General features: G+C 38.8%; 1 protein-coding gene across 1 annotated transcript; it reads left to right on the top strand.

Annotated features, from left to right (window-relative positions):
* The first annotated feature begins 28,047 nt into the window (after window positions 1-28,047).
* Window positions 28,048-112,214, top strand: ntsr1 (neurotensin receptor 1 (high affinity)). Its single transcript, XM_084720068.1, has 4 exons — window positions 28,048-28,840; window positions 76,920-77,121; window positions 98,097-98,181; window positions 111,130-112,214. Exons 1-4 carry the CDS (start codon window positions 28,172-28,174, stop codon window positions 111,383-111,385), a joined length of 1,212 nt encoding a protein of 403 aa, XP_084576194.1. The 5' UTR covers window positions 28,048-28,171; the 3' UTR covers window positions 111,386-112,214.
* Window positions 112,215-144,179: the final 31,965 nt, after the last annotated feature.

Here is a 144,179-nt window from a genome sequence, read left to right as displayed (position 1 = left end):
GTACAAAAATAATCAGGGCTTTTTTTCCCCACAGAAAACGTTTTTGTCTCTTTTATTCGCTGTGTGTTTCAGCAGGTCAGAGGTGCTGCAGCTATGCGCAGTGGAGCACCGCACATTTTCACACCAAGTTTGTTTTTCATAAATACCAACTTTTGCTTAGAAAGTGGCGTATGCCTTCTTTTGTGCATATGCAATGAAAAGGTAAAGGCCGTGGGGAACCTGTGGCATTCCAGAAAGTGAGTGGTCTGTGGACGATGACATGTCACCTGCTACATGTATAATAGAGCAGTCATTTAGGGTTGTCAGTTCTGTGGTTTTCCCATAGAATTGGGCTACTTTATAAGTTTCTTATCCGTGGGTTGGACACAGCTTTTTTGTATGCACATTACACAAATACTACCTAGGAATAAAGATCCATATTTTGAATGACCTGATATGTCTATACCCAAATCCTATAAAACTAACTTTGACCAGATCAGCACATATTGTGAAGTAACATAAGATGTCTGAGTTGCAGTAATGCATTAACCACAGTTAATGCATATGAAGTGAAAACAGTAGATTTATGTTGTACAGACATGCAGAGAGGAAGAGAAGAGACAAAGCAACAGGTTAGTTTGTGTTGACAGCTACAGTATATTTGTAACAGGTATCACTGAACCCAATCGCAGCATAGATAGACGTTTGGTTATGACCTTTATCATAATGCTGGCTGAACAGGAACTTGAGCAGGTACAGTAACACGGCTCTGTTCAGCAGCAGGCGACGGTACCAGGAGGGATCAGGTAGGGGACGAGGTTCACGAGGCGGAGAGTCAGGAAGCACACAAGCAGTCAGATGAAGCTGACAAGCCAACGAGGGACGAGCAGGAGAGGCCAGGCGAGGGATCGATGAGCCAAAGGACGCCCACACAGGAACACATGTGGCGATACAGTGAGAGTCTCTGAGCCACAGCCAGCTACAGGTAGACAAGGAGGGAGCACTCACACTGTGTCGCCGTCGGGGTGGAAACGCTTGGCAGTCACAGACAAACAGGAACCAAGGACACAGAGGCAGATCTCATGGCTGAGGACAGAAGGCCGGTTCACCTGAATGAAATAATCAGCTCATCATCAAACCTCAGAAGACTGATAACAACCTTAAACCTTAAACAGTAATGTACAAAATGAACAAGATGTTATATCTGACCTGAAAAAAGCCACAGTTTAAGCAAGCGTGTGCATGTATGCACACCTCATAGGTGAGCTAAGCTACTTAAACAAATAGCATCACACCTCTGCTGGGAAGTAAAAGAATGGGAAAGACCAGAAGAAAGCATCGTAGCTTCAGCGACTAATGAATGAAATCACATACATGACTTTTAGTTGTGTAGTCGTTCTAATTGTGTACTTTCAGTGTTAAACTGCATCAGTTTACAACAAGCGGTGGCTTTCTTAATGTAAAAACTTCTTGTAAACCATGACCCGACCTCAAATTTCGAAGCTGTAAGTTCAGCCATTTTTTTTTATGTTGTTCAAGTGTTTGTTATGCTTAAGTGTAGCTTGTCATGTTGAAATTAGCATTACGATATTGTGCAGCTAATGTGGCTACACAAGTTGGAGCGATGTTGAGGAAAAACATTGTAATATTGAGGGACAGCAGAGAGAAACTATGTGAATGTTAAGCCCCACCTGAGGCAAACAAGATGACAAGAGCAGGTTGGATGCTGGTAAATATTTTTCATGTTATTGTTTGTTTGTTTTTTTTGCTTATGTTAGCTCAGCTAGCATCAACTTTGTAGTTATATGGAAATCCGTTGTACTCTGTAATCCTTTGGTTTGTCCCTGGCTCTCTTCTCCAGAGCTCCACAGTTCTTTATCAGCTGTCCTCTTCATGCAACACTCTGCAAATGCCCCGCGCAAATGTTTTGTCCAAGTTGAATATTTCCAATTCAGATGAATATGCAAATAAATGGAAAAACATTGCATTTATTTGCATCTTTATATGAATTTTGTACGTAATATTATTATTTATTTTATTCACTTTCTTTGTAAGATTATTACCTGTAATTACCCGAACCAAGCTTTTTTTCACTCTAATCTTAACCACACCTTAAATTTGCCAGAACCATGCATGATCTTTCTGTTACTTAAACCATATTGTAGTTTTTGTCGAGTTTAATTTTTGTAGAGTTACTGTAAAGAGCGATTTTTTTCACTTTACACACTCTGTATCCTACTGGTTTCTAATCAGGCTTATACGTTTTATTTGATTGCTTTATTAATAATTTACTAATTCTTTATCTTTTTAATAATTCAATAATTTATTATTGATAAAGACTTAATGACCACTATTGTAGTAGTTGGTCAATAGTAATGTGATCTGTCTTTATTAGGTGAAGGCTTTGATAAACATAATAACCTTGAGTGCTTACAGATTCTTATTAATACAATGCAATATTCCCACTTGTTGCTTTGTGTATGTTTATAAAAGTAATTTGTTTGTTCTTTTCATAAAGGCCTCTGTGTAATAAACAGTACTCTAAAGACCTGTTAGCTACACAGACAGCACAGCTAACTGATAAATATTTCTGCACAACTCTTGCATCGCTCGAAGGGCATTAGGACCGGATATTTTTCTTAAGAAGATTTAGTCTGTACTACAGCATCATTCAATAGCCACGCTGATAAATTAGGCCCACTGTGGGAGTGTGTGTGTGTTCTGTTGGGGACTCTGAGCCAAGGACATTAAAAGTAGATTTATTCTTGCTGATGACCATCCTCTTGTTGCTACACTGTGTGTTTTAGTGAACCACGTCTTTATTATTTCTTGCAGTTTCATTATAACTCCTGTGTCAACATCACAACACAAGAAGGATGTGTACAGTCGTGATGCTCATGGTTTTCCTTGCATGGCACTTTTTCCTGGGACATTTGGACTTCAGAGGTGAGTTTTCTTAGTCACTCTTATAACATAGTCGTACTTTCTACTCCAAAAGAGGCTCATTGCTTTAGTTTTAATGCATTTGAAGAGAATTATTGATTACTGTTGATCATTTCACTGCCATCCCAATAGCAAGACCAACTTCAGCCTAAATGTCGGGGACAGTAAAACATATGAAAGATGATTCCTTGACAAAAACACAGCAACAAAACCTAACAAAAGAATGTAACAAGATAAAAATGACGAAAAATATGCAACAAGACAAAAGGGTCATAACAAGGCAAATACAATATAAGGGATGTGACGTAACAAGACGAAAACAACATGAAAGATGTACCAATAACAATGACAAAGGACGTAATAAGACAAAAACAACACGAAAGACATAACAAGACATAGCAAAACAAAAATGACATAACAAGACAAGAAAGCAAAAATGATATGACAAGACTTAACAAGATATAATGACAAAAATGACGTAACAAGACAAAAACAACATCAAAGACATAACGAGACACAAATTATCTAACAAGACAAAAATGACACAAGACAAAAATGAAGTAAGAAGACACATCAAGATGAAAATGGTGTAACGAGACAAAACTGAAGACAAAAACAATGTACCCAGATGAAAACGACTTCAAAGACATAACAAGAAGAAGACATAAAGCCAAAATGACGTTACGAGGAAAAATTCCTAATATGATGGAAATGTTACCTTTGCACAGAAACAGCTGGTAGAAATGTCCTTCAGAGGGTAATGAGTACATTTCACAGCCTGTACCTTTTCACTTTAACTTGACTGAAGAATGCATGTACTTTTGCCACCTCTGTTTGCCTTTGTGGTCACAGTTGAAGCTTGTTAGAAAACAAAAAATGCTCACAGTTAGATTCAGGTTATTGAGAATAAAAATTAAAGTACGAGACCAGGCCGAGGATTTGTCCCTGCCCTGACGTAACCCTTTTATAATTTCCTGTGTCTCCCAGAATCTGACCTGTCAAATTAGCAGCCTGTTTGTTTTTCACCAACATTAATTTATAAATCCACTGCTGAAGCATAAGCTATACTGTGGAAGTGTATATTAACAAATGACCCTTAACCTCGACCTCCCATGTGCCCATATTCAACTTTGACATTTCTTTAATTAAATCCCTTCAGCCGCTCTGCATCCTCCAGTTTCCCAGCATACTTGAATCAATAGCCCACAATCCGGGGGCGTTCCCTGTGCACCGTGTGTGTATGAAATATGAAACAAGCCTATTCAGAACACACACGGCTGTGCTGATGGAGAGAACACTTCCTCAGCTGGGCCTCTCTCAGCAGTACTTTCCGTTCCTTTAGAAGAACCTTCCCGCCATGACGGGTCCCTGGTTAATCATTCGAGTGGCAGAGGAAGCTTTCAGCATGCCGAAATGTCAAGTGGATGTTACTGACGCACTCACTAAGGAAAATCAGCAGCAATCCTGCCATTTCACATTAAAGGACCCTGTGCCGGTGACGCCTTTGAGCTTGACTTTGCACAGATTTAAGATGAACCTCGCTTTAGAGCATATGATGAAATGTACAATTCCTTAGTCTCGCTGATCCTGTGAAGCATTTGACAATTTGCAGTTCTGTTTGTGCATCATGGATCAAGGTTTTGTTATTTTGCAGGTATCAAAAATGCAGTAGTTTGTGACTGGGTGTAACAGTGAGGTACGACTCCTGAGCCAAAGTGAAAAAGACCAAATCAGATTTGGTCATTCAGTATGAATATTCAGCAATTCCTTCTTTGTTTTTTTCTGGTCCAAGCAGCAAATATCATCTCATACAAGGACCAAAATCTAACAAGGCAAAGACTTCAGAGAGTCTCATCCTGCCGTCAACTGAGTGCGGTACAGCTGTCGCTGTTGGGGAGAATGTCAAAGCTCAATAAGTCAGTTCTAAGTCAGATTCTCGTAGCTGTCGGTGTCTACGGTGATGCAATCTGTCTCTGTCTAACCTGAGAGATGGCAAGAAATCGATTCTTTTTTGGCACCGTCTTACTTAATGGGAGGAAGATTTTCTACCAAATCCATGAGTCATTCTCCAGAAAAGCTGCTTGCTACATTTCCCTGATAAAACACTGGTCTGTTCTGGATGCTGATTATTGTGAGAGAAGCTTAAACAACTTCCTGCATCACTTATGGAAATACAACTCACACTGCTTTCCTCTGCCCCACAGTTCTGTTTGAGCCTCTACTTGAGGTAGGAAGTAACTGAGTACAAATACTTTAATGTACTTGAGTAGAGTTTTCAAGTATCTGTACTTCACTAGAGTATTTTGTTTTCTAAGAACTTACTTGCTTACTTTTATTCCCTACATTTTAACACAAATATCTGTACTTTCAGCTCTTTACATTTTCAAAACAGGCTTGTTGTTTTAGTTTTAATGCATCTGAGGAGAATTATTTTTATTTTGCATCACTGTGCGCCTCCTTCCCAACATCAAGACTGATTCAACCTAATGGATGGATGGATGGGACAGTAACACATAGAAAAGAAGATGACTTGACACATCCATCATGCACAACAGATGTAACAAGAAAAAAACAATGTAAAACACATAAGACAAAAAACACAAATGTACACACATTCTTTACACAAGAGTAAGTACTAATACTTTGCAAAAAAAGGTAAAAGTAGAAGTACTGATTCAACTTCTTTACTCAAGTAAAAATGAAAAAGTAAAGGCTCTGAAACGTACTCAAAGTATAAAAATGAAAAGTCGTCCTCTGAAAGACTTTTCTACATTTTCTGTCATGTTCGACTTGTTTCATCTTCAGAAATGTCTTTGTTCTTACGTCATTTTCCTTTTTCTTACATCTTGTTACATGTTTTACATCATGTTTCATCTTGCTACGTCTTTCAGGTAAGTTTGTCTCCTTATGTCTGTCTTGTTTTGTTACATCTTTCACGACATTTTATCTTGTTATGTCCTTAACGTTGTTGTTGTTTTCATCGTTGCGTCTTTCTCATCATTTTTGTCTTGTGGTATGTTTAACATCGTGTGAGGGAGCTGGAAAGCATCCCCCTCACTGAGGTGAAAAAGGAACACTCACACATGCATATTGACTGTAAAGTTTGACAACACTGACTAATACGGGAAGTTTTAGTTTTGTTGTGTTGTTTTTTTATTTTGAAAACCCTTACGTCTGCTTCCGGGGGCCTGTTTTCATGGAGTGCAGCCTCAGGACTCCAGCAGCTGTCAGTTACCTTGTTAGGCTGAGCTGATCAGGGAAGAGGGAGGGGGAGGGATCAGACTTTTGTCCAGCAGTTTTTCAGTGTTTTCTTTAATCAGTACTAGTCTACAGTCATTTGCATTGTGTATGTAAAGTGTAAATAATGTTAAATTGTAAATATTTGTTTTAAAGTTAGTGTGAGAGCGTCTCAGTGATTTCACTGGTGTGGGAGGAGAGTCTGGGTAGAAAGGCCAGGTGAGAGATCAGTGTAGGGAGTGAGAAGGAGGGGGGCAGGTTGAGCGTCTGCTGCAATCGGCCGCAATCTGCAGTCTGCTGCGTGTTTGGTGAGAGATGTGTGACTTTATGTGCTCTGCGTATGGATGCTAGTCAAATCCAGAGCTCTGGAAAAAAAAAAAAAAAAAAAAAAAAAATCCCTGCTTCTCTGATGTTCTTCATTCCGTCATCATGCTTTACATCTCCATGCCGCTGCGTCCATCTGTTTGATGGGTCACCACCATCAAAACCTTAAACAATGGGCCTCATGCAAGAACCACTTCACTAACAAAGACCACGCCAACGTAGATTTGCATATAAATTGTTTATTAGTTATGATGGATGGAGGAGAGCTTGGATGATGAAGTAGTGGTCTGGAGGGGGTGCAGGCTGGAGGTAAGGAGGGAAGAGGGAAGGGTTTGAGGGATGGTGGGATGAGGGTAAAGGGATGTGTACAAGTGATTTAAGAGAACTTGTCGCATTCACCAATTTTCTTGTATTTTAAATTTTCTTTCAGATTCAGTTTCTGAGTGGTCCAGACCTGTCTTACAGTCATGTACAGTCAGTCTGCTGAAGTTTTTCACTAATGACTGTATATTTCATTAGTTTGAAGACAGTTTGAGTTTGAAAAATAAATTAGACTTATTTATGCCGACAAAATTCTGTTTGAATACATTTCAAATGATAATATAATTGTAAATTTACATATAAAGCCTAATCATTCATTCAATGATCTATTATTACCTGCTGTCAGGTGTATTGGTTGTATATCTGCACATGTAGGTCTATGAAGTCTCTGGTGAACATCCTCACTTATTCGGTCCTCTGTCTCTGTGATGAAAATGTCCCCTTATCCCTTTCCTCTCGCTGCAGTCATCGATCGCCCCTTACTGTGGCAAGTCATTATGTTTTCTCTGAAATCATTTTCATAGTGAGACATTTCTTCTTTATTTCAGTGACAGTCCGACCTGCCGGCATTGACAGCACTGGTTTTTCCCGTTTCTTTGCTTTAGCAGCTCTTTTAATTCCACTGCTGACGATGTTAAAATTACATTTTTTTTTCCTTTATGGATCTCTGAAAGCAGGACGTCAAACTCCAAATGTAAAGTTCTTCGTTTTTTCTCTTTGATGCCATTTTCATGAATGATCGCCTCCCGCTGGTGGATCATTTTGAAGTTTGAAGTTACGAGCGTTTGTTGAATCTGACATTGAATGTTCATATGAGCCCTACGCACAAAAAAAAAGTAAGAGAAATTTAAGACAAGAATATGAAGATGTATGAGACTCACGGTTTTCATCTTATGTCTTTTATATCACTTTTGTCTTGTCACATCTGCTGTTATTTTTGTCACGTCTTTCACAGTGTTTTTGTCTTGTTGCATTTTTTTCTTTCGTCATTTTCATTGTTCTACATCTTTTAGTAAGTTTTGTCTTGTTAAGTCGGTCTCATCTTGTAACTTCTTTTTAAGTTGTTTTTGTTGTTATTTCTCTCATTTTTTTTTTTTTTTTTTGCTTCTTCTAGGTTTTTTCATCTTGTCACAACTGTCATGTGTGATATGCACAGATGCATCAAGGAATCCAGCATGTTGTTGTTCCATCCATTTGGGTTGAAATCAGATGACGAAAAACACAAATAGTCCATAATTTCCCTCAAATACATTAAAATTAAAGTAACAAGCCTGTTTTAAAAATGTAATAAGTCAAAAGTACAGATATTTGTGTTTAAATGTAGGTAGAAAAGTAATAAGTTCTCAGAAAAATAAATACTAAAGTACAGATATTTGAAACATCTACCAAAGTACAGTAAGTAATTATTTGTACTACATCCCATGTCTGACACCAGTAATTGTTCATCCTCCAGTAGCAGATCTGTCCTCTCACCCTGATTCTGTGTTTTTAGACCAGATTCTTTAGAAAACCTTCCCCACTAAAAGAATCTAAAAGCTTATCTGTTTGTTGGTTTTCCATTTTCTACATTAAATGTAATAAAAGAAGCGACAGCAGATACTCAGTGTTATGGCCCTGATGTTCTGTGCATTGTGCTGCTATCTACCCCGATCGCCCACCCCCGCTCGGTGAGAAACAGAGGCTGGCGGTCTGCGCGCGTGCTGCGCCGTTTGAGTGTCACAGCCTCCTCATGAACAGAAGCACCAGGATGAATGGCTTATTATTGGATTCCTATCTCTGGCATTCATAAGAGGGGCTGAAGGTCACCCCCGGCTCGCAGACAGGAAGCTCCATGTGTCGACTTTCACAGCTTTCATTCACCTGCTTTTGTGCAACTCTTGCATACATAATGAATAACAGCGTGATATCATTGTTGTGGCTCTCTTGATTCAAGAGCCCAGAGAGAAAAATCATCATTTATGTGGTAAAATGTAACGTTTTTTGAAGAGTCTGGTGTGTTTGCAGGCTTGTGTGAAAAAATCTAACATCAAATAAAAATAAATGTATTTTTTTCTTCATTAAGATATGCAACTGAAAAGCTTTTCCATGCTCCTTTTGTTGACGTCAGTGGCATTCGTACTCGCTGTGTCTCCATGGAATTTACTGAACTGAACACACTATTCCAGGAAAATACAAAGACGTGGCACGCCACACAGGTGCTAATGCCCTGTTAACTGGATTCTTAGCATTCGAGGAACTTTAACTGTGCAGACTTGTGAAAAAGACGCACATTACAAATCATAAAAGCTCATTAAGAGGTAGCCTCGGTTCTGCCCTGCGCCGTAAATGTCACAGCCCACGCTTTCTCGGAAAATGCCCCATTAAAGCTGTACATTTTTCAACATTACAGGTAATTTCAAAACTCCCTTTTCTTGCTGAGGACCTGGAGACGTGTTGCTGGTCAGGTGACTGTTTGTAAGAACCTCAAGACTGAAAAAGAATGACAGAAATGATCTGCTTTTAGTTGGTTATGAAAGATCAACAGGTCACACATTAGGTACACACATTCTGTACATGAACCTCAGCTTTTCTCCGTGGTCACGTCTCCCTCGCTTGACTTTTTCGTATTTTAGTTCATTTTTGTCTTGTTATGTCTTTTATGTTGCATTCATCGTGTTACATCTTTATAATGGCCATCTTGTTTGGCCTTTTACATTGTTTCCTTCTTGTTACGTTTCATGTTGTGTTTGTTTAGTTACATCTTTTGTGTTGTATTTGTCTCATGTTTTTTTCATCTCGTTATGTCTTTTTCATTTTGTTACGTCTTTTATGTTTTTCATCTTGTTACTTCTTTTACGTTGTATTCATCTTGTTATGTGTCTGTCTGTTGTGTCACTTTTGTTGTTTATATACTTCTTTCACAACATATTGATTTTGTTAAGTGTTTTTCTGGTCTTTTGCATTGTATTTGTCTTGTTACGTCTTTTACGTCTCGGTAGATCTTTTGTGTAGTATTCATCTTGTTATGTCTTTTATGTTAATTTTGTCTTGTCACGTCTTAATATAATTTTTTAATGTCTTTTGTCTCTTATGTCATTTCTGTATTGTTCCTTCTTTTACGTTGTATTCACCTTTTTAAGTTGAAATCAGTCTTCATGTTGGGAAGTGAGCGCTCAGTGATGCTAAATAATAATAATAAAAAAAACTCAAACTCAAATGCATCAAAACTAAAGTAATGAGCCTGTTTTGAAAATGTAAGGAGTAGAAAGCAAAAACATGTGTAACAATGTAGGGAGTAAAAGTCAGAAAATTAAACAATAAAGTACAGATACTGAAAACTCTAAAGTAACTAAGTATTTTCTCTTAGTTTCCTCCCATCTGTGTAAAACAGAGCAGTTAAGGATTCAGGATCAGTTAATGTTTAGAAATGACTCGAGTCTTTCGGGTAACTGACTCTGTTCATTAGTGGTACCTGATGTTAAGCTGTCTGACACGTTCCTCACTCACTTTTGTAAATAAGGTGGAGAATATCAGGTCCAAAATCCAGCCTGGCCCTCGCATTCTTCCCATTCCCTAATTCTGACTCTTTTACTTTTAGTTTCATCCCATTACAGTGTCAGTGTTAGAGGGTATAGTTGCTAAAATGAATTCCTCCTGCACCTTAGATATCATCCCCAGTAAGCTGCTCAGTGAGGTATTTTCCACTGTCTGTCCTGTTATTATGCAAATGTTAAACAATTTCTTGGCCTCTCTTTCTTTTCCAGTTAGTTTTAAACATGCCATTATTCACCACATTGCTAAAGAAACTTAATCTGGTCCCCGTCCTTCAGTAAACACAGACCAATCTCCAAACTGTAATTGTTTTCTAAGATTCTTTTATAGATAATAATAGTATTATAATAGTTTCCAGTCTGGTCTTAGAGCACCGCATTTTATCAAGTCAGCATTTGCTGCTGACCCACTGGTGACTGCAAACAAGGGCCGCCCCCTGATAGTGGACTGAACTGTTGAGAACCGTCTTAATCGATCCTGTCTTCATTTATTCATTAGTCATGGAAAAACATCTAAAATTCCATTTGGGAGCCTTTTATCACAACACTCACTTTTTCTCTTGTAACACTAAAGTTACTGGTGATTTACAGCAGCTTTGAGCTGGACTCCAACAGGGATGATGAAGACACAGCAGGTTCGGTGGTCCCCCGCTGAACCAGGAGGCAGAAAGTGGTTGAAGAGGAAGTCTGTAGTTAATATGTAAGTGTGCATCATTCATTGTGTTAATAAGTGCACAAGTATTTGTTTTTGTGAAGGTGATAGTTACTTATTCCCTCCTTTTGGACAACAAGGCTTGTGTGAGGTTATATTAAATCAAATTAAATCAAATCAACAAAATGTTTTGGCTCCTTGCTGGTTGTTCCAACATATTCTTTTTTCCTGGCAGCTAGCTTTGTGCCCCTAAAAATATACAGGGTGTCCACAAAGTCTCTTTACAATTTAAAAACCTATATAAAAAAACCCTGTATACTTAAATAATTAATTAACATCATAAACACGCTAATGTGTTGAACTAACGACTAGGAAAATCTGTGACTGCTTGATTTGAGTTTTTTAGATTGAAGTGCCACCTTTCATAACATTGATTGTAATCCTGTTAGATCTTAAAGACAAGGACTTGTCTCATAGCTTACTATGCTCAAACAGAATACTTCCTTCTTGGCTCTGTGGAGTTGTGGTGTCCCTCTAGACTCCATTCTTGGTCCCCTTCTGTTTTCCGTATATGTGCTCTCTCACGGCTCCTTTGCCGTGTTATTAAAAATTTGTATTGTTTATGCAGATGATCCCCGGCTATACTGACACACCAGGACTCCCTCTATACTTGGTTTGGTTTGGGAAAAGATCATAGTTTGGGTTAAAATAAGTAAGTTATGTGAGTCATATGTAACGTAACTTAAGTAACTTAAAAATCTGAATAAGTCAGTGTGGGCTTTTGATTTCACATGAGGGCACAATCTCTGTTCATGATTCATGAAAACACAACTTCTTCATGTACTAGCTAACTTGCTTCATTATCACATAACTACTTTGGTGTTATCTTTTACATTAATCTTAGCCTTGGACAACAAAACGACACTGCAGTTATGTTTGTTTAAGTTCAGGACAGTTACAAAGATCAGATGACAGTTTTACCTGCTAAAAAAAGAGCAATATTTTGCCATTTAACAGTCCAAATAGTAAGTTGGAGCCATGTACTGAATATTAAATAGGCGCAACCTTGTAAATTGACAATAACAAGCAACGACAGATCATCCAATAAAAGCTGATCAGCTGTGTTTTATGTGTCATTGTCTGTCAATGTAAATTTACACCAGTTATCCTGAAAACAAAAGCCCACTGCTCTGAAATAACACACTCTGGATGATGAGTTAAGTGGCTGCCTGTCTCACTGCTGCCAAACTCCATTAACAATTTGCTCAATTTAACCGTTATAAACATCTATGGTTTCTACAAGATTATTTATGATTTCTTACGACTCATAAACAGACACTTGCACATTCTGTGTAAATTCTGCATCAATTTGAACTGATTAATGTGTTACTGATGCACAAAACAGTCATTACAGTCTGGAATGGAAATTTCAAAGGGGGACACCTCAGCTGTAACATTCATGTCAACTTGACGTGTTTCTGATCTCTGATGACACATCGTAGTCATTTTATGATATATTACAGTAAATATATTGCAGATTTCTCCTTATAAACTGTCATCTGTTCATCGATCTTCAGCTGATGTAATTCTTGCAATGCACAGTGAAATAAGTGCCTGACATGCCTCTGTCTTTTTCAGACTGCAGCAGCAAGTTGTAATTTTAAAGAATGTGACATTTCTTCACTGGCCACCACTCAACTTTATTATTTTATTAATAACTATCGTAACAGATGTTGCATGGCTTCTACCGTGGTTTCATTGTAGACCTTTTAACTGCAGATGAACCAGTGATCAGTGTGAGATCCGCGGATGATGACTGCCTTTGAATCCAGCTTTAGAATAAACTTCCTGAGGAGATCAAGTCAAATCACGTTCATCTTTGAAGTCACTGCTAAAACCCAATTTTTATTGGCTGGCTTTATGGGCAGTATTAGATATTGTTTGCAACATCAAGTTTATAGGCAGATTTTGTACCTTTTTTTCACCTAATGTTTATGCTTTCGTTTTTTATATGATTATAGTGTTGCAGGTGCTGAATAATAGTATATTATTACTGCGAAAACTTGAGAGGAGGTGATGACGGTGAAAGAAAATGGAAGGAGAGAACAAACAGTGGTACACTCCACAGAGTGAAAGAGCAAAACAAGAACATTAGAACTAATTCCACTTTTAATTCCCCACATGTTCTTTTCAGCCCACAGCTCTTTTGTCTCTTCCCTGTGATGCTGGGGCCGACAAGACATTCAAATAGCTTCTTGGTAATACTATTCGCCAGGAACCACCGTCTCTACAGGCTTTCATTTTATCTCTTATCTATCCCTCAGAACAGAACAAAGAAATAACTGGGAGACAGTCTGGGTGACAGACTCACCTGTTTTCTTCTACACAAATTTCAGAGGGAACAGCAAAATAACGAGGTATATTTCAGGCAGGGTAATCTCGCAGACGGCTGCAATCACCGGAGGTCACGGGAGCTCCACAGGAGTCTACGAGGGATGATTTGTCTCAAGAAAAATATGCTTTCTTCAGTCACACAAATAGAAGTCTCACACATATCACTCAACATCCTGACAACAGTGATGGACCACATGGTTTTATAGACCTGAGTTTTTTTTTGGTTTTTTTTTGCGTATGTAGATTCTGAGGTTTGTATGTATGCAATGTTTTGGGATGGAGTCCACATGCAGTTTTATAAATGAGGCCCCAGGTCATGATTTTTGGAAAGAGACGCTGCTTTTGATATATTTTTTTTTTTTTATGTATTTTTTGGTGCTTCAAGCACACACAGCACTAGAACCATTTAGTCCCATTATACTGGAGAGAAGGCAGACATCTCTACAGCTGATATCTCCAAAACTCTACAGCTCACACCAAAACTATCTAGATGGATAAACAGCACTACAGGTCAGGGCAATTTTTTTTTCTGATTTTGAGGTGAACTGTTTCTTGAACTATACAGGCTATAAATGCTGTACTGATAAATGCTGTTTTTTTAACACCACAGTCCAGAGCAAAGTGGTTGTTGCCAAATGTACCACAAGATTTGTAAATTCCCCTTTTTATACTGTACATTTGTAATAATTGATAAAGTGGAATGGATCGGAAAGTTTTTCATGAAGTTTATCATGTGACCATCATAATCTTCATGTTTCGACAAAAGTACTGGACAAAGAGCAAAGAGCATAAAATCACAGGGCACAGTAGAAATACATATCCTCTTTTCAATCTTACATACAACATAAAACACATTCTCCACGCTAACTAAAAAAGGACATAAATCAAAAGAATCAATGAATAATTTATGGAATTAATTCATTAATAAATGAAGTGATAAACAGCAAAAAAGAAAAAAAAAAGAACCCAAACTGTTGCTGTTATTCAATTGAAAAATTGTTGAACTAACCTGTACTTGCTGTTCTTGTTATACTGTTTTGTTTCATTCTATTATCATTTGTTCTGTCTTGTTTGTTTTGTCTTTTGTCTTGTAAAAGAAAAAGAAGATAAGAAATACACCCCCTGTTTCCCAGATTACACCCAGCACATAACAAATTCTCCACACTTACATAAAGGGGATATAAATCAAAGAATCAACCGATAAATTAAGTAATAAATTAGGTGATAAACAGGAAAAAAGAACCCAAAACAAACCAGAAGGGTCACAGAGGTCACATCACTCATCATGATGAGCAGCACTCAGCCAGTTGTGTAATGTCTTCCGTGCGTCTAGAGGAGCTGTCCAAAGTTAAAAAAAAACAAAAAAAAACCCTGATGATGTCATGGGGTTATTAAGCCTGGGCTTGACGGATCAGGCTTAATAGACAGCCTGCATTACCAATTTCAGGAGTGAGGTTTTTAAAGAAAATCATTTAATGAGTTTGTTCAGCACATATCAACATAAGCCTGTGGTGATGAACAAACAGTAGATCAGGAAAGTGGTTTGCTGGTTTTGTTCAATCTCAGTAATTTGGCTTTTGGCTCATTTGGTTTTACTTTCATTATAGCTTTTCTGTGGAAGCCCAGAGAAGCCAGTGAAAGACAATCTTATTTGACATCTCATTGTTTTTTTTGCTTGTGTTTGCAACTCAAACAACAGCTCGCCCCAAAATCAAAAATACACAATTTTCTTCTGGACTGCAGTGCTGTTTATCCATCTGGATAATTTTGGTGTGAGTTGTAGAGTTTTGAGATATCGACCATAGAGATGAAAATACCTTCTTCCTGCAGTAGAATCTACAGGAACTACTTTCTTTAAACTAGAAAGAAAGTAGTTCCTACATGAAACTGCCCACAAAGGTCTGTAGATGATATTGAGTAACCAGGGGCCTGAACTATGAAGCAGGATTTATGGTTAGCGAGGAAACTTTCTGAGTTAATTCTAGGTTTTTGGTACTATGATGGTGGTTCACTTCTTACCGAGGTAAATTGCCATGGTAACTTAGATTGAACGCCTCTCCTGCTCCGGGTCAGGTTGTGCTCAAGATAAGAGGTCAATATGCAAATCAAATCCCTTTATTAAACTGCACTGGGCGTCACCAAGATCCTGTGGAGTTTGTTGTGACGTGCGCGAAGCTCGAGAGGGAAAAGTGCCATTTCATTGTGCTTTTATGTGTCACTATTATCCAACAACAGAGACTGATTGAAGCACTAAAACCTCATACTTATTGTACTTAACAAAGATGAATGTTTGAATTATATTTTTATATTTATTTTCTATTTGAACCAAGTCTGTTTTATATTGTGCCCTGACTGAATGGTGTGTTAAGAAAATTGGATCGCACTCACAAGTACATCATTTAAAAAGTTTGATCGTCTGGCTGCTGTTTAGACAGATGATCATCAAAGGTATTAAATGGTCAGTTTCTCTCCCAGCTCAGTTTGACAGAGCTGAGTGCTGCTGAGAGAATAAGACTAAAGCTGTCTCAAGAATACACAAAAGCAGCACATTAATTTATCGGACTGGACAGATGTAATTATAGTCAGATCTACTTGTGCTCTAATGATGGAGCAGTGATATTTTAAGGCTCTGAGTCCACAGCTGAAAAGATCAGCCACCCTTGTGAAAACACCCAGCTGAGAGCGCATGAGAGGCACTGAACTGTTTTTAATGTGTGATTAATGTTGTATCTTAAATAGTATATATATTTAGTTTGTTGTCTTCTGTGATCATTTTTTCAACATTTTTTTATTTCCCAAGAATGTACCATTAGGCAGCACCAATATGTAACAGTCATAACAAAGTACACTGAGTTTCTGCACCCTTCCCTGCCCCCTCATATACCCAAATAAACAAAACAGAACCGACGGACAAGCAAGTAAGAGAGAGAAAACAACAACAATGACAACAACAAAAACACTACAAAAGTATACTTAAAACTGCACAAAACAAAACAAAATAATACAATGAAATGAATAAGTACAATTTTGGTTTCTCTAATGGTAAGAATTGTGATAACTGGTCCAGCAACAGCTGATAAGACAGATCCCTGTCCCAGCTGACATTGGGTGAGAGGCGGGTAGGACAGGATTTATTTTTCCAAAATAAAATAAAATAAAATATTTCTTTGCTAAAAAGTATGATAATTTTAACTCGCGTAAAATGTCTGATGATCCTGAAAAGTGCACAAAAGAATAAATATATTATCATTATTATTATTCACACAGTCTGCGATAAAAAAAAAAGAAAGCTGTCTGTCCTTCCTGTATGTGGCAGCTGCAGGAGTGTTTCTTTCAGTCTTTATGATGGTTATGATTTTACTAATATTATAGTTTGCTCTATGTGCTGTCAGTCGTCCTGTCAGTTGTCCTTGCTGTGATTGGTCAGATGCTGCAAACACTATCCCACTTATGTGAACTGTGGAAGAATTTTGTATTGGATTACGGAGACTTCTAAACCTGAATCTACAAGAAAAGATATGTTAACACCCTGTACATTTAGCATCAATCTCGGGAGTGTCTTACAGTCTAATGTTAACTGTACATATTGTTGGCTTGTAATCATTGTTTGTGTTTACTTGTTTGTCTGTGTCTGTGTGTTTCTCAATGCTCTGACCTGTCTCCGCTGTCCCCTATGGCTGTGTTGCTTGGAGTCCTGGAGAATGAACAGTGACTCGTCTAGGAGGTGAACGTGGCCAGGCGCTCATGTTTAAATCAGGAAACCCTGGGTTGATTTACTGAGCTGATAACCAGCTTCGTGTGATTGCTTATTCTTCATTGCCTTTGTTAGGCCAGATCACTTAAAGATACCCTGGGTATGTTGAACCTGCTCAGTAGTACAGGCCCCTGGTCAAGACACTGATGTTGAATTTTTGGGGTATATTTTTGGTGCTTTGAGCTCCACAAGCTAAGTGCCATTAAGTCCCATTACACTGCAACTCACACCAAAATTATCAGATTAAAAGCACTACAGTCCAGCAGCACAGTTTTGGGTGAAGTGTCCCTTTAAGAACAGGTGAAAAGTTTCTTTCAAGGATAATCTTTAAGTTCAGCCTCTTGTGGCTGACATGAGTATGACAACAATACTTTCGTTGTGTTCACACCAACAGCGAAGCAAATATTCTCCTTCCAGATCATTTCAAGAACATTTGTAGTTGTTTGCGTCACTCCAAACAGCCAGCCATGAGCCAATGAGCAGCTAGCAGGTAGCGAGCACCGGCCAGCAGGCAGGCAGCGGCTGTGAGTGTATGTGTGTTTGTGTGTCGGCCTCTGACAGCTCACCAGAGAAGCCTGTTCTGTTATTTCCCTCCTCTCTCTTTTCTTTTCCCCCATCACTCTGTATGTTCATAAAATCATGTTCCGCCTGCCGGTAAACATCAGAGTTCACATCAGAGCAAAATCCAGTGTGTCGACTCTGTGCCTCAGCTCCGCCCGGTCCTCTCCACATAACACCTAAAAGTCCCACGACAGATGGATAGAATGTACAAATGATGTGAATTTTGCATTTATTGGCCTTTTTACATCAACTTTGTACGTAATCTACTTGTGTGATTTTTTTTAAGTCACTTTCTATGTGACACATGATCCTGACTAATTTAAAAAAAAAACAAAAAAAAACATAAAAAATATTTTCTACACCTGTTTTCACAAAAAGTCAGGAAGATTATCCTGGCATCTTTTCAAAAAATGATCCTGACAAAATAAATAAATAAATGGATAAATAATATCTGGAATATTACCCAGGTAAAATCATTTTAAATGACCCTGGCAAAAAATTAATTCATTAATTTAAAAAACCTGGAACATACAAAGATTATCCTGACCAAACCTTTTTAAATGAACCTGACAATAATAAATAAATAAATATAAATAAATTAACATAAATAAATAAACACCTGGAAGTTACTAATATTATTCTGGCAAAACCTTTTTAAATGATCCCGATAGAAAGTATAATAATAACAATAAAAATAATAAATCACATGGAACTTACAATGATTATCCTGACCAAACCTTTTCAAATGAACCTGACAATAATAAATAAATAAATAAATAAATAAATAAATAAATAAATAAATAAATAAATAATATCTGGAAGTTACCTATATTATCCTGACAAAATCTTTTTAAATGATCCTGGGGAAAAAAAAAAAGTTAAATAAACAAACAAACAAACAAAAACACCTGGAACCTAGAAAGCTTATCCTGACCAAACCTTTTTAAATGCACCGGACAATAATAAATAAATGCATAAATAAACAAAAAACACCTGTAAAGTACAAAGATTATCCTGACAAAACGTTTTTTTTTGTTCGCCTGTTCTTTAATCTTAATTGTTTTCTGTCCTGTGATTTTTTTTAACTCATTTGCCTCTCTGCTCCTCTGTACTTCTCCCCTCAGATGTATACACTGACTCTATATGCACTGGGCTGGGTATGTTTGCTTTAAGCTGCAAAGGAAATGACTGCAAATGAGGAATTTAGATTAGATAGCAGATCTTCAGTCTTTTGACCAAAGAACCATTTATCTTACGTTGCTGCTGTCAGGTGAAAACCAAGTGAAGGAATTTTCATTGTTTCACACGGTTCTGCTCGGTCCAGTGGGCTGCAGGGCTGCCCCGAAACCTCGCAGCTTAGGTCATAAATGTTGTCATGTTGTCAATGTGTCATTTATGCTCATTTAACCATGTCACAAACCGAGACAAAATAACATCTGCTGGAAAATATGAATTTGGGGTGTGGTTTGTGTTATGTAACACCTCTGAAATGTAGCCTGTGTAGTCCCCAAACTTTCAGGAAATGATACTTTGGTACTTGACCCACACCCAAAGAAGAGGCGCACACCTAACCTTAACACTGTGACATTTTCATGGTAACATGGTGACTATACTGGGATGCTAACAACATGTTAGTAGCTGGGAGAGCATTTTATGTGCTTCCATTGTCCATATTTTGTTTAGAGTTTTTATTCTCATCGTGCACTATGGAGTGAAATTAGTGTCAGTAAGTGTTTTTTTTATCACATATATATCGTTCTAGATGTTGACTATATGCCAGTATCTGGTCTAATATGTAAATAAAGCTGTTTTGTGTATATTATCAGGTATTTTAATGGTTTTTCAGAGTTTGTCTTTCATTCAAAGCCATGAATGACTCATCGTGCTTTCGGGGCCTTGTATCCAATGAAGCACTATCTTGCTTACGAAGCCTTTATAACATGGAAAGAAAATACGTCCATTCACTGGAGTGGACTGCAGTGTTTCTCAGGACCTGGCCTCACTGTGCAAAAGCACATCTCAATGACTTTATTCACTGATTTGGGTGAAACTAGATCATATTTTATAGTGAATTTTTTTCTAGTCTGATGTCCTCCAGCTGCTCAGCTACAACTCTATTATTTCAATTGTGGCTAATTTAGCTAGCATTGACTGTTAGCTGCTGTTAGCGGGCAACAGAACCAGACCCAGTGCCCTCCAATTGAACATGAGCAGTCAGATGAACACAGCTAAAGTAGCTTCACTGTCCTTTAGCGGCCATTAGCTCAGTTAGCTGTGACACAGCTCTGGGGTCCCGGGGGGGCAGACCCAGCAAGAAAACCATCTGGGTAGGCTGTTTGGTTCCGGTCTGGCCATCTTCACTGGGAGTTTTCAGTTTGTGAAGAGTCACAACGCTATTGGCTACGATAAACATCAATCGATCTCCATGACAAGTCCCTCCCTAGCTGCTTTTTTTTTTTTACAGGAAACACGTCAGCTAGCTATTTCATGGGAAAAAAGGTTATACAAATAGATAAGATGATTCGTAAATAAATTATGTTCACAAATATTTCTTCCTATTCGCAAATATCCAGGAAATATTGCAACATTTTGTGACTGTTGTCCCTAAAAAAATCACTGAACCACAATGTTACCTGCCCGTCTTCACTGAATATTCCAGTGACATCAGGATATGATGTTAACATCAGCAGGCCTTTAGATTTAGTTTTTAAGGCTCTTCAGTGTTGACTACACACTAAACATTCTCATTAACAGATTAATATACAATATGTTCTAAAGTGGTCCAACCAATGCTTTACTTTCAGTATAATCTTGAAAAATGAATAGCAAATATATACATATGTACATAATTGGTCCTTCCTGAGTTCTGCCTCTTTGTGCTCTGTGCTCCAAAAACAGTTGAATAGGTTCAATACCTCGATTAACTTTCTCTTTTCCTGTTTCCTGTTCTTTGATATTCTATTATTAGAAGCGCAAAGGCAAGTGAACAGAAGCAGAAAGCTGCTGAGCTGACACTGAAATGCAACAGCATTTTATTAAACCATGAAAAGATAATGATACACAGCTGCTTTCAGATACAACACCAAGGTGAAATCACTGCTGTAAATCCACTTGACATTACTTGCAATGCACTTCGCCCCAGTTTCCATTTACACCTCTACGTCAAACAGCTGACAAGCCTTGATGGAATTCTTTTAGAAAAATGCATGTTCTGAATGAACTTTTCATCATCGTGAATGTTATAGAACATGCATGCTAAAATAAAAATACATTTAACCACCAACATTATTTCTTGACTGTTTCTGTCCCTTTGTTGAATTTCAAACTCTTAGCATGTGCATGGCCAACAAACTTCTCATGGTGTATTTTTGAGAGATAGTTTGCTCAGTTGACATGACTCATTTTAAATCCTTCATAACGCTCATTAAAGTCCAGACAAATTTACGTAATGTATTTACATGTGTAACTTGTCTTGGTTTTGTTGCCTAAACCTAATAAAACTGCAACTGTTTCACAACGTAAAGCATAATAAAGATCTCTATGTCAGTGAAAGTTAACAGTTAATGCATCCAGATCTCATAAAATGTGTTAGACTAAATGTCATTAAAGGGATAGTTCACCCAAAAATGAAAATTCAGTTGTTATCTGCTTAACTTCACACCGATTGAAGGTCAGGTTGAGTTTTTTAGTCCACAAAAAGCTGGTGGAGTTTCACAGGAAAACAGTGTTGCAGAATTTCCTAAACAATGGAAGTGAATGGTTGACTTGAAAGACGTCATTTCCACCATGTTTTTATCCTGAATCTTCACTGTCGATCCTTAGCTTGGAGCCACGTTCACGTGCACACTGTCTGAACTGGGCGTGTGTGTTTTGATGGTGCGCAAACGGCATGTCGGGACTTTAGGAAACTTGGATTACACCAGACGAGAAGTACGGAGGCATTTTATGTTTTTTGTTTGTTTGTTTGTTTTTTGTCTTTTTTCCAGTTGTTTTTTACATTTGAAAACTGGTCACCATTCACTTCCCTTGTTTGGGAGATTCTGCAACACTGTTTTCCTGTGAAACTCCAGCAGTGTTTTGCAAACTAACAAAATAAACCTGACCCTCAATCAGCATGAGGGTGAGTAGATAATGACTGAATTTTCATTTTTGGGTGAACTATCCCTTTAAATGACATGCAAAAAACTTAATATGCATAGTCACGACAAGTGAAAGATACTTAAAAGTGTCATGCTTTTTATACACTGTCCCATAAGATCATGTTGGATTTTTATGATTTCATTTTTTATTTTTTATTTTTTCCCATCTGTTTTTAAAGGAGAACACCATCATTTATTCAAAATCATCATATGCATTTGTAAATCTTGTTTTTATATGCGGATCATGAAACATGCACGTGGAGGTGGGTGTGGTTAGCAGTCAGCTGCAGGAGAGAGAGAGAGAGAGAGAGAGAGGTGTGGGGGACGGCTCATGAGAGCAGCATCAGGTGAGTTTTCCTAATTACTCTCCCCTTCTTATCCAGTAGTGTGGTGGCCCTCAGATGACTTCTGCTGCCACAACAAAGAGGAACTCTGACTGGGTCTTTTGTTGCTTTTTGAGCTGACTGGAGGACATCTGCTGCAGGAGCCGGGCAGCTGCAGACACATGTCTTACAGTGCTGAGTTATGTTGTAGTCTTCTGAGCATGAGTCAGAGAATAAAAACATTGTCTGAGAGCTGAATCTGTGTGTCTGTGCTGGGGGAACTCATGCAGGTACCGAGAGAGCTACAATCCTCTTGTCACTAATGTTGACACTAATTTGACTCCATATTCCCCGATCAAAAGAAAAACTTCAAACGCTGCACAAAACTTGCCAGTTAAAAAGAAAGGGACACCCAACACACTGGGTGCACATTTAATGTTTCGATAAAATTTAACTCTTTAATGGACCAGAACAGGAAAAATAAATCTAATGTGTGAGGTTGTTTTTGTGTTCTCGTTTCTGAGCAAACTGTCCGCCACCCTGCTGACCCCTGAGGGAAGTGGATGAGATAAGGAAAAACCATTAGTAAAAAAAGACATCCTGTCCCACAGTAAACATCATATTTAAGGTCCAGCGAAGATACATGGACTGTACATCCACTGATCTTTGACTGCAACTGGGAACAGGCTAGACTGTGGCCAGCTGACAGTTATTATAAGTAATGATATATGTTTTATTCCTCTGTGACAGCCTGTCAGCAAAACACAATGAACTCTGTGCAGTCGTGACAGACAGCGGCCCCGGGGCCGGAAACATGAAGAGATTTCCTATTTAAGAGGAAGGGCATTTCCTCACAGTCTGAAGAGTCCCTCAGTGGAGAGACATAAACGCACACATGTGCTTTAATGTGTTACTGTGTGTGTCCCTTTACATGCAAGACACATGATTAATATTGAGCTCCAAGGTAAGAGCATGCCAACAAAAAAAATGACATTATAAGTATAAAACAACCTTATTTCTTTAGCTGTAGCACTGAGTGTGACTGACTGACTACATGAGCCCTGTGAGCACTGTTACGCCCCACCCTGAGGTGGTCCTGCTGGGGCAAACAACACGCCACCATTAACCTAGAAAATCAGAGAAAGACCGAACAAACCCATGAGATTTATGAACATGAAGTGATGATACTGAAGGAAGACAAACGACTACTCCCTCCAGGATTTCGTGGGGTCTTTTTGAGATCGTTGCAGCCTAAAATGCATGTAGCAATGTTTTTAGGCTTTTTTTTTTTTTTTTTGCAATAAAATTGCATGAACAAATAAAAATGCAAAATAAAGTTGTGATTTTTAAAAATATATTCCATTAAAATAAAAGCCTTCTTCTTCTTCTTCTTCTTCTTCTTCTTCTTCTTCTTCTTCTTCTTCTTCTTCTGAGTGTGCTCAGTAATCTTACCAAAAAGGCTCAGCTTTACAAAAACACAATATTATTATTTGTAAATGAAGAAGAAAAAATTACAAAATTATAAAATAAAAGTGCACAGAGCAATGATAAATGTTCCTTCTGTTCTTTTCAGTATCAGTGACAAAATTAAAAAATGTAAATACAAAAAGAGTAGTGAATACAAACACAAAACCCTGAGTCGGTTCATTGAGACATACATGTATGATGTTTGCATGGGAGACTGCTATGAACTCGCAGGAAGAACAAAGATTGGTCAAATTTGCGGAAAAGTTGTGGAGTTTGGACAAAATTTGAAGGCCACACAGAACTGTTGCCATCGCAGCTTCCTGGAGGGACTGACCAACATCAAGACTAACAAAAAGGTACAAAGTTAAAACGTTAAGTAATCACAAAAAAACCTCATGCTGAGAGGCAGCAACGCTACCAGACCCCATGCCTGAAGCTTCCAGGTGTGTTCTGATCACCTCGTAGTTCACTGTGAAGGAAGATTACAAACTGTACGGACCAAACCATCCTCAGTTCAAAGGGAACTGTGAACTGCTGTGGGTCCCAACCCTTTTTCTTTGGAGCCCCACCTACTTGTATCTAAAAAACAAAGCTTTAACTTTCATAAATGTTTCTTTTATAGTTGTATTTTCCAAACTTTTTTCTTTGAAAACCCACTTTTTAAAATTGACAAACCATTGCAAAGTGACTCGTCTCAAGCAAACAGTTGTGGCTCCTGGAGAGGTTAGTCTAAATACTGTGATAACATCAGTTATATCAGAACTGGAGAGTATTTCTTCATCGCAAGAAGAGCAAACACTGACACTGACAGTGTTTATTGATGGGAAAATTTTTGCTCTTCTTCCGGTTGACTTTGGTTCAGTGAGTTGATGTAATTAGCTGAAGTTAGCCCGTGTTAGACATGACAGATGGTTCATCCAATCACCTGCCAGTTTTCTAGAAAGTGTGCACCCTTTTCCAAACAGTTTCTGTGGACAGCTTCTCAGGTGGCTCTGTTTAACAAAACATCTGGTGTGTCAGGTTAATATTATCTTGCAGCATGTCAAATACTTTATAAATCTTAACGCGTCACCTGGCCCAAACCTTTTTTAAAAAAAGTAAGACACCTCAAAATTTAAGGTAATTTGCTGTTCTTCTCTAGATGAACTGGAATCTTTGGGGTCTAGAAACTTTAAAAAATTGAAATGTTATTATCTGTGTGCTTGAAAATGAAATGGTTTAACTGAAAATGTTAAAATATTAACCTTTATCCACTTTCACTTCAATCAATTTACTTAATAACTTTTGAAATACAATTTTCTAAAACTTAATGATTCAAGATTATCTAAGAAGAAGAAAAGTACCTTATCTCAACAACATATTATTAGTTGGTAACGTGTTCAAAACTTAAGAGTTTGAGTTCGGTCTGAGTTTTCTCAACTTTTGTGTTTTCACATATAGAACCCATTAGCTTTCTTCATAAATGAGACAAAATCAGTGCATTCAGGCAGAATTAACAGGCTTTTGTTTTTCATCTCATCAATAAAACATCAGTATATACGTTTGAAAGTATGTATGAAAATATGCACTGCAGATCTAAATCTTAAATTTGCAGAATTTCTTCCATATTGTTTTATTTATTTGGTGACCCAAATCAAATCTCCAGTGACCCATCTGTGGGCCACGACCCAGTCTTTGGAAATGACTGGTTCATAGTATCTGCTTATCATTTTTTTTTCTCAACAGAGTGGGTTTACACACACAGTCATCCTTACTAAAAGAATATTAAAGATTCATTATGACAGAATAGAGAGGTCACAGAGGTGTGGACTAGTACACCCTACGTGAGCGAGGACAAAGATGTATCATTTTAAACAGCTTTGTGTGCAGACTTTTGTAGAAATTGTAGTTTTAGTTTTGACAGCCTCAGAGCAGACAAAGCCTTGGAGACCCCCTTCGACTTTTGCTGCCTCCCCAAGCGGGGTCTGGACCCCAGATTTGGAACCAGTGGTGTGGAGATCAACTGAACAACAGATTCTTACTTTGCAGGAAATTGACAAGCAAAATTACCCATCAGGCACTGCACCAAAAACAAACAATGGAGCTATCATATTTTTACATTTATTTCTAAAGTAAATTGTACTTAATTCAATAAAAAAAGATTTAATAATATATAATTCAATATATTCATTAAATATTTTTTAACATTTATTTTATACAGTTTAGACATGTCCACAAGTACTGTCGTTGTAATGTTACCAGTCATAACTATACAGAACTACATAATATAAATGTTACATAATGACAGTGTTAGATTGTGAGTTACCCCTGTACAGGAGGGTCTGATCACTAAACCTGTGGGTGTTACCCTATTAGGTTTCAACAGAGGACTGTTAAAGCTGGTGGCGAGGAGATTCGTCCAGCTTCTAACTGCCTTCATCCAGACGTCTACCCTGCTCAGTCTGGGTCAGCACTTGACTGAACAGTCCTAGACTCAAATACTACACCAGCCACACCCGTTAACGGCAGCTCTCCTCTTGTTGATCTGAGGACTTGGGATGGTTGCCAGGATAATGTTTAGTGGCCTGTATGGTACAGTCAGTTTAATTTGTTTGGCTAGAGTGACCTGTAAGAACCGTTAAAGATGTTAAACACACTAATTACTACCCATAGAGATGGTATAAATTAAATGTCCATAACTTAGTCTTTAACTGCAGATGATAGTTTTATTGCAGAGATTAAACGAGGGTAAGCATAAAGCTCAAAGTGATTCAGGATTAATTATTCAAATCAACTCATAACAAATACTCATTTTTCTGATAATAAGAGTATTGGATTTCAAACTCTGATTCAGCTGTGGCTGAATGGTTAAGTGTCCAATTTGGAGAGAAAGAGGGAAGTGGTGTAGTACCGGTACAGTCCTTCCTTGACTACCAAACTGTCCAAAGTCAGAAAAGTCTCTAATAAGTCCTCGGTTCTTAATGGCAGGATGAACAAAAAGAAACCCTTTATCCAATTTTAGTCCTTCAGCTGGGTGGAAAAGGTTGATCCTCATTTGAACGATCCTCTCAGTTCAGGTGAAGGCAGCTGAATCCCTTTTCTGCGATGGTTGGCTGTTCATCTACTCCGTCTCTTGAGTTGAAGGTTTTTTAGTTCCAAGCTGCGATCTTCCAATGTGCTCCGATCAAACCGCACACTCCGAACATGAGAGTCGGCCGAAGACCAACACGGATCCCTTCTGTGTTCCATCCTTTCTTTCGCGATGCCTGTGTGCCGAGTAGCACGTAGTCGTATATTGTGCAAAATCCTGTCACCTTCGATGGAACCAGATATATCCTGCTTGGTTCCAGGTTTTGTTTTGCTTCATTCAATATTTTGTTACAGTAATGTCAGCCGGGACACAGTGAGGCTGCTCATAATGCATCCCCTGGGACTCCGGCCTCCAGCCCACCAGGCCTCTTGGACAGAGTGTTTTGGGTGGGGTGGTGGGGGACACACACAGCTAACATTAGCCACACTGGTGACAGTGATGTCACACACATAACACAAGATGATAAAACAAAAATAAAAACGTGAAGTTGATATTCTGCTTAAAAATGTCTTCAAAATCAAGAAAATAACTGACAGATTAATCAACAACTGAAATCATCTTCCCCTACAGATTTAATTTTTGTACGTGGTGGAAGTAGAGAGGCGTCACCCATTCTTATTTCCAGTCATTACTTGGAACTATTTCACCATAAATGCATCATGACTTTCGCACTGCTGGTGCCACACTCATACACCGGGTGCCCTTTTTTACCCCTGCCCCTCACACAGCCTGAGTCTGCCACTGCACAGTCGTTTTTTAAAAGTCTTTTCAGTGAAAACAAAGCTCACTGCGTGTGAGTGTCTGCGCAGAGACCAGAGGGCCTGTTTTGCTACATTGGTCCCAGCAGCAACAGCTGTTGCAAAGTAACCATTAAAGTCACATTTCCTCTCTGTCTGTCCGTTGATAGTACTGATAATAATACTTCTCCACACTGAGACTGAGATCATTAACGCTGAAGACACTGAAGATCTTAACTGCTGCCTCCAACACTATCTGACAGATTGTAGTGGGACCTCCAGCTGTTATTCCTCTGTACTTCTGAGCCTCAGTGAGAGGGGAAGAAAACGAGAAGCCTGGTGCGCGCGCACACACGCACAAACACACAAACACACACACAAACACACACACAGTGAGAACGAGATAGACAGAGGGACTTTCAAGGTAATCAAAACTGAAAAAAAACATCTCTCACAAAATATACCTGAAAGAAAATGCTCGTGATTTTCTGTTCGTTGGCCCTTGGCGTTATTTTTGGTCTCCAAGGTGAGACGTGTACGGACAAAAGGTCCGATGGCTGTGCGTCATCGCAGCAGCTCCAATAGCGAGCACGCCTCCTGTCGTGCCAAATATAAAAGCTGCTCTCCTCCTCACAGACCGAAGCCGCTTCACTCCGCTGGATGAACAAGTGAAAATCAACAAATGTCTACTCAGTTCAAACACTCACACTTTCTGTTCATATGTTTCCACACATAAACTCATGATGGATTTTAATTTGACGCTCTCAGGGCGCGACCTGGCCAGTTTGGGCGCGCTGGCGCAGAGACTTTTTGGGAATAACTCCTCCGTGTTGCCATCTGATAACAACATCTCCAAACCGGAGGAAGAGGACCTGGAGGTGAACACGGACGTTTACTCCCGGGTGATCGTCACTATCATCTACGTGGCTTTGTTCGCCGTGGGCTCTCTGGGCAACTCCATCACCCTGTACACCCTGCTGACAAAGAAGAGCCTGCAGAACCTGCAGAGCACCGTGCACTACCACCTGGCGAGCCTGGCCATCTCCGACTTGCTCATCCTCGTCCTCTCCATGCCCATCGAGCTCTACAACTTCATCTGGTTCCACCACCCGTGGGTGTTCGGGGACGCCGTGTGCAGGGGTTACTACTTCCTGCGGGACAGCTGCTCGTATGCCACCGCGCTCAACATCGCCAGCCTGAGCGTGGAGCGCTACATGGCCATCTGCCACCCGTTCAAAGCCAAGAGCATCATGTCCCGCAGCCGCACCAAGAAGCTCATCAGCGCCATGTGGATCGCGTCCTTCGCGCTGGCCACGCCGATGCTCTTCATCATGGGACAGGTGACGCGTAAAGACGAGAAGATCTGCACCACTATCGTCTCTCCAGTCACCATGAAGACTGTGCTACAGGTAGGTGTCCAAAGTGTCCGGTTTGCGCGCTGTGTTTGCGCGTAAATGTGTCCAAAATCTCCCACTGTCGGCGCAGATATCTGTGTATTATGACTGGAAACCACAATAAGAAACTAAATAATTACTTATGGAGGAAGGATGCTGATTGGATGAGGCTTTAAATCAGTATATTAAAATAAAAGTAGCCATAGGCTTGTTAATAATACACTTTGACTGCTGGTTCATTTCTGCCAGGAAATGAAAAAGGTGGACTCACCAACATCAACAACATGATGTTTGTTTCTGCAAAATTAATCACACTGATAGACAGGGGCGGTGCTAGGAGGGTGGGGGCAACAGGGGCCAGTGCCCCTGAGTTAGGACCCCCCATGGCCCAATAGCCCATAAAAATAAATAAAATTACCAATGATTTGGCACTCACTCCATGGTACTGAAACAAATACTATTAACACAAAAAATACAGTCAAGGTATTTTCTGTGGAATACAGTAGAAGCTAGAGCTGCAATTATTAGCTGAATAATTGATTAATAAATTAATTGACAACTATTATTATTTTTAAAAGAAAAAAGACAAAATTCTCTGATTCTAGCCTCTTAAATGTGGATATTTTCTGGTTTCTTTACTGATTTCTGACACTAAACTGAATATTTTTGAGTTTAGGACAAAACAAGACATTTAAGGATGCCACTTGGGTTTTGAGAAATACTGGTCAACATTTTTCTCAATTTTTGACATTTTATGGACCAAACAAGTAATCGATTACTCAAGAAAGTAATTGACAGATTAATCGATGATGAAAATAATTATTTGCAGCCTATAAGTAGTAAATTGTCAATCACTTTGTCCTAAAAAAAGTGTCCTAAGTGTCCTAAAAAGTGACAATTTTCAGTTTTATTTGACAAACTTTCCTCTTTATCACATTTTAAAGTTTTTCTTCAAGCAATTTAAACACAGTTGTCTGAGCATACATGGATACATGCAAACCAGAACCGCTAATAGCTAAGTTGGCTACGTTTAATGGCGCTAAGTTGCCCAAGTAAAACAAATATGGGTATTTTTCTGTGCCACTACTTTTTGTACTTTTACTAATCTGGATCTAAGGTGCCTCTCTGACAAAACAACTTGCCCCAGTTTGCCCCACCAGTAAAATTGGTCTAGATCTGCCACTGATGCTGAAATGATCCTCGCCTCTTAATACCTGGGGGAAAAAAATCAAATAAAATCTGATAAGAGAAGATCACACAGTGCTACTAACAGGATGAACAAACTTGCAGCAGCATGCAGGGTGCTACAGGTGTGATGCTTTCTGCAGTGGCAGGGTCTCCTGTCGGCTCATTTGTTTTGTGTATTTAGAGCTGACATGATTGATGATTAATCAATTGAGATGAGAAATGTGAAAAAGTCCTTGGTGGTTAGACTCCATCATGACATCATCATGTATAAAGGTGGTAAAGCTGTGATCAGTAAAGGAACCCCCCCTGTGGAGTCCAAACACTGGTGGTGGTGTTGAAGGGATGGCTGATGATCTGGATGATATGAACTGGACTTCTGATGAGCTCAACTCAGGCACTGGATTAGAAGAACTGGAGGAGAACGAGGTGGAGGAAGGTCGCAACAATTCTGTGCAGAAATGAGAGCTGGAAGCGGCAGAGAGGAGAACAGATTTGCAGTTTTTACACTAAGACATGATTGGCTGATAGAGACTGTGTCTAAATCTGGTTGGCTCACTTAAAGAGTGAACGCCCATGGATAGCTGATTGAGAATAAGTGGATAAAGACAGAGAGGGAGCGAAAGACAGTTAGGGATGAACGAGGCATGAAGATAGTCTTCCTGATTGAACTTACGCTGAGCTTCATTAGTCGACTGACAGAAAATCAATCAATAAAGCCGTTTGATCTGATTAATCATAGAAAACATTGTTCAGACAAAAGACTTGATTGTTCCTGCTCCACAGATGGGAGGATTTGTGCTTTTTATTTTCTTGCATTAACTCACTGGTTCTCAAACTGTGGGGTGGGCCCCACCGGGGGACACAGAGCCACTACAGGGGGGCGTGGATGACCAGGGGTAAAAATATGGAGTTAATTAAGTTTAATGTGTCTAAAATTCAACTTCCTTTTTTTATTAGTTGTTTCCCCTATCAGTTTTAAAGGGACAGTTAACCATAAAAATGCACATTTTTGCTTTCTTTTCTACAAGAAAGAAAATAGTAACAGGTTTTTTGTGTTTTGAGCACCACAAGCTGAGTGCCATTTAGTCCCATTATACTGGAGAGAAGGCAGACACTCCACAGCTGATATCTCCAAATCACGGCAAAACAATCTAGATTTTTGGGGGGTTTTGGGGGGTATCACTGGATATCTTTGGTGTGGGACGGCTGGTCTGACTATTTCAACACAGTCACATTGGAATCAAACTCCAGTTTGTGCCTCTCATGTATTAATTTATTTTATTAATATTCTAGTCACTGAGCATCGACTTTTCTGACACTTACCCGCCATTCTGAACGTGTTTCCAGATTCCTCAGGACACTCTTCTGACTATCTGGAAAAAAAAAAGCAAAAAACAAACCAAAAACAAACAAAAAAGCAACCTTCTGAACAGTATTTTAAACACATTTCCCAAGGTGCAGCTCTGTTTCCCAATCCAAACAAACATGATAGTTTTAGGCCACCTCCATGGGGGGGCCATAGAGCCACTGCAGGGGGTGTGTAGATGACCAGGGGAAAAATATGACTTATGTAGGGAAAATAAACAAACAGGGCTCAGAGTGTGCTGATGCTTTCATGCTGACCTTTCACTAAAATTCAACTTTGAGCCTTTTATTTGTTGTTTCCCATATCACTGCTAATGATTCAGTAGTTTGTCTACCAATGCCTCATGTGCAGATCGGAGGGGACAACATGAAATTGATGCCCATCCCACCCACACATTTTGAAATAAATTATGGAATTTAGAATATATATTTACCCCACCTGCTCTTAACCAGTCCTGTTCGGGGGTGTGAACTACAACAAGCAGTAGTGCTGAGTGTTCATCAGTGTCAAACACGTCATCACAGGTTAGTTAATGATGTTACTGAGTAAATGACAAGTGTGTCGATTGTGCCTGTAGGTCAAAGTGAATCAGAAAAGAGTCATTGTAATGGTGTAACTAAAGTTTTACTATGAGAGCTACTACTAATACTATAAAATACCTGCTTTTACAATGGTGTTTGGTTCAACAGACTGTCCACTTGAGAGAATGTTGGGAGCAGAGGGTATTTCCTCACTTTGTCCACCTGTCTGTCTGTCCCATTCTAGAGGGGAAACCTATATTTGTGAAATTCCTGCGAGATTTGTAGGCTATGTGCTGTTTCCTCATTGTGCACATCTTTCCTCGGGGTGTGGTAGGCGCATCCCAACCTGTTATTACACTCCACTAGGGTTGGGCGGTGTCCAAGGATTTGGAATATCGAGATGTCCACAGTGAAACATTACAGAGGTTGATGATATCATTGCTGTGTCTAAAAGAGTATTTTTCTCTGCACCACATGTCCTTATGATAGTTGTGTTTAATAAGAAAATGATAAACATGGCATGGAGAAGTAGGGTCCTGTCTTACGGGTGTACTTTTTGTAGTGCAGGTGGCTTTGCTATCTTGCACCAGTGCAGTTGCCATTTTTGCTACGTCTGCAAGATAGCAAATGTCCTTGTGCCTGGTCTGTGTGGCCCTGGGCAGACCGCTGTGGCTTAACAGTATGTGTACTTCTGTCAGAGCCTGATGCTTGAAGCTGCACTTCAGTCTGGCTCAGGCGGGTGTTCAGTCGGGTTGAGATGCAGCTTTGCAGCCAGTCTCTCCTCTCCCCCTCTCCTCACACATCTGCTCTGGTCCTGCCAACCGGAGCTTCAGCCAGTAGAGCTGCATAATAATAATGATGATAATAGTGAATTAGAAAATACAACATAATTTCAAGGTGCTTCAGTGTAAAACATAACCAGTTACATACCTGTATGGCATTTACAGTCCATGTATTGTATTACTTTTTGCAGACGTTTCTCTTGGTAACTCCATTGTCATGGTGACACCACCTGCTTCTTAAAGGTGATGAAAGCTGAATTTCTGATTGGTTTATTGCATGTTCGGCCTAAACTCGCCTGTGAATTAATCAAGGTGCTTGGGCACAGCTGACAGGTGTATCCTGCTGTGTGCTGATGGTGCAAGGGGCGGGACAGTACACCCCTGCACCCCTGATGCAAGCCGGCAAAGGTGGATTTGGACACACCTTTAATAAATTAAATCCACTGCACCTCATGCTTTCTGCTTGCGCTTTAGATCAGTGTAAGGTAGGGCCTGCAGTGTAATTAATATCAGCAACAGCTTCTTTTTATTTTCTCTTCTACAGGTCAGAAGCAGAACATAGGCATAACTCTATGGCAACTCTGAGGGGACAAACTACCTCAAATATAGAGGGCTTTTATGATGGTAGAGGGCTCAGTAGTTGATGACTGTCAGCAATCATGATGGACGATGGCATCATCCATCAAAAAAGGACTACAACAAGCATCATGTGATGCAACTGTGTTTTAAAAATAATAAATAAATGAATCTTGTACCTTGTAAAAAAGCGAAGCAGCCCACAACAACATGATCTGTCATGTTAGGACTTAACTGTGAATGTCTACAATGGTGGGGTGTACTGATTTGTGTTATTAAGAATAATCTTTTTTTGTTGCTATTCAGCAAACTATTCCTTGTTGTTTATGTGTGACCTAAGAATCTATTAAGTGTTGAGAGTGCATATGTAGAATACTTGATTACAGTACAGCAATTTCTCAATCAAGTGCACATAGGCAAGATTTTCACAAATCTGGGGTTATCTTCTAGACACAAACCCATTCATGTAAATGCAGTATCTCACCAAGAAGGGGTTTGTTCAAACTTGGAACAAATGTCCACTTGACCTCAAGGTTTTGGTGGTCAAAGGTCAAAGGTCACCGTGACCTCACAAAACACATTTTTTGCCATAACACACAAATGTATACACTAATTATGACAAAATTTTGCACAAATGTATAACAGGATAAAGTACTGACACAAATAAAGAATGGTGCCATGTCTCCAATTCCTCCCACTTGACAAAAATGAAGCCAAAATATCCATTTTGCCATCTTGGACTGGTGACGTAATTTGGAGTCTGATGGAAGTTGGAGCTGTGATTTCGAGTTTCCGCCCACACAGCCAGCTGACTCAATTGTGAGCAGAGCACAGCTGTCAATCATGACATGAAATCTGTTTATCATATCAAGACATGATTAATCAAAACCAGACTGATCAGAAAAAATGAACACTTGATCAAACATCCATGAGAAACTTCCTAAAATAACAGAAACCATGTTGAAGAAAAATTACTTTGACACGTACTTTAAAGTTTTTTTTGTTTGGCCTATGTCCTATCTACTAAAATGGAGAAGGCGGAGTTTATGAGCTTTGCTACAGCCAGCCACCAGATGTTTTGGCTTCACTTTTGTGGAGCTCCCACATTGTTCATCCAATCTTGAGAATTGAGACAAATCATGTCCAAGAGAAAAAAAACACTTAAAATGATTAATACCAACCCTCTAATTCCAATGTTTGTGTGAAAATTTATTCTTTAAGGATTTATACGTATGAAATATATAGAATCTATGAAATGTTTTGGTTCGGTTTGGTCCCAGACAAGAATTCACCGCTTCAAACTATGTATGAAAATGTGTCAAAAGCATTCAAAATCTAAAATTTGAAATCAGTTTCTTTATGAAAATGTTGGCCCTTTAAAGTTGTGTCCCAGGTTTCTGTCAACTCCATCAGATTTTTGCAAAAACCTGATTTCATCAGGCATAAACAGGGTTAGCTGTACCCTAAGGACCCCTGCCTCACTCTCTGGTTTAAAAAGGCAGGAATACTGCTCAAGCACTGGTAAACTTTTAATATTTTATATTGCCATCAGTGTCTCAACCATAACATGTCAACTCTGTAGCTCCTCTAAATCAAAGCTAAATAAGAATTATGGTTTAAAAATGTTTATTTTGATTAACATTAAGAGAACTCTGAGACTCTTTAAAAAATAAAATGGCTGCTCACTATGACTATGCTGTGAAATGAAAAAAAATGGAACATTTTGTCAACTCAACATTTTATAAAACATGTAACCACAACAAGATTTAGTAGCCAAGAGTTTGATCCTTTAAAATATATTTTCCAACACAGTTGAAGAGTAAAAATCAAAACCCCCTCAAAATACAGCTTTGTCCCAATTCTTGAGTGCCTGTCAATAGGATAAAATGATGAGGTGATGACATCTTATATCCAAAAGGTCAAAAGTCAATTTCACTGTGACATCATCATGTTCACCTCTCTATCCTGGAAACTATTCACTGGAATCACACTTGTCAATATAGTGAAAACTTCCATCTTGCCAATAAAACACACTGCATAGCTTTTCTTAAATTCCTTCAAAGTTTTCATAAGGGGGTAATTCTACTTTCTTTCTTTTTCTTTTTTGTCATCCAGATGGTCAGAAGTGTCTTGGAGGATTTGAGGGGTGGGGTGAAGGGAGATTGGATGCTCTGCAGCTTGAACGATGTGAACCAAATGTAATGATAATACATGAGATGCCTTACATTTTCCAGTCATTACTTTTACTTACTATCTTGATTAATGAAGAGAGTAATCAATAATAAAAATAATCATTAGTTGCAGCCCTATGTGCACATTAAGGGCGACATATGGCTTCATGTAAAGAGCTTGTGAATCATCAGCAAGTGTGTGGGTGAATGAGGAACACACACACACACACACACACACACACACACACACACACACTCCTTCCATACGCCCCCCTCTATAGCTAAAAAGGCTATTTCTCAAGTCTGTCCCCTCTGCTCCCCAAGATGAATGGTGTTGCTCTGCAGGTCGTAGGTTGTATAAATGATAAGGCCATTTTCCCTGACTTTGTTTACAATGCACATACTTGGCATGTACTCAGAAGCCCCGAGTGTTGTGATTTGGCTCGTGAGACAATTGAAAATGATTCAGTGAGGTGCTTTTTGTAGCTTTACCGACACTTGGCTTCAGACAAAAGTGAAAGGGAATGCGACATCAGCTGGTGTGTATCTGTGGATGCTTTTGTTTAATCATTATGATCACCATGGTTTCACTCTGTCCTGTTTTCCTTCACCACGCTCATAGTTTCTCATTTGTTTTATTGCCCCCGCCAGGCGTAGGCCCAGAGGGGATCATGCAATCGCTCCCGTGTGTGAGCGTGTGTGTGTGTTAGTGTGTCATCACTACAGTTTGTCTGCAGCTTATCTCAAATACTACTGGACTGATCAGTCTAATTTTTTTGTGGACATTCATGACTTTATGCTAAAGAACCTGTGTGAGTCAGAATTATTTAAAAACCTTAAAAAAACTTTTTTATTGATGTTTATGTGTTTATATTTTATGACAGGAGGCATTATGTTTCTAATCCCCCATTCTTGTGACTGTGATATCTCAAGAACACCATGACAGAATTTATTCAAACTTCACACAAATATTCACTTGAACTCAAAGATGTGATCAAAGTGATAAAATGTTAGTGATCAAAGGTCAAAGGTCAATGTCACTGTGGCCTTGTGTCAGTCCCATTCTTGTTAAGGTGATAATCTCAAGAATGCCTTGAGGGAATTTCTTCAAACTTGACACAAATTTTCACTTTGACTCAAGGATGAACTGGCTAGACAGAAGGTCAAAGTTCAAGGTCACTGTGACCTTACTAAATACATTTTGGGCTATAACTCAAGATTTGTGGTGCTTTGTGGTGGATAGACTGCCCAGCTTGACCAGCCCTGACTGGTGACCAGCCAGTCAGTGTCGCAAATCCAATTCTGTACCAGTCATATTCTGAACCGCACAACGGTCACGTCATGTGTGCAGCGACAAAGACAGTGACGTCACAGCCACAACAGCGCTGGTCACACAAACACACAAACACTCAGACACATGCTTGTGTGAAGCGACAGATTCCAGTAACAGAATAAAGAGCTGAACAGCTGATGGTGTTGTTGAACAACGGTAAACTTTCTAGCTTTACTACAGCAAACTGTTGCATCGCAGCAGTCTCTGGTTTGTTTACATCATCAATCATGTTTCCTCTCTAACATAATCTTAATAATATAATAAGTCAGTGCATCACTAACAAATATCTGATGGGATAAAATGATGAGGTGGTGACATTTTATATCCAACTTCACTGTGACATAATAATGTTCAGCTCTCTATCAGTCCTCTGTCCTCTATGAAAATAGTCTTGAAGTGAAGACAGCCTGTTTCTCACTGGAAACAATTCACCGGAACTGTCTTCACTACAGACATTATCTGAGTGTGGACAGACATGGATGTAAACTGTAACTTGACTGGTTGGTGGAGACAAACAACTGGGAGGCAGTAATTCAATTTTTTGTCAAGCAACCAATAACTGTTTCAGCACAGGGCAACGTATGTGGTCATGTAAATGTTGATTTAACTTTGCAAAACTGCGCTGGTTGCATCTAGCAGTTGTGGTGGCATTGCAGTAGGTGCTTCACCCTCTGATGCCTGACAGGGATCTTGCACTCTTTGAGTTTGTCTTGTGTTTGTTGCTCTATGTCTCATCTATTTTCTGTGTTATTTGCCTCCTCTGTTCATCACTCCTGCACGATAACGATGAGCTGAAACAGAGCCAAGACTAACACTTGTTATCTTCCGATGCTTTCATTGAGCCTATTGGCATTTGAGTCAGGCTGCAGCAAATGGTCTGTGTCAGACCACTTTCCCACAAAGAGGTCGTACCCCATAGAAATCACACAAGTCTTTATTTTTTTTTCCCACTTGATGTAAAGAGTGGAAAAATAAGCGCATTGAGACAGTCGAGTCTGGGGACATTATATGTCAGACACTGAAATAGATCAAATTGCTCCCATAACTTTTTATAAGCGTGTGTGCGTGTCTGTGAATACATTGTACAGTACATGTGAAATATGCAGTAGAAGCTGCTTCAGTCGGTGTCCCGCTGTTACGGAGGGTCCCCAAACACTCTTCCTGTTTTGACAACAGTGAATGACACTGAGGGGAGAGAAGGTGTGTGTGTAGTTGTGTGAGAAATTTGAAGTGAAAGGGAAAGATGAGGAGGTCAGAGAACAGAGCGTGGTACTAACACTGCTGGGGTTAGGGGTTCAGTTCCCCCTGCAGTTTGCACGCAGACCTAAATTCAGCTGCAGTGCTGTAAGTGAATGGTAAATATAAATAATTCAGAGCATTTGAAAACTCTTAACTTCCTTAAACCTTCAAAGGAAGGCTCACTTGGATTGCAAACATGTTGCCATCTGAAGTATTTACAAGATCTTTCAGCTTAAAGTTGTAGACCATAACACCAGAAGAACCAAGGCAGTCATTTTCAATGTTTTCAAATTTATATGTGCAATAACTTTGTTTAATTAAAAAATACAATGCTGCTGATACCTGACTTTTCCTAAAAGTGTGGGTATTTTCATCATTTAAAAGTTTTTTTTTAATATAAATTACACAAACGGCAAAGAAAATATGATAGTTTTTTACTTATTTCAGTCACAGTCAGTCATATTGACCACATGGAAATTGCTGCTGTCATATTGTTATGTTGTTACAGTTGGAGAAGCATTTGGTTGCTTAGCAACTATCGTTGTCTCTGTCAATAAAACTTCAGAAGTGATCTCAGTCACTAATTTCCCTACATTAAAATACAAATAATTAACTACTTAGACTCATTTATTAATAAAATAGGGGAGATCAGGGACTTTTGTACCACTTTTTTGTTTCAGCATTTATAGCTCCCTTAATTTTTGTGTTAAAGATCTCAAGTTCTGACACAAACTCCCGTTACTTGTTGCAAACAGCAGTGTTTCAGACTTTTTTTGGTTTTACTTTTGTGCTCATTTCCAGCCTTGTCCCATAGGCTACGATTTTTTTGTTATAATAATCATTATAATTAATTAATTAATTAATTAATTATCATATAAAATACATTTAACTGCTTCTAAATCAGAGTAATTCTAGATTAATATACAATTTGAATTGGATCACTGATGATTATTATCCTATAGACAAATATTGCTGTAAATATATATGCAATCATTATAATTTACGACATGTGATAACATGCATATTGATATTGATGCATACTGATTGTGCATATTTCATTTTTAGAAAAGATAAAGTAACACAAAATATTAATCTTTCAGTCTGGTATTTATTTTGAGTGATAATAGAGGTTTGAAGTCAAAGGTCAAATTGAGCACTTATCACTGTTTTAGTAGTTTAGTAGGAATTCTGGCCTTTAAGTGTTAAATGATACCTTCAGCATTTTTCAACCTGAACCCATTTTCCATGTTTTTGTGACTAAGTGACTAATGGGGACAATATTTTTGAGCGTGACTGCTGAAGCTGTCAGCCGTGAAATGAGCCGCCATATACCACCCCAATTCCAAAAGAGCTTCGAGGTTGTCTAGAACGGAAATACAAACAGAATGTAATGATTTGCAAAAACTTTTCAACCTTTGTTCAGATTAATACAGAACAAAGACAGGATTTTAATGTTCAAACTGATTAACTTTGGTTTTTGTAAATATACATTAATTCTGACATTGATACTTGTGCATGTTACAAAAAAGTTGGTTGTTTTTACCACTGTGTTACATCAGCTTTTCAACATTCAGTAAGTTTTTGGGAGCTGAGGACACTAGTTGTTGAAGTTTTGAAAGTGAAATTCTTTCTCATTCTTGCTTGATATACGACTTCAGGTGCTCAACAGTCTCTGTTGTCGTATTTTGTGCTTCATAATGCACCACACATTTTTAATAGGAGACAGGTCTGGACTGCAGGCAGGTCAGTCTAGTACCTGAACTCTTTAACCACCAAGACCAGTGTTGGAACACGTCCACAATGTGTCTTGGCATTGTCTTGTGGAAATAAGCAGGGACGTCGTTTGGATGGAAGCATATGTTGCTCCAAAATCTGTTTGTACCTTTCAGCATTAATGGGGCCTTCACAGATGTGACAGTTACCCATGATGCCATGGGCACCAACACACCCTCATACCATCACAGCTGCTGTGTTTTCAACTTTGTGCTTGTATGTGCTGTATGAACCTCTTTAGTCTGGAGGACACAACATCCATTATTATTATTATTTTTTTAATCTGAAATGTGGACTTGTTTGCTGTTTTGTTTTCAAAAATGCAAATCCTACTTTTTGTTAGTGTTTGTGATGTGTCTATTCAGAACATTGTGGTTTATATTGTTGGTGTTTTTGGCTTAGCTCAGTTCATTTGACAAAATTCAAACAACACTAAGAAGAAATACCAGTGTTTATGACAGTGTCAGGGAAAAAAAGATGAAGTCCTGGACTGGCTTCCATCGTGGTCCCTGATGTTCCATCAAACTGTCCTCGCCACAACAAGATGGACCCAGCCATACGTCAGTCCCTCCAGGATTCTGCGGGCTGTCTTTGCCTGCTTTCACAGCAGCTTTTCTAAAAAACTGCAATGCATGTTGCAATATTTTTAGGCTTTTTTTGCAATTAATTCATGGGAACTAGTGAAAACTGCATAAGACAATTGATTTTTTTGTACAATTCATCAAAGGTTCTAAGTAACCTCACCAAAAAGGCTCATGATTACAAAAACTTGAAGAAAATATGCTTTATTTACAGATCAAGAAGTGCACCTCCATTCCACTAAAATACAAAATCTTTTAGGAGCGCAAACTCGGTTAAAAAAAAAAAAAAACAACCACAAAATTATAAAACAGACGTGGATGGAGCATTCATAAATGTCAATAACAATAACAAACAAACCTTGTGTTCTTTTCAGTACCTGTAAAACAATATGAAAATAAATAAATGCAAAACAAGTGAATAATAAAACAAAACATTGAGTTGGTTCATTAAAACAAACTTACGGGTAGTAGAGATAATTGGCCAGATTTGCAGAACAGCTGCAGAATATGGACAAAAAAGCAAGGTTGTGCAGAATTCACACTGTTTGGTTGAATTTGCACAAATTGTTGTGATCGCAGCTTCCTTGGAGGGACTGATACGTCCATGACAAGAGACATGAATGTCATTTTTGTGCTGTATTGTAGTTTCAACCATGAGTGCAGGGGCTGTAACATTTCTCAGGGCCACCCGTATTTTATACTCCTAGCTCCTAGTAAAGCTTCTGCACTGAATGTTGTGTAAGACTTAACAATGCAGAGAGCCTCCTTTTATCTCTATGTTACATACCAGAAAAAACATATTTTAAAAAAATGCAGGTTCAGTTGGTTAGTGTAAAATTAAACCAGTTTAAAGGTTGTGTAATGCAAAAACAGTGTGTTGTAAGTTTGTCACACCACAGAAACATGTGTTATTAACCACCCAGCCAGATTTGAATGATTATAAAAAAATAGCTAAGTGTATAAAATTAGACCTCTGCTCTGAAATGTGAGACAGTGTCCTCTCCACTGTCTCACAGCTCGCTCACACTACATCTAGAGATTTGGAGGCTTGTCTATTTTTCCCGCTTGATGCGCTCGGTTCTTGGCAACAATACACAATAAAAATGATGTGTTGACAGTCATTATCAACATTATATCAGCAACAGGACACCTTATACCACAGTTTCATTGTCTGCATCTGTGCAAAATGTCCCAGACATGAAAAAACAGGTACAAGGCAGAGCTGTTTTTTTTTTTCCTTTTCTCTTTTCTCCCTCTAGCCATCTCTCCCTCCCTCCATCTCGGAACGAGGTGGAAAAAATCACTGACTGCTTTCAGAAAACAGCTATTTTCTTCTCTTCCAAACTCTTCTGCAAACTCTATGTAGAAACATGGAACTTTCAGCAGCTGCCTCGCAGCAGAGACGCCGTCTCCTGTTTCTGGTTGTTGGAACTGAAGTGAGCTGAAGTGAACTGCTGGGCTGATTTGGACTGAGAGAGTCGCTGAAGACACGTTTGTAACTGACAGTTAAGGAGGGGGAGGCGGTGTCGTTCGTGTGTTGGTCTGTGGGTCTTATAGTGTTGGGGGACCATGGCTCCGATCCACTTTAATGGTCTAACCCCACAATTCAGAGCAACATAGTTGTCAGTCTGTTCACGTTTTCAGCAAATGTGTTCCAACAGGTATAATGTGTTAAGAAGAAAGACTTGTTGGTACACTGGATCAAACCGGTAGAACCGACCCAACCTTACTCAGTGATAAAAAACTGTGGACCAGGCAAAGGGAACAGCAGCATAATATGAGCTATGACAGACAGCTTTGAGCCGCAGAGCAGCGTCAGCATCAGTTAGTTAACCCAGTGTCACAGATCATGGAACAACTGTGTTCCATCACACCATCATACTGCGCACACTGCAAAAATCTCCCTCTTACAAGCAGTTTTTGTCTGTTATTGACTGACTATAACTACTATTGACCTTCTTTCACAAAAAAATTGTGTGTAAACTGTGTGCTGAGTCACAGGAGGAGTGTAGGAGGGAGGAAGAGAGAGTGTGAGAGGCTAAAGGATTTAATGAGCTCAAGAGGATTTGTTTTTAATTTCTTCAAGGCTGCAGGATGTGAGCAAACTGAAGTGACAGACAGCTCGGACATTTCCACTACATTCACATTTCCACACGCTGTGTGTTTAGCTCGGTGCTGGTGTGTGTGCTTACCTTCTCCCGTGTACCTGAAGGCTGTTTGCTGTTGTTGCCCTGAGTGGTTTCCCGCTGTGCAGAGGTCTCTGCTTGTGTTGTGCAGGGTCGTGTTGTTTGTGCAGGAGGATGAGTTTAAGCTGAAAAACGGAATGACTCATCTGGAGAAGGGGTTTAAGAATCTGTCCTTTTAGATAGTTTGTTATTACCTCTAACAGGAGGTTATGTTCGCAGTGGCGGATGTTTCTCTGTTGGTTACCGGGATCACAGAAAAACTACCGGAACGATTGTCATTAATCATAGTGGAAGGCTGTAGTTGAGGCCAAGGAAGTGGATAACAGGGCTGATATACAAATTATTTTTTACTTTCGTTACCATTGCAAAATAGGTCATTTGACCTTGGTGGTGATACGCACTTTCAAAATGCCCTCTAGTTTACATCTGCATTATGCAACATAGTCAGTTACAAAAAACTGCAGGCAGGGTCATTTTTGCATGCATCAACTCATGGCACAACTTTTGTAAAGGTTATGTTTTCCGATGGTCTTGCAAGGTGTTTTGAGGACTACATTATAAAGCCATGATCATCATAGAACTGGAGGGTGGCTGGCTCAAGCAAAAGCGCTGGTCATGAGGCTAGATACCGTCTTAGATCTTCTTAAATAATAAAGTTTAAAAAGTTTGGCTGACCTATAATCTTTCATTGAGATCATTTACTTTTCATCTATAGATAGACTTGAATATTTGAGCTTAAATACAATAATTTGAGTTTCGGGGGCAGCACGGTGGTGCAGTGGTCAACACCGCCGCCTCACAGCAGGAAGGTTTTAAGTTTGAATCCCCTGGACAGAGCCTTTCTGTGCAGAGGTTGCATGTTCTCTTTGTGCCTGCACAGGTTCTCTCCAGGTACTCCAGCTCCCACAGTCCAAAGAGCTGCAGGTTAATTGGTTAATTGGTGACTCTAAATTGTCTGTAGGTGTGAATGTGAACATGAGTGGCTGTTTGTCTTTTTGTGTTAGCCCTGAGATGAACTGGCAACTTGTCCAGGGTGTACCTCGCCTCTTGCAGAGGCAGGGTACAGATAAACTCGAAGCTTTAAAGCTTTCAATTTATCTAAAGAAGATTATCTCAAGTTTTGAAAAAGTTTGACCAATTACTTTTTCTTAAGAGTTTGAGTTGGGTCCAAATCTCAAAATCTATTACAGTATGTTGCTTTGAAATTTTGAGTTTTCTCAACTTTTTCGTTCTTACAGTGTGCCAGTAGTTTTGTAGGAATCCGGTCATATAACAAACAAATCAACAAATTTAAAAAATGTGCAGATGATGGCGCTAGATGAAACAACAAGGGATCAGCAAAGTGATTTCCATTTCTCCTAAGGGGAACATAAATATCTGAACCAAATTTTACTGCAGTGCATCAACAATGGTTGAGATATTTGACTCATGATGGCAGTCAAAGGAAAAAAAGTCACTGGAATTCATCCTCTAGGCACCATGGGTATTTGTATGTAATTTCATGGCAATACGTCCAATAATTGTTGAGATATTTCAGTCTGGTCCACAGTGTCCTGCCACACTACCAGAGTGGCTAAGGAGCATTTCATTTTACAGCCTTGCCGCTGTCCACAAATAACTTAGCTAATTAACTTTACTGGTCCACTCATAAATGTGTGTTTATTATGTTCATGTCCACTAACATGTCTGACTGCGGCGAGGGAAATGCAATCACTAAAAATCATCCAATAGATGAAAGACACACAAAAGGAAGTATGCAGGTGTTGTACAAAATCCAGCAAATTGCCTCTGACACACTGTCAAAGATGTGAGTTTTACTGCGGAAACCAAATGTCAATTTGACAGAGAAACTTTGAACGACATTTAACACCAGCAGAGTGAGGTTGGAGACTGGGGCCAAACAATTAATCAAACTTTTATCAAAATCACAACATGGCCTACAGCTGTTTTCAAATCGCATGAGGTGCAATATGTGTTAAATGCAAAGTATGTGTCAAACTACCATTTTAAATTAAATATTGTGCTACAGAAATATCCTGGCCTACAAAGCATATTTTACAGACTTAAGAAAACATCGTTGGCACAGATCCTTGCAAAAATCACACCATCATGATATGTTTTAAATGAAAAAGAGAATAATGATGTAAAAATTTGCAGTCCTTCTAAAATCACTAATGCAATATCAGTCACAATAATCGCAAATAAGTAATTTTTTCAAAGCCCTGTCAGAGATAATAGCCAAATAGGTGTCTAGCTCCTCTCTGCGTTATGGGTAAACTTTGCATATGGTGTCTCCAAAGACACCAAAGGCAACATTGAAATCTGCCCAAGTTGCCAAAGAACTACAGAAAAATCCCCACAGGAACCACATAACAGGATCTTAACCTGATTATTTATTTATTTATTTATGTATTTTCTCCCCAGTAAAAATCATAATATAATTATTATTTATTTATTTATTTATTTCTCAGGGACAGTGCACATTAATAAACATTACTGTAAATATGCCAGAATTAGCCAAAAGTCTAGTTTTCATCTGTAGTCCCTGGCTAGATGTAAAGTTGGCAGCCTAAAATCAACATAAAAATTGAGAATAACAGAATATAATACAAATTACAATACTAATACATTAAACAGTATTTATTTTTCCTCTCTTTTTTATAATTCAATATAAAATAACAGAACAGAGCTAACTACCTGTTAAAATTTGATTACTGAGGGACTCAGGAATTGCAGCTGCAGGGGGCAGGAGCCGAGAGCCCATGTTTAGAGCTGGAACTACAGTTCCCAGAGTCTTCCGGGACGTGACGTTGGCAGGAGCGGCGCAGCCTGACCCATGTCAAAGGTTATGGACGGTGACCTGGGTTGTTTACATGGCAGGGAGACGGACTCACGTTGATTCCAAGGAACGACTTGATCTTGATGTGCACTGGTCTTTTATTGGTCAACCTGGCACGAGTGGCTGTGGTGGGCGGGGCTCTAGCAAAATTCCTAACTTTTTTCCAATGCACTGGCTCTAGAAGTCACAAAAAGTCGCTAAATGACGTCAGGCGCTCATTTTCATATTGATGAGTTAATCACACAAGCATTTCACACAAGCATTTGCAAAAGGAACCTCTTCATCACATTAAATCAGATATTACTTTGCTGTTATCAACCAAACTTATGTGTCACAATCTTTAAATAAACTTGGCTTCCTATAAGGGTTATGAATTTTATGCATTTTTCTTAACCAATAATTGAAAATGCTAACAACTGATTACTTGATTAATCGCTGATAATATTTTTTGCTCCTGGAAAAAGAGGTTGGGAACCACTGATATAAGCCATATAAAAGGAAGACAGAAATATTTAGCCAAATAATTCAACTCACTACAGAAACATCATATATTTGAAGTAAAAGGTTTTTAAAAAATCCACAAAGGGAGGGAGAAGATCAAACTGACTATTTAAATATTTACAAGATCAAACTATTTACATATTTACTGGATAAAACTAACCATCCTTAGAGTTTCAATCTGGTGAAAGTTTCACAGCGAGAGCATCAACACAACCATAGAATCTCATTACAGCTGAACTCAAATTCAACATGAGCAAAAATATGGTCTTGTCAAAAGCAGTTTACACAAAATTCCATAATACATACATATATAGAAATATACATTTTTATTATATAGGTGTCATTATCATGTAACTCATGAACTTCCTCTCCTGCAGCGAGACATGTCCTCCTGAGTCTTGTCTAGAGGGGAACCCTTGATCTGTGTGATCTGATCACTCTTGATCTTTCGCAGGTCTGGGCTTCCCTTCTAGGAATGACCGTTCTCTTTCCTGCCGGCACGGCACAAGAGAGGGACAGGGAGAGACCGCGACGTTGTTTGGAGAATAAATTACTAAAATTGTTGCCTTGGATAAAGAGTAGCTGTGCCTCCAGCCCCCTTTTCAGAATTGAATTTTACTTTTCGTGCAGGAAAACCATGTTAAACAAAATATTCATCATGCCAAAGTTTTAAAACATGCCTGGAGGGGAATTTAGCTTTCTTATATGATGCAACAGGCAGAAATTGTGCAGTTCATTTCATTATAATGTGTACAATTAGGTAATCAAAAAATGTAATGGCCTCTATGTGGACTAATGGTACGTCATTTTAAATGTAATAGTGACAATTAACGACGAGTTAGTTTAATTGAGCCTGCAGTATAAAGTGTCTCAGTCTGATTACTTTGGATCAATTTCAGTAAATGCTATGAGTACAATGTCTGTATAATTCTACATCTCTCTTACCATCTACATTTCCACCACACTGTTCTATGAGTCATGAGCGCTCATGCACACTACACATACAAGCCCCGTACATCATACTCCTTCATATACATTATTAAACCACGCGTCCACTTAACTATACCGTCAAGCGCTCAGAATAACAGCCATTAAAATGCACACAGGTGCCTTCGGTGAATTAGACCGACAACGGAAGTCGGCACACAAAGTCGCACTGCTGACAGAAACTTCAAATATTCTCCCCAAGAAACTCAAAAGTCAGTGTGGAGACGGCGCCAGATGTCTCCAGCAGCTCAGCAGGTGGAATGACAACTAACTGCTGGGTCTTTGTGTGTCAGTGTGTGTGGTATACATAGCAATGCCACTGCTTGTTCACTTTTATCTAGCTACCTAAATATATTATTGGAATCAAACAGTCTTTCTTCTTGTTATTGATAAAAATGATCAGTTGTGATGATATTCCCTCTTGTTACCTGTTGCATTTGCCCTGTGGATGAACAGACATGCTCTATAGGTGAAAAACACACAGTTTCTCTTGGTTGTTATTTTTGCATTCAGAGGTAGTCATAGATTCCTTAAATGGTCAGACCAAAACTACTCCTTCATTGCCATAATTCGTAATTTTCATAATGGCTTCTGGGCTTAATTATTTTCTTTATATCTGGACAAGTTCCACAATCTCAAAACTCAAAGGTCAGTTTCAATTTATTAGTTCCATGTGCAACTTAACTAATATAGTAATGTGACTCCTAAATGAATTAAAACATGGTATAATTCACAATGCTGTACCATTAACTGATAAGGCTGGTTTCAGGAGTATTGTTAGCCTCTGTCTCTGTCTCGCAGAGGAAAAATTCTGAGTGCCACTTGCCCAAATAAAGGCCACATTTCCTGTAAACCCACAGAACATGTCTGTATCTACCTCCTCCTGTTTGCTAAGGAGAACATGTTCATCGACCTTTGACTCATTTTCCTATCTGTCATTGCCAGAAGTACCTGGAAGTGTTGCTGTGATTGAACTGGAAGAGTAGCACACTTTCCCACGTTTGAACCAAAATAAATCTGAGTGAGTGACTTGGATGTTTTATAATAAACTAGATGGTGAATGCAAAGATGGCGCCCCTTTTTTTCACCGAGAAAAATACTTTTACATTTGGATACCAAATACCGATATGACTACTTAGTATAATATTGCCATTAAAGTTTTCACAATAACATTACAAACATTTTATTTTCATCAGATGTTCTTCACTTTCTAAATGTAACAAATCAATGTTGCTGTTTCCTGATACTGGTGTAACCATAGTTACTGTACACAATATATTTTTAGGTTATTTGTAGTAAGTTACTTTACTAATTTTGACTTTGTTCTTAAGCTGTGCAGTTTACTGTGTGCATGATATATTTCAGTATAGTAATTTCACAGCATTGTTATGCAGAATTAAGGTTACTGTTACAAATGGAGCTGTGTATGATGATTATTTCATTAGTTCATTAGAGTTCATGGGAACGAAATTGCCTTTTCTTGCAACAATACATGTACAAGTAAAAAAATATAAAAATATATACACATACACATACACATACACACACATATATATATACATATATATATATATGTATATATATATATATATATATATATATATATATATATATATATATATATATATATATATATATATATATATATATATATATGCACATATACATATTAATGTACATATTTGCATATACAGATGTATAAAAGCACACAAGTAAAATCTAAGATAAGACAGTCTCATCAGATCTCTGGACTTAGAGGCATCTGGTATTTAAAATGCAGTGCATACATCATTGTGTAAACAGTGTGTAGTGGAATGTATGACTAGATGAATGAATATAATATAAATAGAAGTATAACATCAGAATACTGACCTTGTTGGTTGTACTATATTGTCTAACTATGTGAGAGGGATGGCGGTGATGAATGTCCAGTATAAAGTGCAGGAATGCAGGGTTGTGGTGAAATGGGAAGCGGGTGGGGGATGGCACTTAAATGATGTGTGGGTGCAGGGTGTTCAAGGGTCTAACAGCTTGGGGAAAGAAGCTGTTGCAGAAGCTTGCAGAGCTGGTCCTGATGCTGCGGAACCTTCTGCCTGATGCAAGGGGGGCTGACAGACTGTGGGGTGGGGGGGTCCTTCACGATGGAGGAGGCTCTGTGTGCACAGCTCCGAGCACTTCAGTTCTTGAATTACACATTTACATGTGTAGTATTTAAGTTTCTTCTCCTTGTCCCTCTTGTCTAAGAGCTAATTAGTTCCTACCTGTCATTGTTTAGGGGGGACAGGTATGAGTGTGGTGCCATGTGTGCAACAGTTTTGACCCTGCTGTGAACGTCAAAGTGTGTTGGATGTACTAAGCTGGCAGGACGTTTTGGTGAAGATTAAGTACACAAAGAGAAGTTGTAGCAGCTTATTACAAAGAAAAGATGGTTACAGACAGGTGGCAGTGGTGTTTTTTCTTTGCCTTCACATTAATTAGTTGAGGCATGTAACTCGTTTACACCTGGGACTTACTGGACAGCAGTAGGTGCACTCTGTGTGTTTATTTCAGTTTTACATGGACTTACATGGAAGTTGCTGCGGTCATTAGTGGATGTTGTTGAGAACAGCGAGTCTCTTACTGATAATGACGACACAACCAAAAAAAGAGGGTAACCATCAGCAAACCTCTTTAACTCTACATGATGTTGGTTCTTTAGATGTTTGCTTGTGTTGAATGGGTATTTTCCTTGATGTGGTTTCAGCTGTGGGGTATTGGAGTAGTACATGAGGACAGTATTGGAGCGATTCTGATTCTGGTATCAGAATCAGTACATCCGTACAACAAAGTTTTCTAGCTTCTGGTTTTACTTCCTGGTTATATGGCCACTGAATATGTGCTGTTGCGTGTACTGCCTTGCCCCAGCTCATGACTTCCTGTTTGACCTATAAACTTTACATTCTGATGATGTCACAGATTTTTAAATGACTTTTTTCAGTTATTGTTAAGTTTTATAAATATAAAAACTCTGTGGTTCCAGAATTTACCATATAAAGAGTCATAACTGACCTGGTTTGCAGTTTGAGGGGAACAGCGTTGGTACCACTGAGTACCAATTCACTCTAAATCAGTCTGTGACAAATTTCTATACCTGGAAGCACATCTAGGTGAGAGAGTAAAAGAGAGTAAAGAGGGAAAAGGTGAAAGATGGAGAGTGGAGCGAGTGACTCTGGTAGGGCTGAATAATTTAAAAAAATATATCTACTCGCAATTATTTCGACTGATATTGCCATTGCAGTCTGATTTTTGAATCATTATTCTTATTTCCATTTAAAACATATCATTATGGTCTGGTTTCTGCAAGGACCAAACAAAGATGTTTTCTTCAGTCTGTAAAAATATGATGTTAAGGCCAGGACATTTCTGCAGCACGATATTTAATTTAAAATTGTAGTTTGACACACATTTTGCATGTAACACATTCTGCCTACTGCAGTTTGAAAATTGCCATGGGCCATATTGTTCAGCCCTAGTGTATGGCCAATAAGAGTGAGCCGAAAACGGTTGTGAGTGTGCTTAAACTTTTCAAAACTCAACACACACAACACTCGCTGCAGTATAAGTAATGTGAAATGCAACGCTGGCGAGGTCAACATATCTAACAAACACAAAATACAGTATATCTAAAAGCTAAAGAGTGCACCGTTTTCATAGCCTGATGTCCCACGCAGAAGCTGCAGCTAACAGTAGCACACTTGCAGCTAGCGTGGGACATCAGGCAAATTAGCCAGTGTAACTTTGGGCAACAAAACTCCTTATCGACATATTTAGTATGCGACAGCAATGTGAGATTTATCTGTCTGAAACGTTAGTATGAAACCAGTATTCATGAACTGCAAGCAGAACCATGGTAACCACGATAACAGCATAACAGGAGGGATGTCATGTGTGCTTCCTCTGCGATATTTCTTCCAACTGAAAATACATTTTTGCTATTACAGAGAGCAAAAGGTACCGTTGGATACAGGTACTGGTATAGACCTTTTTACAGTCAACATCATCAGAAAGCTGCATGCACATATCGGCAACAGGAGTGGCGGTCTCCCCCCGTCATCACGATGAGTCATTAAGCTGCAAACATTGAATTAGATGGTTTACCAGCACCAAAATCACCAAAAGGTTTGGTTGGTATGTAGAATCGATACTCCACTTGTCATCTCAAGTTGTTGGCAGCGTCTGTGGCTGCAAGCTGTTAAACGTTTTGACTGGACTGAGGATGCGATAAAAAATGCTCATGTTTGTGGCGCCCTTTCTCAGGCTGTTGTGATCCGCCATACTTCCGTTGCCAAACTACGCGCACAGCTCGCTCATGATTTACAGCTGTAAAAGGGTCTGTTGGTATCGGTTCAAATGCGAATGGTGTCCAACCCTAGATAAGAGCGAAGCAAGATGTGGTCCACGTCCCACTGGGTCCATCTGGTACCCACAAGTGCCAACAAACCCACATCAGGAAAAATCAATATCCAGTCTACACCACTGGCGTAAATAAAACATGGATGACACAGCTCTGCTTCCTCCCACTGTACAAAATTGAAGCCAAAATATACGAGCACTGCCATGTTTGGAACCAGACTGCTGTACTTTCGATTCAGTGGCACCAATTTAATAGCACCAAATAACTAATTAAAACCAAACTGATCAGAAAAATGAACAGTTAAACAAATATCAGCGTGATGAGAACTACCTAAAATGACAGAAAGCATCTTTGGGAAAAATGGGATTTGTGACCTGTACTGCAACCCGCCACCAGGGGGAGAGCCAGATGCTTTGGCTTCACTCATGTCGTCCATTTCTAACATGCAGTCTCTGGTCCCTACCTCGTCAATCTGTCACAGCACAATAGAGCGTCACAGCAGATTATATGTGCACAGATGGCACAGAGACAGCACAGTATCTGATATTCATCAGGAGGGAACGAAACTGGAAAACAGCTATAAAAGCTACTGCTGTGAGAAGCAGAGATGATGGCTACACACTGTAACAGTCCAGAGGGGGAGAGAAAACAACTCTCCATGCATCCAAACAGCATGAGAGTGCACAGTAAAGCACCCCAAATAACAATCAGCCTGACAAAACACTCAATACACTGAGTCATAGAAAAGCAAGAGACATCCCACAGATAGAAATGAGTCAAAGAGCTGGGGGAGTTCGTAAAGTCCTCTTTGGTGCTGACATCATGATTACAACAGGGTGTTAGCTGGAGGCAAACACGGAGGTGACACGCTTATATAGTGTTCTCCCCTCACAAACCGCCTCCCCTCACCCTCTCCAATGATCTGTTAACAAACGTACCCTCAGTCCAAATCAGTCCAGCAGTTCACTTCAGCTCACTTCAGTTCCTACAACCTGACACAGAAGAAAAAAACATATCATCCTGTCACTGTCCTCTGGCTCTGGTGGCTTAAACATGTCTGGACTAGGGATGTTTCTGGCAACTAATTTCCCTGTCGATTAAACGCAAAATTTAATTTAGACTAGTCAACTAATCTAAGAAAACACTCAGAAAGCAGTTAAATTTAGCAGAATTTATTAATTTATAATGTTAAACACTGTCTGAAAAAATACTGCGTGTATTAAAAGTCATTTGAAGCTGTCAGTCTACAATCGACAAATCATACTTTAAATGCCGCTGAAATGTGCACTACTTTGTGCTGTGCAATACAAGCCTTACACATTAATGTACAAAACATGACAACAACTCAATAAACGCTTCACCTTTTCAGAACGCAGAGGATGACAGTGTCGACAGGTAAAGGACCCAGAGCTAATGTTAGCTGCCAGCCTGACACACTGTGTGGCTAACGTTAGCAGTGCTAGCAGCAGCAGCTCTGCTTGCAGGTTTATGTCTGTGTGCTTAATGTGGGCACATTTCTCCAGTCGAGTGAATATATATCAGTTTATTCTGTCACAGTCTACATTCATCTGTCTGACTTTGCTGATATTAACATCCAGGGCTGCCAGGGTGATTGGTTCATACACGTTGGGTGAGAGGGGCTGTCGTCTGACAGGGACGCAGCCCCAACTAGTGGTGTGTGGCTGCATAAAATCTTAGTGGCAACAGATAACTGGCATCATGCATGAATGAAACATTGATAAATATTTTAAACAAATATTTCTGGTGCTGACTAGTGAGGGTGGGGACGTTTAATCGTATAGTCGACTAATCGCGCATATCCCTAGTCAGGACATGTCTAATAAAGCTGCTAGATAGAGCATCCATGTTTCAGGTTGTTTTCAGGTTGTAGTGGTGTTTGAAACTGAAGCAGTGGAGTGGACACACCCTGATTGTTTCAGAGCAGAGAAACATTTTAAAAAAAAAGTTATTTAGACTAGAGGGTTATAGGCCCTCCTTCTGACCAAAACACATTTTTCGTTGACCCTCCTGAAGGAATTGTAAAAAATATTCTACTTCTTTTGCTGGCAAAGCAATCTTCAGTGTATAATCAAATATTTTTGTTCAGTTTGATCTCTTTTCTTTAATAGGTTTGGTTAATTGTAGGTGATTCTTTTAAATCATTCAAATTTGGCAAACTTTGTGTGTGACAAAGTCAAAACACATTTTATCATTGCTTTACACAAACTTTTATACAGAGGACTTCACATTACAGGCCCTGTCCACACACTGTCTTGTCATGTACCAGGTTCATCTTCTTCATCTTGTTTGTGGCAAGCAGCACATTCTGCACAATTTTCAGCCTGGTGGCACACGTGAACACACTGCCTGCAGCATATGGGTCAGAAAAGGCAGCAGATGCTGCGTACAGTAATTACACAGCTACAGTAAACTCTTAAAATGAACATGATAGTGATTTATTCATTCTAAAGTGTTACACTTGGCACCTTCTTTGTGAGAGAAAATAGAGGCGCCAGACCGAACATGACGGGACAGGTGCCTGACTCACTCCAAGATGACTCTGTGCAGTATTTTACCTCCTGACTATTCATCAGCCCAAAGCAGATGATGATGATGCTTTTGGATCACAAATAAACATCTTGACAACATAAAAAAACAGCTTCGGGCTTCTGTTGAAACTCAGTGCTGTCTAATGTCTGTGCTGTGACTGTCAGCGCTCCTCTCTGGAACATCCTTCCTGGCTTCAGTGCATCCGGTCGCATTCTGTTTGGTTTTTCATCTTCAAAAGCAGCCGGTCCAGACCTCAGAACAGAGTCTTTGTCATGTTTACATCCTCACAGCAGCAGTAGCTGAACTCAAATGACAAATGGAGCTTTGGCCCCTCAGACAAAGTCCAGTACATTCACTAAAGTAATGTGCTGCTTTGAAGCCCCTACATGTATTAGATGTTTGATAACTATTTTCAGCTCTGTTGCTTCAGAGTGAGGGTACTTTATGACCACCTACCAGGATGTAATCGATAAGGTTACTGCTTTAAGTTTGCATGTTTGAATTAGGTCAGTAATAATGACATAATTAGAGCTGCAATGAAAAATTCTCCAATTCCAGCTTCTTAAATGCAAATATTTTTTGGTTTCTTTACTCCTTTCTGACAGTAAACTGAATATTTTGGGGTTGTGGACAAAACAAGACATTTGAGGACGTCACTTTAGGCTTTAGGAAACATTGATTGACATTTTTCACCATTTTCTGACACTTTAAAACAAATGACTGTTAATCAGTTAATCAAGAAAATAATCAGCTAAAAATAATCAACTACGAAAATAATCCTTAGTCGCAACCCTAGACACAATACAAACTTAATAGAGTTTTTACACCAAAGTTGACATGTATATGCAGGTTTTAGCAGATAAACCTGCTAAAAATAGGTGACTCTTGACTTTTCTGATGTGCGCTGGAAAGCCGAGACTCAACTCATGTGTGCAGGAGAGCAGAGGGAAAGTGTCCGAGTGTTCAGCTCTTTGTGCTTTTGTAGTTTCTAACTGAATCTCTCTGGTTTGGAGTTTAGTTTCTCTCCTGCGTTGCAGTTTGTACCTTCAGGTATCTGCTTTATTTTACTGTTTCACATCTGCCTTCAGCTTGATAAGAGTTGTGTTAAATTACTGCTGATAAATTTCCTTGATTTTACTGCTTCATAATAAAAGCTTTTAGATGACAAAATGACAGGACACTTTTATTGGGAAGAATTTGCATTGTGTTTATTCCCAATTTTACAGTTAAGAGGCCTGATAGAGCTGGAATGAACGTGTGGAAAGAGAAGAAATACATTTCTCATGGAAACATTCATCATATTCAGAGGCCAAAGTAGGTCTTTAACTATCTCTGATTAATAATATACAGGTTTATTATGTTTTGAAATTTTGAGCCAGTACTCAGTTTGTTCAGTGGTTTGACTGTTGCAAACATGGTTCAAGTTACAACTTTGATAAATCAAAAAGTAAAGCATTAAAATGTTAATAAATATGCCAGGCATAATTTTAGAAGTGTCTGTTTGAATACGTGGCAATCGTTTTTTTCATTCAAATATTTCTTACAGTGCAGGAATCTTTCACACTGAAAACCGTGTCTTCTAGCATGACACCATCTGATTTTCAATTGGGAAATTTCATGGAGAACTTAAGCTGAAGGACCCCATTCAAAATCATATTACTGAAGCATCATATGAAGCTCATGACTTATGTTTAAGAACTCTTCAAATTTTTAACTTTACGATCCACAACAAAAATAGTATGTTTTGTTGTCCTTTTGTGTCACATCCTTAATTCTGTTTTTTTTTTTTTTGTTTTTTTAAATGAAAACTGTCGATAAACAATATAATTATGGAAACATATGCAAATATGTCATGCTAACTGCTAATGACAGTTGACAGCTTGTAACATCAGGGTCATTAACTGATACAAAAAGCTGAAATGTCCTTTGGTGTGGTCCTTTTTCTTCTTTTTAATTTTTTTTTGAGTGTTATTATGTAAAATAATTACATTAATTTAATTTTCTTGGCAGAAAATATGTACTTCTATAATATTTGATAAACAATAAGTATAAAATGTGATATTTTACCTGTTATTCTGAGGTGGAAAGAATTTAGGGAGAGAAATTAGTAGGAAAGAGACAATATGAAAGTATAGAAGGTAAATAAACAAGGATGCATGTAGAAGGGCTGATATAAGAGAATGAAGCAGAATGTAAATAGGACGAGGTAATATAAAAGTTCTATTCATGTTATATTTAGTTCAATCCGATCCAGTGTGCGCACCGTTACCTTGAAAAAATTTTTTTCTGGGTTTGACTATTGTTCAAAACAATACATATAACTAAACAAAATACATATGTCTAGAATTTTTATACATTTGAATAGGAACATGTCACATATTATAGCTTTAATACACTCTTAGCATTAGCTTCAAATAAATCACAACTGAAAAATTAAACATTACAACTTTACTACCACAGTAGCCTTTATTTGTATGGGTTTGTATAGAATTGTTGTTTATTAGATTTTAAGTAGTTCAAATTTGGTATTGTGAGCGCGTGATGAAATATTTGTACCCTGCAGGTCATGATGAAAACATGTTTGGCTTCTCCGTTCTTTGAGAGGACACTGCACAGGAGTCACATCTGACTCTTGTCTACACCAGGGATTGTTCCCGCGTGTGATTATAAAACAGCACATGACATGTGGCGTGTGGCCACGTGCAGGGATCTTTGACTAAACAATGTCACAGCGATGCAAATATTTGGATTATTCGCCGCCCAAAGTGAGATGGATGTTTATTTAGATATGTAGAACCGGGTCATGGCAATTATGAGAGCCGTGTCCCGGGGGAAAAGATAACTAGGCTCTCTACAAGCTGTAAACATTACACAAACACTCACCAAACAGCAGTTAGAATTACCTCATAAATTCTTTAATGAAAGGGCAATAGAAATAAATAAGAACAGGACATACCATCCATTTTTTTTGGCTGTGATGCAATCTTTGGGAAGCTGAGACATTTAATTTACATGACTGTCTTTTCATTAGAGACGTGAAGATATTTCAGAAACAAAATATTGGACATGGTAAATTGACAGCTTCTCCGTTTTATTCATGCATACCCCACTTTTCTACTAAGTGCTCAGACATACTTTCCTTGCACACCTGGTTCCTCTCACTCCATCAGCCCTGACATGTATGATACCAACCCATCCCAGGGTACTTTGTTCCTGCGTCATGTCCCCACCCCTTTTTGGGTGATCACAACAACTCTCATTTGACTGGCGGTCAATGCAAATTCTGAGGTCTTGGCAGTTTAAACTAGGGCTGTTCCTGGTGACTGATTTCCCTAAGATTAAATGTAAAATTTAATTCAGACTAGTTGGCTAGTGTAACAGTAAGAAAACACTCAGAAAGCAGTTAAAATTGAGCAGCATTTATTAACTGATAATGTTAAACACTGTCTGACACAATACTGTGTGTATTAAGAGCCATTTAAAGCCGTTACTCACAGTCTACAATCACTAAATCATATATTAAATTCTACTGAAATTTGTGCCACTTTGCGCTGTTGAATAAAAACATTGACCCAGAGCTGACGTTAGCTGCCAGCCTGCTACACAGTGTGGCTAACGTTAGCAGTGCTAGCAGCAGCAGCTGCTCTCCTTGCAAGTTAATGTCCATGTTTGTGCTGAATGTGGTCACATGTTGCTCCAGTTGATTATATACCAGTTTATTCTTTTACAGTCCACATTCAACATTATTGCCATTTTCTAGATTAAGACTCTGCCAAACCACACTAGTTTTATGAGCTGTCATCTCTCTGACTTTGCTGCTAAAAACATCCAGAGTTGCCTGGGCCATCGGGGTATACGCGTTTATACAGTGAGAGGGGCTGACGTTTGATGGGGCCACAGCCCTGACTAGTGGCGGGCAGTTGCTTAACACCTTAGAGGCAACAGTTAACTAGCATTGTGCATGAATAAGATATTGATAAATAGTTTAAACAACTAGTATTTCTGGTGCTGACTAGCGTGGGTGGTGATGTTTGTATAAATATCTAGTAAACCTTAATGATTGCACTTTTAAATTTGCACTCTTTTTGATTACAAAACTCAACAACAAACCAGCAGCTGCAATGGTTAATGATACGATGTGATACGATACAACTTTACAGTCAGTGTACACTGAAATTCAGCTCCGTTCAAAAGATTACACACAGATGAAACATACAATACATAGATGACATTTTTCCATAAACGGACATTAAACAAATATACAGTGCATATCACATTATGTCCATCCATTGGATTTAGATCTCCATTAGCAGCACAGTGACTTTGGTTAATAACAGGGTCGACTGATGGGTAAAAGAATTCCTGTTGTGTTTAAAAGGAAAGATTGTTCTGCTGTGTCCACTTTAGACCAGTTTTTAAAGATAATGCCACTGCTGACATTCATGGAGAGAGAAAGATTGACATCCTGCTGTTACTTCAACTTAACTGGGCCAGAGTGAGTGGTAACACAGAACAGACTTAGTGAGGAAGAAGGCAGAGAAAGTGAGAGAAAGATTTGGACAGAAATGTCAGTGGCTTTGTGTACCTCCTTCTGTGTTCCTTTCTGAATAAAAGGGAGCACTATTGTTTCCTTGCCATGGCCTTCCAGCAGCTGAAGGTAAGGAAGAAGACAAAGAACTAAATAACAGATGTTATATAACCACAGAGTACTTGAATAAAAATGTTCAGAAAGTATAGTGTAAGCAAGGGTTAGATATTTCTGAAGAATGCACAACATGTCCTTGGGACATCACTGAAACTGTATTATTGTGCAACGGCAGAGTCCAGAAACCATGTGACAGAATGACAAAAAGTGTGGTTACAGACTCAATGAAGTACAGAAGGTTCTGGTAAACAACATTAGTCTTTTAAAACATAGTTTAACTGAATTATGACTGTAGAGGTTGAAGAAAACCGAATTATCATTATTGACTCAATTTCCCAACATGCCATTTTTCTACTTTAGAAGCAAAGTATCGTTTTTTAAACTATGGCAGACACAGCGTGGGAGAGAGCAGGTGATAAGGAAAGGTAGTTCCTTTGTCTCAGTTGTACAAACAAAGATGAACGGCACTGCGCTGCCAACAAATTAGTTCTTTGTCTAAAGTAAGACAGACAGAGAGAAATTGACTTTTACGCGCTTGAATATAATTACAAAAATTGGCACACTTTCTCAGGGGGCAGCGATACTTTCGTCTGCACTATCACTGCTGCCAACTTGTTTCTGGAACAGATTCACAAGTCCTTTTGTCTCTAATTGCCTCCCAATAGAATCTCAGTACAGTTCTGCATTAAGTTACAACAACTGTAACTTTTTTACAAGCTGTGTGGGCTATAATGACAACATGACTTTACACAAAGTTTCCTGGGTGCCATGGTTGTATGACCTTGATAGGAATTTCAAATGATCAGAACCACAAAAATAAATAAATAAATAGTTTTTGATTTTAATGTGAATTTCTGAGAATTTTCAACATCAACATATTTTTGGCCACTTACAAACAGTGCAACATGCTATAAACACAGCACTGACTTATAGTCTGGATTTTTTTTCTTCTAAGCACATTACACATGTTCGAAAATATTTACTGAAAAGACTGAGAGCTCTGTAGAACTGAATTGCGGTGATAGACCATGAAAACTGTTGTTTACAATTTCTGTGTTCTGTGTTTTTGGGCAGACCTGAAATATGGTGCCATTTTCCCCCAACACTATATAAGCCCCATGAACTGACACACGTACAACACTGCCTGCCCCTCCCTTCACCCTCCCTAACGGTATGAACGTACCTTCAGCGACTCTCTCAGTCCAAATCAGCCCAGCAGTTCACTTCAGCTCACTTCAGTTCCAACAACCCGGCACAGAAGAAAAGAAAATACCATCCTGTCACTGTCCTCTGGCTCTGGTGGCTCAAAAATGTCTGGACATGTCTAGAGATGCACTGATTTCAATTTTCTTGGCCGATTCTGATTTATGTTTTTTTTAAGGGTCTAACCTGCCGATTCTGATTTTCTATCTTTCTAAGAACTATAATTGACAGCATTCACAAACATTTTTCTTCCAACTTTTCTTGTAAAATTAAGTGAACTCATGTGGAAGCAGATGTAAACAAACTGGAGACTGACGCTATGCAACGGGTTGCTGCAGTAAAAATTTGCCGTGAGACAAACAGACGTAGAAGTTAAATGAGTCTGGATAAGAAAATGTTTGAAGAGACGCCTTCAGTACAGGTTGTTTATTCTTCATCCAGAACAGGAGGTGAGATTTTAACTGTCCCTCTGTGAACAGCAGTCTGCTGCTGGCTAACATTAGCCTGAAGAGCTACATGCTTTATGGCTGTTCTGCAACATCTTCAGCTGCTCTGTCTCGTTGTAGACTGTCTGTCTGACCGTGTCTGACTTTATCCTGTTCTTGGAATCTGTCAATGACACCAGCTTCATGCAAGCATGTTTCTGAGTGTGTAGCTGTTATCAGCGCTGTGTTGATATCATGGTCAGTTTGTCTGCTGCATGACGTGACCATCGTGCAGAACATGTGTGTAAGAATGACGGGCACAAAATCGGATATGTGACGCTGACTGGCCAATCACTGGTTAGGGCTGAAAACTGTCCGGTTCTGGTCTCTGGACAATCAATTGGTGGACACGTCCAGTAAAGCTGCTTGCGTCCATGTTCCTGGTCAGTTTCAGATGTTTGACACAGAGACAGCAGAGCGGACACACCCCTAGTGTTTCCAGCAGAGAAAACCTTGATTTTTTTTTCTTTATTTTGGAATCACCTGATAAATTTGATTAGCAAACTTCTTTGCTCAACAGCTGCCTATTTACACATCTAGCAGACACAGAGAAATAAGCATTCATTTGTTGCTGTTAATGTCCATCCACTGAATGCAAGTCAAATATTCATTCCTCTTAGCTCTGTTTTTGGTCACCAACTCCTGGAGGAAATATTTGGCTCTTTGGCTGCTAAATGATGTGAACTTTGTCTCTCTGCGGTTTGGAGCTGTACAGATAGTGTGCAGTGGGGTTTTTAGATGTTTCTTGCGCTAAAAACAGCTGCCTGCAGCTGCTAGAAACATGAGATGATGAGTGTTCAAAGAGTGAGCCAAAACTATAAATTTGCTTTCTGCAAAACAAAACAAGAGGCTGGAACAAAAAACAAAAACAACTTTGTATATCTGCAGAGGAAGTGCAGAGTTGATAACAGTTCTCCATGTGGCAATGTGATCTATTGTTCGTCTAAGTGTTGATTACAGCAATAGTGATGAAGACATTAACAGCACAGGGCATTTCTATAGTTAAAAGATAAACTTCTGGACAAACTATTTAATGTTGATATAGCTTGTACAGTTGTGTATAACATGTTAGTGTAGCAGGTGAGATAGAGTCTTATGAACCAGATGACATTTTTTCACAATTTATTTTTTCAGGATCCTAAGCAATATCACACAAGTGGGAGTGCTGTTGTACTGAATATTACGCTCGAGGTTGTGATGTTGTAGTGAATATTACACTCGAGGTTGTGCTGTTGTACTGAATATCAGCATGACTGTAATTTGATTTTATTGGTTTACAGTAACAATTTACAACAGATTTAGATTTTTAACAACTGTATTGAAACTGGACTGTTTCCAAACAACACAAGCATTTTACTGTACACTTTTACTTGTACATTTTGTGTAGGCTGACTCATTAGCTGTCCTTTAGTTGTCTGGATGGATCCATAAGGAATGTATTTAGCTCGCTCTTCTTAATGGACTGAATGTCCTTGTTTACATTTTTGAGACATGGCCCAAACAAACGAACTGAGACAGTTTGAATAGTTAGGACTCTGGTGCAGCTTGTTTTAGGTCTGAAAGCAAATGTAGCAACCATAGGATTTTATCAGGATTTTAAAAGCTGAACTACTAAAGTTCAGGAAGCAATTGTATGGTTGATCTGTATAAGCCATGTTAAGCAAATTATTATTATTTTGTAAGTATGGTCATGACGTAACACCTAAATACATAAGTACAGGTAATTTTTCTGATTAACAGGTTAAAAGCTGTTTAAACTGTTTTTCTTGTATCTTCGTTTGTGTACTTTAACAGATCAAACTGTCAGTGACTCCAGGAGTCAAATGGAAAGTCAATTGATATGGTGCTCTTTTGTTGAAAACAAGCTAACAGAAAATTATATAGGCGTGTTAAATTAGAACATTTGCTATTTTGCTTTGCAGTAGTTTCCTGCAATAGGAAGGCATTTACTCTAATAGATGGCAATTTGATAATACTATCTAATTTAAGGCAAAAGACATCAAAGCACTATTTCACTGGTCAGCATCCAGTTGTCCATTTCATCAGCACCCTAACCAAAAGTAATCCAGCTGGGTCATTTTTGTAAAGTCTAAAATATAACACACAGGTGCATTATCTGGAAAAAAGAAAGGTTCCTTTTTAAAGGTGCAGTGTTATTTAAACACATTTCCTTCAGAATAAAAGGGAGTTTGGTCCCATTTTTGAATCATTTCATTTTGCTAATTAATTGCCACAAAGATTAACTTGATGATTTTATTTGATTATTATCAAAAACACACAGGTACTGGGGTGCATAGAGGTTAAACAGGGTGAGCAGGACGTAGCGTGGACATCCCATCAGTGAACAACAATATATGTCATTAAAGAAGGTAATTAATTTACCCCACAACATTCATGTGAACTTTGAATATGTAAACATAATTTCCATTAACAGTGAATTAATTAAGATAAGCAAGCCTATGTAACAACCCAGCAAACAGCAAGAGTGAGCAAACCAGCAACCCTGGTGTTTCTGCATTAAATTCCATACCATCTTCTAGGGATGAAAATGATACCAAAAACTCAAAAGTTCACAGTACAAAACAAATTACTCCAAAAAATGTCCTGAACTGAATAATACATCTGATGTGTGCAGTATCTTTTATTATTATCCTCACTAGGGGATCGTGATCACTTCCATGCATGATAAACGGACCTGCGTCTTGTCTGCAGCTAATCTTGCATACTACTGGAGCGATCAGCCTAAATTTTTTTGTGCAATTTCATGACCATACGCTGAAGGACTTCTGAGATTCACAGTTTTGTAAAACCTGTTTTTTTCTTTCTTTTTTTTTTTTTTTAGAATTACTTTTATGCCTTTATGTTTTTGGCCAGATGCATTATGTTTTCAGATCATCCCATTCTTACGAATGTGACATCAGTGATGCGTGATACGCTTTGAAGGAATTTCTTCAAACTTGGCACAAATGTTCACTTGGACTCAAAGATGAACTGACTATATTTTGATGGTCAAAGGTCAAAGGTCATGGTAGCCTCATATAACACATTTTTGGCCGTAACTCAAAAATTTAAATGCTAATTATGACAAAATTACATACAAATATCTAATAGGATAAAATGATGGTCAAAGGTCAACTTCACTGTGACATCCAGGGGTCATGTAAAAGTTGGTGGAACCTCAGATCTCTGCTGGTTGCATCTGGCAGTTGTGTGGTGACATTGCAGTAGGTGCTTCACCATCTGTTGTCTGGTGTGGATCTGCACTCTACTGAGTGTATACCTTTTAATTTAAAAGTGCTTTTACTTTCCTTCTTTCCTTCCTTCTGCATGAATTGTCTTTGGCAGGAGTCATTAGCAGTCTTTCTATTTATCTGAATCAACAGTCAGACTAATGTAAATGCACCTGTTTTAGCTGAAAAGTTAATTTCACCTTTATTTTCTTTTACTATGGTTTTATTCATATTAAAAGACATGTATTGCTGCTGGGTGTGTGAGTTCAGTATCCTCCACACACTACTGGAAAAGGCCAGCTCTAACCCTGGCCTCATACCTCAACAAGTATTCACAACAAGTAGTAATGCTGCCTTATCTGTATGGACAGCTCACAGACATAAAAGCAAGTCTGTTAACACGGACCAAACATGCACCGTCTCCTGTGAGAGTTGTCAAACTGATCGAAGGTGAAAGCTGAGCGTGGGCAAGATCTAAAGAAGGTGTGAAGCACAGCGATCAAAACACGGGGCCAGGTGGAGCCTTGGCCCCCGTGAGCGCGTACGCCGGCTAACAATCGACTGAGATGTCAGCCAGACTCGAGCGGCGAAAACGAGGCAACCGCGAGGAAACACAAACAGGCGAACAGGCTGCTCCATCTCCTTCCTCCAGACTAATAAGACTGGAAGTATTCCCAACAACAAAAAAAAAGTTTAACAATGATTGAAAAATCATCAGGGCATGAAGGCTGAGGCAAGAAATGGTTGCAAACATTTAGAGGTTGTTTGCCCACATCTCAGTAATTGTTTGCACTAGTGCTGCATCATTAAGTGTCATCTCATCTCAAGAGTCATGTTGGCCGACATGCTCTGCTCCACTGTGTGCATCAGTCATCATTCAAACTGAAAGGCTCATCCTCTAATCTTTACAGCAATGCAGCAGATGCCAGCACTGTTTATGTCTGTACGTCTCTGTCTCTTTATATACGGCATTTATATACCGCATACTGGGGTTCAGGGTAAGTGTGAACCTGCAGGATGTCACCCATTGGTTTGTGGACTGTTTTGAAGACTTGAGTTTGGCAATAATGGGGGTTGCCATCTTGATTTAGCGTGCAGAGTACCGATAAGAGCATGAAGCTGGAGAGGGATGCACTGCGACTTGGCAGTGCTTGGTTTTGGCTCATCAGTTCATCAGAAAATAATGGAGATCTTTATTACAGCTCAACAGGACACTAAAATATGTTTCTGAAAGCATTTTCAGCAAGAATTAGGCAATGCATTAATATTATCTTGCTCCATATTTGAGCACAGCGTAGTTTCATCTGAGTTTTGTGTGGCTTTGTAAAAACCAGACACAAAATGGTGACTACCTGGGCACAAAGCTTCTCCTATTGCAGCTTAAGAGTACTCTAAAATATGTCTCTGAGAACATCTGAGGTGAGAAATGGGTGATGTAGTAACAGAATATTGATCTATAATTGATCAGTACTGCCTAGTTTCACAGTTTGATCTGTGTTTCAGGAGCCCTGTGTGTTGCGGTGAATTGACTCAGTGAGAATGACTTGTCAATATCAAGGTAGCCCCGCCCTAAAGCACAGGATTAATATTTTTTAAAACTGGCTTTGGGAAAGCAAATCTCTGACTCACCTGCCAGGTCAAGTGGGTCACAAATCTACTTGCCCCAAGTCAATTTTCACTTGCCCCTGTACATATTGTTGCATGAATATCAGTGAACTAATAACAACAAAGACTAAAGTTAATTTCATGTTTAATCTAGGGCTGCAACATTTATAAAAAATCTCTTGTCAGTCTGTAATCCAGACCTATTCACTTTAATATGATAATAAATGAAGAAATTTACATTTTTGAGAGCCTGAAAACAGCATAGAAATTATTTTAACCATAAGTCATCCAGCATTAGTCAAAAAAGTTAATACTTTTAATACTATTTTCTTTTACCACTTGACCAGTCAAGCAAGTAAGTTTCTAGCTTTACTTTCCCAACATGACATTTTACTTGCCCCTGGCGAGCAGGCTAGCCATGCTAAAGCATATCCTGCTTTATGGTCTATTTTATTCTTAATGGGACCATAATTTACAAAATAAACATCATACTGTATTGATGAAAATTTCAAACTTGTGACTGAGACCATAAACTCATTAGGAAAATGTTTACTGAGGCACAAATCAAGTAAGAAGTTGGATCATTTTTTCATACACTTACCTACAGTTGGACTTCTTTTTGCAACCAGTGAAGTCGCCCCCTGCTGGCTGTTAGAAAGAATGCAGGATTAAGACACTGTTACATTGGTTTCACTTTTCAGACCTGGAAGCTCTGTCTGCTGTTTAATGTGCCATCTGTAGCACATGTTGCCGTACTTAAAGGGACAGTTCGCACCAGGATCAAAAATACATATTTTTCCTCTTGCGGTCATGATTTCTGGAAAGAGACATTACTGTTATTTGGGTAAAACTCGACTGTACTCCACTGCAACCTGTACTACTTCAACACAGATGGAGCTGATCATCATTAAGTTGGGAAATGACTACAGCTGCAACAATTAATTGAACTGAATCGATTATTAAATTAATCTGCAAATATTCTGATCATCAATTAATCAAGTAATTTTTTTCATGTGAAATGTGTGTGTGTGAAAGCGCAAGCAGCTGATATGTCCTTTTATTGTGGCTGCAGTAAGCATGACTGAAGAAGGACATAAGGAGCAAGAAAGTCCAAAAGGAGGTGGGGGTGGATAGATCAAACAAGTACAGGACATTAAACCCAGGAGATCAGGGTTTGAGTCTTGTGTGGCACAAAAAGTAAACAAAGTTATTTAAAATTTTGAGTAACTTTAAATGTTGTTATGGTTGTGACGTCTATTGCGTCACTTCCATGATTTCTGGAAAGACACTGGAAACTGGGACCATTTTACAATGTAAATCATGTTTGTAATGTCACGTGAGTTATATCACTTGACTTACTCTACACCAGTAACATATGTTGTGTTGGGAGTAACTGACCTGTGTTTTGATCAACCTGTTCTGGCTTTTAGGTATGAGGATGTGTTGCATACAACCTACACTGTACATTTACTGCCAGACTGACAACTTCACTGCTCACCTTTTCCATGCTTAGGACTTCACTGTCTTCACTGTCACTCTCTGCCACCATAGACAGTAATCAGTCTGCCACTGGCCTATGTGCTTGCTAAAGTTACAACGATATGCTACTGTGACCAATCAGTGGTCTACAGTGTTTGCTAGCTTACCTTACTTAGCATCTGGACTAAATACAAAATACAGGGCGGGGGGGTTTGCTAGTTAGTTTTCTAACTGCCATGTTTCTCAGCTGAGCTGTGCTGCCTTGTCCACAAGTAGTCTGACCCCTGGTGGTGCAACCTGCACACTACAATACAGAATCTTGGGATTTCTTAATAATTCCTAAAATTTTTTGCACTTTGAGCACCACAGGCTAAGTGCTATTTAGTCCTGTTGTATTTGAAGACAGCACATATCTCAACAACTCACACCGAAACTATCTAGATGGATAAAAGAGGAAGGTAAAAGGAAAAAATATGTATTTTTTATTTGGGGATGAAGAGTCCCTTTAAATTAGTAAACTGTTAGATCTGTTTTGTTTCCATTTACTTGATTTAATGGATATTCCAGGTGAACATTCTGCTAGAAGGCAGACAGTGTCAGCGGCTCAACATGTGAGGCAGACAAGCATCAGCACTCTTGTTTGTTGCGAGCTGCTCTCTCACCCCTTCAGCAGTCAAATCACGTTCCCAGCTGCAGAGTCTCTAGTTTACACCCACACATTAAAATCTGAGCACAGCATAATATAGCTGCCGCTGTGTAGATAACACATCATTATACACATTGTGCTTTGGGGCCCGCTCACCCCAGCATTCAAAACAGCTGAATTTTGTGGCAAAATCACTTCGCCTCAACAGATTTGCCTTGATAGAAAGACTCACTCACAGAGACTAAATTAAATTTTTAAAAGTTTCAGGGCTCTAACTTAACTTTTTTCTTCACTGTCCAGAAGTGCAAACCGTCCTGATGCAGGCTGTCCCAATTATAAAGTGGCATTTTTTTTCTAAAAGGAAATTATTGAGATAATTAAAAGTGATGTGTGGCATAAATAAAATACCATGAAAAAGATTAAATCATAATTAGCAATTAGGGTTAGGAGATGCAGATGGTAAACAGCAGGTTATGAAAAAGAAACGCTGCTGATGCTGATGTAACTGAGTGTCTTGGGTTCACCAAAGGTTTGATGAGAAAACGGGCAATGGAGATGTAATGTAAGTGCAATGACCAGCAGCTGCAGCTTCTGTAAAAATGGAACAAAACTTCTGCCTTACGGCAACTCTAAGGGGACACATTACCTCGAGAACTGACAGCGTTTTAATCATGACGAGGGCTCAGTGGCCAATGGCAACCATCAGCCCAACCCTAATACACGTTTTTATTTACTCATATATTTACTCATTTAATTCATAAATCCAAAGATTTTTTGTAACATCTGTAAACTTCGTTTTAAATTATTTCATATATTCTAAAATATTTAAATTTATATTAAATATAACTTTTCTGATAATGTTGGCCCTTTAAAGTTGTGTCCCAGATTTCTGTCAACTCCATCAGATTTTTACAAAAACATGATTTAATCAGGTATAAAAAATCAAGTTTTTGATAAATACATTAAATAATATTTCTATCAGATGTGTCTAAACCATAACATGTCAACTCTGTAGCCCTTCTAAATCAAAGCTAGATGAGAATTATGGTTTTAAAATGTGTGTTTTGTCTCTTTTGTTAAGAGAACTCTGAGACACTTTAAAAAATAAAATGGCTGCTCACTATGTATATGATGTGAAATGAAAAAAATGTAACACTTTGTTGATCCTACAAGATGGAAAATCTGACAGAGTTGACGTAGAGGTTTGCCTGTTACAAGGATAGATAGATAGATAGATAGATAGATAGATAGATAGATAGATAGATAGATAGATAGATAGATAGATATTTATGCTTTACCCAACTTTGATAAGAAAAACGTTACTGCTGTGCTGTTATGATGAAGAATAAAGTGAAGGTATCTGTTGATGAGAGAAAAAACTTTTGAGAATAATGTTCAGTCCCTGCTAACTATAAAGGTTCACACCTATCAGCATAAAGAAAAAATACATTTCTCTCCCTCTTTCTGATCTCCCTTGAAGTAATGTGAACTTTTAAAATGTTAATGCAATAAAGCAGGTGCATCTCAGCTTATACAATGTAGTTCCATTTTATTTTTTTATGACTCTCTGCCGTACCTTTACTGCTGAATGCCGACTGCTGTATTACAGAAAGTAGCTTACAGTGACGTAACTGGAAAAACGGCCTCAAAGCTTAGCTGGATGCTTTTGTTGTTGATGTGCGCTTCCACCAGCACAGTCCAAAAAAGCTCCCACACTGACGCACAGTCATAATGGGGTAATGATGATGATGATGATGATGATGATGAGGATAGTGCTAATGGTCAGTCAGTGAAATCCACCAGGATACTTAAGTATAGAGCTACAAAAACTCTCTGTTACTGTCCTCATTTATTACTCACCATATTTCAGCCTCTAGGAGGTATCCTGGGCGGAAGAGAGATCCACTTCCAGGGTCAGGTTCACTGAGGAGTGATATAACCTTTTGAAATTGAATGTAGTCATAGAAGTTATACGACAACAGATGTACAGTGTTTACGGCTTGTTAGTGAGAGATTTTCTCAACACGGGAGACACAGTAATTACATAATGGAAACATATAGAGGAAACAGGACCACGTCAGGTATCATAGAAAAACAACTGAATTGACAGGTGTCTGTAGCGTAACAGCAGTTTAAAGGGACAGTTCAGCCAAAAATCAGAAATACATATTTTTCCCCTGGCCTGCAGTGCTGTTTATCTGTCTAGATAGTTTTGGTGTGAGTTGCAGGGTTTTGGAGATATCAGCTGTTGAGATGTCTGCTTTCTCTCTGATATAATGGCACTAAATGGCACTCAGTTTGTGGTGCTAAAAGAACAAAACAAAAAACAAAAACAAAAAAAAAACAGCTTCTCTTTCCAAAAATCATGATCCACTTACTCAAGATAATCCACAGACCTTGTTGTGAGCAGTTTCATGTAGGAACTACTTTCTTTCGATTAGACAGAAAGTAGTTCTGGTAGATTCTTGCCAGGCTCCAAGTTATCCGCTTGTGTCCGCACCAGAGGCAATACGAGCCTGTCAGCGTCCTCTGAGGGAGTACAGGCAGCTATGAGTGTAGTGTGCAGACAGCGAGAAGCCTCCATGGTAGTGACTCGTCTCAATGGTGGCTCCTGAAAAGGTTAGCATAGATACTGTGATGACATCAGTTATATCAGAACTTAAGAGTATTTTTTCATTGAAAGAAAAGCAAAGAATGACACTGAAGGCTTTTGTTCATGGAAAAGTTTTCCCTCTTCTTCCGGCCGACTTCGTCTTCAGTTCAGTTTCTTCAGATGGCTTCCCAGATGGTTCTGTTTAACAAACCATCTGACCTGTCAGGTTAGGTAGATTCTGCTGCAGAGAGAAAGTAGTTCCAGCAGATTCTAAAGTAGTTCTGGGAGATTCTTGCTTTTCAAGGCAGCTGCATTCATGAGATCACATGATCACATGAGAATCCATTTTGCCAGGCTATCCACTTGTGTCCACACCAGAGGTGGTTTGAGCCAATCAGCATCCTCAGAGGGACCACTGGCTGCTACGAGCATGGTTTTAGGTACACTGATAGCAAGAAGCGTCCTTGGAAGTGACTCATCTCAAACAAACAATGGCGACTCCTGAAGAGGTTAGCGTAGTTAACTGGAGAGTATTTTTTTCATTGAAAAAAAGCAAAGAACGGAACACTTTCGTCGATAAAAATGTTTTCGCTCTTCTTACAGCCGACTTTGGCTTCAGTTTAGCAAGTTGATCTGATTAGCCCATGTTAGACATGACAGATGTTTCATCCAATCACCTTCCAGAGGTTTTCTCAAAAGTGGCTGCCCTTTTCCAAACAGTTTCTATGGACGGCTTCCGAGATGGTTCTGTTTAACGTGTCAGGTTAGGTAGATTCTACTGCAGAGAAAAATTAGTTCCTATATGAATCTCTACAACACGCATCTGAAATGTCTTACGAACATGTTCTTTAGTATGCTAAGATGGTATGTGCGATGTCCAAACCCTTAGTATGAAACCAACAGTATGTGAATGTAGAAATTGCTGAAAAAGGTAGCGTACCGTTGTACGGTATTCCAGATACCTGTATTGTTTCAAATGTTAACAATATGCAGACCTAATAAACACTACCTTTGACCTGATCTTTTTATGAAAGAACCAGATATTTTCTAACACAGTTGTTCATCTTTTACTGATGAATCAGTGGGGAGAATTTCATGCACATTAATCACCAAACTGTGAGTCACCAAACACTGTCTATGGAGACTGAACAGAGCTTTTACTTCTGAGATCAGGGGTGCCCGGAATAACTTCCAACCTTACTGCTACTGCTGTGAGCTTATAATTGAGTGATTCAGATAGAAATGTCAACATTTTTATCAACATTTTATTTATAGTTTAGGCAGATTATTCTCAGTAAATCAAACTGAAGCTGTAAAAGGTGAGAAAACAGGACCGTAACATGCTCTCTCCATCACCAGTGGAAATGACACATTTTTTGTGTTGCAATTACTGTATATAATGTAATTACAATAAGGCAACTAAACCACTTTATTGAGGAGAAAATTGGCGTGATGGCTGTGAAAACAATCCATGTCTTGAAAATCCAACATTGTCTGTGTAATGCATTCGCATTAAATATTGGCATTGGACTGCAGAAAGATCCAATATGAATGTATTTCCCAGGATTCTCCAAAGCAGCCTGTAAATTGCGGATGTCCAAAATGAGCCAAGGCTCAGGCTGGAAGCCGTACAGCAGCTCTGCACGGCCACCTGCACCTCATGCATTAAGAAAATGACTGGCCCACTGATACCGTCTCCAGCAGCGTATTCCCTCACAGGACACTGCTAATCGATTTTGGATGGAGGGTTCTTTTATAAATCAAACAAGCTCCTCGGTACAGTATGTAGTCATTTTAGAATCATCTCTGGTTCCCTCTTATGTTATTTTGTTATGTTTTTTCACTAAATGCAAATGTCTAGGGAGGAGAGGAAAGGGGAAACAACTCGCCTCAACATAGATCATATATCTAACAGGATTACAACCTATTTAATATAGAGTCTCACTATTTGGACTTAAATACAAATTTTTGCATGTGCAAGGGCTACATATTACTCCTTTAAATTGGCAGCATACAGAACTAAATCCTTTATGCGCCTCACATTATGTGCTCAAAAACAGTTTGTACTTACATACATACAATTTAGAAATGCTCAAAAGTTCTGGGTTCAATTTGCTTCAGTCCTCTCTGACATATCTGATCATCATCATCTGATGGCACCGCAACCAGCTTGGAAGCAGCTGGACGCGCTTTGACCCGACTCCAGAGTTGGTCCATCTCGGCATGTTAAAACTAATCACGGAAACGCAAATGAATGCTGCGTGGTTTGACACAGTGGTGGCCAAAAGTGCAGTTGGAAAAAACCCAGTAAGATGGTGAACAAGACAGAGCTGTAATCATATTAATCTAATTTAACACTGAGGCACATGTATACCACCAGTTCATGAAAAATTTCGACAAATAATGTACTAATAAAAAAACTTTAAAAAAAATTATTAATATTAACACTCTAATTTCATTTCATTTTATGAAAATATTGTGCTATTATAATCAACTGAACTGTGATTTTTTTAATAAAATCAACTTTGATCAACTTTGTGATTTCTGTAATGAAAATGTTGGCCAATCAAAGTTGTGTCCCAGATTTCCATCAACTTTGTCAGGTTTTTACAAAAACATGATTTAATCAGGCAAAAAAAATGGTTAGCTATACCCTAAGGACCCGTGTCTCACTTCCTGGTTTAAAAAAGGCGGGAATACTGCTTAAGCACTGGTAAACTTTCTAAATTTTGACAAATTAATTAAATAATATTTCTATCAGATGTGTCTCAACCATAACATGTCAACTCTGTAGTCCTTCTAAATCAAAGCTAAATCAAAAATAAATAAGAATTATGGTTTAAAGATGTGTATTTTGATTAGCATTAAGAGAACTCTGAAACACTTTAAAAAATAAAATGGCTGCTAACAACGACTGTTGTGAAATGAAAAAAAGTTAAATTTTGACATAAAACATTCAAACGCTAGGAGGCTGGCCTGTTACAAGGTTTAATAGCCAAGATATTGATCTTTTAAAATTAATGTTTTTAAATGAATTATTTTCCCCCCTTAATAATTGAAAACTAAAAACTAAAACCCCCTCAAAATAAAGTTTTGTCCTAATTCTCAAAAATGAGTTAAATGTAAAAAAAGCCAAATTAATTAGAATTAGAGAAAATTAAATAAAAATTGGTCACAAAAAACAAGAACAGATACAAGTATGTACACCCCAAGCACACACACACACCCACATATCTCACTGTATACACTTCATGCTCACATTCCCAGCAAGCTATACTCAGCTACACCTCAATAACTGTGGCAACAAACAGCAAAATGGGATTTTTATCCTTTAAACTTAAGTTTCAAAAGAAAAACACAGCATTTCATTTATTAGAATATGCTGATGTCCTTATCAGAGTTGAAAGGCACCAGAAAATAGACTCACCACCCACTTTCAGTCAGAAAAGATAAGTGGGACACCAGTCATAAATCTCCGGTGACAAGTAGGTAAATTAGGAAAAAAGGGTTCTGAACACTTGATAAGAGATATTTATGGTAAACAGCTGAAACCTTGCAGCAGTCAGTGAATGGGGCATCAAAGTCCTACAACATATTTATTTTAAGAGGTTTTACACCTAGGTTTTCCTTCTGTGTGCATCTACACACCAAAATAAGACATTTTAAACATAGTTATTTTCTCTATGTGTCACCCTTTCCCCTACAATCATTATTGCCTAATGTCTCAATTTCCTTGCACTTCAGTCCCAATTATCCACATTAACTCTGCCAGGTTTTTGGCTCCTTTTCAGATCTTTTTCTTTCCACCTAAGCGGGAGTTTGGTCTCACTCTGAAGCCGGGGTTTGCCTTCCTGCTTTTCTTTGTGCTCTCCTTTTCAACTTTAATCAGTCATCAATGTCTAGGAGGCAGGGGACCCTCAGAAGTCAGCCAGTGTGTTCATTAATGCCATTAACATTTTTCATCTGTGATTATCCACTAGAAAAAACAACAGGGCTGCATCTGCAGGAGGGTCTGTGAGAGTGTGTGGCGGAGTGGGAGCGCTTTGGGGAAGAACAGATGCAAAATTACAGTTACATCGATTAAGCAAACATGCGCACAAATTAACAGGTCACACACTCACGCACGTTTTCTGTCTTCGCCAGCCTCTCAGACATTCTCCACTCAGTAGCTCTGGTAAGAAGTCGGCTGCCATAACTGATGTCTAGCAGCACCTCCTCGCTCTTTCTTCTTTCCGCCCTTCCCTCTCATTAATCTTCACGGCTCACTTTCTTCTCCCTCTGTTATGTTCTATCAGCGGCGAGGCAGCACAGTGTGAAGAAAATGATTTGCGCAAAACTCTCCATTCTGAATTTGATCAGAGCAGGCATTCAAAATGTAAGAATGTAATTTCACAGTTGTTTTTGAGTGTTTCTGGACAGGAGTTTTAAATTGTATAAAAAATGACTGGGAAGTCGATATGTTTTCATCATTCATTTGTCGGAGGAAACACAGCAAGAGCGGAAAACCATTGATTCATATGTCTGCTGGATTAATTTAATGAAAGGAGGACTGTGGTAAATTAGATGCAAAAAGGTTTTGAAAAGCACAAAAAGTGGTTCACTCAATTTGTTTCATTGCAGCCTTATTTTTCTCCTATATGTGTTTGTGATTCACCTGACTGTCACCCAGGTCACCCTCATGTCTTGTTTCCTCATGTCCTACACTCTTAGAAATGAGGGTTCCAAAAGGGTTCTTCCTGAGAGGCTAAGGTTCTACCCAGAACCATGACTTCTGAAGAATCCTTTTTTTGAACAAGGGTTTGTGCACAGGTTCTTTGTTAATGATGCTTTTCATTGCTGTACCATTACGGTACAAAGAACCCTTGGCAAGGATTTCAACAATCCTTGAACAGCTCTTTCTCACAAAAAGAGTTCTGGGATGGCTGAAATCCTTGAAGAACTTGTCATGGGTTCTTTATACCATAATAAAAAAGGATTATAGATAAAACCCTTCAAATTTAAAACTGTTCTTACTAAAAAACCCTGGATGGATTCTAGATAAAACCCTTGGAGTATTTAAAGGTTCTTTGTTAAACCCCCTGTGTGTGTTCCAGATAAAACCCTTAGAATATAAAAAGGTTTTTGGTAGAACCTTCTGGGTGGGTATGAAAAGGTTCTGTATAGAACTGCCTGGGTGGGTTGTATGTAAAACCCTTGGAACATGAACATGTTCTGTGCAGGAAACCTTGGTTGGGCTGTAGATAAAATCCTAGATAGAACCCTTATGTGGGTTCTAGATAAAACCCCCTTCAAATATAAGAAAAATGCTTGGTAGAACCTCCTGGGGGGGTTCAAGATAAAACCCTGAAAAGGTTCTGCAGAGAACCCCCAGAGAGGGTTTTTGGTGGAACCATTACACCATAGAAGGGGGTAGGGGATTCTGAGTGAAACCTTTAACAGATGGTTCGAGGTTGTTGCTTTGTTGTTTGGATAAAAGTGTCTGCTAAATTAAATTGTAAATTCTACCCTACATAAAGGGTTCTACATAGAACTCTCTGAGTGGGTTCTAGATAAAACCCTTGTAATATAAAAGCATTTTCAGTATAAATCCTTAAGTGGGTTCTAGATAAAACCCTTGGAGTATATAAAGGTTGTCTGTAAAACTCAAGGTATAATCAGGTTCTACCAGGAATCAAAAATGGTTTTCCTATGAGGACAAACGAGAGAACGTTTCATGGTTCTAGTAAGCACATTTATTCCTACCTGTTTTGTTTCCTCCACCACTTGTTCTATAGTCTGTCTGTAATCCCTCTCTCTCACCAGGTGTCTGTTTGACATTCTCTAATGGATTTTCCATGTCTTGACACTCTGGTTGCTTTCAAGTAATAATCCTCATTATTTGCATATAAATACTTTTTGAATATCCATTCCTACTAATTTCATTAACAACCTGCGGCGAGACAGACAAAGTTTGAGAGTGATGAAATGCAACACAGTTTGTAGTTTGATGTCTATAGAATCAAAGACAGGACATCATCACCAAGTGGACACTTTAACAAAATCGGAAGTAATTTCCTGCAAGAGTTCCTAAGATATTGCCTTCATGATATGAATTTTGGCCACCAAAGTTCACCTGAAAACAGAAGGGCTTTTGGCCATAGCCAAGGGTTGGATGATGTCTACCAAACTGGCATATGACAATGTCCACAGGTACCCATGGTACCCATCAACTGAATATCAGTGATATAGGGGAGGTGAGGTGCCTGCACAGAACCCAGAGGATACAAGACCCACCTCAGCCACAGCCTGTTCACCCTGCTGCTATCAGGCAAGAGATACACAAGTATCCACTGCTGTACCACCAGACTGAAGAACAGCTGTCTTCAGCCTGTGAGACCACTCAGTTCATCATCAACACTCCACCATATAAATTAGTTTGTTCTTTAAATTTTTCTCTTTTGCCAATCCCAGTCAATCAAATAGGTAATATCAAAATCTTATCAGAACCTTGTAAAATGATAAATAAAATCACCTTGTATCCACCAAACCCAGACTCGTCCATCAACCTGCCAGATGGTGAAGAGTGATTCATCACTCCAAAATACATTTCACTGCTAAAGAGTCCAGTTGCAGTCTTCTTTACACCCCTCTAGACAACACTTGGCATTGCACATAGTGATGTGAGGCTTGCATGCAGCTGCTTGGCCATAGAAACCCATTTTCACAAGGCTCCTGACAGTTCGTGCACTGATGTTGCATCCAGAGGCAGTTTGGAACTCAGTAGTGAGTGATGCAACTGACTCTGTGAGTTTGCGAGGTCTACTATTATGTGGGTGAGCTGTCGTTGCTCCACGACAGTTACACTTCACAATAATAGCACTAAATTTGACTGGGGGACATCTAGTAGGGCATAAATGTGTTGCAGACAGGACAGTGCAAAGGAGTGTATTCTGACTTTTGGGCGTATTTTGTCTAAGCATCTAAAGAGCAGTTTGCTGTGACTTCTCTTTTCCTTTACTATAACAGATCTTTTGTAGCGTTTGGAGGTAAAACTAAATGGTGAATGAATAAATTAATTAATGGACAACCCACTCTACCTTCTAAGCCATAGTCGCCCCAAAACTACCCAGTATTTCGCCCAGTTCCCCAGGTTAAGAACAGTTGAACTGAATATGATACTTTCTACCAATGCATCAGGTCTAAAATCTAAGTGTTTACATTTGTCTGTTTCCTTCCTGAACAGGTAAATGCATTTCTGTCCTTTGTGGTACCCATGGTGGCCATATCTGCACTGAACGGGGTCATAGCCAATCAGCTCCTGCGAATGTTCCGTGAGGCAGAGCAGGATAACCGAGTCTGCATCATTGGAGGAAATCCCACCATTCTGAATGTCACCGTGGAGCCCAACCGTGCTCAGTCGCTTCGCCATGGTGTTCTTGTTCTCCGTAAGTGAACATCGTCCTACTTCACACACATAAATACACATACATGGAAAAAAAGGGCAAATTTTTTAGGGCATTCCTCTAAAGAACTTTGCTTTGTTACCTGACATAGCCTCATCATATCCTACAAGTATAGAGGATAACTTTATTAACCAGTTTGTCAGGTCATCTACAGCATGTTCACTGCTCGCTGTTCGTGACCAGGACCATTATTTACTCGTAACTTCAGACGTTAACAGGCCTTTATCTGAAGCAGGCTTGTACTAGAAGCAGGCCTTTATTTCTAATTCCTTCTGCTTAATAAGTATAATGGTTCATATTTTTGTACAAAGCATAATTTTGATCTGCTCCTGGTTTCCATGTTAAAGGCAAACTTAATACTTTCCATGTCCTTTTCAAATTAAAAGCCTTCTTGCATGTCAGTGGAAGTAAATCTGTAATTTCTTGACTAGGCTTTTATTGTGAATTTTTTAGGAGTATGTTGTGGAAAACTCACTGTCTTGCAAGGTTCCCATATGGTACTTCAAATGTGGCTACACCATCCTGTGGCACTTATATGTTACTATAAAATACCGTTTGGTTGGGAGATTAGCACACATCCACCCACAGTGTCTAAAATCAGACAATGACCCTTTAGATGAGTAATCCGGAACTACAAGGTGTCAAGTTAAAGTTTTGAAATATACATCATGCTTTGGTAACATGCACATAATATGACAGCCACCAAGGGTTTATCGACCCTTGTTTTTTTTTTTCCCCTGGCCTTTATTTGAGACCAGGCTTTTATTTGACTGCTAGATTTTATTTGAGCAAATATGTTACCTGAAACAAGTGTTCTGTTCAGGTGAGAGTAATGTCATAATTTGTCTGCAGCCCAGCTTGCACCAGAAAAGTTTCACAATAAAGTTCATGTGACCATCAGCGTAAAATAGGTGGGGCTAGAGGCCTGGTAACTAGTGACTACTCACAAGGCTGGTTGCTGGTAGGAAAAAAAAGTATTAAAGTCTATGTAAAGGACAGAGCAGGCTTTCTTTCTAAACACATTACAAATGTTAGAAAATAGCTGTTGAAAACATATGAAAAGACTAAAAAGACTGACTATTTAATACTGAATTGTGGAGTTAAACTGTTGTTCACGATTTCACATTCAGGATTTTTTGGGTGGCCCTGAAACATGGCTTGGTGACATGCTAGGAAATTTCATAATATCAGTTAGATGTTTGAGTTTATTATATGTGTGACACTATGAACACATAATATTCAATATGTTTTAAATTATGAATATACAAATATGCATGTTTCCATGTGTCTTTTCGACTGAAAGAGTCTATGTATTTTTTGGTTCTGTCATCTCCTGTTTAATCAAGGGACATGTGTGATATTTCTGGCATTTCATTCAGTAATAAAACACATTAAGTCTTTCTGTAATGATTCCCATTTCATTGTTCTGACCTATGTCATCATGTCACAGATTAGATTTAGACCTTAATTGGATTAAAGTGAATGTAGTGACCAGATGGGTCACTGGGCAATTTTAATACCGTAAAGAGGATTTTGAAATGATTTCTTACCCTACTCTTGACCGTGATTGCCTTTTTTGTCACACAGATATCATGTACAGACTCTAATCTTCACTGTAATGTGCCTCACATTCTGTACTCATCAATTATGGACGCTGACTGTGACATTGACCAGAGTGGGGCTCAGTTTAATTCTGCCATTGTCTCTCTCCCTCCCCTTCTTTAACTTAATTAGACCTGCCCTTTACATGTGTGTGCGTGTGTCATAATGCTTTCAGGTTGAATGGATCCTAATTCAAAAACCAATTTGTCATAATTAGCCTCGCATTTTCCAGCTGTTTCATAATTTGGCAATTCAGCATTAGTGTTTATTAATCAGTCTCCTCCACAATATAACCACAGACCTAGCCAACACAAATAGGACAGTTCACCCCAAAATCAAAAATGCATATTTTTTTGGTGTTAGTTGCAGAGTTCTGTAGATTATTGGTATAGAGATGCCTGCCTTCTCTCCAGTATAATGGGACAAAATGGCACTTGGTTTGTGGTGCTCAAAGCATAAAAAAAAAAAAAAAAATACAATACCAAAATTCAAGATAATTCAACTTTCTTTCAGCAGTAAAATCCACCAGTACTACTTTCTATTAGAAGTTCTAATTGGGATAAGTTTTCGTTTCCCCACAAAGCATTGGGGTCATTTAAACACCAGCTGTGTGCTGTGAGGAAGTCTGTTCATTAAGGAATTACTGATTTTCTTCCAGTATATGAACACATGGCAACCTTTGCATGCCAAAAATGTCTTCCTCTTCTTCTTGAAGGTTTACATTACTCTGGATAAAGTCCAGAGGCAAAGCATTACTCATACAGGCCCCCCATACACACAAATCCGTCAGGGCTGAGACTCATGTTTTGCTGAATCTGGGCCCTTTAAAATAGTTTATATGGGTGTGGGTATCTCTTGTCTGAGATGGAGTTAGTGGTTAGAGGATGAAGACTGTTAAACCAAACAACTGAACAACATATTTGACATGTAATGGCATTAACAGGTTTTTAAAGTCAGACTGTATGATTGATTTTTCTTCCTGCATCAGCTAGAGGAGTGGTACTGAGGTGGTGAATTAGCCAGTATGGGTTAAAACAGAGGGTGTATCAGCTTAAATGTCAAAGTGCATCATTTGTTAAGTGCACCCAATCTGTCCTCATCCCAACCCGTCACATACCCACCATTTGTCATCACCTCTCAGCCTGTGATACTGAAGCACAAAACATGATTCATGTTGTGAATTGCTTGCAGCTGCACACAAAACATTGTATTTTTGCCTTGAATTGCAGAGCTGACTTTATAACTTCACCATCCTGGGACAAAATATATATATAAAAAAGAACAAATTTTAGTTTAGGCACCGATAGTGCTTTAAAGCTGCAGTAGGTAGAGAACCTAAAAACAGTTTATTGTTGAGTCTCATCTGAGTTAGGTTTCATTTTCTCCATCCTGAGCCCCTCCCACCAGTCGAGCAGCACATGCTTAATGTGTGCACGCAACACTTTATTGAGGCAATCTTGAGCGAGGACAAACCGACAGACATCAGATGTGTGTAATTGTACATTTCAAAACAGAAGTTTTAAAAAAAAACAAATGCTGAGCTCTCCTCTGGCCGGTCCGCAGGTCCACAATTTCTTTGTAGGTCGCTGCTGCAGAGGGTTGAGAAGCAGGAGTGAAAATAAATCCACTTTTTGATCCCAAAAGTTTGAAGCATACACTCTGATCTCCCCTCATGCCATTAAATGAGTCGGCATCAGAGCGACTCCGGTGTTTCTTCCTCCAGAAGTTCCAGTCTGCCATCGACCCTCTCCTGCAGAGCTCCCTGACTCTGAGTAGTTGTCTGTCGGCTCTGTGTCTCAGTGCTGCCCAGTCCACTTGGCACTCACAAAGCCCTGTGAGAGACGTGAATGAACACAACTGAAGGGGATGTTAAAGACAAAGTCCTGGCCTGAGCGTCTTACTCATCAGCTGAACTCTTTTTAAGATTCTCTGATTGATAATTCCATTTTATAGGAACTCTTCAAGCCAGAGTTTCCACCATTGATTCAGGTGCATGTGCAGCTGCACTAATAGAGCAGCCAATAGAAATGCCCGGTCTCTAGATGACCTGCCAAGTCTACTGTCACAGGCCAAAGTCCCTAAATGCTAAAAACAGAGCCAAGAGGAGATGCAAAAGTCTAGTTCTGTCTGAGACCACTTGATTTACATTATGCTGAAAGGTTCTTATGGAATTATTTCTCCGTAATACCAAAACAATGTTAGTTACCCAAGCTTTAAATGTATTGTTTTAGCACAGGTATTGGAAAAAACCCAAATGATACTCAACCCTGAAGGGGTACATTCAGAATTCAGTACAAACCACAGCAACCATAACATCTGAAACATTACACAGCCAATTAAATAGAAGGGTAAGCAAGGTACAAGTCAGTATCAGCTTTCCACGTTGTTGATCACGCCAGATTCACTGTGTAGGGTCATGAGAAAAACAAACAAGCACACATGGACATGGACACCAACGTGACACTTACTGCCAGTCACTGCAAGAGTGTGTTCCTATTTCCAGTAACAGATCTTATTATTTTCCAGATAATTTCACTACCAACAACACCACAATCCACTGAGATGACATTTACTTAATGATATATCACGCACATCACAACAATGAAAAAAATGAGATGGGAAAATTCAAGATATCAAGGTTGTGAGCCAACCAGCAGAGAGGATAATTAGGTCTGATTGATGATCATGTTGATGTTTAACTTTAATGCAGTGTTACTCACTGGAGGCATAACAAATGTATTGATTCCTCCTCATGAAACAATTGCAGAGCAAATTCTTGTAAATGATTTCATATTTTGCATTATTTACAGCCAGGCTTGATAGCAGTCTTCTTCTTTTTTGACTTCAATTCCACAAGTAAACCTACTTGTGGTCAGAAACTCATAATTTTCATGCATCTTGACAGTAAGTTGAAGCAATTAAAAAACAACAAAGTTTCATGTAACACAATTTAACAGTTAATTACACAAAAGTTAGCTGCTAGATCGGTGTTTTTTAAATAAATGTTTTCTGGTTAGATTATTTCAAGTGGGAACTGTTATTGTAACTACATTTCCATCTTTGTTTCTTATTTCATAATTTTCTTGCTGGATAATATCAATTTGGACATGTTGTGTTCAGTTTTTCCTCAGGCACTGGCTGTCCACTTTGTTTCATAAGAGCTGAGGATATGAAGAGAGCTTAAAAGTTCAATAAATAACAATGAATGTGTGTTCTGAGTTTGTCAAACGTGTTTTTCTCCGTCTTTCCCCTCCGGTGTTTTTCAAAAAAGTTGCCAGCCAGCACCAGCATTTTTGACTAAAATTCACCTATTTTTAAACAGAATATTCAGCTCTATGAGTATGTTAACATGGAATACATCAAAAGAAAGAACAGACACAAAAAACATTTTCTTCTAGCTTCATTCAATCTTTTATATAAGCACTTGAATGTTGATTGGTTGCATAAAAATTTAACCACTTTTCAGCCAAAAAAATCAAGAAATTTTTGTGAAAGACACATTTAAGCAAAATGTCAACTTCACACTTTTAATTTTGCTTTTCATATTATGTGTGTGAGATCACTGTCACCAGTGTGTCTAACGTTTTCTGTGTGTGTGAGACACACAGACTTTAGAGACTTTAGTGCTCTCTATCCAAGGAGCTTTATCCTGTGTGCCCCTGTTGAGTGCATTGGACCTTTCATTCAAGAAGAATAAATAAATAAATAAACAAACAGCTCTTTGTTGCCACCCTCTTAGGTATGAAATTGTAGCTTGACATATGATGGTATTTTACATAACAACTCTGGTTCACAAAAGTTTATATTAAAGCAGAGCTAAAACTAAGCTAGCAGTAATGATAGTTCACCTGCTAACTGCAATGTAAACTCACTCCCGTTTGTTTGTTGACAGCATTACTAACCTCACATGAAGTCTATAGCCGCTTCTGAAACCCCCAGAACACCATCTTTAGTTTTATTAGTTCGTTCATTTTGCAGACAAACCGTCATGAAGTTAAAATTAATCAGCTGAAGTTTTAACCAACTAAAGTTAAGTGAGCGTTTCAATATGTAAAGTTAGCTTTTTCAGAACTTTTGTTAAAGCAAGAGTTTGGTTAATGGGGGTGTGAATAAAGACTGGTTACAGTTGAGAACGGGACTGCGAAAAACTTTGAACTGTTAATACTGCAGACAGTTGATACTGTCAGTAACATTTCATAGAGGCTAAATAACAACAATGTAAGGCCACTGTTTCAAAATCAAAGAATACATTTATCAATCAGAGCAAAAAATAGGAAACCAAATCAGCGGGAGGACACAGTCAATGCTTTTCTGCTTCTCATAAACACACCCGTCATGAATCAGAGCCTTCACACATGGTGTAGTAAACTTGGTTTTTAACTACAGTGAAATAAACAGATTTCTTGTGCTTCTGAAGACTTTTAAGGCTTTTACAGAGCCTGGTATCAGGTATCAACATTATCATGTGAGCTTTGTGAATGTAAACTAATGCAAAGTGTTCTTGGATCAAAACTAATTCATAGAGATATTTGTTTTTACATGGGGGACTTTACATAAAGTATGATAGGCTTGTAGAAACAGCTGTTTTGCAGTTTGCATCTCTCTGCATCTGCATCTCTGACTGTCCCTTCACGTCCCTGTGGTTTCCCTTCTGTCTGTGGATTTTTAGAACCATGGGAAAATGGAATCAGGGCAAAAAGTTCTATTTGCAATGACGAAAACAAGCCAGAACCAAAGTCATGTTCCGTCTGTTTTTCTATCTACTGATCTTCTCTGCTTTGTTTCAGAACAATAAACAACACGATTGCCCCGGTCGTACTCACAACAAACAGCGCACACAGTGCTGTTTATTAATTAGTGAAGATAAATGTTCAGACATTATCATATAATGAGCCAATAAACACACAAGATTGACATATTTTTACCTTTATTATTTATTTCAGGAACATCATGGTTTAGAGCTAAGTAGGCTTTTAGGAGAGCTCATGTGCTTTTTGGGGGCTCTGTAAAATCATCATTTTACAGAAACATCTGCAAAATGGGCTTAAATTCCAGGAATGCCACGTGGGGTTCAATGTTAATGTTTTTTCCCACTTGACCAATTGGGAAATTTGTTCAGAAATCTACTTGCCCAAAAACAGTTTTTACTTGCCCTTGCACAAATTGTTTTATTTTTCAGTGGTTGTCAAATAACAATGACTAAAGTTAATGTTCATGTTCAATCTGGGGCTGCAACGTCCACAAATTGCTAGAAAATAGTGAAAAATGTCCATAGCAGTTTTTCAAAGGTGATGTCTTTAAATGTCTTGTTTTGTCAACCTAAAATCCAAAGATATTCAGTTTAATGTGATAATAAACAAAGAAAAGTGGAACATCTTCGTAGTTGAGAGGCTGAAAAGAGCACTTTTGCTTTTCTTTGCATGAAAAAAATGATTAATCAATTATCAAAATAGTTTCATTCTTTTTTCTTTTTTTTGTTGCTCCACAGGCAGGCTTAACTTTTTTTTTATTTGACTAAGAAAACACATGAGTTCTGACTCAGAGGTAATAAAACAGCTATGTTGATGTTGAAAACATGTGGCCTACTTTTTTTTTACCACACAGAAAAATAATCAGGAATCGATACAAGAATTAATTAAGCTAAAAGTCTATTAATTTCCATCCCTATTGGCTTGTTGGGACAACTTCCATTATTTCCATTTTTATTTCCTCCAGAGGTCGCTGTAGAGCACCAGCATCTCAGACTAAAACAATTGCACACTTCCTTCTCCAATAAAAAAAAAAAAAATCTCCACGCTGCTCACAAAACATTACCTATGTCTCACTTAAAATGTTTAGTTTAGTGACAAGGAAGACTGTAACCAGGCGGTCGCAATTTTGTCTCTTGTGTCAGGAAGGGAACCCCAGACCAGTGAAAGATCTTGCAAGAGTGACCAAACTCTTTAATCGTTAATCCAAACTATGATCTGTCTTGCCCTCACCATAACTGAGTCATTTTTGTCCCTAAACCTACTCAAATCTTAAACAAAGCATTATCACATTAGAAGACATAATTAGTTTGTAAAATCTGCAAATCTTGCGAGGGCTGAACAAATCTTGGGTTTCCTTCTAGACATGACTGTTTCTAACGGAGATTCATGAAACTCAGATAAAAATGTGAGACTGAACAATGTTGATCACAAATGGTTCAATATTCTGTTACTGCATCACCTATTTCCTAAAATGTTTTCAGAAAAACCTGTTTCATACTGTTTCTAAATAATATGTTAAAGTTACTCACCAGGCCGCCATGTTGAAAACAGATACAGGGAAGAGCAAGAGGGGATTGCACGCACAAACAGGAAGTGTGACATTCTGTGCTCAGGAAGTTATTACTCCATCTTTACATTGCAAACAGTTGTTTGCTGACGTGTAACAAGGCTAACTGTCGTATTTAGCACCTTTAAATACTGATAAATTATATTTCTAAGCCCCAGCAACTTAAAATCATTGTGTATGCAGAAAGTGTATATGTTGGTATGTTAAAGGATTCTCTTGGTGTTCAGACAGAATCGTGCACAGTCACGTGGTTTCCCTGTGAGACTGTGGGAAATATCACTTCAAATTGTAGGCTTGAAAGCTGAGTGCTAGTGTAGGTCACATGGTGATATTCTGTGACTGTCCAGTCGGATATAATTTTGAATTTGTGTTTTGGAGCAAATATAAACATTTTAGAGGTGAATTTAAAGTGATGTCAGGTGTCACTCATTACTAGCCACATACTCAAAGAGCTGTGACAGCGGCGGGCAGGTTGCCATGGTTTCAGAGGTACTGTTTTTGATAAATGGCTGTGTTTGTGTGTGTGCGATGGCCGGCTTACCAATTGGGGCTGACTGAAAGTGACAAATAGCGATGGGCAGAAGGCTGAGGACGGAGCTGCCACGCTGGAATGGACTGGTGACAAATGAGATCCCTGTCTGCTCCTGACTTATTGATAGACTAGATGGGTGTAGTGCAAACACACACACACACACACACACACACACAGATGGAACCTACGCTGGCTCTGTCGTCTGTCATGGTTTTTGCTGCTTGAGTGTTTAAGCATTCCTGCACTGTTACGTACCTGTTGATGTTCAAGGAAAGAGACACATGGACAATTGCCCTTTTAAGATGTTTGACATTTCAGCGAACAATGTACATTCACCACGGAATGGAAAACAATCAATGCTAAGTGTAAGCAACGGTGTGGGCTGAGAGTGTTCCTTGACTGCACCCTGCAGAATATCCAAGCTGTACTTCACCACCTGTGGAGCCACGCTAGATAAGGATGAGATGTTTGTCAGAGCCTGATGTAACCTCCCCTGACAGCCAGACAAATTGGCACTTGGGTATCTGTTAGATCTCTGCTGTGTAGCTGCCTTATCATGCAGTGATAAGTGTCCCTCTCCAAGCTGCACCGGATGAGTTTCCTGCAACGTCTAAGATTGGACCAGGCCCCAGAATAGCAACATATAGCAAGTGTGCTAAAATGTTATTCTTGCGGGGGTTTCTTAGACATGTCCAGCCATGACAGGACCACAGAAACATACATTTTGACTGTTGTTTTCTGCAGACTAAAAAAAGAGTCCATGAAAAGTTGCAGCCATAAACATGATGGATTGTCTTTCAGTGTTGTGCATTCATTGAATGTGTTCATTGTTCTGGTGAATGGATCAGTTTGCAAGTAATGGACATGAGCGTTGTTTGATCCTGAAAGAGATAACAGATGCACAAATATTGACAGAAGTGTCGACCTGATGTGAAACTTCTTTGATCACAAAGCCTCTTGTGTTTCTATAATTCTGTGGTTTATCAGTGAAGGGTATGAACTGCACTGCAGGCTGGAGTCTGTTAACTCTCATCTCCAAATGTCTGTATCTATGGAAACCCATTTCAATTATTTTGTAAGGCATTATAATATCTCAAATTATTTAGAAACTTTCTGAGTTGTCTGACTTTAATGCTAAGCCATTCTAATTAGGTCATTATTTGATGCCCCGATCGACCAGCCAGAGAGCCGGAACCAGGTTTTCAGCGTGACTGACCCTGACTGGTGAAATCCCACGAGATTCCATGAGACCTAGCAAGATTGTGTTCCCTCTAGTACATGATCTTAATGTAATTAGGCTTGGCTGTAACCTGGAGGACTTCTGGAGAAAATGTGAAATAGCATTTAATGAATATTTAATAGTCAGAGTTTTATTATGAACATCCAATTTAATTTTACAAGAAAAGTTGCAAAAGACTGAAAATCGAAATTGGTCAAAATCGGAATCAGCAGGTCCTTAAAAAAAAATCAGAAATTGGAATTGGCCAAGAAAATTGTAATTGGTGCATCTCTAGTACTAACTCAATATTTTAAGACGGGGAGAACTGGGGCGCTACAACTCTCAGACTTCTTGAAATACAGTCATCTTTTGATATATGATATGTGCACTAATTAATAATACAATTGGTGTATTTTCACCAATAAGAACAAGACTGGAATTCTTTTAGATGTCAGACATCACCTGCACTCAAAGCAAAAGTCTATCTCCATTTTTGCAGAAGACTGGGCTGTTATTCTAAGATTTTGATTATTTGAATTGAGTTAAAATTGAGTTTTACATCTACAAATAAAATAGATACAAAAACATGAATATTGTATATCATTTATTATAGCATAATTTTGTAGACTCTAGTAGGAGGACGTTCTCTTTCAAATTAAATTTAAAACACCCAGTGTTTTTATTCCTCTTGAATTTTCAAGCAGTTTTTCACATGATCACTCAGGTGGACAGCGTGCACTGGGGTATTCAGAAGTATGAAATATGTATTTAAGAAACCAATGAATGAAATGATAAAATAATTTGCAATGCAGTTAAACTAATGTTTTGAACATATTCAAATACTGTGTAATAGCTCGCTCCTGACTATTATCTATCATCTATCCTCAAGGCCGCTGAACAAGCGGACCTACTGCGGAGGAGGACAAGTCACCCAGGAGTGCGTTGGAGGTGATGGGTTTGGTGTAGCATGCAGCAGCGATATGAGAGACGACTGATACTGAGGCAGAGGGCTGGATGAGAGGGGGCGGGACAGAAGCAGAGAGTGAACATGGTCAGACTGATGGTGTCGGTTCTGTGTATCTGTGGCTCTGCGGACTGATGCCCTGCGTTTAACTGGGGACCGAGGCACTCAGTTAAGAATGGAAGATCATTGACAGGCCATTTAGCTCTGTGTGTGTGATCTGAATGTGGGGTAGAGGAGATAGGACACATTAAAACTGTGTGTGGCTGCAGGGTGTGTGTGTGTGTTGAGATTCTTAAAGGTTGAGTCCAGCTTGGCTTATGAGACTTTAGAGAAGAACCTACAGTGGATGCTGGTGTTAGAGAGGCAGTTTCAGCAAATCTGATGTTATTCTATATAATTTTTGTATTTTCAACAATCAATCAATCAATCAATCACACACCAACCATTACACATAATGTAACTAATAATTCACTTTTTTTTTTTTTTTTTTTTTTTTTTGCAAAAACTAACTACGTTCTAATCAAATAAATCAATTGATTTACAGGCCAAAAAAATATTCAGCAGATGAAGTATTTTCAAGAATAACAAAGTGGCAGTAACAGTGGCTGAAATATAGCCAGTGATACATGATGTCTAATTTAGTTGATAAATGATTAACTATAATTTCCTCTCAACAAAAAAAAAAAAAAATCAATACTTGGAAATCTAAATTACTCATTATTTGTTACTTTGTCAAAACATTTTATTTAACTGCAAAGGTCTGCTACTATAGAATGACTGGCAACATATTCTTGAGCTCCTCAGTGTGTCTGGCCTTTTTTGGTTTTGTCAAAATTATTCTGCACTTACAACGACTGGCCAGTGGGTGGCAGTGTATGACATGATGCAGTAGCGTCCACTGTGGCGGCTGATGGGCAACTATACCATCATCATAGTCAATCAGTTGATCGATTATTTTTTTGATTAGTAGTTGTTTGTTTTAAAATGTCAGAATATGGTGAAAAATGTCAATTACTGTTTCCCAAAGCCCAAGATGACATCCTCAAATGTCTTGTTACGTGCCCCGACTGGTGGTGAGCGGCTGCATAACACCTTAAAGGCAACAGGCATGAATAAAATATGGATAAATCGTTGAAACAAGAAGCACTTCTGGTGCCGACTAGCGAGGGTGGCGACATTTAATCATGTAGTCGAACGATCGTGTCCATCTCTACTCACAACCCAAAGATATTCAGTTTACTTTCATAGAGGAGTAAAGAAACAAAAAGTACTCACATTTAAGAAGCTGAAATCAGACAATTTTGCCTTTTTTTTTCTTAAAAAAGATACTCAAACCAATTAATCAATTATCAGAATAGTTGGCAGTTAATTTAATAATTGATTAATCATTGCAGCTCTAATCAAAACCCAAGCATATACTAGAAAATGGCCTATAGTAGTTGTAGTCACCACTACACATGAAACCTTGATCTGGAGGATGTTGCTTTGAATTCTGGGGAGAATAACAGGGCTCTTGTAAGGAGCTGCTAGGAAACAAGCAGCCACAAATCACAGCAGTAGTCATAAACATAAAAGCCTGCCTTTGACTATTCAAACACACTGTGACTGAGAGGCAATGCATGATCACGTACCACGGTGAGGTATGTGACAAGCCATATACTTCACTGCAAATCACAATGGCTGCAAGGATAAATGAGTCTATCGTTGCTGTATAATGTGAATGTTTATGCATTTATTTAATGAGTCTTACAGTTCATTCCACTGCAAATACGGCTGTAAACTCAATTTTATGAGGTTGATATCAGGGCTGTGGACGTTTCACAGTCTGTTGACATCACTGGAGCCAGTTGGCAGCGTGTCTCCAAGGACAGCAGTAGAAATACAGCTTTGGTCTTCTAACTCATTGGGACCTTGTGTGGCTCATCTTGACAAAAGGCCAGAGGCATTAACCAGCTTCATAACAGACTTTGTTCTAACTTCCCAAACCTTTTCCCCCCTCCCTGCCCTCCGCTGCTGGTTCCCTCCAAACTAGACTGAAGTTACAATCCTTAATTCAAACTTCTGTGATGTATCCTTTGGTTTTAATGACTTTATTGATTGCCTTTGGATATTTGCTTCCTGGCTAGGTGTTTTCAAGGCTGTGGCCAGGAAGCGGTTGATTTATTTAAAGCCTCTGTCTTCATTAAATTTGAGCCTGGGGCAGTGGGGTGAATAGTCCAAGTTTGGCTGATTGCTGATTCTGCAATTTGAAACTGTTTTTGGGAAAGCCTCAGAATACTTCCTCTTGTGCAGCAGGTAACCTGGACTGATTCAGCTTTGCCAAGACTGCAATTCAATTAACTACAATCTATTGAAACGAGATACAACCCAAAACAGACAATGCATGAGAGACTTGATTCATATATTTAGTCACTTGCTCAGAGAAAACATGCTGTTTTGCAGCCGGCATTACTTAGTTTTCACCTTGATGTGACAAACATCACACAACTTTGTTTCACACAGGAAGACGGTGATGCAGATTTTACAGCTGAGATATTCGCAGCTGTTGTGGTGAGTTGAACAATCAGTGAGCCCATTCTTCCAGAGGCAATGTGAATCCAGTTTCATCGAGGAAAATATATTGACTGTAGTGACCAAGGACAGCGGGGATGAAATTGTATTGACAGAGGTGTGTTGACAGAAGAGACAAGGAGGACAGAGCTCAGGTTTAAAAGACTACAAAACCCCGCAGGACAGTTTGACCTGCAGTCTTCTCATACAATGTCCTGGCTTGCTATCCGATCACAACAGTATGGATGAAATTGTAGAAGTAAGCATCCAGAGCATCTGAACAAATCTTCTGCCTTGATGAAAAGAATTTGTTTTGAAATTTGTTATTGATTTTTGCCTGAGTGTCTGTCTGTCCAATCGTTGTGACCACCATGAGAGAATTTCTTCAGATTTCGCACAACTGTCCAACTCTGGACAATTTGGTTTTCATGAGTCACTGTGACTCAGTAGAGGGCAGATTCCCACCAGGGATCAGATGGTGAAGCACCTGCTGCAATGCCACCACAACTGCCAGATGCAACCAGCTGAGATCTGCAAAGCTCCACCAACATTAACACGACCTCTACATACATTGTCCTGAGCTGAAACAAGATTTTAAACTGAAGCAGTTGTTGATCACTTGCACCCCCTACTGGCCGGTTAGGAAGAGTGAGAAGTCAGCTGTCAGTGTTTGTATAAAACAGAGCAGTCAAAAAAACTACACCAACCAGTCAAGTTACAGTTTACATCCATGTCTGTCCACACTCATATAATGTCTGTAGTGAAGACTTTGATGGAATTCAGTATGGAACTGGACATCATATTGACCTGAAACTTTTTAAGGGATTTTAATGAAAGATATTAAGTGTATTTTTTGGCAAACTGGAAGTTCTCACTATACCTGTGTTTAATGATGCCTCTGATACATTTAATTTCACTTCATATCAGACTTTAAATATAGATCCAAGTTATCATAAATATTCAAACCAGCAGTATTATTTGAATTTGAGCTTGTAGCAAACCGTAACATTAAACACCTTTACCTCTTAAAAATATAATTCAACTCAAATCAAAATTTTAATCAAAGTCTGCTCAATATTTCATCAGCACCGTCTCACCAACACATTCTCCACCCCTGGAGCACAGGGGGAGGACGAGGAGACAGCCAGACTGTGTGATCATCATTGCTTGTAGAAATCCAAGAAGAAGCAAAAGAAATGCAGAACAGAGCGGTAACAGTTGGAATAACATTTCATAATACTGTACATATATCACCAAATACGATCTAAGTTTTGAGATATGTCTAATATCGCAGCAGACTGTGCTGTCACTGAAACGCTGCCGGGTCTGCAGCTGCATACACTCATCCAGCCACCTCACAGGACACACAGTAGTTATACTCCATGTCCTCATTATCAGTCCTGATCACAAAGCAGTCCAAGTTCACCACACAAAACTTAGATAAATGAATTCTGTTCATAAATCTTCCATTTTTTAGATGATATCCTGGTGTGGGGGATACCACTGATTAATGCAATTATGCTGGTGAGGTATGGCAGTATTAGACACACATACCAGGCAGGACTGCACCATCCTGGTACAAATACAAGCTGTGACCACTCTGAAGCTTCTGGCAACCAGCTGCTACCAGCAGGAAATAGCCGACAGGTGTGTGTCGAATATGATTTATGTCAGAAAAGTTTCTTTACTCGGCCTTCCCATGAATCACCTGTAAAGAACCATCAATCAGCAGCTCATTATCATGCAGCAGCATTCATGTGCTGCTTTGCAATGACCGTTTATGGTTTAATCCGTCCGTGTAGGGGGTGGGATGTGAGGCTGATCCACATGCGCAAATTTTCAGGTGGTCTGTGATTTATAAAGACAACATTGACTGCATGTGTGTGTACGCATGGTTTAATACGTCTGACTGTTTTCTACTTTTGTGGGCACATGCACTTTTAGTTTAGGATCCTACACACTGTTTTATACACTGTGTGTCCAAAAAAAAAAAAAAAAAAAAGCCTTGCACTCTAATATTTCGTTGGACCACCTTTAGCTTTGATTACGGCACACATTCACCATGGCAGCATTTTGATAAGCTTGTGTAGTATCACAACATTTGTTTCTGTCCAGAATTGCAAGATCTTGTATTGATGATGGGAGAGTTGGATCACTGTGTAAAGTTTTCTCCAGCACATCCCAAAGATTCTCAGTGGGGTTCAGGTCTGGACTCTGTGGTGGACAATCCATGTGTGAAAATGATGTCTCCTGCTCCCTGAACCACTCATTCACAGTCTGAGCCCCATGAATCCTGACATTGTCATCTTGGAATATGTCCGTGTCATCAGGGAAGAAAAAATCCATTGATGTAAAAACCTGATCATTGATTATATTCAGGCAGTGAGCTGACCTCAGTTTTTGGACACATAACGTTGCTGAACCTCGACCTGAGCAACTGAAGCAACCCCAGATCATAACACTGCCCCCACAGGCTTGTACAGTAGACACTAGGCATGATGGGAGCATCACTTCATCTGCCTCTCTTCTTACCCTGATGCCCCCATCACTCTGGAACAGGGTAAATCTGGACTCATCAGACCACATGACCTGTTTCCATTTCTCCACAGTCCAATCTTTATGCTTCCTAACAAACTGAAGCCTTTTTTCTGATTATCTTCACTGATAAGTGGTTTTCTTAAGACTACACAGCTGTTTAGTCTCAATCTCTTGAATTCTCTTCATATTGTGTGGAAATGTTCTTACTTTCACTATTAAACATAGCTGTGAGTTCTACTGTAGATGCTTCACCACTATCCTTCCAGGTTTTAATAATGTGTTGTAGTTTCATCAGTCTCCTCAGTTGTTTTCTTTGTTTGATGCAGGTCAATAATTTGATCCTTCTGAAACAGAATAACATCTTTTCCACGACCACAGGATATGTCTTCTGACCAGTGTTGGGAAAGTTCACTTTCTACATGAACTAGTTCAAAGTTAAGTTCACAAATTTTAAAATGAACTAGTTCAGTTCATAGTTCATGATTCAAATTTTTGAACTAAGTTCACAGTTCCAAAAATGAACTAGTTCATAGTTGTTTTTTTTTTTCAATATGTTGCTGCGAGCTATTATTTTTCAAAATTATTGCCACAGCCCATATAGAACCACAGACAGCAATTATTTTATCAGTTTTAATGTTCAATGTGCCGTTTCAGGTTTGCTGTTGATGTAACTCAGGTGCCAAACTCAATCACAGAAGGGGCTAAAATTGAAAACACAGTCTAAGTCACGGGCCAAACAGGATTAAGATTTATTGTCTAAAACTGACTATGTTTTATTCAGAAATATGAATTTGAACAGCCAGACTGCAACAACTTTTTCCTCAAAATAAATAAGATTTAATTTTTTTTTTTTTTCAACACTAACAAAGGAAAACGAGAATATTTCAGCTCAGAATATTTCAGCTCACATATCCAGGTGGGGGTTACATTTGAAAATGCTTTTTGTCTGCACACAAGATATCGCACACTTTAATCATGCAAACCCTCAATGGCTGCATTTGACATAAAATATATGCTCATATAATAATATTACAAACCCATCAGCCCATCAGGTACAGATGAACACATTGACTTGCTCAATTTAACATTAAGGCCAAAACACACTGAGAACTTCAATAGAAAAGTCAACTGTAGCTTCTCTGGTTCACTGCAGGCTTCAGATTTAAAATGTAACACCACAGAACCAGTATTTTAGGAAAAGGTTAAACTGCACACTGACACACACTGAGGAGATGAAGAGGAGAGACAGAGTCTGGACTCTTCATCATGACTTACAACAATGCTGCAATTAAGTATTTAAAAGTACACAAATCAGACTTGGAGTAAAAAAGATCGCGCACCACAGAAGTGTACATTAATATTATGATTCATGATCATAAAAAGTTTTTTATATCAAGTCGATACATCTGTCCATATTGACTCTCTCTCTGTCTTATTTTTATTTTTACCTGGTTTCAGGTGGAGCTGCAGTTCATCTCCCTCCTCATATACTTGTGTTTCTTTTTACTGAGTCAGATGTCTAAACAGACAAACCTGTTTACATTGTCGTTTGACAGAAACTCGCGTCTTCGCGACTGCGAGCTGATTTATTTCTCGAGTTGCACGGCAGTTGACACAGTGCATTCTGGGACTTGTAGTATAAGTGGTGGGAGTGCTATTTACCGACGGGCCATTCATAATAGACACATGAAATTATCTTGGGAAATTATATAATTGAATCAAGGCCCACGGGTCACATCTGGCCCACGGGCCTTGAGTTTGACACATGTGATGTAACTGATGTGCGGAGTTGCTTTTTGAAACCCAGCGGGCAAAGTTTGCACAAAAATATAAGATTTTTCCCAGTGCAATCCTCACCGACCTTCTCATAAAACTGTTTAAATGGTCATATGAAGAGTCTGAGGTAGCGCTGCTGCTACATGTTGCTGTTGTTGTCGCCTCCATGCTGCTTTGTGTTTTGATGATGCATGCGGCGGTGCGACACTGTGGTGGCTGGTGTTGCCAGATTGGGTGTTTTTTCTGTTACATATTAAGGCCTGTTTACGGTGTGTTTTAGCCGGGATTTCGCCTGGAAGGCTCTATGGAATTCTGGCACCCTATTGAACGAAGTTAAAATGAATGAGCGTGCCGTTCACAGACACCAGAATGAACGCGTTCACAGTAACGTTCATCAGGCAGAAATACTGTACGTTCAGTTCATGTTCGCCAGAAATATGAACGAGTTCATGAACTATCGTTCAGTGAACGTGTTCAGGCACAACACTGCTTCTGACATGATTGTTTCAGAAATGAGAAGCTCCTCACTGCATCAGTTAGAGTTGAATAACTTGTTACCAGCTGAAACATATTAATCACTGCAGTAATTATACAATGGAAGGATCTGAATTATTTGACTAGTTAAATCCAGGTACTGACCTTTTTTTTTTGGCCAGGCAGTGTAAATAAGACCCCTGAATATAATGATGTCACAATGAAGTTGACCTTTGACCTTTTGGATATAAAATGTCATCACTTAATTATTTAATTCTATTAGATATGTGTGTGGAATTTTGTCATAATTAGGATATGAATGCTTCATTCTTATGATGTGCCTGGAGGGGCTAATTATGATACAATTACACACAAATATCTAATAGAATAAAATTATGAGGTGGTGACATTTTATATCCAACTTCACTGTGACATCATAATGTTCAGCTCTCTATCAGTCCTCTGTCTTCCTCCATAAAAAATAATCTCTAAATGAAGACAGCATGTTTCTCACTGGAAATTTTTCATTGGAATCACACACATTTTGCCATAAAATACACTTAATACTTTAATTAAATCCTTTAAAAGTTTTCAGTATATGTTTTATGAGTACAGACAGACATCTCTAGGCTAATAGCATCAACAGAAGCTAATCTAAGTCAGTAATTTACAAACCTGGTGTCCAACCAGTGTGGTGAGTTTAGACCTGTTTAATAGAACTACTTTGACTTATTAAAAGAACACCCTTTTTTTTAAAGTTTGCTGTTTACTTGGTGTCCATGGCAGGAAACCACATAGGAAGTTATTGTTCTCCAAAACATTGTTACACAGCTGAAGTTTACATAAGAGCATCTGGGCTCTCCAGAACACTACTGGGAGAATGTTTAGCAACTAAGGTAGAGTTGTTTATGAAGAAAACACAGCACTCCATCTGGTGTGAGAAAGACAACATCATCCCAAGTATGGTGGAGGGAGCGCAAAGATCGGGGGCTGCTCTGCTGCCTCAGGGCTCAGACAACTTGCAGTCATTGAGGGGAGGACGAATTCGCAAACCTACCGAGATATCTTACAAGAAAGTGTCGGGGGAGTCCACCAGCTGAAGCTTCCTGGAGGGTGGGTTATACAACCGGACATCAATGACCTGAGACACCAAAGTACATCTACCTGAGAAATCACCTTTAGGAGTGTCCCATTCAAAGCCCAGACCCCAGTCTGGGAGAAATGCTTTGGACAGACCTCAAGTGTGCGAATTCACAGCAGACATCCAAAAACCTGGTGAAACAGTTTCACAAGAAGGAACGGGCCAGAATTCGTTGCAACTGGTGTGCAGACAAGTCCAGTCATTCACTTTTTACAGCCTCTCCTAACCAGAGACATAGACATAAAAGTCATCTGTGTGAGCTTACCAGCTTATTATATATATATAACCCATATTTACATGTAATGTTAGGTGAGACCCCAAGTAGCCATAGTAATTAGGGTTAGAGCAGTATAAAGAGGTCATAAATCTACATATGGAGGAGTTGGGGTGGATGGATGGGTCAAACAAACACAGGACTCTCACCCGGAAGACCAGTGTTTGTCCCCTGTGGGAAAACAAAAGTCAGCGTTGACTTATTTAAAGTTTTAAGTTACTCACATGACTTACATTACATAACATACTTTATTTCAACCCAAACTATGATCTTTTTCTGAACCTAACCCACTGGTTCTGGTGCCTACGTCTAAAATCACTTAAGCCATGTGAACTTGATTGATTGATTGATTGATTGATTTTATTGTCAGCACAAGTCTGAAATTTGTCTTGCGTCACAGCAGCTCCATTTGCAACATCTTCAATGGGAAATATCAGGACAAGAAACAAAATACATATATCCAACATGACATTACAATCACAAAAGTCAAGACAGCAGACAAACAAGACACTACATTTAAAAATATAAACACAGGAGAAGTTTGCATGTTCTCCTTGTGTTCATGTGGGTTCTGTCCGGGTACTCTCTCCCATAGTCCAAAGACGTGCAGCGTAAAAGGTTAATTGATAACTCTAAATTGTCCGTATGTGTGAGTGTGAGTGGTTGTCTCTGTGTCAGCTGTAGACTTGTCCAGGGTGTATCCCGCCTCTTTCCCAATGATAGGCTCCAGCCCCCCCTGCGACCTGTCAAGGATGATGGATGGATGGATTGATCTGGGACTGAACTCTATATTTAATTTTAAAATTGACTGAGTTTTTCAGTCTAACCTGATTGTCGTGGGAACCTGTATCTAAGACAAAGATAAGATAAGATAAGATAGACTTTATTGTCCTGAAGGAAATTTGTCTAGCATAGGCCTTAGGATTCTCTAGATGTTTAATCACAAGGTGCATAATACTGGTAATCTAATTTTGCAAATCTCTGCTGGCTACATCTGGCAGTTGTGGTGGCATTGCAGTAGGTGCTTCACCGTCTGTTGCCTGTCGGTATCTGCACTCTACTGAGTGACCTCCTTTATCTAGCCAGTGTGTTTGTCTACACCTGTGAATTTGATGAAGATCATTTAACATTTTGCAGCCAAATAAAGCAGAAAACCAGGTAATTCCAAAGGTTTTGTTCTCTTTTTCTTGGCACTGTATCTATAACTCCACTCCTACTCATGTGGCTTCAGGCTTCAGTGAAATACAATTCAGAATCATTTTCCACATTGTCACCGGGTTGTTGAGCATGATTGGATGGTGGGTGGCAGATGAACTGTATGACCTTTCAATCAAATGCTCAAAATGTCATTATCTACTTTTGTGGCCTCAACACAAATATGCATATATGGTATTTGATCAAGCCTGATTCTAACACGTTCACATTATAATCCCCTGAACACTCAGCACAATTTGCAAATAAGCCCTTTCATTTTCTGCACTAAACTGATGTTTTTGTGTATATTTTCTTTTCATCCGTGTGCTATATCTTTGCCTTCTGAATCCGTCTCTCTCTCTCCCCTGTGTGCAGGAGCGGTGGTCATTGCCTTTGTGGTCTGCTGGCTGCCCTATCACGCTCGCCGCCTCATGTTTTGCTACGTCTCTGACTGGTCCGAGTGAGTAACGATTCTTCTCAGCCTCTCATGCGAGAGAACCTCCAGTGGTTTGTTTGCTCACTTGATCTCTGCAGAAAAACGCAGATGCTGTATATACAATACAGTACAGTACACACACTCACACACACACACACAGACCTTATCATGAGTGATCGTTACACACTCTTTCACACATGCACAAACCTTACAGCCATCAATTAGAGGGTCATCAGTTAACAGCGTCTGATAAAGAGGAGCAGGGCAGATACATCTTCCTGATTGGACAGCCTTCATTTTACATTCTCATCCTCTCTTTTTTTCTCTAACGATTAGTTCTTCCAAACCATATACTGTTTCCCTAATTAAATCAAACAGACACAATTTCACTGAAATGGATGTTGGTGCTGGGAAAGCCTCTTTCTTCTGCTCTATGTGAAGGATAGACAAACTGTGTGTAAATGTGGGGACGGGAGTTCATACATCTTCTGTAAATACATTGCTACTGTAAAGACATGCGTATTAATATTCAGTAAATCAAGCACACAAACTGCAAGACGTGTGTGTGCTTTCTGCCACACCAGAAACCAAAGCAGAGTTTGGTTCATTTTAGGCAAAAAATGTCAACATGTTTCATTTTTAATTCCCTGTTACGAAGACTTTACATATTACATCGTGGAGGCAGTAATCCTTTTTAAAGGTCGAACAGAAATGCAAATTCATTTTGATTGTGTGGCTGTTTGTTTCGTAGCTACAAGAAATCTGTAAGATATTTATTGTAATAAACCATTAAACGACTGCAGTGTTTCATCAGAGATCGAGGAAACATGTCAAGTTAAAATATTCCGTTCACTCACTTCATGTCTGTTTCACGTTAATTAAGAGTCCTAATTAATGCCAAATTTTCACTGAATGAGTAAGTGTCTGTTAATGAGTCATGAGAAATCATTAATAATCTTGTAGAAGGCATAGATGTTTATAACTGTTAAAATGAGCAAAATGTTAATGGAGTTTGGCAGGCAGGAACACAGGCAGTCACTTAACTCATCTTCCAGAGGGTGTATTTTCAGAGAAGTGGGCTTTTGTTTTCAGGATAACAGGCTCAACTTTTACACGACAGACAATTGACAGTTATAAAGAGCTAATCAACTTACAGTGGAGGACTCAGCGCAGCTTATTATTGTCAGTTTAGAAGGTTGTGTGCATCCTGCTCTCCTGCAGAACTCCTGCAGCTGCCTGTCTCTGCTGTGTCTGGGGAGGAGTGGGTGGGGGGAAACAACCTATTCAGTATTCAGCCTAAGGCACCAACTCACTGGACTGCTATACTCATTTTTGCAGGTACACTGGCTACATGTTGCTCGTGTCAGTGACAGTGAACATTAGTGCTCTGCATGGAGCATGAGGTGTTTGGGACTTTATCATCATAAAGGTAATGAGGTTGCAAGACTAACTTTACCCACTTTGAGGACATTTGTCATCATGGCTACTGGACCCATGATTGGAAAAAAAAGCTAACAGTAGCTAGCTCCCCTCGTTTATACAATGTGGGACAAACGGAATTGAGAAAATATAACATGAACAAAAAGCAATATGTAATAGGAGTTTCCTCGCTTGCTACATTCCACTTTTCAAGTGGGAAACAAACTGATCAGTACAATGGCATCCTCCAAATGTTGAAGAAAAGTGGCGTGTGTCTTAAATCCTTCATGGCTCAGTGGATACCGTGTTCAAAGATGGCGCCTCAAAGAGGCAGGGACTTGAGTCACATGACTTGGACCAGTTGGGTGACTTTAGACTCGTCTTGCAATTCAACCATTTGCTTGTGACTTGACTTGGTGTTTTGACTTGAAAATACCATTGCCCAAGCCCAAACATTAAAATGTCTGTTATTTGATAAGTGTGAATCTAAAAGTTAATTCATTTCCCTTTATCTCCTTAATCGGCGTGAACTTTATTCATTCATAACAGATGTAACAATTTACAACTGTTCAACATTTGAAGTTGAACAAGGCACAGCAAGTCAAGGCTCTGTTTTTATTACATTGCATTTGGTCAAGGCAGGACTTGTTTAGGACTCGAAACTCAAATTTTAGGGCTTGGGACTTGACTTGTAACAAAAGTCCAACGTCTGAGACTGTGGGTCTGAGCCTGCTATTGGCCACCAATTTCAGTCAGCATGCTTCTCTATTACATTATCTGCGTGGTTGTCTTTTATAAGTCCCCGTTGCTATGGGAAAAAACAAAAACAACCTAACCCTAACCTGGCCGCTAACAGTACGAATGTAAGTGAGCTAGCACCTGCTACCTTTTCTTTTGAGAGGATTAAGCCATTTTAATGGCAGGGCTCGCCCCCAACTTGCAGATCTTCCACCCATCTGATGCTATATTGCAGGGGAACCGTCGCTGCACCCTAGGTTTTGCGCCATACAAGACAATTGTGATTGGCTTAAAGAAATACAAACAAGCCAGAGTGTTTTTCTTTACTCTGGCCAAATGATGATGTGCAGAACCAGACCTTTCTCCAGTACACTACACAAGATGTTATGAATGGTGGAACTGACTTCCATTCTGCAGGAATCCCACCACAAACCCGTGACCAGCCCCCGTAAAAATGTCGGTCTCTACTGCAGGATCGTCACTTTAGAGAGGAGAACTCAAATATCCATGCAGCTTTGTTGCGCTAGAGTCAGATAAGAGAGCAAATCCGAGAAAAATGAGCAGTAGCAGTTTCCCAGCGTTCAAAGTAAAAATGATTGGAAAGAGAGCATTTTATTTGATGCTTTAGACATGCATGAAACAACACAGAGTGCCTGCAATATTGTTTTTGCAATCAGTGGGAGCATGTGTCTCAGATAAGACCGTGACATGTTTCTTATATCGCAGGCTGAGAAAGAAGCGCTGAGCCTGAAACGTATTTCTTATCTGCCTGCTACTGTAGATGAAAGCTGCTCAAACTGTCTGCACTTTTTTAATGCCCTTCTGTTTATTTGTGCACAGCTACGGTTTTTTCTATTTTTGTGAGGACGGAGCAGGCAATCTTTGTTTCCTTTCAATTACACGCTGACACATTTTTAAATATTTTGAGCTCCAAATTTCTATTTACCTGGGAGGCAACAAACGTGTAATAATACTCAGATTAGTTACATTATTCATAAGGAACTACTGTGGTTATTGTATCGCAACACTGAGCAACTACTTGCCACGGAGCACTGGTTGTACAAATGTGAGCAGCCGTTGTAATAAGTGGATTATGTTAATATTGTTCTGGTGTGTTGATGTGTGTTTTCTGTATCTTGCCTGCAGCGGGGCCATTATTGAGAAGCAGCCACTGTTATTATTCTCCCAGTAGTTTTTTTTGCTACAGGCACCCAAGAAACCGCAGGACACAGCATCAGCTTGAGCGGCATAAACACGGGTCAGCTCTCCTGCAGCATGAAGGGACGGCGTCCTTCAATTTAGCTACATTTCAGATGTAAAAGGGAAACATTGTTCTGAATGGTAAAGGGTAACAATGATATAAAGTCGCTCAGTCAAAGTCAGTTGCAAGGATTTCCAGAAAATTAGATTTTTTAAAATTCTACACTCGTCTGTCCTTAGCTATTAATTTTGTTAAGAGACTTGCAGAGATAAACAACGGAGACAGTGAAGGAGTGGAAGGGATGACTAAAGCAGCGTCGTGTTGGTCTATACTTATGTTTGGCTGGACCACGGTAAATGGAGGCCAGCCCTTTAAATGCTAAAGTCTGCCCTGACTGAAAAAAAAACAATCATGCATTACTTTACTTCTTCATTTAAGTGATTTACTGTGTCCAGCTTAAACAAAGGTTTACAATTGGGAGTGGACAGTCCTTAAAATTTGTGTAAAAGAAGTTTTTCCTCTCAATATATGTTGGAAATAGTTGCTGAAAACATGTGAAAACACTGAGAACTATGTAGTCCTGAACGCTGGAGGCCGTTAAACTGATAAACTGATTTCTGTGTTTGGGATTTTTTGAGCAGACCTGAAACATGGCTTGGTGACGTGACGGAGCCATTGATCCCCAACAAAAATGAACATACCTTCAGTGACTCTCTCAGTCCAAATCAGCTCAGCAGTTCACTTCAGCTCACTTCAGTTCCAACAACCGAACAGAAAAAAAAATACCATCCTGTCACCGTCCTCTGGCTCTGGTGGCTCAAACATGTCTGGACATGTCCAATAAAGCTGCTAGACGAAGCGTCTGTGTTTCAGGTTGTTATAAGTCATAGTCTCAGGCTTGCCAGGTTTGCATTTTTTTTCTGTGGAATTGTGCTACTGTTGAAATATTGCTGTGGGATCATTTTTTTGTCCGCTGGTTGAGTGGACCTATTTTGCATGCATATTACATTAATAATATCTATAAATGCACATCCATATTTCCAAATGAAATAATTTATTTATGCTACCAAACTGACTTCAGATCAGCATGCACGCACACAGCACTGGCACAAGTCACAGGCATGGCCACATAAACACACACAAACATGATGCTCTCTGCCTGCAGGCGCCAGTTTTATTGGATGTTGGGCTGGTTTTGTCACACAGACCAGGCAAACCTGGTCATAGTGGTATTTGACACTGAATCAGTATCCCTGCAAAAGAAAAGGTAACAGCTACAAGCTTGTGTGCATTTGTACCATTAGCAACCCAGGTCATTTTCAGCGTGCAGGTTGCTGTCACTTCTTGTGAAAGCGTGTAGTGATGTCAGCTGAAACCAAGCAACCAATGGCAGGCTCATACCTAAAGTGTGCATCGAGTGAGTCAGACTATAGCTGTGCTGTTGCTAAATATGGCAATTAACCAATTTTAAATTGATCAATCGTTTCCATCCTTACTGGGCACACAAGTCCTGCATTGTGTCACTCAGTATGTGTGTGTGTATTAGAGCTGCAATGATTAATCGAGTCATCAATTATTAATCAATTCTTAAATTATCACCAACGATTTTCATAATTGGGTATTTTGGGTCCTGTTTTAATAAAACATGTCCAACTTTTCTGATGTCAGCATCTTAAATTGTATTATTTTCTGGCTTTAGACAACATTTTTTGACGGACCAAACCAACTGATTAAAAATCAATTAATAGAGAAAATAACCAAAAGCTTAATCGATGATGAAAATAATAATGAGTTGCAGCCCTAGTGTGTATACAGTGGTCCCTGACAATAAATCAAACACTGTTTGTACGTGAGACAGTGACAGACACAGGGCTCCGGTTTCCTCAATCAGCAGCGCTGTGTGCAAATAACAGAAGCGGGGAGCTCTTGGTATGTTGACTGCATTCTGCTGATTTTATGCCAAGGAGCAGCCAGTGCAGATGGATGTGGACTGGGATTAGGGAGGGTATCAGTCAATGTGGCTGGTAGCAGTCACGACCAGTCAAATATTTTGCTTCTCTTTCCTGGTAATAGCTGCCGTCTCTCATGAATTCACGACGGGGAGATGGGTCCTGCACAAATCAGATGGAACAGACTAATATCGCCACATTTGAAAATGCTGCACCTGCGGTCCGCAGTTTGTGTAATTATCATGAAAAAATGACAACTGCTTGAGGGATTCTTATCAAAGTCCAAATTCTAGCAGAGCAAAGAGAAGCTCACGGCTCGTGTGTCATCCTCTATTACATAAACAGAGCCCGCAGAATTACCTGAGGATATATAATGAAAAGGTCATGTTCAATACTAGCCCTGTTGTCCCTTTCAGTCCTGTCCTCATTCATCTTTAATGGTGTCCCTGAATGCAGACAGACACACACACGATTGACTTTCTGCACACTTCAGTGACCCTTGTCTATTGCGAGAGCAGAACAGATCGATACAGTGGATTCTAGTAACTGAGATGACGCTCGGGAATATCTCCCCTATGTGTTAGGACATATTGATGTGTTATGACTTATAACCTTTTGGCTTTTCCTTTATCGTGCGTTGTTTGCGTGAGTAAAGTTGTCTTATCTTCTTGTTTCTGTGTTGCATGCCCTCTTATTTAGTATCCATTTATCCACGCTTTGCCTGTGCAGAAGAAATACAACACAGTCTGATCTCAAGAGAGACAAGTTGGTGGTTGAATCACCTATAATGAAATGGGAACATGACCACTAGGGTTGGGCAATTGACAGAATATATCGCCTATTGATGATGAATCCATCGCCGGTTGATTTTAAAAAAATTTAACTGATTTTTGGGGCAGTATTTGTCATTTTATTTTGCTAACGTAATGGTCTGCAGAGAGGCAGCCGCCGCTCCATGCTCTGATCTCACCCAGTGGCACAGGACACACCCACTCAGCCGACCATAGAGCGAGCTGAGCTGGGTTACAAGTGAGAGGAAAACAGCCTGCGGAGTCAGACTTTTTTCACTGTTGTCACACTGTGAATTAATGATTTATTTCGACCAAACCAGAGTTGGTGATTGTTGGAAGAGTTGACAGACTAATAAATGAAGCTCAGTGTAAGTTCAATCAGGAAGACCTTCTATTACACTGCCTTCATTCACAACTTACTCCGTCTCTCTCCTCCTATTCCCTCTAATCAGCTGTTTGTGGGCGTTCACCTTCATATTTACTATCCAATCAGATTTTGCCACGGTCATGATAGCCAGTCAATTTGCTGCTGCCAAACTTTAAATCATCTCTGTCTTTGCTCCATCAGTTGTCATTCAGTCAGTTGCGCGACCCTCCTCCACCCCTCTCTCCTCCAGTCATTGGACCCAGGTAGCAGAAGATGTTCACCTCCATCCTCCCTGACGTCCTCTCCTCCAGTCTTCAGGTCCAGGCAGCAGGAGTCTGGAGCCACTTCACCTCACCAGTCTCTGCTTTGCACCTCTTCACCACCACCAGTGTCTAGACCCCAGGAGGTTCTCTTCTCTACAGCTTCATCACCCCCATTTATATATGTGCTTATTGTTTCACCTCAATGGGGTCTAACCACCAAAGACGTTTCATGTTTCTTATATCATACATGTGTCAATAAACCATTTTCTTTTACTCTTAGTCTCTCCTCATTGAAAGACGGTTTTGGTGAGTTTTACGGGTTTTTCTGTTGTGTTTGAATTGAGTTGAGTCAGTTAGTTTGGTAAAGATCAGGACGTAACATACGGAATTTGACGCTTGCGCACATCTCTGAGTTGAGACTGGAGAGGACAGGGGGAGGTGGGAAGGGGGGACGAAGATATCGTCAATCGCCGATGGACGGGCTGAAGAAGATCGTTTGGAAATTTTTAACATATCGCCCAACCATAATGACCACAAAAATCGCATATGTTCTTTGGGAAATCACTGATCTGGTGCTCCACCTGTGCAGCTGCATATCAATCTAAAGTTAAAATTAGTTTTTGCAAAGAAATTAGTATGTGGGCCATTCTGCAAAAATGGTTCAAAGTCAGAGTGGTAAACATCCAGTGTCCAGGTACATATTATTAGTAACTGTACAGTCAATCCACAGACTGTCCCAGAGGAACATTTTTCTTCATCTTAAAAGAAATAAATGAGATTATTACTATATTATTTATATATTTTGAGCTCACTGAAGTCTCATTTATTTCTCCTTGACAACCATTTGGAGCAACAAGACTTTAATTTGACCACTGAGACCAAATTTAAGATCTCATTTAAGACAACCGAGTTTTCTTTTAGATCTCACTGTTATCTTAAGAGCTGATAATTTAAGACAAAGATCAGTGCAATGAGACAAAAAATAACATTTTAAAATTCTAAGTTGGGCTCAAATTAGTTTCGGGCTGAGACGAGACAAAGGGAATTTCTCAGGGGGCCGAATTTAAAAAGTATGAGAAAATGGCCAAAGTCTCATATTGGTCTTAAACTGAGCTCATGACGAGATCTTATTTTAAACTTTTCCTTTCCTATGTCAGAATATTTTTCCTCACCCAAAATTTGTCACTATGGAAACACAATAATAAATGTCACAATAAGAAGGTCTGAACCAAACACTGCAATAACATCTTTGCTAATAATTTTTAATATTTTATTTTTGACAAAACATCTCATGTTTCAGTAGTGACTGTTTTTGTCATGTTTCAGCTGGTATTTGTCACATTGATTTACCAAAATTCTAACTTTTATTACTGTGATAAAAACATGTTTTTCACCATAGTAAAGGAATAAGTGTTCTCTTTTATCAAAACCGAAACATCACCATCATGTTTCAGTAGTGACAGTTTTCTCAAATATGATAATCAACACATGGTTAGTTAACACAGTTTTCTGGAGTAGCAACCAAAAAAAAACGCACAAAAATTCCTTAATTGCAGAAAATAGTTGTAAGATCATTTTAAGAGCAGCAATGGAAAAATTACAGAAATAACTGTAGTGTCTTTTTCATGAGTTGAAATTTAGGGATTAGTTCGGGACAGCTATCTCCAAATTCAACATACCCTACAAATGATGATTTTATATATGTTAACATTACTGCTATTTCAAATATCATTTTGGATTATAGTAAGTAAAGAGATAATCATAGTGTAAGAATGTAAAAGACGAAACATAAGTTATGTAACATGTTAGAAACAGAAATGTTTTGAAATTTTGACTTTTTTATGTTCAAACTGAAAATACGCTTGAAAACAGGTGAAGGAGAAACTGACGATCTGTTGAAATAACATTCACACAAACTAAACCTCTGCAGACTGTGTTTCTGTACTGTGGATGTATGACCAACATGGCCGGTGTTCTGTTGAGATGTGCTACTCAGCGGTTCTCCGGGTCGAGGGTTAGGGTTAGGGTTACTCTGCTATTGATTTGTGCTATGGTAGCGTTTTTTTCAACAAGGCAGCATAAATCAACAGAATATTGGCTTTCAAATGTCAATCAACTGAGGCTTAAAGCTCAGATTCTGTTTCCACAAATGTGTCCAAAACTGCCTTTATGTTCTTTTTAAAACTGAAAAAAAAAAAACATAACAGCTGCAGACAACGTGCATTTTCCCACTTCAGCCTCTCCATTACACAGACTCTCTTGGTTTTAACGCACTTATATGTTGTCATCTCCTTCATTCTTCCCTCATCCTCCACTTGTTTCTCCCTCTCTCGGCCCCCCTCCCTTCTCCTTCCCCATCTTATGTAATCTTTATATCCTTAATGTCCCTCCTCTCCTGCTGTGTCGCTTAATCCTCCTCTTCCCTCTCCTCTCCAACAGCAACCAGAGGGCGAGCCAGATCAGTTAGTTGAACACATAGATTTAAACCTTGTGTATTAAAGAACACACAGTAACTATATACTGATACAGATAAAATGATTTATTTTTTGTAGTTTAAAATATAGGCCATCACAATTCCATGTGGCATTGCAAATGAAATGAATGTGCTCTGTTTTATAAAGAATTGACACTGCAGTGTGGTTGTCCATGCAGGGAAAAATATGATTTTATGTCCCCTTAACAGCTGAAGAAGATCTGTACCACACAGACTTCAGAGAGCCACTCTCGCTCTTCATTCTGCTTCTAATTAATTTCAGTATAGAGAGTATTTGCCTCGCCTTGCTGTCCTCTTTCTGTGGCTTTGACAGCATTAATAAAGCCAGAGGCTGATTAGAAGTCCCTCCTATACAAACTTGGACACATTTTCTCAATGGCTGATCTGTTAATGACATTGGAAGCATTTCTGCTGGCTAATCACCAAGGCCTAAAATGAGCAGTGACATCTACAGAGAAGATTATTGGCTTATTGTAATACATGCTCACCAGCCAATAGTGCCAGGCATCACTCTCTCTGGTTTGCCCAAAAAAAACAAAAAACAAAAAAAACAATCGTAGTCTGTCAAAATCGTCTGCCCAGAGGAACAAAGTGAGATGTGAATTCCACTCTCATTATATGATGGTAGCAAAGCTCCGAAGCTTGTGTCACTCCTATGAAGCGCACTGTTTCAACACATTATGCCACGTGACTGGTAGTGTCACATAGCCAGACCTCTCTCCACAGCAGTTGGCACTGGAGAAAGGTCTGGCTCCACATACACATGTTCTGCTACAGACGAATCCTTCGACCGCTTTGTGTGGTCCGCCATCTTCCAGCACCGCCGCATGTCATGCTGTCACTCTCAGCGTCTGCTGGCTGGGTCTAGAAGGGAACCCCAGATTTGCGAGACTCATGGTTTTGGTAACTGATGAAGGTTCCTTTTAGGATGGTGACATTAAGGTTCCTCAGTGTTAGTTAGACTTTGGTTGAAACAATAGGCAGAGATGAATAATGAAGAAGAGAAAAATGGACTGCCTCCACCACATTTAATTGAGGAAGTACTGTTTTAAAAAATATATATGAATTAACATTTTTTATCCAGTATTGAAGATTTTCAGGAACAAAGTTTTTTTCTGTTAATATTTTTGATCCACTCTGACACATGGTGGTCCTCTGTACACTCAGTGAGTCTCTATAGAGTCTCTGCTCTCAGACAGCAGCTGTCTTTATCAAATAAAGGTTTCTGTATTTTACAATCTATTTTTTCCATAGTTGAAGTTTGACACGACTTTAGGAGCAGCTGAACTGGTTTATCCAGACTTCATAGATATTGTTGTCAAAAGTAATTTTACATATAAAGTAAGCATAAGGTAGAAAATCTAAAACTTTTTATGACAGCTTGCATTCATTTGCGCTCATGATGTAGGGAGACGTCAACGCAGCAATGGCAGCTAGTACTTCACTGGATTCGTCTATAGGGGAAAAAACACCCTGCCTTGTTTGCATTTCTTTAAACCAATCACAAACGTCTTGGGCGGTGCTCAGCCCAGGATGCAGCAACGTCGCTGCTGCTGCAAAATAATGTTGAGGGAGAACTTGTTGTGGTGGAACATTTGCACATCGGGAGGTGAGCTCTGGCATTAAAAGGACTACATCCCTGCAAAAGCTCAATGCCACTTGAAACAAGTGACCAATGGCAGGACCAGTCAGTCAGACTATGTGACGGATAACATCTGAAGCTTCAAATGTCAGTGGTGGTTCAGAGAGAGCTTCATCCAGCTTGATAGCTTTTAAAGTTTAAGAGCTGAACTTTGTTGTTCACAGAGGAGAGCAGAATAATTGAGAAATGTAGGCAACATTAGAGAGACAATCATAAATATGAGAACATGTCTCTGTGATACCATGCAATAATGTTATAAAAGTGATTTCATTTAATTTAATTTAGTGAATATCATTCTCCAATCACATCACATCGCAACTCGTATGTGATATCACACAAATATCAGCCATTAAATTTGAAAACATGAAACTACATCTGTGCATTTATGTTTGGTGTCCCCTGAAACATTTAATGTCTAGGCGTTTTGAACAATGCATGATTATTTTGCTGTCATGTTGCACAATAACATCTATATTTAATGCAGCACTTCTAACCAAACTAGGCTGACAGATTTAATAACATGCAGGCCTGCTGGGCTTTTTTTGCACACATATGAGACTAAAACTATTCATATTCAGCGAGGTGTGATGATGCTTCGGCCCCAGTCTTGGAGGGCCGCTATAGCTTCTTCAAACCAGCGGATGTCACTGTGTTTGCTGCCTGAGTGACTGACTTTGAAGCCTCAAAGCTTTGAATCTTTTTCGGCACAAACAGAGAGAAAGTTGCAAAGCTTCATGGGGCTTTATCTGCCCATCACTACTAACCACTAACATGGCTAGTCAGCGCGGGAACAAGCTAGTACTAGTAAGTGGCAACAGCTCTCCAAGCTAACTTGCCGGATCGGGTACTGGTCTTATTTAAATTTATACGGTACTGATACTGGTACCAGAATTCAGTACCAGTACCTAACAGTACCTTTTTATGATACTTGACTCTCACCATAATAACTAAAATGCAATTGTGATTGTTAACTTTTTTTTAAGTCAAAACAATTTCAACAGTGTTATTTATTTAGAATATTTTCTTATTTATTTGCAGAATTTCATATGCCTCACAAAATAAAACACTTCCCTCTCCCATCTCAAACCTGTCCCTACAACTTGTTGCATGTCAGTTAGTCACCAGGGCAACGGTGTTGTTTGTGTTATGGAGGAAACACATGATTTGTGGTTAGCACCACTGTGCTTCATACTGTAATATTTCCTTGATTGTTCACAATTCACAAATATTGGATTCATACTAAGGTTTTGAAGGTACTAATAAATCTCACACACTGCTGTGGCATAGTATATATCATGTTGGTAAGGAGTTTCAGACACAGCCAGAAGCTGAGTGATGCTAAGGCTAATGCTAGTGCTGGTAAAAAAAAAATGCTAGGCTAACCAGGACAGTTTTCACAGTAAAAAAGACAAGTTATCTCCAACAACATGCCAGGTTGAAAGAAGTCATTTACACCAAGTTTTTAGCCTGAATCTTCACTGTAGATCCTAAACTTGGAGCCACATTCATGTTCACATGCACACCATCTGGACTGAGTGTGTGTGGTGGGACCGTGTGTGCGTGCAAGTGAACAGCATGTCGGGGCTTTAGGAGACTTGGATTACACCAGATGAGGTTTTCTTCCAGTTGTTTTTTTTTTTGGTTTGAAAGCTGCTGGATGGTTTCTTGCAGTTTCGTGTGGAGTGTTGGACTATTGCTCACACAGTTTTTCACAAAGTGGTGAACCTAACCCAGACCAAGCTTGTGAATGACTGAGTCTTTCAAGGACGCCCCTTTAAAACCTGATCATGATACAGTCACCTGTTACCAATGAACCTGTTTACTTGTTTTTTTGAGCATTCTACAACTTTCCCAGTCTTTTGTTGCTCCTGTCCCAACTTTTCTGAAATATGCTGCAGACATCAAGTTGTATTGTACTGAATTGACAGCAGGTGGAAAAGTTTTTGCAAATCATTGCATTCTTCAAAACTACTTAGGTTTAGGAAAAGCTCATGTTTTTTTCTCTGCACTATGATCTCTGCAAATCCTTGCCATCCTCCAGATACACAAGTGGCCACTTCTCTGATGTTCAATATATTAACGTTTCTCTGTCCTCTGGTTCCTCACAGTGACTTGTATGACTTCTACCACTACTTCTACATGCTGACCAACGTCCTGTTCTACGTCAGCTCGGCCATCAATCCGATCCTCTACAACCTGGTGTCGGCCACCTACCGCCAGATCTTCTTCTCCACGCTGCGCTACTTCTGCGTGCCCTGCCGCCACACGCCCAGGAGGCACCCCCACCCACTGACACGCCACTCCATCAGCATCTCCAGCAACCACACCCTCTCCACCAACATCATCAAAGAGACGGCATACTGACCGGGCTGCGGTGGAATACACTCTCTCATGTTGTATAAACCCACAGGTCCAACCTCGTCAAGGAGATTCGGGTGCCGGTTCGGAGACTGTTGCCACAGGCTGATCCAGTACTGGGGTCATGTGGGTTCAAGTGCCCACTCTGACGCCACTGTGATTTCATTTCAGATGCACATTTTATTAGATGTTAGTGTGCGTTGTGTCTCGATTCAGTACATGAGTTTGTGAAATCAAAAAACAAAATATGACGATGGAAGCATGAAAAAAGGACGGGCAGATGGACATAAACAGAGTGACAGAACATCTTTTAAAATGTAAGTGTTTTATATACAGTATATTTCTATGTACGTGTTTTTATTGGACCAATCATTCACAATTGCTTGGTGCTGTACAGTGTAAATGACTCTACTGTTTAATGTGTTTTTTAAAGGGACAGTTCACTCCAAAATCAACAAATTCGTATTTTTCTTCTATTTATCCATCTAGATTTTTTATAGTGTTAGTTGCAGAGCTTTGGAGATATCAGCCGTCGAGATGGCTGCCTTCTCTTCAACATAATAGGACTAAATGGCACCAAAAAAAGTAATTTTTTTGCAATAAAATCTTTCAGAACTACTTTGTTTCTACAAGAAAAAAGTAGTTCCTTCATGAATTCTTCTCACAACAAGGTCTGTGGATTATGTTGAGATCATGATTTTTGGAAAGAGACACACTTTGAGCACCATAAGCCAACCACCATTTAGAGGGCTTTCGCACTAGAGACTGAGGCATGGATCCGGGCACACTCGACCCCGAAGTCCAGTGCACTTGATGAGTGTGAACGCTGTGTACCTGCCGGGGCGTTCGTTGATCCGTGCCCGTGTCCATTTCAAAAGGTAGCCTGGAGTACGGTTTGTGCGTGCACAGGTGTGAAAGCAACTGGACCAGTAGAGCGGCAGCAGCAAAGCAGCTCTCAACGCCGCCTGTATCCTCTGGAACTTGCACATTCGGGCAGCATGGGCCCATCTATTCCTCTAAGAGAAAGACGCAGCAAGGCAGGCGAGGGGTTGTTGTCGTCATTGACAACGTCTTTAAAACATTAACAATAGCAAGCATATTATGAAGACATCTGTATGACATCTGGCATCTTCTGATTGGCATTTGCACTCTGGCATGGTACAAAGCAATCATACCTGGAGTGAAAATGCTTTTAGTCCCATTATATTGTAGAGAAGGCAGCTGATATCTCCAAAACTCTGCAAGTCACCCAAACTATCTAGATGGATAAGTAACACTACAGTCCAGGGGAAAACTCTATTTTTGATTTTGAGGTAACTGTCCTTTTAAGCATCAAGTTAGACAACTCGTGAAAGTACTTTCTCTGTAAAAAAAAGAAAAAGTATTCTGGAAATACTTTTACCAGAACACAAGTTCTGATGTAACCCTTCTTTGTGCTGTTTTGTGAAAAATCTGGCTTTGATGTTAGAAAGAAGAAGGGCAAAGAGGAGATTTTTCTTTTTCTTGAGTCCAAGCTTCATTGACAGCTGTGAGGGAAGAATCTCTTGCATCATCACCACTTACCTCTCCAGCCTCTCTCGGCTTTGTCACAAGCAGCTTTTTGGCGAAAATTTTGTTGTTAGTTTGTATAATAGGGGGCTCGGGTCACACTGCTTTGACTCTGTAATATGAATGCCCATGGGATTTGTAAATAGTCAAACAGAGTTTATGACTATTTCTGCTAATAGTTCTCTTTAATCATAACAGCCTTTTAAAAATGTGAAGTGAATTGGTTATTTGAAGTATTTGTCGGCCGACATAATGTTGTATTCACACAGAAAGTGAATTTTTGCCTTGTGCAAGTTTGACCATGGGATCCTTTGTGTTAACAAACAGAATACATTATACCGCATTCTTAAACTCTCTGTAAAGGGAATCAGCGTTTTTCTTTTGAACACATTCTACATGTCAGAAAATAGTTGCTGAAAATATTTGACAAGACGGAAAACTATGTTGTTCTGAATGTGGAATTAGATTGTTAAACTGCTGTTGCTATTTTTGTGTTAAGGATTTTTTGGGGCGGACCTCAAACTTGGTTCAGTGACATGCCGGAGCCATGGTCCCCAAACTATATATAAGCCCCATGAACTGACTCAAGAATGACAGTTATGAACGTACCCTCAGTGACTCTCTCAGTCCAAATCAGCCCAGCAGTTCACTTCAGCTCACTTCAGTTCCAACAACCCAACACAGAAGAAAAAAGATACCATCCTGTCACCTGGACATGTCCAATAAAGCTGCTAGACGGAGCGTCCATGTTTCAGGTTGTTTTCAGGTCGTGACAGTGTTTGACACTGAGACAGTGGAGTGGACACGCCCCCAATGTTTAAGAGCAGAGCTCATTTTTTCACAGTTTTGAAGCCAAATTTTAGAAACTTAGCAATTTTTTCAATATTCAGATTTGGCTGGGTGGTTAATAACACATTTCTGTGGTGTGGCAAACTCAGAACACACATTTATTGTTGGTTTACACGATCTTTAATGGAAGTAATCTGACCTTGTTTCAGTTTTGCCCCTTGGTTCTACTTTTGCAAAATTTCGTGCACTTGCTTCACTGTACATTCATTAAGTGAAGTAAATCTCTCCCTCAGTCAGCAGCCAACATGGACAGAGAGAGACTAGTTAACAGTACATTATGCACCCTACAGTAAAGGCGGGCACCTCTGTGGATACTGCTGCAGACAGGTTGAGAAGCGAGAATAAAGATAAATCAACTTTTTAGTCCTGTAAGTTTAAAAAATTAACTGATCTCTCCCTTGTTCATGCACTTGCTTCACATCCAACCTATTTTCTGTGGTCAAAATCAATGCTGACAGCCTTGATGTTCCTGTTTTCCTTCAGCAGTCAACATGGATGACAAAGTTGAGGAGCAGCACCTGTTACAGTCTAGTAAAAACTCTAATCTCCAAAATGTCAACTTTTCAGGAATGAAGAAAAACTGTGTAGTGGCTCTTTAGGCTTGGTGGCAGCACATTTATCAGATGATCCAGTGGCTTTGTTAATGGTTTGTTTGACAAGCGGCAAGCTAGCGAGCAGCAGCAGGCCCTGTGGGTTTGTATGCCGTGTGTTTGTGTTCAGTTCAGCCCCTGACTGAACTCAGCACTCACCAGAGACTCTGGTTCTTTTTGTTATTTCCCTCCAGTCTCTCTTCTATTTCCCCTCTCCTCTCTGTACATTCATTAAGTAAAATAAGTTTCCCCCTCAGTCAGCAGTCAACATGGATGAAGGGAGACTAATTAACAGCACATTATATCCACAACAGTAAAGGTCAGCACCTCTGCGGATCACTGCTGCAGACAGGTTGAGGAGCGGGAGTGCAGATAAATCCACTTGTAATCCCTAAAGTTTTAAACAATAAACTCTGAGCTCTCCGCCTTCATGTATACAGCTCAGGAAAAGAGCAGAATCTGGTGTAGCTCTGCAGGGTGTTTAGCCTGGCCCTGCCAAATGATTCCTCCAGAGGTTTGCTGCACTCAACAGCTGTCTGTCAGCGAACAGCAGCTCTGCCCCTCCCCACGCAACACTCTGCAAACCCCATAGAACACAACAGATTTTTCAATCAAATTGAATATTTCCAGTTTGCACAAATGTGCACTGACTTTGCATGTAATCACACTGTGTGAAAATTAGTTTCGCTGTCTGTGTGAACACATTATAACAGTAGTGACCATGTGAAGCAGATGCATGGATGATGCATAGACATAAGCATGCAAGCACGAAGAGAGGAGAACTCTGATGCCTGCCATCAGTTGCTGCTTGAGGAATCAGAGGCAGACAAGATATCTGGGAAAAACCGCTGTTTCATCTTGGTGCAAGAAGTATAACTCTCATTCCAGTTTGAACGTGAACCAGAAGTGCTTTTTCTACTGGCCTTCCACAGTTTATTTCAGTGCACCAGCGAAGTACCTCTAGGAAAGTTTTCCTCAGTAGAAAATGATGGGGCCACCAGTGACTTGTTGCTTGTGTTGCAGTATTCTGGTGCATGGATGGGTACGATAAGGTGTCACGATTATCCAAATCCATGGTTTGATTTGACTTTTAAAGTCTCTCTATAGGAAAAAGTGAGTTTCTAACATTCTACATGTTAGAAAATAGTTGCTGAAAACATGTCAAACACAGAACTGTGTAGTACTGAATTGTAGAGTTAGACCGTTAAACTGTTGGCTGCAATTTCTGTGTTCAGGATTGTTGGGTGGACCTGAAACATGGCTCGGTGACATGCCGGACACATGGTCCCCCAACGCTGTATGAGCCCCACAAACCGACTCATGAATGACACCACCCCTCCAGTTACAAATGTACCTTCAGCGACTCTCTCAGTCCAAATCAGTCCAGCAGTTCACTTCAGCTCACTTCAGTTCCAACAACCCGACACAGAAGAAAAAAAATACCATCCTGTCACCGTCCTCTGGCTCTGGTGGCTCAAACATGTCTGGACACGTCCAATAAAGCTGTTGGATGAGCATCAGTGTTTCAGGTTGTTTTCAGGTCGTAGTGGTGTTTGACACTGAGACAGCGGAGTGGACACGCCCCCAACTTTTCACGATTTTGAGACCTCAGTATTGCTTTACAGAGACTTTAAAAAGTCTCTGAAATGTTTTTTTCTTTGGTCAAGCGCTGGATGCCACAAGTAGGTGAGGGTGTAGAGAAAAAATAAGTTGGAAGAATTGTTAATTCTGCCTGTAATTTTGATTTCTGTTCAGTTTCACTCATCTTGATTTAATATTGAAATTGTGGCAGCTTTAGTGTACAGCGTGTAATGCTTTCTCTATCCATGTACTTGTATATCCCCCTTTGTGTTTGTGCGATTTATAGTTTGTTACTTGTGACTGTGTTTCTGCACAAATCTCCTCTGCTTCAACATAAACAAATGGGATCAGTGAATCAGCAGCAGTTGACCATTTTATTCACAAGAGCTTAATTCCAGCTGGTGACGGGAGAAACCAGTCTGTTACTTCATTTATAAGACAAGCCTCTATACAGAGATTTCAGTTTGCTACAAATGGAAATCAATGTATTTCATTATAGCAGACTGTAGCAGTTTTACTGCTTCTGTTATTGAAGTCCCACTTCTTCATTTTTATCTTGCAGCCTGTTTTATATATTTGCAGATTAAACACCGAAGTTTTAGTAGAGGAGTGAGTACAGTCAATTTAACAGTCTTGATTATAAAAGAGTTTACAGCAATCCCATTGGTTTAGTGAGGCTGTACTTAAACCCAGTGGTGCTTTGAAGTGACAATGGCAATGCTAATGCTAAGCAGGTGAAGTTTTCCATGCTTTCCAAGGCTGGGTCGCACCAACAAAGATTATTTTTTAAGGAATACAGAGCAGCAAAAGTTAATGGTTTTCCCTCCTCTTTTGTATTTACTAGGTCCTGACACCACTCAAATTGACTATTTAGATTTTTTTATTTTAATGGGTGAGCAAACACCTTCATATTTATTACACTATCTTTGAATTTCAGTGTCAAAAACCTTGGATTTACTGAACAGAAATTAGTTGTGTAGCATAATCCTTTTTAATTGGGATTAACTCATTTAAACCTAGTTTTGCTAAACTCTGATGATTTATCTTGAATCTCTCTTGCTGTGCTGGTGTTTTTCTTTCTTTTTTTTCCTAATCTTCTTTTTTTGGGCCAGGCTGCTCCATTACCATCTGTTACTTCCCAAGCCTGCTTACTAGACCCCAACAGTTTAATAGATAAGTATAGATCTTCATATTGATTAAACTCTATTTAATGTCAATAAACTTGGATTTACTAAACTGAGATTAGTTGTGCAACAGAGCTCTGCTTAATAATCAGGATTTACTTATTTAAACCTAGTTTTGTCAAACTCTGATTAGAACTCATCTTGGATTAAATTAATCTTTGTTGGTGCAACCCAGTATTAACTTTGCTTATTAGACAAAGTACAGCTGAGGGTAATGGAAATGTTATTTACAAATATTTAGCCATCAACCAAAGTACTGGAGAAATTGCAATTTTGACATGATGATGACAATAAAGAAAAAAGTGAACGAATTACCAAAGTAATTGCAATCCATCCTGAGGGGAACATGAATATCTATCAGATTTCATGACAATTCACCCAATAGGTGTTTAGACCCAAAGAACAAAACAAGTGTGAAGCCTATGGTGGCAGTAGAAGCAAAGTGAGGGGGTCACCGAAGTCATTAAGATGCATCATCTGGTAACCATGTATATCTTTATAGATTTACATCAATCTAGAAAATGCAGTAATATTTTACAGGATAAGTGGTAACTGGTCTGAAAAGTCAAGGGATTGGCAAAATGATAATTAGGAATCATGAGGAACAGCCACAGAGTCATGCTGCTAGCATGGCTAAAAGTGAAAAATGAAATAAAACACTTTGATAAAAATATAGGTCAGGCAAAGTGATTTCAGTCATTTCATTTCTGTTTTTTAAGTATTGACCACCTTGATGCATTACATCTACAATGTGCCTCAGCACTATTGTTAAACTGTAAAAATACTTGACACTGCTCCCACCTTCTCAGTGCATATCACTGCAGTAAAAAAACAAAGGTGAAAAAAAAACTCAGCCTCTATATATTGTTTTTATTAAACCATGACTGATTGTTTTTAATATATTGTACTTAGTTATTATTGGTGACTTGCTATGCTTTGTATTGGTTGTTATGGTTCTGTGTTTCTGTACAGTGTATGTGTAGTTGTTGAATCTGTGGAGATTTTAGCTGCTCCATTAGAACTTAATCCAGCCAAACATCAGATTCCTTCACCCACAGATCCACCAGACAGCCAACACTGAATGAAATGCATGCAGCCCGTTTTCGCTGCCACGTCGTCAAATACAAACATTTTGACACATCCTTCAGCGTCTCATACAGACTGTTGATGTACGTAAAGATGGACAACATGACTCCGACCAAAAAGTGAAGCCAGAACATTTTGATCGCCTCCTGGTGGATGGATGCAGTATAGATCATAAATCCTGCCTCCTCCATATTAGCAGAAACTAAAAAATCAGTTTGTTGACATCAAACACATTTTTTCCAAAGATGGCTTCTGTCATTTTAGGTACTTCTTAACATCCTGATGTTTGTTCAAGTGTTAATTTTTGTGATCAGTTTGCTTTTAATTAGTTATTTGATGCTATAAAAATGGGGTTTCAGATCATGATTGACAGCTGAGCTCTGTTCATGACTGAGTTGGCTGGTGGGACCTCAATCAGTAATCAGTAACACATATGCACAAGATGGCAGCAATCTGGGATGTTTTGGCTTCATAATTATAGTGGGAGCAAGTGGAGACACGTCATCCATCTTTATTTACAGTAGTTATGTTTGTACATAGGTCATGTGAGTTATGTCACGTGACCTATGTACAAACTATGGGTACTGTCCACTGATAATATATGTCATTTTGGGAACAACTGACAATCAATTTATTCTGAGGTTGTGTGCATTACGTGACTTCACACAACTTAGATAAAATACTTAATTTCAATCAAACCGTGGTCTTTTCCCTGTGATGGAGATCTGTATGACACACAGAGGGCTGTGACAAAGCAGCATCGGTATCTGACGACGTGGGGTGAGAACAGGTTGATGTATAAAAAAAACAAAAAACACTGTATATCCCTTTAATGTTGCAGACTGCACATGCAGTTGTAAACCTGCTCTCTGTTCTGTACATACATATGATAATCTGAATATGTCTTGGCCCGGCGTTCATTGTATTTAAATCAAAGAAATATTTTGCTTATTTTAACCGATGATTGAGATCAGCCATGTTTAACTGTATATCACATGTTTCTCTAACAGAATGTTACTTCATTTCATTATAAAAAGAAATAATAAAATAAAGAAGATATATAACATGCTGATGTACTGACTTTGATGTTTACAATATGTTTTACTGATGCCACACAGACTCAGTCACGAGAATGCAAGGACTGCACACACACACACACACACACACACACACACACACACACACACACACACACACACACACACACACACACACACACTCACCACTTAGCAGAGCTGTGTTTGACCTTTTCTAAAATACACTCATGACAATTCCAGGTGATGGCTTGAAAAAGAAATCAGTCAGAAAGCACATGCAGGCAGACACAGACGGCTGCTGCCTTATCAAACAAGCCCTGTGCCTTTCTTTAGATGTTAAGTGAGGATTAACATGTGACGGTAGCATCTCATCTCCTGTGTAGCAGCGGATCAAAGCCCACCACAGAGCAGACAGTAAATGTCAGCTGCTTGTTTGGATGTCACTCATTCTTGAGAACTGGGACAAAACGATGGCACAACAAAACTGAAAAAGAAAAATCTTTTAAAAATGATTAGTACCAACACTCCAGCAAAATATTTTCATAAAAAAATTGCTCTGTGCCAAGAATCCACAACTTCAAACAATTTAAAAATGTGTTAAAAGCCTTCAAAATCTAAAACTAGCAATAACTACTGATAGATATATATATGAAAATGTGTTATTATAATCAACTTTATTTTTTTTTTTAAATTAAAATGATGGCCCTTTAAAGTTGGTAAACTCTGTTTTTCAACAAAGAAATTAAATGTATTGCTAAATTGCTCAGTCATTATCTGCCAACTCTGTCCCCCTTCTAAACTAAAGTTAAATTAAAATGTGTAAAATGTGTATTTTGATTAGCATTAACAGAACTCTGAGACACTTTAAAAATATAAAACAGCTGCTCACTACCACTATGCTGTGAAATGAAAAAAATTAACATTTTGTCAACTCTGGAAGACGTCAGCTCTGTCCGATTTACCAAGTGACACAGCTGACGTCAAGATTTAATAAAAAAAATTAATCATTACGTGGTTGGCTGGTTACAAGGTTTGTATTTTTTGCCTTCAACAACATATTTTTCCGTCATAAAAAAACAAAAACCATAAAAAAATACCCCCCCCCCCTTCAAAATATGATTTTACCCATGAGTCATTTGTTCTCCAAACAGAGGTAAATTAGCAGGAAGCCTGGATCAGGTATTTTTCGACAGTATTATGGTTTGTGATTGCCTGAAAGTCACTGCTGTTTACACAGGTAGTTATCATGTGTGTCTCTCCACACACAAGTGATTGACAACCGAGCCCACGTTTCCTAGCAACAGCAAAACACCTGTACGCCTCACTGTGATCAGGATCCAAGCTGCAGGGGAGGAAAGCAGAGCAGTGTGCATCACTTCAGGTGTCCACTGTCACCCAAGGCACATTCTGTGCTGCACAAGAGAAAATACATGTTTCACAAAGTCCTGATTTCTCCCAAACACAACTGGCTCCAGTGCTTCATACATCTCTGCTAAAGTATATTTTCTTACTGGCAGGGCCTGGACTCTTCAATTAAGCTTGAAAATATATTTTAAAAGACCCAAGAACTCTTGGGTATTAAACCTTGTAATGGGCCAACTTTCTAACTTTTTATTAAATGTAGACATTAACTCTGTTAGATGGAAAATCTGACAGAGTAGGTATGTTACATTTCTTTTCACAGCATAGTCACAATGAGTAGCCTTAAAAAAAAAATCACACAATTTTAACCCATAATTCTGATTTAGCTTTGATTTAGAAAGGCCGAAAAAAATGTTATGTTGAATTTACTTGTTGAATTGTTTTTTGGTAAGAGGTTGCACAAAATAAATTTATCTAAAGCCAGATATACATTTTTTGTTTGATTTGGTTATTTTTAAGTAACTTCATCTTAAATATATCTATATTTTAGCTTAAGTATTTTGTGTACTGTGTTTTTTATGTTCAGCATAGTAAAAAATTATTTTACATACTAAAGTTATGTTTAATCTAATTCGGTATTTTTAGTTATTTTTAATATTTTGACTTTCAATAAGATCAGTATTCAGACAAATAAATCAAACCAACCTTACTTTATTTTCCAAGTCAAGATTCAACACCATTTTTGCAAACAAGAGTATCAGTGATTCACAGTTTATAACAAAACGTACCAGTATGGTTGAGACACATCTGATGGCAATACTATTATATTATTGAATTTATTTAAAAAAAAAAAAAAGAAAGAAAGAAAGAAAGAAAGAAAGAAAGAAAGAAAGAAAGACAGAAAGAAAGAAAGAAGAAAGAAAGAAAGAAAGTTTACTAGTGTTCGAGCAGTATTCCCGGGGGAGACGGGGAGCTTAGGATACAACTTCAGTTAATGGAAATCTGGGACACAACTTTAAAGGGCCGAAGTTTTCATTAAAAAAAATCTATTTTTAAAACAATTTGATTGTAATAGCACATTTTTATACCTATGTTATCAGTAGGTATTGTTAGTTTTAGATTCTGAAGGATTTAACACATTTTTAAAGTGTTTAGGTTGTAAATTCTTGTCTGGGAAAAAGCTGTTTATTGGCACAGAGCAAGTGTAGAAATCTTAATTATTAAAGCAAACCAAAACATTTCATAAATTACATATATTCATATATTTATATACATTCCTAAAGAATAATGAAGAATACTTTTGGTATTTTCAAGAATGGGTAATTTTACAAATTTTCTGGCCTCATCACAAATTGATAAATTCAACAAGAAAGTGTTGAGAAACTACATTTTTAACTTAGGTTTGGTAATTACTCTGTTTGTACTTTTCTTTTGCCTTTACTGTAAACTTGAGCGTCATCTGCTTTATTATGATAATGATGAGGACTGAATAAGACAGGACCAAGAATTGAACCCTGTGGAACCCCAAGGGAAGTTATGTATTCGTAAGACCTGAACTCTCCTGCAGAGGCAGAAAAGTTCCATCCATTCATCCATCCTTCCATCCATCTTCTTCTACTTATCCAGGGTCGGGTCACAGTGGCAGAAGGCTAAACAGGGTATCCCAAATGTCCCTCTCCCCAGTAACATTTTCCAACTTCTCCTGGGGGATCCTGAGGAGTTTCCACGCCAGATGAAATATAGTAAATGGATTTTCTGGTCACTCAAAGTCCTTTAACTATCATAGGTTCACAGGCTCAGTAGAAGAACACTTCAACATTTGAACTGGAGGAGTCGAGGACCACGGATCATCTGATCGGTGGACAACCTGCTCCACTTCCTGTACCACAGTTGCCCACCAGATATGTAATCCTTCCAACAAGTTCTGGGCCTAGTCTGGGGTTTTAGTAGCAGTTCTGTTCTGAGCTCCCACCAGATGTCTGAGTTCCTCACTCTATCTCTAAGGCCAGACATCTTAGGGAGGAAACTCATTTCAGGTGCTTGTATCTGTGACCTTATTCTTTCAGTCACTGCCCAAAGCTTACAAGCATAGGAACGTAGCTCTTCACCATGACAGTCTGGTACAACCCCCGTATTACTGCTGATGCTGCACCAATCCACCTGTCGATCTCTTGCTCCAATTTACCATCAATCATAAACATGACCCAGAGGAACCTGGAAGATGCAATCTACCATTTCCTGGGAAAGAACCATCGCCTGAGACTTGGAGGTGCTGACTCTCATCCCAGCCGCTTCACGCTGACAAGGGGTGACTCTGGCGGAGTCCAGCGGCCACTGAAAATGTGTTTGATTCTGTGCTGAGAATACGAACAGAGCAAGAAAGTTCCTGTTGAAGACTGGTTCTGCAAGCTTTTCTTCATACTTCACTCAGCAATTTCACTCAGCAATGACCGATCCCTGGGGTAAAAATTATATATTTATAGTTGCTCTCAGTTAGATTGTTGCCCCTGTGGATGAAAGCATTAGTGTTGCCACCATAATAACCACAAAATATAACCTGACAGGGGAATGTGACTTAGATTTCAGCATTGTTTCACAATTTTGCTAATTTCAAAACTTGTGACAGGTGAGTTTAGCAGTCCAAATTTTAAATTGTACCAATTTTACCTTCAATTTTCCATGTGCCCTTTCTCCATCCAGTTTGCTGTGAGGAGCTGGATGTGTGTATAAATTACGATTCTGTCCCTGGTCCCTCTCTGTCCACTCTACTGAATTCTGCCAAGTGGAATTTTAAGCACATGGCAAAACATGATTTACCAGTCTATATATCACTTGTGAGAGGGGGGATGCTTTCTTTAATGACCAAGTGCAGAACACTAGTGGCAGGAATCGAATTGGTTTATCACAGCAGGCTGAAGTTCATGCAAACACACACACACACATTAGCCTTGATGCTTTGAGAAAGCAGGAGAGTTTTCTATTGCATCCATCAAACAGCACTGAAACCATTTAGTCCATCTGAAAAACAGCTTTTCACTTCTTATGTTGTTTATCTTTTGCTTTCTTCCCATGGGTAACACTTTATGTTAAGGTGCTCAGAATAAGTCTTAGTTAACAGGAAATAAAGCCCCTGTAAGATGCTTATTAACATGAATATATGTTAATAACACTATGTAATAACATAAAAAAAATAAGACATTTGTCAGCAGTTTTATAAGAAACATGTTAACAGCTTATAGACTGCTTAGGAATGTTAATAAAAGTCTTATGACTGTCTTATAATTGTTTATAACAGCATTTCAAATCACATGTATTTAGGTCAACTAACATACCTACTTCATTATGCATTTATTAATAGTTAACTATTCGTGTCAGGGGTACCTGATCTAAAGTGTGAACAGTGCTTATTAAGGTTAATCCTTTATTGTGCACTTCTTAACAAGTGACTATACACTTATGAATGTTTATTTATTTTCAGGGGTACCTGAAGTGTTATCAATGCTTATTAAGGTTAAATTCATCCTTCATTATGCACTTATTAACAGTTAACAATACATTTTGGAGGTACCTGATCAAAAGTGTGAATAATGCTTATTATTATTATTATTATTATTATTATTATTATTAACAAAGATTATTAAGGATCATTAATCCTTTAGTATGCACTTTTTTATAAGATGGCTCATAAATGTCTTATAATCTAACAAATTAACATGTTTATTATTCTATTATTAGGCTAACACTTAGTAATACATGTTAATGCTAATAATTCTGTAACACTACCATAAGCACCTTAATATAAAATGTTGCTTTCCTTTGCTTATACTGTGATCTCAAAATGATTTTAATTGGATAGAACCTTTGGAGATTTCACTGTAAATATACAAGGTTTGTTTACAGTCAACATGTTGGTTGCTTGTTTTGGGAGCAGTGATGAGGAAGATGAGAGATGACAAGAGAGACTAAGTCCATTACCTCCCACTCTTCTCATACCAGACCTTCAGTATAAATTCCACCTGGCTTCCTGGAAGTTATCAGTAATGGGGGAATTTGGAAAATTCCACAAATAGGGGAAAGTGGATCAAGGCTCTGGGACTCTGAGAAGAACCTCTTAGTCTAACAGGAGGAACCATAATCCCTCCATTCTTAGTCTGTCACTCGCATGGCTAGTCCTAGCTCTGGGGAACACCTTCACACATTCCTACACGGGTAAGCTGCTGTACAGTAGACACCAGCCTCCTGGTCAGGATAAATGGCATTAAAATTTACAAAGGAGCCTTACAGGCAGAAAGCAGTGATGGAAGACCATTTGTAACTTGGCTGACACTGACTGTGTGTTGCTCATGATGATGCATTGCAGCCTGCGAGGCAGAGTGTTGTCGGTCAGTGATACTAATCCATCCAAGTACCGCAGAGAATTTACATTAAATAAAAGAGATCTGCAGCACAAGCATTTATTTCCTCTTCTCTCATTTATCTAATCTCCCACTGTGCATCAGTAGACTGTCTTGGGCATTTTTATATACTCATTTTCAACATACACCAATCAGGCATAACATTATGACCACTGACAGGTGAAGTGAATAACACTGATTATCTCTTCATCATGGTACCTGTTAGTGGGTGGGATATATTAGGCAGCAAGTGAACATTTTTTCCTCAGAGTTGATGTGTTAGAAGCAGGAAAAACAGACAAGCGTAAGGAGTTGAGCGAGACAAGGACCAAATTGTGATGGCTGGACGACTGGGTCAGAGCATCTCCAAAACTGCAGCTCTTGTGGGGTGTTCCTGGTCTGCAGTGGTCAGGATCTATGGAAAGTGGTCCAAGGAAGAAACAGTGGTGAACCAGCGACAGGGTCATGGGCAGCCAAGGCTGAAAAAGGGGGACCAACACAATATTAGGCAGGTGGTCATAATGTTATGCCTGGTCAGTGTATAATGTTTATATAAATTCTAGTCACAAAAATAAAGAATAGAAGAAAGAATAGAAATCAGTCCAAGTGTCAGTTGGCATGTAACGAGGAGATGAGTTGAAGTGTCAGTTTAAATGTACGGAAGCAGTTGAACTGTAATTTAAAAAGTAAAAGGACTAAAGTAACTGAAATGTCAGTTAAACTATAAACGATTAAAGGAATTTGAGTTGAGTAGAAAGTGAAGCACAGGAGATATTTGAAGTGACAGTCAGTATGTGAGCAAAACCAGCAGTTCCAATGTCTGCTGAAACAGCTGTCAGTTAAAACATACAAAAACTGTGAAGTGTAAATTCATGTGCAGAAGATGATAACAATTGCATCTGACAGGTAATCTCTGAAAGTGGGTCAAGTGTCAATTGAATTGTAAACAACAGACGCAGTTGTAATTGCAGTAGATGTTGACACTCTGGAGATGATTGAAGTGCGTTCACTGTCAATAGCGCCATTTGGCATGTAAGTAGTACTTACTTAATTAGGCCTTTGTGTTCCCAAAGGAACACAGGACATCCTCTTGTGACTCTCGACCCAGTTGCTGCCACGACAGTTTTCTCGGTCTTCCTTGATTTATCTTGCCTTGTGGGATCTATGTTAATGCCTGTTTGGTGATTGATTTATTTTGTCTCCTGAGTGTGTGGCCTTTCCCATGAGGCATCTGAAGCAGAGACTGATGAACGTCAGTGCCATCAGTTTCCAAATTTTCTCAAAATTGACACTGTCAAATGTCATGTTAAACGAACATGGATGGCAGAGATCCATTATATGGGTTGGATCAGGTTCAGGTTACTTTATTTGTACCTACAGGTTGATTTGGTTTGCAGTAAAAGAGATAGGGCATCCATCTCGACACATTTACAAACTTCCTAAACAAAGACAAAAAATTATAAAAGCACTCCAAGGCTTCAAGGACTTAATAAAATTCAGGAAGAACAGTAAACAAACTTGCAAAAGAAAAAGAATAACCCCAACAATAAATAAGATAAAATGAATGCAGGCTAAAATCAATCATTCAATAAACTTTATTTTATAGCGTCTGTGTAATCTTACTACAACTTGTTCAACTGAGTGATGGCTGCTGGAACAAAACTATTTCCATATCATTTTCTTCTGCAACTTCAGAATATGAACCTCCGTCCAGAAGGAAGAAGCTGAAATTCAATATGCAAAGGATGGGCGTCATCATGGAGTACAGGGACTCTTGATTAAGTCTTGATTAAATCAGACTACTACACCACTTCACAGTTTGATTCAAGGAGTTTCTGTTTTTCAGACATAAGTTTCCAAACCATGACACCAAAGAAAAGGATAACATTGATTTAATAAAAGCACAACAAAATAAAGCCATTGTGGTTTTGTAAGGTAGTTTCCTCGAACAAAACAAACGCTGGTGCCCTTTTTTGCACACAGCTTCAGTTTTCTTCAAGTACTGAATCAATACTTGTTCCAAGGTATTTGTAAGACTGCCTATGATCAACTATCTGGGTATTTTCCTGAAATCGATGATCATATCTTTGGTTTCAGTTATGATTAATTGAAGATAAGACTCTTCACAAAACTTGACAAGGTCACTGATGACCAGACTGTTGCTGGTCTCATTAGCCTGCAGCAGACTGACAACAACTGAGTCATGTGCATATTTTACAGTGGTCCTATTTTATTACTGCTTTGACACATATTTGTCCAAGGGATGAATAATAGGGGTGAAAGCACACATCCTTATGAGGAACCAGTGGAGGAGCAAACATGGTCAGACAGAATTCCATTTACTCTCACTCCTTGTGTTAAAAAGTCAAGAATCCAGCCCACAAGATTGTTACTTAAGTCAAATTATTCTAAAAGCCTGCTGGTTAAAATATGGGGTCGAGCTGTGTTAAAAGCAGAGAAAAAAAAAGTAAAAAGTACATGGGATCAAGTACATGCTCAGTTTTCCTTACCAGACTTCCCTTAACAGTTTTTTAGAAGTTTTCATTAAAATTGATGTGATGACCTGATTTGTTACAAGGACTACCACAACATTCTTCCAGACGAAGGCACAAAACTGGGAATGATTTCACAAAGCTATTTTAGACTAGTTTGGAGTGTTATACTGGTGAAGCCCAGAGGGTTAAAAAAGGAATAAATAAATAAATCTTTGTATTAACATCCAAAAATTCATATCATTCCATTTGAAATAAATACAGTTTTGTTAAATAGCACTCATAAATATGTTTAAGAGTGTAAAAGTGTAAGAGATAAAATAAAAGTGCTTGGTTGATAAACTTGGCAAATAGTAAATAAACCCAAAGATCACTCTCACCACAGCCAATCAGATGCTTTAGCCCACCTCCTGACTGTCCACTAATTGGCCACACTAACCGAAGCGAAAGGGGCAGAGAGTCAGTCTTGGCTAAACCCTTGATGAGAGCAAAAAACTTAAAAACATAGAAAGACACTGAACAAAAACAATGGAAAAGTTCATTAAAAGTTCATGTTGTGTTTTAGTGTATTAATTTATGCTTTATGTAAAAGTATAAAGCCGCAGTGTGTGTAAAAGAGGAGAGAACGCTGCCTGTTTAAGCATGTGCACAGTAGGCTGTAGGCCATTTCCAAGACTATAGCCCTTTCTCAATACCAAGTACACTAAGTTCGGACTTTCATACTTGGCAGTTAGCAAGTTCGACTTGGAAGTACAGTCTCCCGAGGACAGGAGCACGCAGAAAGGTCATTCTGCAATTGGGATGGTAGTGTACTTGATGATGTCACCATCTCAGCTCATCTTGGGGCAACATGAATGCTAACCGCCTGGTCATCTTGCTAGTTGGCGAGGTACGCTGGCTGGCCCATTAACAGGACGACACATCTCCGAAAACTTTGGATCAAATTTTAAACTACAAGCTATCGTGATGAATCGACCACAGATTTTAAGTTTTAACGTCTACATTCTCACATAAAATAATCTTAAAATTACATTCCATGATCCTAAAACAGTACTATTTCGACACTTGTGGGTCTTCTCCTCTGCCACTGTTGCTACGAAATGCATTCTGGGATACGTGTCCACACAAGTCACCACCCGATGCATCCTTGATAAAACGGGTGGGGCAAAAACACGTCCGGGTATTTGACTGTACTTGGTGAGATGCAGACTTTTGAATTGGAACAGTACTTGAACTGAGACTGATAATGTTTCTCAAGTACACAAGAACACAAGTACAGAGAGGAACACATATTGAGGAAAGCCTCCGTGTTGTTGCATTGCACTGGTGAGTTGAGTCAACTGTTAGCATGTAGCTAATTAGCGTCTGACAGTCTGCCAGCATGTAGATAGTTAGCATCTGAAAGTCCGCTAGCATGAGGCTAACTTGCACTGCTAGCTTCATTGTTAATTATCACCATGTAAAATGTCATTTGACTATTCTAAACTTGTTTGCGGTTTAAAAAGGGACATGCATTTGTGTTTAATAAATACTGCTGATAAGCAGACATGTTCTGTTATGTTTATGTGTTAAGGAGATTGTAATTTATATTGTTTTTATACACTTTTTATGCCCCTTGCTGACCAAGATTTACTTTGCTGTACTTTGCTGGTGAATGTCACTATTAGCAATTGTAATTTCTTTGACTCTACAGGAATTTAGGAATCATTTAAATGTGCATTAGTGACTAAATTTATGCAGTTATTTGTGTTGTACTGGTTTTGTCTAATGCACCTTAACTGCAATTGCATCTTACTACAAGTATATCTTGCTAACCTAATAATTTTGCTTGATTATGAGTGAAATTGTGAAATTGAAACTGAAGTGAATTACCTATGTTGTACAACAGCAAATGTGACTTGCAGCAATTTGTTGCTTTATTTTATGATCATTAATGTTCATGAAATTAGCATTAAAATAATTTTTATATATTTTTTGAACATCTTTGATGCTCCTCTCAATGGTGGCATTGACACAGTTTACTGTTGCTGCAGTTGTTTCACATTTCCATCAGACTTTTTTTTTATATTGTTACACTCTTCACTGAACTTTCCAAGTAAAATGTCCTGTAGAATTTGACCAAAAGACACTTATTTTCAGCCATGGTAAATGGAGCTGAGTGGTTCGAAGAAGGTCTTAAATTACCCAGATTTCATTGTGCCATCATCCTACTTAAGATAGAACTGAACTGCTTTGTGCAACTGATGAATTTAGACTAGATCTGTCAGAAGTCTGTCTATCTCTTACATCTAAACCATAGTCAAAGTCTGTCTTTGTGAAAACAGACCCTGTTGTACCTCAAAAGACTTAACAATGTAATGGAAGACAGGACCCAGTTCTTCTGCACAAGATTTAAGTAAACAGCCACAGACGTTGTCAGGTCCATGAGTCTTCTTTACTTTTATGGAAAGGAAGGCTTTTTGAACATCCTTTTGGTCTATTTCAGAGTGCTGTCTGTCTTTTAGTTTATGACTGAGTTCCTGTATTTCATTAGTAAAATCAAAAGTAGCAAAACAAAGATAAAAATGATTAAGGGCATTAACAAACTCAGTATTCGAGTTGAAGCCCTCCAAAGTGACATGACTGCTGTTCTGTGAACTCTGGAGGCCTGCTATAATTTTCATGCTGGACCAGCCTGAGCCAAGCTTGTTTGCAGCCATCTGGTTCTCTAGTTCAGATTTATAGTTCTGTTTTGCTTTTATAATTTCAATTTCTAGCTCCTTCGTAGCTGTATGTAGATTACAGACTACCACCTTTTTAAAAACTTGTATCTTTTTCTGTATGCTGGACTGGATTGTGGTAAATTTTAACTGGCTCACGAGGATTAATCATGTCTCTACAAAAGGCAGCATAAGAGTATGTTACATCAATACTTTGATCTAAATCATGGGACTGTTTAAACATGTCCCAGTCAGTGCCGTCATAACATTCCTGCAGGCTGATCACTAGCTCTCGTGTCCAGTCTCTACTGTCCTTTGTCTGTGCTTTCTCCCTCTTTAAAATGGTTTTATATATGAGCAGTAGATGCATACAGTTATGATCAGAATGATGCTGCAGGAGTGATTTATTTTTGTCCTTTACTGACCCAATAATGTAGCCTTTTTCCCCTCATTTTTGGTCCTCCTGATCTCCTAGTGCAAAAATGCTCGTAAAACCTAAACCCTCTAATGCACAATAAAGTTCTAAACATCGTTTTTATCCAAGACAAATAAAGTGGAAATTGAATCTCTCAGAATTTTATTCAAAACACACAGAGAAACTATTGGAACAAGGGCTTCGAATATTCTTCTGTCAAGTCTTGGCAATCAGGGGGAAAAAATGAAACGCTCTATTCAACACAGCCAAAACTATTCACATATTTATAAGATAAGTCCTTTGTTTTTTGTCCATAAAAGTTCCATGCCTGAAAAAGGTGTAATGAGATGACAAGGAAGTAACAGGATAAAAACGGTGTAACAAAATGATATAACACGACAAAAATTATGTAAACTAAGTAAAAATATGATGTAATATGAAGAGAACGATGTAAAAGATGCATAGGTGCCGACTTGAGTTGAACATTGGAGGGGCAAAAAATATCAGTCTGTGTAATGTTGATGAAGTGAGGGGTAGGGATTAAAATTTTCCTGAAAATGACACATTTTGACCAGATGACCACTTTAGTCTATTATCTGGTGGTATTAATAATTATTACTGAGGCAGAAGAACATCATTTCAACGTTAATCAACTTTATAATGAACATAATACTCTCCATACTGCATGCAGCTTGACCTTTGCTGCGGCTGGATTCGAGGATGAAATGCCAATTTCAGCCTGTGATCTGTCACTGTCTGACTGAACAGCCTCATGGAAATTATATTTTACAATTATTCATATTTTAAACTAACGAAATTCATTAAATCAAGTCATTGGGTGTTTTCAAAGTCATGATATTGAGCCGAAACAGATTCCACAGTCTGTTCGCGTTCAGTAGACGGCTCCTTCAGTGCACACTTCAGTGGTTAACATAGTAGGCTGAATAAAGTTAATGATCACTGAAAGTTAGAAAGTAAAACTCTAAAAACAAATTCTCACTCACTTTGTGTGCGGGTTTGGGTGGATTCTTCAGGAGATTTTGTCATCCTTCTTCAGTGAGTAGAGCTTTTTGTCCTTGAAACTTTGGGCTTCACCTGGAATTTTGTCTGATATTTCAAATGTGGCAGCAAACCTCAGTCAAGTGCATTTTATCCCTCCAGCGCAGCTCACAGTTTACACCTGCATTGTTTGATATTTTGAACTATTTCCACACAGAGCTAGTGGCAGACATCATGTCGTGTGTCTCATTCAGATGGAAGAGACACAAGTTACTGTATTAAGTGCATTAATGATTGGAGGTGCTTGAATTCATGGCACTTTGAATTCATGCTTTAATTAAAGTGCTCAGTGCGCTCAACGAAACACACACCTGCCCACATGAAAATTCAATAGCAGCATGCTATGAGTTTATTTTGCTTCCCTGTCCAAATGCCAATTAAATGAATTAGTCTACGGCTATTTTACAACTGCATTTTTTCCTGCTTTGCCCCAAAACTAGGGGGTCACTGAACTTTCAACTTTAGGGCGACATAAAACCCAATGCCCCCCCGGAGATGGCGCCTATGAAAAGATGTAACAGTACATAATAAAATGTAACAAGATATAACAAGATGAAAACAATGTAATAGGATGAAAATGATTTCAAGATGTAACAAGACATAATAAAATGTAACAAGATGTAACAGGACACAAACAATGTAACAAGACAAAAACAATGTAAAAGATGTAACAGGATATAACAAGATGAAACTGACGTAAAAGACATAATAAGACAAAATCAATGTAGTAGATGTAACAAGTTGTAATAAAATCTAACAAGACAAATATGACATAAGAGACAAAAAGACAAATGACATAACAAGACAAAATGGATATTAACAGACAGAGAGGGAGACTTGATTGTGGAGAAAAGGTGAGGTTCAGTTAGCTTTGCACAGAAACAGCAGGCAGGTCCTTCAGAGGGCAACTTTTGACTTTTATATTTTGAGTACATTTCAGAGCCTGTACTTTTTCACTTTTACTTGAGTAAAGCAGTTGAATCAGTACTTCTACTTTTACCAGAGTCTTGTTCTATTACACAAGTAACTGTACTTCTACCTGAATACAGAATATGTGTACTTTTGCCACCTCTGCAAGCAAGACACAGACCAAGAGATCCACAGCCCAGCTAGATTAGCGAGACTGGTTAGCAAGCTAGCACATCAAACTATTTCTTTGGTGACATGAAACTTGTGAACACGAGTCTACCATTCAACCATGAAAGTTAGAAACACTGACACCTGCTTTGACACAAGGGGGAGGCAGGGGCCCTATACAACTTGCACCACCAGAGGCAAATTCTTTCTCATTTTATAAGCAGTGTTGAAGTTTGGGATTTGATGTAGATGCGCAGACTTTGCAGCACAGTTGAGTAAATTAATGATCCTGTCATGCAGGATACTTAAAACATCCTAATTGTGGTTCCAGTCCAACTAGGCTGCATATTTTGCAATAGCGTTTGGAGTGAGGAGAACCAGCCACATGCCATATTTCTTGATTCCCTTTTCATTTGCCTCACTAGCTGAGTGAATGGGCCATGACTCCTCCTAGAGTTCCTCACATTGGAGAAAACAACAACCTGGCAGGAAACACCCAAAGAAAAACATTTATTAATGCAGGAAAACAGAGTAAAGTGTGTGAGTGTGAGGAGTAAGAGAAATAAAAAGAGGCATGTGGGAAGATATATAGAGAGAAAGTCTGTGAAAAAGGGAAAGATGGAGGGATAAACAGAGAGGAAGAGAGCCAGACAGACAGAGAGGGAGATTTTGTCAAGCGTATGAACAGCATGTTACTGCCCAGTCACTGGAGGTAGGTAAACCAACACAGGAGGTATCCAAATCCAATCTCTGGGAATTTGCACAACAAATTGTTTTTAGAGCCAACACAGGAGCTTAGAGATGGCTTTCCCACAGGTTTTCATGAGAGAGCTGTCGCCCTCATTAGCTGCAGTCGGACAGAGGAGGGAAAGCAGTCAGATAGAATGGCCGGGTCACAGACAAAAGACCTTGTAACATTCCTTACTGCTCTTTCTTTCTTTCAGTTCACTTTTTGTTGGCCTACAGGGTTTCCACAACCTGCCAAAGCTACATGTTAGAAAATATTTTTTTCATTTGCCACAGTATATGAAGAATATATAGACAAATGTTGCAAAAATAACAGACAATATAACAAATTTCCTGCTTCCTGTACACTGTTATGTTAAAAGTGACACAGATTTACATCTTAGGCTAGCTAATGTTAGCAAACGCTAAAAAGCTGCTTAACAATTGAGGTTGATTAGCTATTACAAAATTGCAACCTTTATGCAAAATACTTTAGATCACATTATTATGTACTGTCATTATTTTTAAAAATTAGGGGAATTTATTAGCAGAACATGACAGAAATTCCTTAGAGTATAATCACCTTTCTCAATAGCAAGTATGCCAAGTTCGGACTTTCGTACTTGGCAGTTAGCAAGTTCGACTTGGGAGTACAGTCTCTCGAGGACGGGAGGACGCCGGACGGTCATTCTGCATTTGGGACAGTAGCATACTTGATGATGTCACCATCTCAGCTTGTCTTGGGGTAACATGAATGCTAACTGCCCGGTCATCTTGCTAGCTGGCGAGGTATGCTGGATGACACATCCCCGAAAACTTCAGAGCAAATTTTAAACTACAAGCTATCGTGATGAATCGACCACAGATTTTAAGTTTTAACGTCTACATTCTCACATAAAATAATCTTAAAATTACATTCCGTGATCCTAAAACAGTACTATTTCGACACTTGTGGGTCTTCTCCTCTGCCACTGTTGCTACGAAATGCATTCTGGGATACGTAAATGCCCTAAGTCCACACAAGTCACCACCCACTGCATCCTTGATAAAACGGGTGGGGCAAGAACACATCTAGGTATTTGACTGTACTTGGCGAGATGCAGACTTTTGAATTGGAACAGTACTTGAACTGAGACTGATGACGTTTCTCAAGTACACAAGTACAAAGAGGAACACATATTGAGGAAGGGCCCTGATATAAGACTCATATAGCGATACACATACTCGTGATTACAGCGACTTTTATTTCTATTTGATTCCCCGCAGCTTAGTTCTTCCCATCCCTTTAAGAATTTCAGTGCTTGAATTTTCTTTTAGCTCTTAATCTTTCTATCATCCAATGTGTTTATTATAGATGCTTTGCTGAACAGGATTACAGCGTTATTAATATCTGATTTGCTGCCACTTAAGTCTCCTAAAATTAAAGTTTGTTAATTGACAGTATCATTTTTATTATAATTCAGAATCCACTGACTTATGAATTTAGATATTATCTGTATTTGTATTTCACCTATGTGGTACGTCTATGGTTGAATTGTTGATTATATTAAATACATCTTTCCATGGAATTATTACATTAATTGAGCCTTCACACTTATTTAAAATAATTACTGGATTTTTAATGATTTTAACTTTGGCTGTATTATATTTATATTTATATATATATATGTTTAATTACTTATTATTATTAATTTATTTTCTGTCATACATAAAATGTCTTTCTATGCCTTTTTTTCTTGTTACATCTTTTTAGTCTTGTTACATCTATTCCCTTGTTTTTCATCTTGTTATATTGTTTATTGTCTTGTCACCTCCTTTTAGTCTTGTTAGATCTTTTACATTGTTTTTTGTCCTGTAGTCTTGTTACATCGTTTTCGTTTTGTTTTTGTCTTGTTACGTCTTTTTTTTTGTCTTGTTACATCTTTGTTTGTCTTGTTAAATTGTTTGTCTTGTTACGTCTTTACATCTGTTACATCTTTTTAGTTTTGTTACATCTGTTAGGCTGTTTTTTGTCTTGTCGTATCATTTTTTGTGTTGTTACCTCTTTTATGTCTTGTTACATCTTTTTTGTTGTTTTTACTTATTTTATTTCCATTTGTCCATGATAGGTCTCTCACTTTTGTGGGTGTCATACCAGTTGTTGTTTTGGTATTTTAACTATAACATTTTTCCAGATGTTAGATATTGATGCAGTGATATTTTTATTTTCATGTTTGTTATTTTCTCAGGGTATACATGTTGGCCCACATATTTGTGAGATTTTTCAGGAAGTCATGACTTTTCTGTTGCTATTTGTTAATCATCAATAAATCCCCATACTCTTACTTAATTGCTTTACTCTCCATATTTTTAGTTATTTGTTTTCATATGGATGATCTATCAACAAATTACTACCATTGTCTTATTATTGATATTATGTTTATTTTTTCCTTCTATACTCTGTAATTGTGGAAATAATTGTTGCAGGAATGACTGGACATGTGAAGACTGGTTGTTCCAACAAGGCTTATTCTCTCTTTTGAATCTCGAATTCTATCTCATCAGTCCTAAATGCAGACTAGGAGCAGACTCAGCAAGCTGATGCATTAGCAGTACTCCTAGCAGAGACGGAGGAGTACATGTAGCATTAACAGAAGCACTGGTTGAAGCTTCTCCTACTGCAGCCATCTTATTAACTGGTAGTGAAAACAATGTGGCAGGTCAATATATCATGGGCCGACAGATAAGGGAGTGTATCAGTAGAGTCAGAGTGGGTAGCAATATTGGTAGAAAAGAGCTGGTGTCACATCCTCCAAGGACCTCAGCTTTTTCTAAATACCTTAGAAATTCTGCCAGTGCAGAGAGCGAGACACTTGTTCATGGTCACTTATTTTATAGTCTGTGGCTAAAATGTCACTGCAAGTCAGAAATATATTCTAACAGATTGTCTTCGATCTTTTCACTTGCTCCTCTCTCCTTTTTCATTTTTTTTCTTGCATGGCATGCCCTGCAATAAACGTCACTCTGAAGATGAGTCACAGAAAGATGCCATGTTGATAATTGTTCCACCCACGGGCTTGGAAAAGTCAACTATTTGCAACAGTACAGGCAACAGAAAGCTAAACTGTCAGGACTAATTGGTGTTGTTTGTTTTGGTAGCGCTGCAGAAGCCATTTTATTGATGCAGGCATTGAGCAGCACTTACACACATAAACACACAGTGGTTATTCATTCTCGAGAGCTCCCTCTCATTCAGCAAAGACAACAAAATAAGCACCGACATCAGAGGCGTGAGAAAGAATGGTAAAAGTAGAAGTACTTTTTTCCTTCAAGTAAAAATGAAAAAGTGCAGACTATCTTTTCATCTCTTATGTTGTTACATCTTTTAATGTAGTTTTTTCTTGCTATGTCTTTTTTGTCTTTTTAATGTCTTTTATGCTTTTTTTGGTCTGGGTACGTTTTTGTCTCGTTATGTCTTACGCTTGTTTTTGTCTGGTTATGTCTTACGCCATTTTTCATCTTGTTACGTCCTTTTTTGTCTGGTTACATTTATTTGGTCTTGTCTCGTCTTTTACATCATTTTTTGTCTTGTTAGGTTGTTACGCTGTTTTTCATGTGTGTCTTTCGTAACATTTTTTGTTTTCCATCTTGTGCCTCCTTTGCCTTGGTAGATCTTTTTTGTTTTTGTTGCATCCTTATATATTTTTTTTTTCTTTTTACGTCTTTTAGATTGCTTTTGATCTTGTTATGTCTTTTATGCTGGTTTTTTGTCTTGTTATATCTTCATTTTTTGGTTGGGTTACATCTCCTAATTTGGCTTTGATCTCGTATCTTTTTTGTCTTGTTATGATGTTTTTAGTTTCGTAACATCTTTTTAGTCTTGTTACAACTTTTATGTTGTTTTTTGTATGAAGTATGTTTTACATTATGTTTTACATTATCGACATATTTTATCATAATGTGTGTTTTTGTGTTGTCATGGTGTTAAATCTTATGTCTTTTATGTTGTTTTTCTGTCTTATGTCTTGTCCTGTTTTATGTCTTTAAAAACTTTTTTTTTAGGTTTTGTTTTGTTAAGTCTTTTTCATCTTATGTATTTTTTGTCTTGTTGCCTTTTTTTTGGTCATTTTTCATCTTGTTACACCTTTTTTGTCTTGTTATCTTTTTTGTCTTTTGTGTCATTTTTTGTCTTGTTATGTCTTTTACACTGTTTTCTTATTTTTTGTCTGTCATGTGTGATATGCACTGATGGATAAACAAAGGAATCATCTTTCTACATGTGCTATTGTTCCGTCCATTTAGGTTGAAATCAGTCTTGATATTGGGAATGGAAAAAAAAAAGTTACCAGTAATTCCCTTCAAAATGCATTAAAACTAAAGTAATGAGCAGATATCTGAAAAATCTGCTTCAGTAAAGTAACAAAGTGTTTTTTCCTTAGTTACATTCCACCTCTGACAGACATTAACATCCCCTGACCAAAACATAATACACGTCCTAATATTTTGGCAGCAATTTTAATAGTCAAGTCACCCTTGTGGCCTTGGTTTAGAGACAATGTAGTCCTCATCTGAATTACACTCCAGTGGAACTCAGCATATGTCACAAGCACACAGCAGTTTGTCGAGAGCCATCTCAATGAGTTTGTGCCGGGGTTATGCTTTCAAATCATTCCATTCCCTCTGCGCATCAGAAAAAGAAGCTTAGAGGTTGCAATAGCCAGAGAGAAATTACAATTTATATTCAGAAGGCCACAAAGTCTCCCTTCTGCAACAGCACTTGGTCACAGACAGTGTACGAATTCAAAATGAGAAAAGGCAACAAGTTGTTTTTAACTGCAGCGGTTAAGAATTACCAGCCTAGCATCACGACAGTTCATTAAAAAGCAACAAAATGCAATGTATAGATTTGTGTATATGCACACAAACAATATTTTATGTCACACTCAGCAGGACTTGTAAGAGAATAGAATGGGTCAAACGAAGGATGTTTTATATTCCCAAGACTGCTCTGCCAAGAAATTTAGCAAGGCAATTGTGGTATGTGAATGGATCAAAAACAGGACTTTCACCCAGAAGGTCTCAAGCGACTTGAACTCAGAAGGTGGGGGTTTGCTTACTGTGTGGAGCTAACAACCACAGATGTCTCACACAAAAGAAATGCTGTCATTTCATCTATGCAGCTGTCTGCAGCAGCTCTGTGAGTCTTGTATCCAAGCTGTATCTGATGGGTGTAAACAACCTGAGGCATTTGTTTAGACTTCAAGTCTATTTATTTCACCAAAATGCTCATATTTGCAAAGCTGGTGCCCAGTAAAAAGACACTGGGCTTGTATTTTTATCCACATTTTGTAACCTTGTTGGAGCAGAGTGTTCTCCACAGTCACAGTTTCCACCAGGCCCGGCTGCACTGTGTTACGGACAAGCGACAGCATTCGGAGCAATTTGTGGTGATTCTACACACTGCTTATGATTCCACCAAAAGCACTGTGACACGTCCTAGAAGCCTCTCACCGCTCTACTTCAGATATGCGGCAAGTCTATTTTTGACAAAGGCTGTGTCAATTACCACAGAGCAGATCGAATGGGCAGGAAGTCAGACCCCAAAAGGGCAGAGAGAATCCGGTTAATTTTCAAATTAAAAGACCCCGTGCAGACTCATGATCATAAAGACAGACAGAAAAGAAATTATTTAACCATGTAGACTGCTTATCCATGGTAGAAGGACAAAGAGCAAGGAAAGAGGACCTAATTAACAAAATCTGAGCAAGGTGGGCAAAATGCTCTGCTGCTGAAACGCTTCTGAAACACTGCTGGTGGGCACTGCAGCCGTGTGGAGGACGGATCACAACCGTGGTGCAGACTGATGGAATTTCTGGGTCAGAGAGCAGCACTCTCTGCCCCGGTCTGTAATCCCCCAGACTCTGTCTTCACTTTACCCAGCGGCTGAGAAGGCAGACATGCAGACTTCTTGAACTTATTCCGCAGCGTTCATTTATGGGCAAACTGTGCATTTACTGCCACTACACAACAGGGCTGTGGATCTTCACTGATCTCACGATTTGATTCGATTACGATTATCCTGTCAATGATTTGATTTGATTCGATTCGATTCGATTTCATGATGCATCACGATGCATTGCATCCTCAATTTTCTATATTACTGCACATGGCTACTTTTTCATCAATGAATACAAGCAGTCAGATAAATATGAACTCCCTTTTTTACTGTTTAGAAAGTGCTTCAGAAATCAATATCATAAAAGTCTAAACAGTAAACTGTAAAATAAATCAATTGTATAGGTCTAGCCTCCCTGTATTTGTGTGAATTTGTTCCATCCTCAAAAACAAAAATATTTTTGCAGTCTAGCTGCAGCTTCTAGCAGCTGTCTTCTGCTCAGGTTATTTCTAATAAAGCTGCAACGATTAATTATTTATCCATTATTAAATTAATCACTATTCATTAATCATTAAAGTAACTATTTTGATAATTGATTAATGGTTTTGGGTCATTTCTTTGTGTCCAAATTTTCTAATATTATCTTCTCAAATGTAAATATTGTCAGATTTATTGAGTCCTCTTATGACAGTAAACTGAATATCTCTGTGTTTTGGACACAGTTTTAGGTTCTAGGTCTAAGCCTTCCTCTTACTTAATAGGGGTAGAATAGGGATTAGGGGACTAGTCGGTTTTTAAGTTTTAAGTTAAAACAATGTTATACTTGACTCATCACAGAATTAGTTGGAGACAAAACAGAAAAAGGAAGAACAGGAAAGTAGTATGCTAGATAACCAATCTAATATATCATTTTGTTGTGTTGTTGGGTGCCAGAATTGACTCAAAATTTAAGTTTTATCCAGACTTGGCCAGTTTGAGACCCCACACTAAAGGCTCATTTATGAACCGTCACTACCCATATATTTCCATGCATGCTTAACGTTGGCGTGGATATCAAGCAATACATATACTAGAGGGCGCCGTGCAGAGTCCATAGTTACCCCAAATATGGGGACAATTTAGGAGGTTGTAATAATGAACCTTGCATGAACTATTGCTACAACTTCATGACTACCTGTGGTACTAACATAGCTAGTTACCACTAACTGTAACACTGTGGTTAATTGAGCTACAGCTAATGTAACTAACATTAACTGTAGCATCATTCCAGCAGCTGTGGTATGAAACTCAAATATTCCATTTTTTTTGTCTTTCTTCACAGTGTGAATGAAATGGCAAATTGACTGGATTTTATACAATGTTTTTCTAGATTATCAACCACTGAAAGCGCACACATTCACACACAGGTTCAGTGTCTTGGCCAAGGACACTTTGACATGCAGACTGGAGGAGGCAGGGATCAAACCACATACCTTTCAATTAGCGGACCTCCGGAGCCACAGCCGCTATGTGTAAGAGGTGGATTAAAAAGACCACAGTAACAATGACTTTCGCTGGCTGTGAATGAATGCATGTTGGAGTGTGTGAGTCAGCTGGTTGGCAGTCTAATTAACTATGTTAATTGTGAAGGAGCTGGTTCAGAAAGATATGTCATGTTGGTTGTGTGGCCGTAGTCAGCTCTGTACCAATCCAAACAAAATGTATATACAGCGGGAGAGCACAGGGTGGCTTGTGTGTGTGTGTGTGTGTGTGTGTGTGTGTGCTGATGAATGAGAGAGAAAGATTGTGTCTGTGTGGACCACAGGGAGGGAAGTCGGTGAATGTTCAATATGAGATACAGAGTGTTGTTTACCTGCAGCAGAGTGTAGCTACTTCACACTGGGCCTGTAAAGCTCTCTAACCACAGTCTGAAGCAGGTTGTTTCAGACACAGCAGTCTATTATACCAACACATCTTCAAAGCTGAACACCAGAATAGGTCAATTGTGAGTTACTCCCAAAGTGACATATATTACCTTAACAACCTTAAATAGGTCCCACGTCACAACTGAAGAAAATAGACATGTGGCTCATGTTGCAAAATGGTCACAGTTTGGTTAGGTTTTGACACAAAAACTATTTGGTTAGGGTTAAGAAAATATTATGGTTTCGGTTAAAATAACTGCATGGACTACGCAACAACTTAACTAACACACAGTTTACGTTGTAAAATGGTCACAGTCTGGCTAGGTATAGAGAAAAAAACTACTTGACTAGGTTTAGGGAATAAATTACTTGGTTGGGCTGAGGAAAAGATTGTGGTTTTGGTTAAAATAACTATGCTATGTTTGAAACATGATGGAAGTGGTGTCACTCACGCAAAAGCAACAAATGTGACACATGTAATTAATGTGAAATGATTGCAGTTTGAGTAGGTTTAGGCAGAAAAACTACTTGGTTAGCTTTAGGTACAAAAACTACTTGATTAGGGTTAAGCAATTAAACTGGGCCCCATTTCCCAGAGCCTTCATAGCGTTACGTGCGTCGTAAGTTGTATCTTAAGCGATCACGTCTTCCTCCGGAGGAGAATGAAGGAGAAGATGACGACGCATAAGATGATGGTGTCAACCCCCTGCCCGAACATCGTGCAGCACTGTACAATGCCGGTTTTCAAACAAGACAAAACATCATAAACATTTTTGCCTGAAGTTCCTGATTTTTTTCTCCTCCACTTTTCATATGCAAACAGTCCATGTCCCGCAGTCACCAAAGCATCACAATTGCCCTTTATTTCTCCCCACAATAAGCCCACTATCATAAAGTGTGGCACCCAAATTAATTTTTAAAACAATTAGCCAATAAAATGTAGGGTGGCCAAGATTGGCAAAACTTGCTGTGTGACGGACCTTTCCTTATATGGACATGAGTGAATCTCTTGAGCTTTGTCTCTGGGAGACTGCAGAAGCCCGCTCAAGAGACCCCCCATACCCCTTTGTTCCCAATCTCTAAAGTTAAGTTTTAAATAATTGAAAATTGCAAAGATGTAATCACATATCAAGTGTTTCCCTTCATTTTAACAATGGAAAGCGGCATGGTTTTACCGCAACTTCAAAATGTTTATACTACACAAGCAACCTCATTTCTCCCCACAACAAGCCCACCGTTAACAGTTTTACAATATATATATATAGAGAGAGGACAACATGATGTAGAACATAAGTAGGACGGGGATTTTGCATGAAACGGTGCCAAAACACTTGTCTGGACGGAGATTTGGTTTTAAAACGCTGTTTTTTAAAAAATACCTGTGTATGTGTGGACTGGGTTTCAAATAGTTTAGCAGATGATCTCTGGGAGGCAGAGCATTTATGATATAATATTTGATGGAGGTTAAATTATTGTGGCAAGGCTTGTAATATTACAACATCATTTATTTACCTTTATAAGTGATCAATCGATGCGTGCAGCATCGATTAATACACTTTCAGCACTGTGGCAAAGGACAACTCCAACTTACGATGTACAATGACAGTTGGGAAACACTCGTAGGAAAAGAAGTTCCTTTGCTAAGGTATATCTTAGAGACCTTCGCAGAGCGCTAAGATACATCGAAACTGGGAAATGCGGCCCTGGTTGGTTAGGGTTAGGACAAGATTGTGGTTTGGGTTAAAATAAATACATTATGTGTGTTACATGATGAAAGTGACATTAATTGCATGAAAGAAATAACATGACACAACAACATTTTGAGTTACTCAAAGTTATTAAAAAATATTTAAAAAGATCTCTGCACACCTGAATGTATGACAGATGCGTCAGAGGAAGATTCAATTTGAAGAAAACCAGAAAGAGTCCCACACACTGTCTCGCTTTCTGCTGATTTATTAAATATCTGACGTTTCGGTCTGGACGACCTTCATCAAGTATACTTGGTATACGGTATACCTGATGAAGGTCGTGCCCAAGGGCTACCTGGTTGATCCTGCCAGTAGCATATGCTTGTCTCAAAGAATAAGCCATGCAAGTCTATGTACACACAGCCGATACAGTGAAACTGTGAATGGCTCATTAAATCAGTCATGGTTCCTTTGATCAGGTATACTTGGTATAAGGTATACCTGATGAAGGTCGTCCAGACCAAAATGTTGGATAATTAATAAATCAGCAGAAAGCGAGACAGCAAGTTACTCAAAGCTTTAAATAACTCTAAGTTTATTGTTCCACCCAGGACTTAAACCCTGATCTTATACCAACGCATCCTCATATGTAAGCTGTGTTGGAAAATATTGTGGTTTGGGTTAAAATACCTATGTTATGTATTTCACACAATGGAACTCCTCCACACAGATCTGAACCCTTTGACCTCTCCTGGGTGAAAGTCCTGTGTTTATTTGAGCCATCCACTCCACCTGCTTCAAATGTGGACCTTCTCGCTCCTTATATTTATCCTGTCCTTACTTACTACGCCCACTAGGGGGCATCGTCTAGCAATAAACAGACATATCATTTACAAAAAGCTGCTTGCATACGTTTTACTGGTGAGGATGGACGAGTGTGTAAAATAACGTCACAGTAATGTTCAAATACTGTCATTCCATAAAACATCCTCCAGAATGAATGAGATAACAGGAGCCATTAAATTGTTGTTCAAGTCTAATTATCTGTATTATGACCTATTTTTATAGCCAAGAGGAGTGAAGCCCGTTTTACTTTAATTTTATTGGTTTAGCAAACCAATACCTACAAGTACTGAATATGAAATAAATGTTAAATGTCACAACCCATGACTTTCTGTTAATTGTTCAGTAAAAAGAATCAATAAGAGCTGCACTCTGAGCTGTATTCAAT

Source organism: Lutjanus erythropterus, chromosome 6, assembly GCF_056507025.1.
Source record: "Lutjanus erythropterus isolate fLutEry1 chromosome 6, fLutEry1.hap2, whole genome shotgun sequence".
In the NCBI taxonomy this organism is placed as follows: Eukaryota; Metazoa; Chordata; class Actinopteri; order Lutjaniformes; family Lutjanidae; genus Lutjanus; species Lutjanus erythropterus.
Note: the sequence above shows the minus strand (reverse complement) of the source record. Positions and strands in the feature narration are given on the sequence as shown.

Coding starts and splice junctions, on each gene's coding strand:
- ntsr1 (XM_084720068.1), top strand. CDS start 28,172: ATGATGGATTTTAATTTGACGCTCTCAGGGCGCGACCTGGCCAGTTTG. Junction 28,841..76,919: donor CCATGAAGACTGTGCTACAG/GTAGGTGTCCAA, acceptor CTTCCTGAACAG/GTAAATGCATTTCTGTCCTT. Junction 98,182..111,129: donor TACGTCTCTGACTGGTCCGA/GTGAGTAACGAT, acceptor GGTTCCTCACAG/TGACTTGTATGACTTCTACC.